The sequence below is a fragment of the Gopherus flavomarginatus genome, chromosome 8 (assembly GCF_025201925.1).
Source record: "Gopherus flavomarginatus isolate rGopFla2 chromosome 8, rGopFla2.mat.asm, whole genome shotgun sequence".
Taxonomy (NCBI): domain Eukaryota; kingdom Metazoa; phylum Chordata; order Testudines; family Testudinidae; genus Gopherus; species Gopherus flavomarginatus.
Window position 1 is genome coordinate 71,648,111 of NC_066624.1, and position 104,749 is coordinate 71,752,859.

The 104,749-nt window shown below is 41.4% G+C and overlaps 1 protein-coding gene across 1 annotated transcript; it reads right to left on the reverse strand.

Annotated features, from left to right (window-relative positions):
* Positions 1-15,837: 15,837 nt before the first annotated feature.
* Positions 15,838-95,078, reverse strand: LOC127056388 (vesicle-associated membrane protein 2-like). The gene is made up of 5 exons (XM_050964182.1): positions 94,971-95,078; positions 25,680-25,803; positions 21,145-21,303; positions 19,262-19,313; positions 15,838-17,134 (listed from the first exon to the last, which is right to left on the reverse strand). Coding segments are annotated over exons 1-5 (354 nt in total). The 5' UTR covers positions 94,973-95,078; the 3' UTR covers positions 15,838-17,117.
* Positions 95,079-104,749: the final 9,671 nt, after the last annotated feature.

Below are 104,749 nucleotides of genomic sequence, written 5' to 3' on the forward strand. Positions count from 1 at the left end.
GGAAAGGTGGGTACATATGCCCACCCATTTTTTTCCCTTTATTTACTATCTTCTTGTTGCTTTCTCCTTCAAAGCGTTCAGATGCTAAACAAGTAATGAGGAATATAGGAATTGCCAGCCTGGATCAGACCAGTGGTCCATCCAGTCTAGTATCCTCTAAAATGGCCAGTATCAGCTGCTTCTGTGGAAGGTACAAGAAATTCTGTAGTAGACAGTTATGTTCCCTGGGCATAGATTAAACCATTTCTTTTATATAAATGCCCAGACCTTTCTGAATCCTACTCAACTCTTGGCCTCAATAATATTTTGTGACCATAGGATCCACTGGCTAACTATGCATTGTGTTAAAAAAAAGTCTTTTGCAATTGAAAGGGCAACAAATAATATATACATGTGGCTGCAAAATTAGTGTATTCTCCCTCTCAGCTCTCCCTGACCCACAATATCTGGTGGTTGCATCACTACCTCCAGTCTCTCTTCACCCTAAATATGGTTGCACACACAGTTTGCTACATTGGTATTTATGCAATAGAGCTTTCCCTATTAGATTCTATAAATCAAAATCTAATGTGAATTTTCAGAGCCTTACTTTCAGCATTCCAGGAACCCTTTAAATCAAAAGAAAAGAAAGAGGCTGTAATATCATGTGCATATAAAGTCATATATACTATAGTGCATATAAAACATACACAAACATCTTAAACAAAAATTTATTGGCACAAACATACATGTTACAAATGTATACAGTACTCTTGGAAAATATATTTACCACTTCAGAAATCACTATACATGAAAAGTACAGTTATATCAAACTTTGTAAACAATGTCACTAATTTAGCATCCAAAATAAACAAAAGTGTCTGCATGCATAATTTCTCAGTCAGAAATGGAGTTTTACTGACCTCCAGGTAAAGCAATCAAAGAAAAATTATTGGCTCTACAATAGTTTTTCAAAATAGCTATAAGACATGACGAATGTTTCTTAGTGGCACAAACAACAATTGTTTGCTCAATACAGTAGAGTATACAAAGTGAGTGATGCCACTCAGAGCACAGAGATCTTTTCTAACCTTGTCATAAACTGATGGTTAAGGGTTAATGCCTCTTTTACCTGTAAAGGGTTAAAAAGTTCACCTAGCCTAGCTAATACCTGACCAGAGGAACCAATGGGGGAACAAGATGTTTCAAAAGGAAGAAGGGAAGTTTTTCCTTTGTTAAGTGTTTCAGTTTCAGCCGGAGTGAAAAAGATCAAGGAACCAGCCTCTTATCAGAGTAGTAAGTTTTAGAAAGGAATAAATAGGTTTATGTTTATTTCTTTGTTACCTGTCTTATGCAATTAGAGGTAGAATCAAATTGGGTATTTTTTGTGTAACTAAATTAGTGCCCAGGAGAACATCCTCTGTGTTTTGAATCTGTTGTCTGTGAGAGTAACTGGTATGCTAATCTCTCCCAGAGGGTTTTCTTTTACCTTTCTTTTCTTTAATTAAAAGCCTTTTTCTTAATACCTGATTGATTTTTCCTTGTTTTTAGATCCAAGGGGATTGGATCTGGACTCACCAGGGACTGGTGAGAGAAAGGAGGGGGAATGGTTAATTTCTTCTTGTTTTAAGATCCAAGGGATTGGATCTGGACTCACCAGGGAATTGGTGAAGGAGTCTCTCAAGGCTACCCAGGGAGGGGAATGTTTTGGGGGGAAAGGGAGTGATCCAGACACTGAAAATTCTGGATGGTGGCAGCGATACCAGATCTAAGCTAGTAATTAAGCTTAGAAGTGTCCATGCAGGTCCCCGCATCTGTACCCTAAAGTTCAGAGTGGGGAAGAAACCTTGACAAACCTGCAGTACAAAAAAATTAACATTACTGTGGGGGCTTTTAAGAAATATAGTTTCTCCTAGACAGGGCAACTGAATGCTTATTTCTGTTACTCTACTCGTTAGGGAAAACAGCACTCAGTAGATTAAGTGGGAAAGGTAGAAAGGTGTTTTTAATCTCATATTACTTTTCAACTGTGTTTAAGGAGTGCTGGCCTGTCAACTGGTGACTTAAAACAGACCACTGAACTATACAAAGAGGCCTCTTCGCTCTGTCCCACTCCCGATACCGTATCACTGGCATCAACAGGAGTTTTGTCACCAACCTCAAGAGTGCAAGATCAGGCTCGTAATGCATGTGAAACCCCTATTGACTTTAATGGCTACTGTAGTCCTGTTCCTTCACCACTGCAGTAAATGGGATCTTCTCCAATGACTTTAGAAGGCAAAGGATCACCCTCTACATGTGCAGAGAGATCTTGGTTCAAAGACAGACTTGGCCTAATCAGGTATAACTTAGTACACAAAGCAGTTATTGACTTCAGTAGGAATCCTTTGAAGTAGGTGGGGATGCAGCTTCTTGCACCAGCCCCGAATTTGACTCTAATCTGAACATACTACACCTCTACCCCAATATAACACAACCCGATATAACACAAATTCTGATATAACGCGGTAAAGCAGTGCTTGGGGAGGTGTGGGGCTGCACACTCCAGCGGATCAAAGCAAGTTTGATATAAAGTGGTTTTACCTATAATGCGGTAAGATTTTTTGGCTCCTGAGGACAGCGTTCTATCGAGGTAGAGGTGTATTGGGACAGAAAAGACAAGGAGCCAGATTACATCACTGGATGTGCTTTCAGAGCTCTTATTGCCTTCTACAGGGCTTTTCTGAGCACATCCAAGGGTAGAATTTGGCCAAGTAAATATACATTTTTCCAATCTAGGGCAGGGAATATTTTCAGCCACAGCCTGCCCTAATCTTTATGGTAAATCAGTGTCTCACAGGCAGCACTGGGGGGTGGCTTACTGTATGAATCTGTGTCTAGTGGAAATTGCTTATTTACCGAATGCCACATTCAAAACAACAAAACCTTTTAGAAAACTAGAACATTTATACAGAAGTGGGGTGGTAAGAGAGACATTCACTTTTTCATCACCTGTCTAAAATACAAAGCCTATTTCTTTCTCTTCTGATCATCCAGAAAGAGAGAGACAAGCTTAATTTCTCACGTAATATTTCTATTCTGAAATTTCCCGTAGTATCTTTGGGGAGGATGTGGGGAAAGAGATGATAAATATTTCCTGTGCAAAGATGACTGGACTTTGGAGCTACTAGCCTTCAACTAGAGATGCAGGACATATATTGCCGGGACGCCAATGTCTACATTGAGCCTTTATGATTCAGCAGGGCAAAACTACTCTCAACTATCTAGATTTGCTGACAAGCTTAATAAATACAAAAAAGGAAAATATTTTTTTCCCTCTCTTCCTCAGAGCTGAATTGTGACAATAGGCCAGGTACTGGAGACCACTGGCACAATTTGAGGCTGCTCTAAGTTGTAATGGCTTGAAATGGAGGCTGTTATAGCAACTGAGACTAGCCAAAGTGTAGCATGCTCCAGCCATATCCATTACACTGCTGGCATATTCCTGGCATGCCTCTTACACTAGAGGCTGTTGAAGGTATTCCCTGGGTAATAGGTTCACCCTTTTTATGAGTCCCTTTGCATGCTGGAATAGTGCAAAGGGGCCACAGTGCACTACAGAAGTTGGCCTATGTTGTCATTGAACAGAAAAATTTTCCAAACAGCACTACTGACTTCTTTTCTTTTGCACTTAGCTCAGTGGTTTGAGCATTGGCCTGCTAAACTCGGGGTTGCCTGCCGTGCTTGGGGTGGCAAAATGCCTAGAGCCGCCCCTGGGGACAGCTTGCAGCAGAGCCCCTCTACGTCTGCTCTTTCATATTTGGAAAGTGGTTTTTATGACCATAAAGGCTAAAAACAAAAGCTTAGATTCTGCAGAACTGCTTTGTCTTGGGAAATCTTTTTGCCACAGATAAGAAGATTGTTCAAGCCACAGGATTGTTAAATGGCACATGTTAGGGTCTATCCTTTCAGTAAGGCAAAATTCTTAAGATAATTTTCTAGACAAAATATTTCTGTGTGGATGTGTTTCATTCTGAAAATCAATTGGTGGCATCATAGGAACTGTCACCTCAAAATATGAGTCAAAATATGAGTCAAAATATGAGTCAAAATATGAGTCACTACCTCCAGTCTCTCTTCACCCTAAATATGGTTGCACACACAGTTTGCTACATTGGTATTTATGCAATAGAGCTTTCCCTATTAGATTCTATAAATCAAAATCTAATGTGAATTTTCAGAGCCTTACTTTCAGCATTCCAGGAACCCTTTAAATCAAAAGAAAAGAAAGAGGCTGTAATATCATGTGCATATAAAGTCATATATACTATAGTGCATATAAAACATACACAAACATCTTAAACAAAAATTTATTGGCACAAACATACATGTTACAAATGTATACAGTACTCTTGGAAAATATATTTACCACTTCAGAAATCACTATACATGAAAAGTACAGTTATATCAAACTTTGTAAACAATGTCACTAATTTAGCATCCAAAATAAACAAAAGTGTCTGCATGCATAATTTCTCAGTCAGAAATGGAGTTTTACTGACCTCCAGGTAAAGCAATCAAAGAAAAATTATTGGCTCTACAATAGTTTTTCAAAATAGCTATAAGACATGACGAATGTTTCTTAGTGGCACAAACAACAATTGTTTGCTCAATACAGTAGAGTATACAAAGTGAGTGATGCCACTCAGAGCACAGAGATCTTTTCTAACCTTGTCATAAACTGATGGTTAAGGGTTAATGCCTCTTTTACCTGTAAAGGGTTAAAAAGTTCACCTAGCCTAGCTAATACCTGACCAGAGGAACCAATGGGGGAACAAGATGTTTCAAAAGGAAGAAGGGAAGTTTTTCCTTTGTTAAGTGTTTCAGTTTCAGCCGGAGTGAAAAAGATCAAGGAACCAGCCTCTTATCAGAGTAGTAAGTTTTAGAAAGGAATAAATAGGTTTATGTTTATTTCTTTGTTACCTGTCTTATGCAATTAGAGGTAGAATCAAATTGGGTATTTTTTGTGTAACTAAATTAGTGCCCAGGAGAACATCCTCTGTGTTTTGAATCTGTTGTCTGTGAGAGTAACTGGTATGCTAATCTCTCCCAGAGGGTTTTCTTTTACCTTTCTTTTCTTTAATTAAAAGCCTTTTTCTTAATACCTGATTGATTTTTCCTTGTTTTTAGATCCAAGGGGATTGGATCTGGACTCACCAGGGACTGGTGAGAGAAAGGAGGGGGAATGGTTAATTTCTTCTTGTTTTAAGATCCAAGGGATTGGATCTGGACTCACCAGGGAATTGGTGAAGGAGTCTCTCAAGGCTACCCAGGGAGGGGAATGTTTTGGGGGGAAAGGGAGTGATCCAGACACTGAAAATTCTGGATGGTGGCAGCGATACCAGATCTAAGCTAGTAATTAAGCTTAGAAGTGTCCATGCAGGTCCCCGCATCTGTACCCTAAAGTTCAGAGTGGGGAAGAAACCTTGACAAACCTGCAGTACAAAAAAATTAACATTACTGTGGGGGCTTTTAAGAAATATAGTTTCTCCTAGACAGGGCAACTGAATGCTTATTTCTGTTACTCTACTCGTTAGGGAAAACAGCACTCAGTAGATTAAGTGGGAAAGGTAGAAAGGTGTTTTTAATCTCATATTACTTTTCAACTGTGTTTAAGGAGTGCTGGCCTGTCAACTGGTGACTTAAAACAGACCACTGAACTATACAAAGAGGCCTCTTCGCTCTGTCCCACTCCCGATACCGTATCACTGGCATCAACAGGAGTTTTGTCACCAACCTCAAGAGTGCAAGATCAGGCTCGTAATGCATGTGAAACCCCTATTGACTTTAATGGCTACTGTAGTCCTGTTCCTTCACCACTGCAGTAAATGGGATCTTCTCCAATGACTTTAGAAGGCAAAGGATCACCCTCTACATGTGCAGAGAGATCTTGGTTCAAAGACAGACTTGGCCTAATCAGGTATAACTTAGTACACAAAGCAGTTATTGACTTCAGTAGGAATCCTTTGAAGTAGGTGGGGATGCAGCTTCTTGCACCAGCCCCGAATTTGACTCTAATCTGAACATACTACACCTCTACCCCAATATAACACAACCCGATATAACACAAATTCTGATATAACGCGGTAAAGCAGTGCTTGGGGAGGTGTGGGGCTGCACACTCCAGCGGATCAAAGCAAGTTTGATATAAAGTGGTTTTACCTATAATGCGGTAAGATTTTTTGGCTCCTGAGGACAGCGTTCTATCGAGGTAGAGGTGTATTGGGACAGAAAAGACAAGGAGCCAGATTACATCACTGGATGTGCTTTCAGAGCTCTTATTGCCTTCTACAGGGCTTTTCTGAGCACATCCAAGGGTAGAATTTGGCCAAGTAAATATACATTTTTCCAATCTAGGGCAGGGAATATTTTCAGCCACAGCCTGCCCTAATCTTTATGGTAAATCAGTGTCTCACAGGCAGCACTGGGGGGTGGCTTACTGTATGAATCTGTGTCTAGTGGAAATTGCTTATTTACCGAATGCCACATTCAAAACAACAAAACCTTTTAGAAAACTAGAACATTTATACAGAAGTGGGGTGGTAAGAGAGACATTCACTTTTTCATCACCTGTCTAAAATACAAAGCCTATTTCTTTCTCTTCTGATCATCCAGAAAGAGAGAGACAAGCTTAATTTCTCACGTAATATTTCTATTCTGAAATTTCCCGTAGTATCTTTGGGGAGGATGTGGGGAAAGAGATGATAAATATTTCCTGTGCAAAGATGACTGGACTTTGGAGCTACTAGCCTTCAACTAGAGATGCAGGACATATATTGCCGGGACGCCAATGTCTACATTGAGCCTTTATGATTCAGCAGGGCAAAACTACTCTCAACTATCTAGATTTGCTGACAAGCTTAATAAATACAAAAAAGGAAAATATTTTTTCCCTCTCTTCCTCAGAGCTGAATTGTGACAATAGGCCAGGTACTGGAGACCACTGGCACAATTTGAGGCTGCTCTAAGTTGTAATGGCTTGAAATGGAGGCTGTTATAGCAACTGAGACTAGCCAAAGTGTAGCATGCTCCAGCCATATCCATTACACTGCTGGCATATTCCTGGCATGCCTCTTACACTAGAGGCTGTTGAAGGTATTCCCTGGGTAATAGGTTCACCCTTTTTATGAGTCCCTTTGCATGCTGGAATAGTGCAAAGGGGCCACAGTGCACTACAGAAGTTGGCCTATGTTGTCATTGAACAGAAAAATTTTCCAAACAGCACTACTGACTTCTTTTCTTTTGCACTTAGCTCAGTGGTTTGAGCATTGGCCTGCTAAACTCGGGGTTGCCTGCCGTGCTTGGGGTGGCAAAATGCCTAGAGCCGCCCCTGGGGACAGCTTGCAGCAGAGCCCCTCTACGTCTGCTCTTTCATATTTGGAAAGTGGTTTTTATGACCATAAAGGCTAAAAACAAAAGCTTAGATTCTGCAGAACTGCTTTGTCTTGGGAAATCTTTTTGCCACAGATAAGAAGATTGTTCAAGCCACAGGATTGTTAAATGGCACATGTTAGGGTCTATCCTTTCAGTAAGGCAAAATTCTTAAGATAATTTTCTAGACAAAATATTTCTGTGTGGATGTGTTTCATTCTGAAAATCAATTGGTGGCATCATAGGAACTGTCACCTCAAAATATGAGTCAGATTTTTATTATGCAAACTTGTGCTCATTTCTCAGGCACTTCCATATTTTCTTCATTATTTTTAATCCCCTTCTTTAGTGCGGGAAGGGGGAGAAAGAGAACTCATACAATAATGTCAGGCTTATCATATCTGTCTTACTACAGCAATATTTTTTCATAAACACATAGGATTTTGAACCTAAATATTTGGCTTTTTTTATGCCTACCAAGCTCTTTCATAACAGATCTTTGGTTTAAAAAACAACAGCTACATGCAAACTCACTGTGCTTATTATGTCTCTGCCTTGAACCCTAAATTTCCCTAAAACACCATAAATTCTGTACTTAATTCTTTGAAACATCACAGTGTCTCCCTGTACAGTTGGAGGGCCCATCTTAATTACAGCCTACAGCTAAACCCTCAGATCAAGCCAACAATACAGTGACAAATGAAAAAACTGCTGTATCCTTTCAGATCAATATTATAATTAATAGCCAAAGCACTGGAAGCAATGACATGCTGTGAGTCTGTAAATTCATGGGTCCATTAAATGCAATATGTCCTACTGATCATAGACAGAAAATGACAGCAGGTGTTGTTACTCATTTCGCTTTTAGAAAAACATGCAATTTATTGGCTGGCAAAACTAACTTCAGAAGATGGATTAAAATATTCCAGGCTCTTAATTCTTTCAAGTTCTTTTCACCACACAAGCTAGAAAACAAGTGATCATATATGCATGTTGGGGGCATTAATTAATTCTATGCACATTTTTTCCACTCTCCTCCGTCAGCATCCCCTCCCCCAACTCTGGTCTATGGATTGATGAGGGTAAATTGGTGTAAACTAGCAATGGAAAAAAGTGTAGAAGTTGGAGCAAAACTAGTAGTTAAAAAAATAATTCTTCTATAACTAAAACAGATTCCTGTTCCTGGCCGACTGAGGTTTTGTAAACTTTTTGAGGCAGAGACTTTTCATATGTGTTTGTATAGCACTGACCACAATGGAGCCCTGACCTTCACTGGGGCCTTAGGGCGCTGCTGGAATTCAAACAGAAAATGCATGGCTTTGCTTTCTAGACACAAAATGGGTAGCTTTAAAAAAAATACAGTTATCACACTGCAATATTTCTCATATTCCTATGCTTTAAATGACAAATTCTGAGAAGGTAAATTCATCTCCTGTTTGCACTAATGGCTGTTTTGAATGGTGCCCGCTATATTATACACCAGACCCTTTTATGTGACTGAGACTTAAACAATGCAGCAAGAACCCGGTGTTTATGTAGGTGAGGTGCACTGATGTATAGTCAGCTACAAAATCATTCAATAACCTTCAGGGTTTTAAAATTCCATTTGCTTTATTTAATTCATGTCATTGACGTTCACCACTCGTCCCAGTTTAGTACCTTGCCCTTATTGTGCTAGCATTACTGTGCCATCATTGTGTGGTTTACTCCCTCTTCTGTCAGTGTTGATGGTTGGCCTGTTATTTGAGGCACTAAAAGGCCAATTAAAATGACCATATAATAATTCAAGATGCGCTGAATGGTTTAGCAAAAGTGGCTGGATAACCATCAGTCCATGGGGAGCATCATGCCGGTTCCATTTTTCCCTGTCAAATAAAGGTGCAGGACCATACTCTGCCCTTCATCCCACTTGTAGGACCAATAAGAAACCAGTCTGAAGACTTGAAGGCATTATGGGTGGAGTTTTCTAAAGGGCTCAGCATGGGCCCAACCCTGCTTCCACTGAAGTGAATGGTGAAACATCCATTCAGGGAACTTCTGTGAAATGGGAGTGAAGCTAGGCCAATGGACTCTTGAATGCACTCTGCCCCTACACAATATGCTCCAAAAGCAGAAATTTGAATTACCTTCATTGGCTTTTGAAGAAGATGGGGAACAAAGAGTATTTGGGTTAGGGTGACCAGACAGCAAGTGTGAAAAATTGGAGACAAGGGAGTGTGTGTGTGTGGGGGGGGGGGGGGGAAATAGGGTTCTACATGGAAGGTAATAGGGTCCTAGATGAGACCAAGCCCCTAAAATTGGGACATCTGGTTACCCTCATCGGGAGTGGGGGTAGCAGGGAAGCAGGAAAATGGAATTAGAGCTAAAGAGTGAGCAGACTTTTTCATAATTATTTTTAATATCCTCTGAAGTGTTTTCCCTTTGAAGGCCACATTGCTCTGTTACACTTATGGAACTTACAAAGGCTTCACTATTTTACTTGAGAATTATGAATTAGCTACGAGAACGTTTTCATGTTTTAAAAGAGTGCAGGATTTGGCTCTGTTGCTTTGGCGAGCAAGTGCATGTGATAAAGTCATGACAGAATGAGGTTACTGCAGAAATGAGTCACTGTTGAATAACCAAGTGTTTACTCCAGCAAAACTGTATGTAACTAGACTGCCACAGTTTTTTTAGGTTTTCAATTTTATTGTAAGATGTAGCTTTTCAATGTTAGCAAACCAGAAAAAAAAATGTAAGCTCCTTGGGAGGCTTAGATCTGTGTGTGTTTAAAGCAAGGAGTCCACTGGTTCACAGCTGAGAAATAAAGCCACTGAGCACATCAGCGAAGAACTGCTTTCATGAATTATAGACAGGAAATTAGTTGTAGAAAGAACCTCTTTTGAAATGAAATGGGAACTGTTTCTGGGAAAGGCAATTTGGAGGAAAGAATGATTTCTGAGTAGTGTTGGTTTGTTCCTTTACAAATTCTAGTGCAGTGCCTGTGTAGGTAACACTCTTTGAAGGATGCTGACAATTATTTTTCTGTAAAGAGCTTGTTAAACTATAGGTTTTAAAAATGAATACAGTTAGGGTTGCACTGTGCCCAGTTCTATGTGGTGACAAAGGAAGGGAAAGTACAAAGAGCTTCTGCTTCCTTTGTATGGCCTGATCCAATAGCTACTAAACTCAATGGGAAATTTTTTCCATTGACTTCAATGAGCATTGAATTAAAGCCCTATACCCCTACACAGGTGATAGGAGACATGCCTGTGCACAAGGACAGGTGGAATCATAGGCTTAATATTGGATAGAGCCAGTGTGCCTAGCAACTGGTAAGATAGAGCTCCTAATGCAGAGCATGGACCTAGATCCTCAAAGAGGGGATTAAGGGAGAAGGTGGGACTATACGCATACACCTCTCTCATTGGTTAGAAGAGCTAGGTTAGCATGTGGGTGGAACAGAGGCCAATTCACCCTGTAAAAGGGTGAAGAAGGGGCCACTGAGGCCAATACTTCCAAAGAGTTCCTGGAGGCATTCTGCCTGCCATAGCAGATATACTTCTGGGAGAGAGCACCATTTCATAGCCCCTACTTACCTGTCACCCGAATAAGGATAGTGGCTTAATGCCACAATCTTGTCCTAAAATGATAGCACTGAAACAAGAAATTGTAATTTGAGCTTAATACAAATTCTATCATGCAAACGACAGCACACATCAGGAGCAGAGCTAGACTGCTAATAGGTTTGTGGGAATTCCCCTTGCTGTCAAGCTAGACATGTACTGGATTTTAATTTTTATACTTCTTTCCTACTGTAATTATTACAGTGTTGTTCACTCATTGCAGTATTTTAATCACTCATCCCAGGCCTTGGTTTAAAAAAAGAAAAAGTGCCAAGAGCTCTGCATGCTTAGAGAAGACCTCATCAGCCTTGAATTGCTATAGGATTAACATCATACAAGATCCCAAGGAATTAAAAATGCCAGCTTTAAAAACGATTAAACAGTGTCTTTAAATAGGTCTTAGTCCTGTGGGGTCAGGGCTATAGTTTGGATCTTTACAAGATGTTTTTTTAATTATGCCACTTACAATGTGTTGACAGTACCCTTGCCTAATACTATTAAGTGAAGAAACCTATGTTATAGCAACATATTTAGATAGACACGTCAGGAAGTGCAAAGGTTTGGGTTCCCAGAGCAGTGTTAACTCACTCACATTTTACATACCATATATTATATTTTAGTGCCAAAATAATGCAAGGAGAGTTGTGTTAGTAGGGGAGAAAATAAAATGCCCAAGCAGGGATCATTGGAAATATTATGTCTGTGCAGAACAGGAGCAGATACCACCACTGGGGTAATAACTGGAATAGCTTCAATAGCACTCCCTGTAACAACTATGGAATAGGTGCAGAGCTGCTGCAACAGGTGCATGGGGGAGAAGCGCCCCATGAACCCTTTTACCAGCCCCACCCATGCACGTGTGCGCTAGCTAGAGCAATCCTGGCCACACCCCTCCTCAGCCATCCACCCTCTGGTGTAGTATACTCTGCTAACAGTGCTAGTTGGTCTTCAGTGTTGTGCATGTGTAATCCAATGGTCAGGGTCAGCATGTGTTACAAGTTCCCCTCTGCCTGATCGCCAAAAGATGAGAGTTTGGTACAGTGGTCAGTTACAGAGCCTGACTCTTCAGCTCAAACTGTACAGACTCATACTTCCAGAACTGAAGTTCCCCACTTCAATCCCCCAGGTGGTGATCCTCACAAACTGCCAAATAATGGCTGCCTCCACTGTGGAATTGCTGGGGGGTGGATGGAGAAGCGCCCCATGAACCCTTTTACCAGCTCCACCCATGCACATATGTGCTAGAGCAATCATAACTGGGCCCTTTGCACTCTAACCAGTAATAACTCATCCTTGCTCATACATAACACTTATTGGACGTTCTCATAGGCAGCTGTAGTTCTGGGTTGACTTACTTTAAATTTAGAAGAAAAATAAATCATGGCTCCAACACTAATGAGATATGCAACAGTGGTTTGGTGGGTGCAGTCGGTTTTTTGTTTTATATCTTCATAGATTGTAACCTGCATCACGCTACAGCTACAGGGTTCCACAATGCAGAAGAATGTAGCATTTCACAGTTCCATGTTACCACCAACTGAGCAACGTTATCCCCCCATTTGGAAGCCATTCAGCAGTCCCTCTCTGTAAGCTGTGAAAATGAGCTGGGCAGGGAAGGAGGTGCTTGCTCACTCATCCAGTCATGGACTAGAAACATTGCTGTGCGACTTATCTTACCGATCACAACTAGCCAGTACAGCACAAATAGCAAGGGTCAACTACTAACAAGTAACTTATTCATGATGAATCCACAGAGTTAAAAACATTCATTTAATACATTCCATTACCAAAGATAAGGACATTTTAATTTGTTGGCAGGCATTTTGCAAGACACAAAAGGTGACATTTGGTGGATAAACTGTTCACTGTGAATTATTTGCTGACGGCTTCTCTGTGTGGGGAAACTGATGGGCATAGCTATTCCAGAGTATCTGCCCAGGGGGTCACTCTAATCCAAAATAAAAAAAATGACTTTATTCCATAATAATTAGTCCACTTTCAAAGCGAAGTAATTATTTAGGAATAAATCACTTTTCTTCTGAAACAGATGGTCCACCTGGGGGAGTTATTCCAGAATAGCTAAATTATACCTGAATAGTTATAGCAGTCATTCCAAAATAGCTAAACTGGTTAATTTCTCCCCTTGTAGATAAGCTCTGAGGTCTAGCAATGATCCACTTTACAGTACACTACTTAGGAGATGCAGGACACCTCCACAGAAGGCCCAAAAAGAGAGCGAGTGCACATTCTGCAATCCTGGAAATACAAGTCAGTCAGGATTTTCTAGTGGGATTTACAATGTGCATGAGCTACCTGGAACACCAACTCCCCTTTTCCACCCTCCTCTAAAGTTCCTGCTTTGGTTCAGTCCCTAGTTGGGATTTGTTACCCTTTAGATTTATAGCTTTCCCTAGAGTAGTGATTCTCAACCTTTCCAGACCTGTACCTCTTTCAGGAGGCTGATTTGCCTTGAGTACCCCAAGTTTCACCTCACTTAAAAACTATTTGCTTACAGAATCAGACATAAAAATACAGCAGTGTCACAGCCACACTATTACTGAAAAAGGGTTACTTTCTCCTTTTTACCATATAATTATAAAATATATCGATTGGAATATAAATATTGTACTTACATTTCAGAGTGACACATGAGCCTGTTTTTCACTTGTGAAGTCAAAGCCCGAGCCCTGCTGCCCATAATTTAGCTTTGAAGGGCCCCCTGTGGCATGGGGCCTTGGGCAATTGACCTGCTTGCTATCCCCAAACTCTAGCCCTGTGTACTTTTCCGTGACTTTATTTATTGCCTGCATCCCGTCCATGCCAAAATCGTAGCCTTATATAGAGAGCACTATGAAGTCATTATCCATATGGAATTTTAGTGTGTACTGACCAGGGCCGGTGCAACCATTTAGGCGACATAGGCAGTCACCTAGGGCACTGGGATTTGGGGGGTGCCATTTTCTTCAGCAGTAACCGTGGTGGCCCGATCTTCGGCCACCCCAGTCGCCGCCAGCATTTAGGCGGAGGGAGCTGGGGCAGGGGAGCGCAGGGAGGGCTGCTTGCAGCAAGTAAGGGGGGGCAGCATGCAGGGGAACTCCCCGCCCCAGCTCACCCCTGCCCCGCCTCCTCTTCGAGCCCGCCGTCGCTGATTCACTTCTCCCGCCTCCCAGGCTTGCGGCGCCTAAGCTGATTGGCGCCACAAGCCTGGGAGGCAGGAGAAGTGAAGCAGTGACGGTGTGCTCAGGGATGAGGCAAGGCAGGGGTGAGCTGCTTCACTTCTCCCACCTCCCAGGCTTGCAGCACCAATGAGCTTAGGCGCCGCAAGCCTGGGAGGTGGGAGAAGTGAAGCGGCAACGGCGTGCTTGGGGCGCTCGTGCTCATGCGCAGAGCAGGGGTGAGCTGGGGTGGGGAGCTGCTGCAAGGTGGGCACCTCAGGGTGGAGGGGGGTAGCTGGCGCGGGGCACCTCAGGGTGGGGACGCGGGGGGCGCGAGGTGGAAGTTTCGCCTAGGGCGCGAAACATCCTTGCACCGACCCTAGTACTGACATCATGAGTTCTTTTTATGTAGCCTGTTGTAAAACTAGGCAAATATCTAGATGAACTGATGTACCCCGGGGAAGACCTCTGCATACCCCAGGGCTATGTGTACCCTGGTTGAGAACCTAGAGAGGTTAATTCTGCTATCCTTACTCACAATGAGCAGTAATTTAGGCCTGTGTATACAGCATGGGGGGGTTTCCCCTATTTAACTACTCTCAGTGTAGATGTTCTGCACCAGTGCAAGCCACGTTTTGCACCAAGGCAGTGTGGCTGCATTAGGGTTTTCACTAGTATAGCTACACAGACATAATTACACTAGTGCAAATTTCCCTCCTCGATACAAGCTTTTAGCAGTTTCATGGAAATAAATCAGTTTACATAGGGAGTAATGTACTACTAAATGTTAGAGTGGCAGTTACTTTTTACAAGAGCCAGACAATTGTTTTGCTGGTTAGAAAATAGTTTTTAGATTAGACGGCTTAGCCTTTTTCTGGAAGTCCCCTATCCTGCAGGCTGTCAAGTCAATGGGAATGGCACTCAGCATCTCACAAGATCAGGCCCTTAATTACTTTGGAGTAAACAAATGTTCTATCCCGTGTCAATGAGCTTTTGGAGTTTGTGCATTTATTCCCTCACAAGATTGAAGTAAGCAGGGCATATCATTAAGCCCAGTAATACATCAGTCGCTTTCAAAATGACATTTCCATTTCATTAAGGCTGTGGGCCTCTGCTATTTCTCTATGTCCTATGGAACATGTAAAAATAAAGCAATAAATAGACAGCAACCAATAAAGTAACTAGAGCCTTCAACTAGCCATTATTTTCTCTTCAGAATTCTGCTTAAGTACAATTTGTATATACGTCCATTACAATGGCACATTAGTCTATATATACTGATTGGCTTAACTGTCTGTTTTGGGGTTTCTCTAACACCATATTTAATGGTGGTTTACAATGGGAATATTTATAGGTGTATCAATACATTTACAAATTTTGGCTATAGCAGCCAAAGATAAAAACAGAAAAACAAATACTTCTTCGGGTATTTATTCCAACAATTACCCTTTCAAAATTCTGCAGAAAAGTTATCACTCTACATGGACCCTGTCAGGATCATTAGGCCCCAAATTGGACACATCTTTATTTGTATTTGTTATATTTGTTTGAAAACAAAAACCAATATCATTCTCTCTGGATAGTATTCCCTCCCTCTTCTAAACAAATGATTCAGTGCTTAAAAAATCCTAATACAAAGCCAGAAGCTCATCACTTGTGAGCAACTCTATAGCAACAGGCCAGTGTGTGTGTATGGATAATGGGAAAAAATTTGAAATGAAAATCTATTTCAGTTTCAAACTTCCATAATCAACAAGGGCCATTGTAAACAGAATATAAACAATGAGTTTTAAAAAAGTATAAAAAATATCTCAACAGAGCCCTTTTAAAAAGGGGATGCTGTCAGTTTAAGACTTATATAGATTGCGTTACTTGTGTCACTAATAACAATGCCTCAGATCAGCAGTTCTGTGACATTTTCATTCCATGGACCACTTTATAAAAGAACTGTCCTTTAATGGGTCCTGCCTGCCATAATTCCCACTCACAATCTCCCACTGATTGATTTTCAAATGGTTGATTTGGTGAGATTCCAAGGGAAAAGGCCCCCAATCCTGAAAACTGACGCATATGGGCATAGCCCCCTGACTTCAGTAAGATTACTCATGTGCTTGAAGTTAAACATGGGCATAAGTGTTTGCAGAACTGGGGTTCAGGTGCCACACATTAACCATAAATCTGAGGGCTGCCATCTTGGCTTATTAACTATCTAAGTTTTTTTGGTTATTTATGATGTTTGTTTTCTTGTCAGTGTCATTCTTGCTTCTCATCTGGTTCTCATACACTAGCATGCTGCCACAGTGTTTGTATAGGAAACAACCCAATGGAAAGTTTAAATCCATGAAAGCATTCTTATTGTTGTACAGAACCTAGACCAAATAATTTCAGACCTGGATGCCTAAAATTAGGCTCTAGGGTCCATATTTAGACACCTAAATACAAGTAATTTGACATTCAAATTCATTAAACATCTGCAACTCCCATTGACTAAAACAGAATCAGCAGGTGCTCTAGATGAATCAGGCCACGTTTATTTGTGTGTTTAGATATGGATTTTGAAGTCTAATTTAGGCCCCCAGGTTTGACCATTTGGGCCCTACTGTTTAATACAAATCTTAATTTTGGGCCTAAACTACGTGACAGTGTCCTTTTAAAGTAAGGATTTTCCCTGTAACTGCTGTCTTATGATTCTGAAAAGTTTAAGATGCTTTTCAAATATTAGTTTCTGAAGGTCATTGTGGACGCATTTTAAGACTCAATGATAAGACAACGCATGGAATTACTTGGCAGTATTTAGCTGGTACAGTTTCATGTGGAAACAGCATAATACCAAACACACTACACTGAATGCTTACGGATTATTACAGGCAAAACTCCCCAAGACACCAGGAATTAAAAAGCAGAGTTCAATAAGAGAATATCAGAAAAGATGAACCAAGCCATGCCAAGCCTTCCCCTCGTTGCTTTTTCAAGTGCAGAAATAAACTAGGAAGGAAAGAAGGAAAAAGAAAACCGATGTTATCGTATAGTTAATATTGGACTTCAGTCCACAGACATGAGCATATACGGTCAGAGAACAGGCAAGCACATTAGCACAGCCCTGCCTAAGGAGCATACTGTGGTCTTATTCCAATAACAACTTGTATTTGGTACCCTAGTGTCTGGGAATGGGCAACTTTGGAAAGGGTGGTGGTCTGAGCTAAAGGATAAATGTGCTGGGTAAATCACTGAAGGTGTGATCCTGTCTTCATTAAAATCAAGGGCTCCACTCCAATCAATTTCAGTCATAGCCTGATAAAGCTCTCATTACACAGCAACATTTAGCCCAGTGAAATGGATGTGACCACACCAGACACAATGCTGTAAGGCACCAAAGAAGTCACTTAGGTGCCTATTCAGGATAGCACTTAAGAACACACTTAACTTTAAGCAAGTGCTTAAATCCCATGGACTTCAATGGGACTTAAGTAGATCCTTAAGTACTTTCCTGAATAGGGATGCTGTTCTGAATCAGGGCCTAATTTCTCTGCCCCTCAGTTCTCAATCTGTGAAATGGGGATATCATCTTCCTTTCTCCCACCTCTATCTGATTTGTCTATTTAGATTGATATCCCTTTGGGGCTTGGACTGTCTCTCACTATGTGTATGTTCAGTGCCTAGACTAGTGGGGTCCTAAAGTAAGTTGAGACTTCTAAGCGGTACTGGAATGGAAAAAACAACAACCTGGAGTGCAAAGAAGTATTTATGAAAAAATGTATGCCCCTGAGCCTTAAAGCATTGATTCTCTCAAGTACTGCACTAAGTCTAACAATTATATAAACAATCTCAAAGCATAGCCTATGTCTACACTACGAGCTACGGGTGTGGATCCCATGCTTGCGTACACATTCTCGGGCTAGCTCTCTCTGAGCTAGCGTGAGTATAAATACCAATGTAGTCGCGTTAGCAGAGGCATGGCTTAAGTATGTCGAGTACAAACCCACTGAAACCAGTGGGCACATACTTGGTATGGCTAAGCCTCCCCTACCTGTGCTACCATTTCCATTCTTGTAGCTTCAGAATTATGAAACCCAAAAATCATTCTGGGTCACAGTGGTGCCAGCTTTTATATAACTCATACATTACATCATGCACCTAACTCATGTTTACTGATCATTTGTAAGTATAACAGAAGCAAACATACACAGACTGAAGGTGAAGTAGGTAATCTGAGAAGAAGGTATTAGTACATACCCATAACACAACTTGCTGTTAAATCTCTTTTGGATTACTGGCAGTATTGTCTGACTGAACAACCCCCCAGTTTTAATATCTAGTGCCATATTAAAGTTACATAAAAGAAACAACTTCATTCATAACAGCTGTTACTAACACAGAGTTGTATATTAGAAAGGAAAAGACTTTGTAATCCTTCCTTTCTGATACTAATGTCTTTATCTGTGTATGAAATCTGAACACAGAGTCCTGTTATTATGAGATCTCTGCTTTGCTGCCTATACCATTGTGACCATTGTTCATATTCTATTTCCAGATATTATATAGATATGTGGAATACAAGACACAAGACACTCCCTGTGTAACCGAGAACTCAAGGCAGCTTTGGGCCAGGTTTTAGATATCTAAAGATGCAGATAGGCACCTTGTGGGATTTTTCAAAAGCACCTACATGCTTAACTGCCATTGACTGGCATCACACTAGGCACCCCTATGTACCTTAAAATTTGGCCTGCTGTCCAGATTCAATAACAGTGAGTTAATTTATAGGACTGAGTCTTCTCCCACTAATGTAAATAGGGTTTGTGTCATGGATTTTAATGAGAGTAGGATTGAAGCTCTTTGAGACTGCACAAAAGTTTATCTAATCCTGGAATGGTGACATTTAAATTGGGAGAAACTATGTAATATAACAGAGTGGGTGCCATTAAAACTTGGATATTTCCAACCCATGGTCAATGAATGTTCAGTGAAATTTACAGTATATCTCCTTATAACAGCGGGACACTTGAAGGGGATATTCACAGTCAGACTATGTTCCTAAATGTTTTATTTTTTTCGACATGAGGACATTGGAAATCACAGAGCTATTTAGATTATAAAAAATGAATTACTTACTTATCATTACAATAAGAATGACTGCACATACTACCCCAAGGATGATCATCATCTATAAAGAGAGTTAAAGAAAGAAAAATGAGGTATTTGCATTGTAAAAGGTCGCTCCTTGTTTTGTCTTTAGGTGGGCTGTTCACTCTGTCCCAGTGTTCTTAGTCCTTGCACAGACACCCTGTAATCAATTTTTATAAGCCCCAAATGTAGCATTTCCTAGGACCGAGACAATCAGAGAGAGCATCTGTTAAGATACAGGCTAACATGTTTGCAGCTGTGTTCTCTGGCTGTGTTGTAGCCTAAGTTACAACATGGCCAGCTAATATGGCTTCAGATGTATTCACCAGTATCTCAACAGGGTTTTTAATCATGGTAAAATAACTGGATCAGCCAACATGATTGAAAAGCACATACTTTGTGAGAGTCAAGATAGGCCCTAATGGAAGGAAGAGTCAACAATTGGTACTGGCCACTTCTCTTCCTCTACTCCTCCTCTGGCTCCTGAAGTCTGGAGCTTTCTTCACTTTACTTTTTTTGCAGGGGGTCAGGATAGGGGTCAGGATCCAGCTCTGGGGACAGCTGGTCTTACTTGGGAAGGAGGTGAATTGCCAGCAGCGCCACAGGTTTCTAGGGGAGACAGAAATGAAGCCAGGCAACTGGGCTGGGGTTTGCACTAGGGAGGCATATGGATGAGTGTTTGGTATGGGTACAGGAAGAAGGAGGGCTGAGGAGGGTGGGGGTTGGAAAGGATGATACTGGAGTGGAGGAATAGGTGGTTTCAGGATGGGAAGGAAGAGGGGTCTTCCTTGTTCAAGGGAGAGGGTGAGTCTGTTGAGGGGTAGGGGCAAGATTTTGCTGAATTCAGTCTTTGCTTAGCCTTAATCTAGCCCTGCTGAAAAAATTCTCTTCTTCCTTTATTTCCCATGGTGGCTTAAGGAGGCCCTGGGTCCAGTGGCTTCCTCCTCCGGAAGCTTACCTCCGTGAAGGAGAAAGAGGTTCATCAATCCCCATGAGGAGAGAAAGGCTCTTCCACTCCACTCCTCATGTATGCTATGCAGATACTGGCTTCATGCATGTTTTCAAGTGTATTTTTATTGTGTTGGGGCTGAAGTTTTTGCATGTTGTATCAGTTTCTTCAGTTTTTGTGTCACATGCTCTCACACTTCGATTTTTATATTAATCTATTTTCCTCACAGAAACAATTGGGTTTGAATTATGTGAGATGAGGATGGAGGTGGGGGGAAATTCTTGCAAAAAAAAAATCTAAAAACTTTTATGAAACCTCCAACTTTTGCAAAATGTTCTAGAGAGTTTGTGAAATCCAAAAGTTGGCTGGAGTTAAGATAGTAACTACTGACACTTAACAAGAGCGTTGGAAGGGATATAACTGCTCAAACTTCAGTATAGAAGCCAACTTCTAATTATTTGGGGGAAGTTAGAAATAAACTTCCCCTTGGGAAAGCTTATTTCATAACTGCCTATTGCAGTGTTCCTTGTACCTTCTTCTGAAGTTGCCAGTGCTAGGCAGTTTCAGAGGCAGGATACTGGAGTAAATGGATCACTGGATTGATTCTGTATTGTAATTCCTACGTTCTCTCATTCCTGTCTCCAGAAATTGGCTGAAGCCTCATAATTATGATTCAGATTTCATATAGCACAAAGATCTGTGGTTCTCCGAGCCACAGTGTAGGTTAAGTCTATCTCTGTTCAAAGTCACTATAGCTTCCAAAGACTATCCTACTGGTTTAAAGAGTAATATATCTTACTTTTCAGCATTAAGAAAAAGGGTCATTTAAAGTCAACCTACTGTTACAAAGGCTCATTAGAACAAAGTGAAAGTAAACAATTAACATGTGGCAGATTTAACAAGAGATACCTATCCTCTTTACCTTGCAATTTTTCCACCAGTATTTTCTCTTCAATTTGGCTGCACTAGTCTCAAACTGTGAGGCACCAGCTTGTAATGCATCTGCCCGGTTGTCAAGCTCTGAAAGCTTTTGGTCTCTTTCTAGAACCTTGTCTACATTTACTCGCATGATGTCCACCACCTGAAAAGATAACCCACAGTTAGCACACTCCATACATGGAAAGGCTGTATTCATAGGACTGACATATCATGGCGAGTGGGAAGGGTCCCTTTGCTATCAAGGTAAAAATTATGGCTTGCTGTTATATAGACAATTCCTCTATATCGGGGCTACTCAAGGGAGCCCTAGACAGACAGTAAGGTGCACATAATCATGCTGAGCTCAAGTGTCCTTACAGACTATAAAATACTAAGACATTAAAATGTATGCTAGTTATTTTCATGACGTTTTTTAGAGGAACATGCACTGGTGCTTTGCTTTAACCCAGTTAGCTGCTTTGCTATTGTTACAGGAACCTGGTTGACGTACCTATCACGAAGCAGACACCAGCACATTTGCAGTATGTGCTACCTCATGGTGTTGGTTAGGAACGCAAGCCTAAAACTATTGTTTTCACTGCTGATGACTTAACAATATAGTTGCCCTATCATAACTATAGAAGTAGGCTTGACAAGAATTTCTAATAGGAGCTACCACAACCTATGAGCTCCTTCTCAGACAAGATAATCTTCCAACTGTAGTCTGAAATCCTATTTGGTATTGGAAGATGGGAGAACATTTTGCATAGAAAAACTCTTGTCTTTGTTAATTTTACCATGGAAACCAACATAGGCTTGATGCCCAAAAGAGCATAGATTGGAAGAGACACACAGAAAGTACTGGGAAAGGCACAGTAATTCAGTTATTTTATACATATTGAAATATATTTACATCGATTGGGCATTTTAGCCAATTAATGCTTAAAAACAGAAATCCTGATCCAACTTCATCAACGGCTTATGTAGGCACAGCCTCTGTTGAAGTCAATAATGTTATTCCCACTTATGGCAGCAGTAAATGTGAGACTGGCTTGCAATTCTTTATAAATTATTAATACTGCAGACTATGTCAGTTGTACCTAATCTAATTCAATCTGTTCAAAAGAATAATAATTAGCAGTAAAAAACATAGAGTCAAACACATACTTTGGACACAGTGAAAACAGTGAAACCCTACACGCTTGATTAGTTATAAGATGCATCTTATATTTATGTACAAGAGAAAATAAAAGATAGTGGGTCCAGTCCTGCTCCCACTGAAGTCAAAAGCAAAACTCCCATTATCTTCCAGTGGGGGCAGAATTAGGTTCTTAGTGTGAAATCCTGGCCTCGCTGAAGTCAGTGTGAGATTTCACGTCTACTCGCAAGTGAAGATTTGTTCCTGTCCTTGTGAAATGAAATGGAACGGAACCTTCCCTGAGGGACTAAGGGATGCACCCCACCCATGTACCTATCTGCTCCATCGATACTGACTTGGACTCCTTATTCATTCCATGGGTGGCGAACCCGAGCTCACTTATTCACTGACACTTTAAAAACCCTTGCACCCCAACCTGGGTCTATGCTGGTTATGCGATATGTATGTATCCTTTCATCCTTGCAAACGGTATCTGTAACCCCCCATAACCCAAGCCTGACCCCAGATGTACAGTACCTTCCCTCTCAACCTGTGTATATTTCAATTCAAACGTTTCCTTTAATAAAATTTTTAAAACTGTAGCTTCTCTGCTTGATTTCCATAGTGCAAGTGTTTGGTGCCACCTAAAGGATGCTTTGCCACAAGACACACTGAAACAAAAACATTTCCTAGGAAAAGACTTGCAGTAAGTGGGCAAGATAAAAGTAAAGCATGATGAGTCAGATCCTCAGATGTGGAAATCAACACCGTTCCATTAAGTTCAAGGGCTCTGGCTCGATACATATATCCTATTCCTGAAAATCCCAACAAAGTTTTGCCTCCTTGATTCTAGTCAGCCTGTGATTTAACCATTGGCTGAGTTCCCTGCTCCCCCAAAAAGTGTGTTCTGTCTGCTCCCTTATATGTCTCCTCTGGACAACCGACCTACGACAACTTCTATCTCTTAAGTCTAAACTAACTATGGAAGTGAACCTGGACATTTCAAGTGCACCCTGGGATTGATGGTCACCTGCTGTCTGTCCACTTACCAGACTCATCAGGCAGTGACTTCCCTGACAATTGGCCTGATTCTGCCTCTCCATTCAAGCTTCTCATCACTATGAAGCTGACTCCTGTAGGCCTGAGTTAAACATATCAGAACTAAAGTGTGCCTTAGGCCACAAAATTCAGAACCACGTCTTCAGAATTTCAGAGGGTTCTAGGCTTTTGGTTTGGCCAGTCTATTATTGTAACCTATTTCCATTCTCCTGCTTGAAGAACTCCATTAGCGCGTTTGAAGTAGCTCCTTTTAAGCAATAAAATAATCACATTTCACCTCCCAAGGAGGGCCATTTGCTTTGATGCTGAGCCACGTAAATGCTCACAGCACCCTCATGATGCAGTCTACGTGGGTAGAGAAGTTTATTTTATGGTTCTGACCAGAGGTAGGGTCCCACCAGAGGCTGAGACACAGTGGACTTGATTCTCTTCTCATTTTCCACAGTGAGAATGAGAAGTCACTCCATTAAGGTCAATGCAATTACATTGTTCTAAAACCAATGGCAGAGAAGAATTGGGCCTAAACTTTTCTGTAGCTGGACACTATTCTGATCTGCCTCAAATATCAGCAGAGGAGCATCCAGGACATGAAGCTGAAGAAGGTTCTAAATGAGGCAAACTCTGTCTAAAATATAACATTAATTGTATGAATAATGAGCTCAGGTTGGATGATTTCTGTAAACGTCTTTCCTAAACTTGCAAAGTGCATTTGGGGACAATCCCAACACTAGTTGAATGGATATTACTGCTGTCTGTACATCTGAATTGGCATTAAGGATCCACAGAGAGCAAGAGAGAGTTATATACAACTAGTTGTTCCTAACTACGTGGTGTTCAGTTAGGTAACGGACCATTGCCTAGGAAGTCTTCAGCGTACTGTACTTATACACACATCTAAAGTCTGCACTACATAACTGGCCATACGGCAAGTCAGCAGCTCATCCATGATTAAACCCCAAGATTAGCTTGATGGGTTGCACCCAGGATTAGCTTCAATAGTTCAGTGAATATGGTGGTAAATGATTGCTGGCATGATGAATGTGACTGAGTGGGAATTTTCTGTAATATTTGTATGAATCATGGGAAAAGGTTATTTACTCTCGGGCAGGCTATCACAAAGGTGTCAATGGTGCCTAGGTGAGTTTGGCCCATGTCATTGGGGAATCCATGAAGACAATAGCAAAGTCAAACCTTGGGATATTTGCTACCTAGCAACTAATGACCATGGTTCACTCCCCTTCCCTGTAGGAATCCAGCTGTGTTTGATCAACTGGAGAACAAAGGCCTGAGGAGGGGCCAGGTATGACTGGTCTGGGAACTTGAACAAGAGGGTACACACTCAGAGCAAGACTCATCGGGGACACACTACTTTAACAGCATGGTCCACTCTGATTAGCCCAGAGCCACTTTCTTTTCTCTATTCTAACCAAGGACTTTCTATGCTAGGTTCCTGCTGACCAATAAACCTTTCTGTTTTGACAACACTGCATGAAGGTCACTGAAGATGCTGTCAGAGATGCGCTGCTCCCTAAGATTTACCAGTCTCTCTTAGAGGTCCGCCTCAGTGGGACTCATTGAAGGGAGTTAATGGTGGGAAGCAGGACTGCGGAAGGCCCAGAAGTCAAGGCTACGGAGGCAGTGAAGCCATATGACTTACCCTCAAGGAAGAGTGAGACCCTTAGGTGGTCTGGCTCACTGAAGAGATCCTCCCAGAGGCTGTTCCAAAGCAGGGGTCAAAGCACTGATCCTGTGGATCCGTGACAAGGAGTAAGACTGTTAAGGGGAATTATCACCCCAGTGAAGAGGGAATCCATGCTGGAACTAGGTGTCATACTGAACAATCATTCAAAAAGTAGCTGGGGACTTCTTGGAGCTGTTGCTCTGTGGACATGCTCAACTGTTGTCTTTGCCTGAATTTAGTTTTTAATAGTAATCAAATAAATTAAATAAAGCCCTTATTGCTAACTACAGCCCTGACCCTGGAAACTACCCAGGCTTTCAGACACAGGCTCCTTCCCACAAGGAATAGTTTGCAGGGGCAAGGCCTATGTCTTTATAATCCCAGAAAGAGTTTATATTTATATTGGCTATTTACAAACAATGACAGAAGTAACATCTAAGTCACATTTGTTTTGTGAGCAGAAGTGTTAGGGGTATAAAGATTATTAACGAGCTCTTCTGCAATCTTCCTATTAAAAACCTTATCTCATGTAAATCTCATTCCATAGATGCCCCCCCGACTTCAGTTGAGTAAAGGCAACAGAATCTTTAGCTGGGTAAACTGTCATTTAATCATCTTAAAAATTAAAATCTCATCAGTGCACCAGCTGTTTGCAGCTCACCTCATCGACCTGAGCTTGTGTCTGCTGCAATCTTCTGTTACTGGTCACATTGGGTGGGGGAGGAGGCCCTCCTGCCCCAGGAATTGTGGAACCTCCGGCACCTTGGGTGGGAGCTGGGACTGACCTAAACCAGAAGCACAGAAAATCATTGAGCATACCTTGAATTTCATTCGTCTGCACCTTCACTTTGCTACCAGTCCAAGGTGTGTATATGCACAGATACAGAGCAGAGTTTTCTAGCCTTCCATCAATTGTCAGTTACTGCAGGTGGCCAAAATTAGGCACTTAACTCTGTACTTAGACACTAGTTGCCTGATTTTGGGGAACTAAGTTTGAAAATTGGGGCCTTCTGATTTCCATCCAATTTTCCCCTCGTTTTCCCTATTAAAAAGTTCAGATTCAGGCAAATCTACTGGAGTCAACAGGAATCCTGTGTGCCTTGGATAGGGCCCTTCGATTAGCTATCAATCATCTTTCTTCCCTGGCTGAGAATGGAAGTCAGGGAGGAGGAAGTGCTGCTCAGAATGTCCATGGAACAATGCATAACAGGCATCTAACCAAGCAGTCCAGTTAGCTTCTGTGCATTTCATTTCCATGTTTTCACTAGCCATGGTGTGCCCTGCTTGCAATGCAAGATACAGTCTAGCAAAGACCCTCTCAGGGGTTAGGCAGATACACGAAAGCTTTAGAAAACTTTCCTTTGGCAGCGAGGTTAAATCCATTCATTTGTCAACTGCAGAACTAGGCATCAAACAACAACCACAGCGAGCATGTGTAGGTGGGGCCTAACTTTGTTACAATGGCTTAAAAAAAAAAAAAAAGACTTGAGGCTTGGTCTCTAAACCACTTTGCACTGGTGGCACAACCAGGAGAACTGAAACAGTAGATTCAACTTTTATGAAATGGCTGGGTTTGCAGTACAAAGAGCAAAACGTGGGTGTGCCTAGTTCTATAAATCTGGCCCCAGGGTTCATAAATCCTCAATTCAAGTGATCTGACTGCAATCAGTGCACTGGGAAGGGCAGTGACTCAGACTCTTATAAGCATTAGCTGTGTATAAAGTGAGAGAAAATACATGACATGCTAAGTCTCCCTTGGCTGTTTTGATTCTCTTTCCTCCCATCCTCTCCCGTTTTCTAATAGTGATTTAGAATAGTTCCTCCTCTCTTGTCCTGCGTTACCTTATCTTAATTTCTCATCTTCCTCATTCCTGACTCCTTCCTGCCTCTTTACCAATCACCCATGATCTCATTCTCCGTGCATATCCTCATCTGTCATTAGCCACTCCCCATCCTGCATCACCCACTTCAAATGCTCCCCACTCTCTGCTCATCATTCTCATTCTGACTCCCCTACCATCCAGTTCTCTTCCACTGTTATACTTTGCTTCACTATCAGCCCCTTCTGGGGCCTTAAGCTAGCTGGGTAATGTCAAGCCGTAAACCTACATTTCTCCTTTTCTCTCAGGCTGGGAGGATTTTGCCCTGCGGCTAGGCCTACTGACTTAGGTTACAGCCCAGCTCAGCAGTATGGCCTATCACCAGCAGACGAAGCTTTGGGAGCAGGGAGCAGTTTCAGAGCTCCTCCTCCAGCCACTGATCTAAATTAGTTGATGGAGTGAGCAGGAAGAGAGCTGATGTGCTCACTCAGCATGGCTTCTCCCCTCATCTTTGAGCTGCTGAGGGGAGATAGGTTTGAGAACCTGCCCCCTCTACTCAGTGTTGTGAATGTAAAACCACCCTGGTGAATCAGAGCAAAGCTGAGAATGAGCTAAGCAAGGAGATGCATCAAGAAAGAGGACAAATAACAGCAGAGGGAGAAAGAGCTGGGAGGAAATTTAGGCTGAGGATTGTTTATGGCAAGGGGAAGGATCTCTGAGGAACACTGCAGTACTTAACCAGCACAGCCTAGGCAGTATCAAACACCAACTGCCACTACAGAGCAACAGACCTGGCTAAAACCCTTTGCCCAAGAGCACAGATTACAATATGTGGCAGAGCTGGAAATAGAACCCACATGTCCCATCTTACATACAAGACCAGCACAGTCATCTTCAAAATTGCTTTTAAAAAACATTTCCTTAAGATGATCTGACAGATCCAATCTGTCCTGGTGATTGAACTGCAGTGGGCAAATCATCCCACTCGCCTGACAGGTCCTAATGATTTCAAGCAGCCATTCTTCAAGCCCACACATCAAACCTGTGACTCTTTCCCATTTCTAAAGGTTCCCCATCAATTCCTCCAGCAACAGAAATAAAATCTTCTAATAACTGCTGAGGAAATCCCTGAAGATTTGAACTAGGGACCCCTCCCACAAAATCCCACTCTTACGTTCCCAATGCATCCCCCATAACAACAGCCCAAGGGAGCACAGTGTCTCTCTGAATCACTCCTTTCTACCAGGGCTTAATTAATGTTACTGGAATTACGTCCACATCAGAAAACTGCCACAACACCTTGCATTTCATAGAGGTGTGTTCATTCCTCAAATGCACCCTAAGTGTTGATTTGTCATCATTTTGTCAAGTCCAAGAGCCCCTCAGAAAGATTGTTGTTCACTTACTGAGATTAATGCTGCATATTACACTTCTTTTATTATCATAAATCATTTATCAAGCTTTGATTGAAAGGGCTTGAGTCATATTATAGATAGCACATCCTTTGTGAACTTCCCATCAGTTGCAATGAACACAAAAAGCCATATTGTGAACTCATTTCACCAGCCTCAAATCATAGCAACTCCAATGAAATCAGTGGGGGTACTCTGCATTTACACTGGTATAACAAAGATCAGAATCCAGACCATAATGTACAAACTGATTCGAACAACGCACCCTGTATGGATAACGTTTTGGGAGGATGTTCTGGGATCCTACAGTTGAAATTGTAAAATATCATCATGGCTCTGGAGGAAAAGACCCTTTTCCCATCAACCCAACTAGACAATTAATGTGGAAAAATTGTGAAATACCCATTTGCTAGTTTAAAAAACACAATAAAGCAGCCATCCCCTGGCTATATTTTGTTAAAATCTTTGAGGCTACAGAATGCTAATACATGGAAGGAGGTATTATTTAAACCAGTCACTTGCTTTGGCTAGTAAGGGTAACCTATAGAGGAGACATATTCTTCAAGGACAAGCTGGGTAGGGTTGCTACCCATCTCCCATACTGCACCCAGCCTCAATTTCTGATCATACTTCTGCATTCCAATCTTTGAAGGACCCCAAAATGAAAGCCCCCAAGTTTGGCTAAAAAGCTGGATGCTCGCTTCTATACACATTTTCTGCCCAATATTTAAAAGGCACTTTTGTCTCCCTATCTATGCCTAAAATGAATTTGCATAAATCAGAAGCACTCCCTAATTTGCTATATCATAGTCTTCATACCAGTCTCACTGATGCCTTCTTATTTGGTTGGAATTAGGGTTCAGTTGTGTGTTCAGGGACCACATTGTCCCCTGTATAGATTAATTCAGCCAAAAGGACTGGAAGCATTCACAGAATTTTCCCCGTATCATTCCAGAGCTCCTACAGTCCAAACACTGGCAAGAAGGAGGTGTCCTCTTTACTAGAGTTGGTCGAAAAATTTCCAGCAGAACATGTTTACACTGTAAAATCCTGATTTAACAAATGCAAAATGTTTTGTGGAAATGAGTCAATTTCAACCAATCTTCCAATGGAATATAGGCAGGTTTCAAAACTTGTCAGCTTTCCTGCCAGCTCCCCCACCTGGCTCCTCAGCAGCTCATGTGAAGGGCTACCTCAGAGTTGTGACTCTCAAGGCTTCCTTGCTAAATGAAACAGCCCAGATTGGTCAGTTTCACTGCTGCTATTCAGTGTTGGTCAGCAATTAAACTGACCAGCCTGGGCTGCTTCATTTAGCAAGGAAATCATTTCTATGAGGTAGTAGTCAGCCAAAGCAATTTGTTGTGATGCATGTCAGCACCCTGAGTTATATAACAGCTGAGGATTTATATTTACAAGAGGGACTTTTTTAATATATAAAATGTCACAATTTTTGAAGTCCAATGTCTCATTCCTTTTTAGGGCTAGAAACAAATGTTGAGTCCTATCAAGATGCTGGGTATGTGGAATGAAACTCTCATTTCAGATCCTAAATTCATTACATTTTTAGGACAGAGAAGCAATCAACTGAGAAGCTGTTATTAATACAAGGCTGAATATTGCCTATCTCAGATCTTGGACTAGATTGATTTTTTGGGGGAGGGAAATTTAAAATGCTGAGGGACAAGGAAGAAACATATCTTTGGCAGGTTGAGTTTTAAAAAAATGGTATCTGCTCAAAGCCGCCCAGGGATTGGAACATTAGAGTAAAAATCCAGGATGAGGTGGATTAAAGACAGATGAGATAGTCACACGTGTATGATAAATAGATGTATCACATGATATCTCAATATGCGGTATAGGTTTTGAAAGACTTTAGGCATTCTACCAAATTAGTAGGTAATTCTTTCCAATAATATAAATTATGTACATGCTACAGAATGCAGAATTTTGCTCTCGATAACACACATGCAACCCCATTGACAAAGAGCACACTTTGCCTCTGTGTCTAATTTAAAGCATTTAAAGAACATGCGACCAATTTGGTAGAATAATTCTAGTGGAAACAGATGTTCTAGTCTTCTATTATTATGCTGTAAATGTAGACACCAAGGTAAAGTTGTGACTTCAATTTGTCATTCTACACAGTGAAAAAACACCCCCGAGTGCAGCAAGCTTCAGCGCTGTAAAGTGCTAGTGTAAACAGTGCACCAATGCTGGAAGCCGTGCTACACCTCTCATGGAGGTGGTATTTTTAGGGCGCTGGGAGAGCGGCAGCATTTTAGCATTGCTAGTATAGACTAGTCCTGAGTTACAGTAGCTATACCTAACTGGGCCAGATCTTCAGCTGGCATAAATCAGTATAGCTCCAATGAAATCTACAGAACTATGCCAATTTACACCAGCAGCATATCTGGCCTATTGTTTTTATAGAGTTATACCAATTATTTTTTAAAATAATTTCATCCTATTTGACTCGCCTTGCCTCAGACCCTTCAGTTGGTGTTCTAATAAAGGCAGTAAATTATTCATTTTCTCTTCATTATCATCAACCACATTTCTATAGACAGTATTTATTTTTGCAACCATAGAGATTTAATAATTTGGTCCCAGCCTATGTCTGCATAGACTCCCTTTGACTTTAGTAGGGGTCTATCCATGTGGAGTTCATGGCAGGATCAGAGCCATATTAATTGCAGTTCCCAAAAGGTGAAACAACCTTTTTTAAATGCAGCAAAATCAGGACAATTCCTTAACACCAGGTTCATGGAATTCATAGGCTATATCCCTTAAACAATGATGGCATTAATTTTCTGATGTCATTATTATTCACATTAGAGCAGTGCTTATGGACCCAAAGAAGAATAAGGACCTCATTGTAATAGGCACTGCACAAACACCACAAAGTCAGTCTGTGGCCCAGAGAGCTAGGTTTTAAACACTGGAAGGCTTTAATTTGGGATAATTTCCAAAAATGGTGAAGGTTACTTTCCTATCCCATGGCATTCACTCTAGCATTTTGTTTTTAATTTGGTGTCCATTTTGTTTTGCAGGACTGGTGTGTGAAAATATCTAATCATAATTTGTCACCAGCATTTTCTTTATGATGGGGAGTTTGTACTGCTCCTAATGTCTAGCTTTATGTCCTTCCAATTCTCTGGAGAGATTTCCTGGTTCATTTCCTTTTCCGAATAAAACTTCACTATGTTAGAAAGTTAAAAATAATCTGTTCTGTGGTAATGAGATTCAGGTAAACTTTGGTGCTCAGTACTACGTGAGGAAGGACCATATATGAACCTAAATAGCTCGAAAAAAGAACTAGGCTTTCCTCCCTCCATCATGAGAAAATTAGAGGCAGGCCCAAAACAAGGCTGGGTTCTTTCCATCTTGCTGTTAATACACAGTAATTACATATAAAAATATGCTAAAAGAAAGTTATTCAGGTTACAAAGTCAAGTACTCTGAAGTTAGGAAATGCCAGATTTACAGTTGTCTGTAAAATCTTAGTTCTGCTCTCTTGTGCCTCCAGCCTGTACACTGAATGAGGCAGGGGCCCTGTAGAAAAATAACTTATTATCATGTAATTAAAAACTATATAATAATGCATAAACATAAGGGTCACAATCAGGACCAGCGCCAGTGTTTTTGGCGCCCTAGGCGCATGGCCATTTCGCCGCCCCGTGCGGTGCTCCCGCTGCTCCGGTGGACCTGCCGCAGGCATTCCTGCGGAGGGTCCGCTGGTCCCGCAGCTCAGGTGGAACTGCCGCAAGCGAGCCTGCGGGAGGTCCACCGGAGCCGCGGGACCAGCGGACCGTCCGCAGGCACGCCTGCGGCAGGTCAACCGGAGCTGCCTGCCGCCCCCCCTGCAAAATGCCACTCCCCAATAATCCTGGCACCCTAGGCGATTGCGCAGGTCGCCTAAATGGAAGCGCCGGCCCTGGTCACAATTAGGGTTTCACAGGCAACCATAAATTGGCATTTCCCAACTTTGGAGTGTTTGACTTTATGGCTTTCCTTTAAGATGGTTATTTGTATATAATTTCCTATGTTGTGTGGGTGGTGGTGGTTTTTTGTTGTTTTGTATTTTCTGAAGAAGGTAAAATCAAGTTATATTAAGCACAACTAGTGAAAAGTCTTAGGCAACCCCAAAATAGGTGGTGCTACCAGCTCCACCTATAATAAAAACTCTGCAAGTGAAATAGTGCTCTAAGAAACACTTGGGTATCCTTACTAGCCTCAGATTAGGTTGCACAGGTGCCACAGATAATCTGAAGACAACAGGGTTTCACAGGTGGATTGGAAGAGCCTACCAGAATCTTTATTATTGGACATGATAGATGAGTTGGAAAGAACCCAAGTTGACTGTTGGAGCACCACATTAATTTGTGGAACCAGGAGGTAGAATTTTCTTTTAAATTGCAAACTGAGCAATTTAATATGGAAATCAGTGAGAATGTGCCAGTTTATCAGGGTTTTTTTGTCAGAGAAGAAACATTTTAATTCTGGCTCCCTCTGCTTAGGTCTTAAAATATGGTCTCTCTTCTTACTGTTATATTTATCACTTAATGCGTTCAGCAAGTTGGAATCAAGCACATACAGGCTTCAGACTTGGCTTGATTTTAATTCTCCATATGATTTACAAACCAAGTGAAGTTTATAGAAAATCGGTTCAGTATAAAACAATTACTGTTTAAAACTGAATAGTTTCAGCCAAGTTTGAGAGTGTCCTGAGATGGAAGAATTTTCAATATTTGTTTCATCTCCAACATTAGACACACCCTCTTTTGAGATAGGCTGAAAGATTGAAATGATCTTACACAGCCATAAATTCACACTAGCTTTGAATAAATCTGAAAACTGAAAGACAAAGTTTCAGCTTGCAGATTTAACTCATTCACAGGTGGAGTTATTAAAAAAAAACAGTTAAATTTTCACAAGTCATTTTGAGGTTGTTTCCCTTCACAAGGTTTAAAATGGGCTCATTATCCATTTTGTATAATATTTTCCATTATACTTTTTTTATCAAAATCCTGGTTTATAGTAAGAAAAACAGTTTACTAAAATTATTAGCTAACTGGAAACAAATATTGTAGAACATTTTGTGAAAAAAGGAATATTTCTATGATAAACAATTGTTTATTTCAACAAACAAACAAAACTTTTCACAAAGGCCATTTTTGGACAAAAACTTTTTTGAGCAGCTCTAGTCAGACCTTTAAAATAACTAGAGTGATTTTCTTCAAATTTGGCTGGTACCTGGATAAAAATAAATTTAACATGAAAAAGAAATACTGAAAATTTGTTGGCATAAACCTATATGCCATCTCAGTAGGTAGTTTAATTAATATCTGTTCTTTACAGGACAATGTTGTGACACAGATAAAAAAAGAGGTCAGAATTAAGATTGTGCACAACTCTGAATTGCTCATTTCCTGTCTTTTGTGTTCTTAACTGTACACATTTAATATTAGTATAGAATTGATATTCTGTATGTTAAATAGAGTACATATATATGATTATAGATATATAGCAGACAAAGAGACATCTTATTTTAGCTCTCTGTATCTTGGCACAAAAGTGTCTAAAAACACCAAGAAATGTTGTGCTTCTTCATAACTAGGTGTAAAGGCTTAAGACGACAAGCTAAGAAATCCCTTCAAAGCAGAGAAAGACTCTACCTGATGTTTTTGGAAAGAAGCCAGTCACCAACTTCCAATTGACCAGATTCGATGGCCAGAAAGATTGGCTTTATGTTCTCACTTTAATACCAAGATTTTATTGTGCTCTTTGCTGATAAAGGTTAGAAGAAATAGAGGTCAATGGCAATTTGTCTTGTAGATACAGATTCAGCCATGATATTGTTCATTAGATAATATGAACTCTCCTTAGTTTGAGGTAGCGATATTCAGTTATGAGTGTTGTAGCTCACCACAATTACCAACTGATTGCACCTAGCCATGAATTCTAATTTATCATCTTCCTGTACCAAAGCACACACTTGCACAATACCAACGTAAAGATCACTGGGATGCCAACATAGACTCATAGACTCTAGGACTGGAAGGGACCTCGAGAGGTCATCGAGTCCAGTCCCCTGCCCTCATGGCAGGACCAAATACTGTCTAGGCCATCCCTAATAAACATTTATCTAACCTACTCTTAAATATCTCCAGAGATGGAGATTCCACAACTTCCCTAGGCAATTTATTCCAGTGTTTAACTACCCTGACAGTTAGGAACTTTTTCCTAATGTCCAACTTAAATCTCCCTTGCTGCAGTTTAAGCCCATTGCTTCTTGTTCTATCATTGGAGGCTAAGGTGAACAAGTTTTCTCCCTCCTCCTGATGACACCCTTTTATCTTGCAGCATGAGCCAAAGGGCTGACTTGTCAACCAAATCAAAAGTTGCTTTGTTGTCAACATATGACATATGAAGCAGTACCAGTGTGATGACACCTTTTATCTTGCAGCATGAGCCAAAGGGCTGACTTGTCAACCAAATCAAAAGTTGCTTTGTTGTCAACATATGAAGCAGTACCAGTGTGAGAGTGCATGCTGGTACATGGCTTTCATTGCATTTCTGTGGAACCTCAGGTGTATGACAGGGATGATTCTCACTCTGGCACTATTCTGTCAAGCTATTGACTGGATATTAGGACTTGCTGCTCCATACATCAGAACCAAGATTGGTCAAGAAGTGTTCTCTGACCAAGACTATGATGATGACACCGCCTTGCTTGTGAGAAGCCAGAGAACTTCAGTCCTGTCCTTCAAGTTTTCTGAAACACCAGCCACACTATGGGACTGTACATCTCATGACAGATGACCACAGTCCAGAACCTCACAGCTAGGCCACCAGAAACCTCAGTGCAGGTAGGGTCAAACATTGAGAAGAACATTGACAAATTAATCTACCTAGGCTGCAACCAGGTTTCAAGTGGTAGCAGTAAACTGGACATCCTCCTATGAATAGATCTCACAGCCTCCTGAATGAACTCCATGTCTCAGCTATGAATGCAAAAAGGTCTTTGCACTGAGACAAAGTTGAAGACCTATCAAACCCGTGTCCTACTTGTACTGCTAAACATGTCAGAAACCAGGCCCCTTCTACAGGCAGATTTGGAGTGATTAGAGGCGTTCCAGATGTGCTGCCAGTGACAAATCCTGAACATAAAGGGGTTCCATATTCTGCAAAATGCCATAATCTCTCAGAGATCTGGCCTTGCTTCAATTGCTCACTACGTTCAAGAGAGGTGTTTGCATGCTCTCTGGCCACATCACCAGGATGGACAAAAACCAGCCCTAAGTACGGTATTCTTAAACTCTCCATTGACAAGTGAAAGTGTGCATGCCTTGACCCTTTCAGGCTTTACCTGCAGGGCTGCACCAAGAGATTTTGAATTTTCTGATTGATCCAGATCTGTGAATTTCATTCTACAATGCCTAGTATTGTGCCATCAACCATAGGTCCTGTGGCTGATGCAGCAGTCCTCAGTAGAGTATGTGTGTTTGATGATCTTCCTGTACTTGTTATCTAATCCACTTGGCATGGTCCAAATACATCTGTGGTTTAACTTCACTGGGCTTGCTTCTGATATCATATACATCAGTGTAAATCAGGAGTAACTACTGAAGTCAAAAAGGTTAGACCATTTTAAAACTGATATGAGTGAAAAGAGAATTTAGATCATTGAGACCAGTGGACTTACACATCAGGGAAGGAATTTGTGGTTATGATGTTGTCTTCTCAACACCCCAAGATATCATAGGAATGGTGACAGTCCTTTCCAATAAGGGGGCAAAAATGGAGATTCCTGTGCTGTTAGTGAATTTTGAATATTTTAATGGAGACATATTAAAAAAAACACACACTTGTTTTCAATGTTCCATTAGATGCCTTCAGCACTCGAAGAGATGACTGTCATCCATGTAGAAGACTGCAATCTGATGGCTATTAGCTTACATGATTTATAATACTCCCAATTTGCTACACGTTGCAATGAACACTAATGAAGTTCCACAGTATTACTATATTGGGAGAAATAAATACACTTATAAGAAGATTTAAAATTACTATTGGACGAGATAGATTCCTTCATTTTGTAAAGAGTTATGTTTGTTCCAAGTTCCTGCCTCTACATTTGATTTTCATGTACCATCAAGCAATATTCTGCAAGGGCTTCCTCTTATTACATGATATTTACTGAAAGCATCAGCCAAAATATGCTATTCTACATTTTATGCACTACCAACATATTAATTAATATTTTAACCAGTTTATCATGACTGCCTCAACCATCTGGTATGCTATTAGTGGGGCTTATACAGTTAAATATACTTGGAGGGGGGGAAAAGATGTACCCTGAGACTTTTTTTTTAAATTTGATCATCATTTATTATGCTAGTATAGACTGACTAATTTATCTTCTCATTTGGCTTGATTGAAAAAAAAAGTATGATTTATAAGGCGAAACACACCCAAATAAAACAAATATTATTTCAGTGCAGTGTTTTGGGGTTTTTTTAGAATCAAAATTTGCCACATTGGTATCTGAGTTATTTCACTTATTTCCCTAAGTCAGAGTTTCCAAAATCATCAGCAGTTGCTTTTAAGAGGGGTTTTTCTTAGTCTGAAATTTAAGATGAGGCAAGATTTTTTCTTCAGAAGTATTAACTTTTAGATCTTTCATTTTCCTTGCTGTCATCATTTGCAAAGCCTGGGATTTAAGATAATCTGAAAGTAAGGCGGGGTTTCCATTTACCAGTTAGAGTTTTTGTGCTTTGCAAAGTACTGATGGATTTGTTCAGATAGCAATTAAGGTTCAGCTGGGAAACGGCTGTATTAGGTTTATAAAGTAGAAGATCAAAACTATATGGTCTCCTTTATGCTTAGAGGAATAACTGTGGCATCTCTGATCCAACTATGTGGCAAACAGTGACATTAAATGATAACTGTATATCAGAAAGTGAGCTTCTGTAAATTTGAATTATTGCTATTATGTCTTCAGATTCAAATAAGCCAGTGACTCCTTTATAATGAATTACAATGGCTTTAATGGGATGAAACAATAAAAATAAACCAAACTAGCAAAATGAATGGTTCCTTGTTATAACCTACCCACACTGTGACATAGGACCTTTCATGGTTTCCCCACACAGCCACAACCCCTTCCCATGGTTCTGCTCCCCACACCTGGAGTTCTGGTGATGGAGCTCCTCTTCCCTACTCAGAGAGAACTCCCCTCATATCCTTCAGAAGCAGCAGCAGCAGCAGCTACCACCCCCTTCCCCCACCCCCGCCCATGGGAGCAGTGGTGGAGAGCACCGCAGTTTAACCTCAACCACCAGAATGTGTCTGGTTAAGCTGTGGGCTGCGTCCACTGCACTCCATTCTGCCTGCCACAAATGCAGCCCCTCAATGGAGAGGTGCTGGCAGGATGTCCCAGAATAGTGGGCCTTAGACAGGGGTGAAAGTAACTTAGGGGACTTACCGGTATGCAGGGCCGGGGTCCTGGGCAAAGGGCAGGGCCTCAACCAGAAGGGGCAGGCCCTTTAAATCCCTAGGCTCTTTAAATCACCACTGCTACCCCGAGGCTCCGGCACTGATTTAAAGGGCCCAGGGCCCTTTTAAGTTGCCAGCATGGGGAAGCTGCCCCTTGCCGGTATGGTTGGTTGTGTACTAGCTCTTGCCGGTGCGCCATACCATACCAGCTTACTTTCACTCCTGGCCTTGGAATAAAACACCCTATTCAGAAGGACGGAGCAGCTCACTCTTCTCAGAGCGATTGTGTCAGGCTGTCTGCAGACTCAGGCAGGCATCACTGCATTGGTTACACTTCTAAGATTTTCTTCACAGCCGTCAGGGCTAGTATTTTTTGTAAACTGAAATTCTGATGTAGTCCCACTCCAGGATCTGAGGACCCATGTGCCTGTTGTGTCCATGCCATAATCCAGCCCCGCTGTCAATTGATATGGCTTTTGAACTTTTATCACATAAAAAGTTCCAGACCTTAAAGGTGCAGTCATCACACAGTCACCACAGTGAGTACAATTCCACTCACAACAACATCAACTAAGGCGACTTCACACACGAGGAAAAATAAAATTGGAACAGGGAACTTTCCGGTCAGAACTGGCTTTTCACCAAAAAAATGGAATAAAAAGAATTTCAATTTATAAGTAGATGGTATCCTTTATCCAGCTTTAAAAAAAAAAAAAAACTCCCAGCAAACCAAATCAAGTTTGGATAATACAAAAGCTTCATTTTCTACCAGCTACTTGAATTACAGACCTGGAAACGGGGAAGGAGATAAAACTATTTGAGAACTGAGACAAAGGTGGATTGTAGCACAAAATCCCCAAGAGCAGACCAGATTTTGTAAGGAAACATATAACCTAATAGAATGAATGCCATTGCAGTAAATAGCTGAGAACAAAGTGATAATACACTGAAAACACGGTCAAAATAACTGCAGCAGAAACTGTCCTCACATTTCTAGTAAATACCAGAGCAAAAAGACTAGCCCTTCTTGGGAGACACAAGGTAATCTTATCAAACATGAATGAGGACTTTGCAAGAGCGATCAGATATTTCATGAGCACAGCACTGACAGGCTGTGATTTCCCCACATTTATCAGAAACACAAATGTATTCATTTTTTAAAACTGAGGCCACAATTCAGCAATCCATCCCTACTGAGCCAAGCACTTACATCAATGCTTAGACTTAGGCATGTGCTTCAAGGTATGTGTATATTACAATCCATGTGGCGTGACTACAGCTCATGTAGATATACCTGAGCTAGTTTTAATTTAGCTAGCTCAGGTACTAGAGAGGAGAAGCCACAGTAGTTTGTACTGTACAAGCTCACCTGGAACTGTGGGCAATTACTCAGGTGGCTAGCCTGTGTTGCCATGGCTCACTGCTCCAGTTCCAGAGCTAGCTGGATTAAAACTAGCTCAGATCTATGTGGAAGATGGTTGTTCACCACTCAAGTGCTCCCTTGTGGATGGAGGTACCTCTGCAGTGCTCTGTTCTATATTCTCCCTCTTCCAGACCCTTTTATGCAGTCTCCACACCTTTTTGCTCATCCAGTCACAACAGTCCTTCTTGGGGTCTGGTTTGTTCAGACAAAATAAACTTAAAAGTAAAACTCAAAGTCCCCAAATCAGATCCATCTGTTTTACTTTCTTGTTGGATCCTGCCCAGGCCTTTCCTACCTGTTGCTTCAATACCACATTCCCGGAAAATCTGCTAGAGCCCGCTCACTCCTGCAGCTTCTAGCTGCTTTTTATAGGGGAATCACTTGATATGGCTTGTTAGGCAATTGGGTGGGCTAGGCTCAGGCTTTCCAGTGTGTGGGGCAAGCCATCTTGTTACACTACACAAGCTGTAGTCGCACCCTGTGATCACAGTGTAGACATACTATCAATCCCATGGATGAAAAGGAGTTGACTTAAGCAAATGCTTTAGGCTATGTTGAATCGGTGCATAAGGGCTAGGGCTTGTCTACACTACAAAATTAGGTCAAATTTATTGAAGTCAACCTGTAGCCACTAATTTTACAAAATCAATGGTGTATGTCCCCACTATGCACATTCCGTCAGCGGAGTGCATCCCCACTACCATGGGTAGCATCGACTCATGGAGTGATGCACTGTGGGCAGCTATCCCACAGTTCCTGCAGCCGATTCGAATTCTGGGTTAGGCTCCCAGTGCCTGATGGGACAAAAACATTTTCGTGAGGTGTTTTGGGTACATATCGTCAGCCTCTCATGATGCACTTGGCTCCTCCCTCCCTCCCTCCCTGAAAGCAATGGCAAATGATCATTTTTGTGCCTAAGCCAGAGTTACTCATTCAGATGCCATTGTACTGCAAGCATGGACCCCGCTCAGCTGTACGCTGTTGTGAGTGTCACAAACACCTGGTGCTTCGTCCTGCGGTATTTGAAGAGCCTAGCCAGGAGCAGCCGCACTGAAGAATGTGATGCCACACAAATAGCTGTGCTGGAAGCCATGGAATGGAGCAATTCGCACATACTGCCAATAGTTATCCTTGGAGACCCAGCCTACCCCTTGCTCCTGCGGCTCATGAAGCCATACACAGGCAGCCTGGACAGCAGTAAAGAGCAGTTCAACCATAGGCTGAGCAAGTGCAGAAAGGTGGTAGAAAGTGCCTAAAGGGGCACTGGTGCAGTTAACTCACTAGGTTAGACCTCAGCAAAAGCAACATTCCGATTGTTGTTGCTGCTGCTTGCGTGTTCTACATAATATCTGTGAAAGTAACGGGGGAAAGTTTCTGGCGGGGTAGGGGGATGAGGCAGATCACCTGGCTGCCAGCCAGACACCTGGGCAATAAGAAGAGCATATCGAGGCACACTGCATCTCCAAGAAGCTTTGAAAACCAGTTTAATTAATGATCCAACACTGATGTGACAGTTCTGTGTATTGTTCCTTACCAACCTGCCCCCTTTTTCTCATGTACTGCCCTGTAAACTAAACCCCCACCAATCACAGCATGCCAGTGAATAAAGAGGCTCTTGTACTCAATTCATGCTTTTTTATTATGCTAACAAACACAGAACAGAGAGAGCAATGAATAGCAATGATAACCAGGTAAGGGCCTGATAACACAGGGAGGGAGGGGCAAGGACACATAACTTATTACAATTGCACTGTCTAGCAATCAAAGCTGTGGGAATGAGAGCTTTCTGCTCCATGAACCATCCCCTGGAATGGAGTTCAAGGGATAATGGAGCTTCACCCCGCCCCACATTCTAGGACATCTGGGAAAGGAGGATATGGAACTTGGTGAAGAGGGCAGCTCATTCATCATTGGGTGCAGTGGCACTCTAAGGTTTAGCTGCCTTTCCTGCCCCTCAACCAGATGCCTCAACATGTCTGTTTGCTCCCCCACAAACTGCAGCATCTCCTCTTGTGTGTTACGCTCTTGTTCCCTGCCCTCTTGGTCAATGTGCATGCGCTCTGAGGGTGTGAGCCTCCATGCATGCAACTGGGTCCCATCAGCCTCGGAGGAATGCATCAAATCACAGAACATATCTTTCCTTATCCATTTTTTTTGCCTTCTGATCTGGGGCAGCCTTTGTGCTGGAGTGGAGGAAGCACCAGAGAGAATGTTGCAGCTGCAAGGAAAAGCATACACTGTTGACAACAAAAGGTTAACTGTTGCAATGAATGAAAACTCACAGCAGTAAATACATTCCCTGAGGTACTTGGCCAAATTTTGTTTTTTAAAAGAAGAGCCTGCCAGTGAGGTACAGCACATGGCAGAGTGCTGGGTAGCAGATTTTGGTTTGCAGGCAGGCATGGTAAGCACGCACAAAAGGGTAGGTGATGTGAGGGCAAACCTGGGGACATTTTTTAGTGTGGAAACTCTTGCCACATAAACAAGCTTTTCCAGGGAGCACCCTTTGCATGGCTGCACTGGCCGCCACTGTATCCCCATTGTTTACTTCAAATTAAACACTAACCACAATTGCATTTAACCCCTGTAGTGTTATTACAAGTGTGCACTCAGCAGACGTGCCTTCCCCGCCATCACAGTCCTGCACCAGTGGGTCCTGCGAAGGGATGGCTCCAGAGTTAGGAAAAAGACCTAGCTGTTGGGGAGAATGGATCCTCCACTTGCCTGCTGCACATTCTCCTCCTCCTCAACAGTGTCCTCCTCGTTGTTGCCTGTGGCCGCCTGGGTCCCCTGGGAGGTATCCACGGAGAATGTTGGGGTACTGGTGGGGTCCCTGCCTAGAATCACTTGCAGCTGCTCATAGAAGCGGCATGTCTGTGTCTCAGCACCAGAGCAACTATTTGCCTCCCTTGTGTTCTGGTACATTTGATTGAGCTCCTTTATTTTCACACAGTACTGCTATGTGTCCCTGCTGTAGCCTTTTTACCCCCTGCCCTGTGTGATATTCGCACAGATGTCAGCATTTCTTCTGCTGGTTCAGAGCTCTGCTTGCACAGACTCTTCTCCCCACATAGCAATCATATCCAATGTTTCCTGTATGCTCCACGCTGGAGCACGTTTGCTTACCTGAGCAGCCATGGTCAGCTGTAGTGGTGAGCTCTCCACGCTGATCAAACAGGAAATGAAATTCAAAAGTTCCAGGGGCTTTTCTTGTTTACCTGCCTGAAGTGCACTGGAGCACTCTGGGACACCTTCTGGTGGCCAAACAAGTCAAAATACACTGTGCTGTGTCTACACTATCCCTAATTCGACCCAGGAAGGTTGAACCTAGCACTACTCCTCTCGTTGAGGTGGAATACAGACATTGATTTTAAAAGCCCTTTAGGTCAGCAGGAAGGGCTCTGTAGTGTAGACAAGCACATTATAAATTTGACCTAATGTGGGCAATGTTGCTCTAACGATGTAGCGTAGACCAGCCTGCAGACTTTATTCCCACCAGACCTCGGATTTGGGCACAGAGTAGTAAGCAGGCAGCAGGTGGGTAGGGAGGATCAGGGGATGGATGGAGCCTGAGCTCTAAACTCCTCTAACTTGTGGCTAGCATAGCTAAACTGGTGTCATCATTTGCTGCTAGGATCAATAAATCGCTATAGCATCATTTCCTGGAGCAAAGAAGAAATTGGAAGGGATTGTAACTGTGTTATGTGAACCTGTTTTGTGATATTTTGGGGGCTCCAATTACCTTTCTGCACATTTTTTTGTGGGTCCAGTTTAGGATCCAGATTTTGAGAACATGTGTCTATGTGGTTTCCGGGCCTGATACTACTGAACCACAGAGCGTACCTTCTTGTGTGGGTAAAAAGACACAGACTTTGAAAAAAAACTTTTTAAATAACAAAAAGAAGCTGCGAGAATCAAAAAGAAAGAGTTCATTGTGTGTTTTTCCATCTGCAGTCAAAAATCAGCAAGAAAAGAACAAGGAGGATAGGTCCATCAACGGCTATTAGCCAGGCTGGGCAGGAATGTTGTCCCTAGCCTCTGTTTGCCAGAAGCTGAGAAAGGATCACTTGATGATTACCTATTCTATTTATTCCCTCTGGGGCACCTGGCACTGGCCACTGTCAGAAGACAAGATACTGGGCTAGATGGATCTTTGGTCTGACCCATAGGGCCATTTTTATGTCTGTCTAAAAGAATCTACACTGACTTACACCATTTCTGTTGGAAAATGTAAAGTGAGGCAGTATTCTTTTACAGACATATCCACCATACTGACATTTGGCTCTTTCATTCCTCTTTACTACAATCATTTGCAAATGCAGGAATTCAGGTCATCTCAAAACAATGTGACATGTAAATCAATACTCCTAATCAGATATTTGCTTTGCAACATTTTCTGATGGAGTTGTTCAGATGGCAATTCAGGGTCAGATGCCAAATCAATTGGTCTGAGATTTTGTGTGTTAGGTGTGCAAAATAAAAACATCAGAACTTATCATCTGATGCTTCTCCTCAGCCTCTCTATTTTGAGGTGTTCACTTATAGCCCTGTTCAAAGTTTCTCTCAACCCATCTCTGAAATGGTCACCAGCATTCCCCATTATATCTTAATTTCTCTGCTTGACCTCACAATTGTTGGATCTTTGTCAAATCCAATACTTTGCCTTTACTTGCCAGTAGTACATCTTAACTGTTTTACATATAAATCATGCACTCCATTGAACTCAATGGGAATTCAGCAGCTCTGATTTTCAGAAGGAACCTAGGAGTTTAGATACCTTTTAAAAGTTCCAGCCATCGGGTATAAATATGTCCTTAGTTGAAACCATAAAAAATACATTGCATATACCCAAAGATATTTCTGTGTTTACAACTGCTTAGCTTTACACTCAAAAGTTAGATCAACATAGCTACATCCATTAGGGGAGTGAAAACTGTACCGCAACTGATATAGCTATGCCAACCTTAATCTCTAATGTAGATGCAGCTACATAAACAGAAGAACTCTTCCACTGATGTTGCTACCGTCATTTGGGGAGGTAGCATTCCTACATCACAGAAAGAAACCTTCTGTTGGGTTAGGCTGCAGCTATACTATTGGGTTATGATGTAGCTAATCCGGTGTAGTGTAGACATGCTCTCTGTCTTCCTTCCCTAAGAACTACAGGAATTGTAGTTAATTTAAAAAAGCTAGATTCGTCTTGACACTGTATTTTAGGTTTGTGAAGTTGAAGGGAGAACATAACAGAGAAACACGATAGGATAAAATGTTTAGGCATTTTGCTAAAAACTATGCAGGAATTGTGTATTTACAATTACATCATTATCAGAAATGTTTCAGGTTCCTATTTAGGTGATTTCATTTATCCTCTCTCATTCTAATTAACAAATATTGCCTTTCTGACTTGCATTTGACTAACTTTAATTATCTCACCACTAGACCAGTAAGAACCATCTCTCTCTGTCTTTCTTCCTTGTAAAAGGATCACAAATTCATGAGATTTACAATTTCATGTTTCAGTTTTGATCCTAAGCTTAATTTATTGACACAGTTCTCATTCATTTCCTCAGTTCACAAAATAAAGACCTGACCCTTCTTCCACTCCAGTCAATGGCAGCTGTGCCAACGGGAACACATCTTTGTGAATCTGCAGTCCGTTTTTACACCATTATGAACTCTAACACACCACACACTGTAGCATTCAGATAAATGAGATAGTGGAGGAAATATATGTTGCAGTACCCAGTTGCCTAGGCAACAGAGAGAATTTATTATAAAAGGGAAAGCGACACTGCAATGGATTAAAAAAAACAACAACCCAACTTGGCCAGTTTACTAGGATTTAACATGTCATGGAACTAGACTCTAGGGATATTAATTCATGCACATCAAATTCTAACCATAGAATACTTCCCCGAAACAATACCACTCATTTTCTCTCTTTTCACAAGTACTTTTTAAGCAGCCAAGAACACTCTGCCTCCTCTGGCCTGACTCCCTTACCTCACCGCTTTTCTAACTTGCTTGAACATTACAAGCAACAAGAGGTTGCAGAGAATGACTCACTCTCATGTGGCTGATGGTCTAAGTGCAGAATGGAGATTAATGACCTGACACTCCACAACTCTGGCATTATCATGTTCGCACACAAGTAATGTGTTCACTGAATGCAGTGAAACTTAATAAATATAAAATGCCTGAAAATTATACAATTACAGATGCGATGAGCTATACTTGCTGATGGACATGTTATCCTGTCCTAACTAGAGAGAACCCATCAGACGGTACAGTATACACATATATTAAGTAGTCTATAAAAATCAGGTGTTCCTCTTAAGTTAGCTAGCAAGTTTTAAAATTCTATTCCATCTACACATTAAGATGAAAAGATGGGCTCACCCTCTGGACTGGGTTTTAATTGAAAGGACTTGGGTGTCAGGAAGACAGGGGCAGGGCAACTGGAGCTTGTCAGCTGATTACTGAGTGTTAAGGCCCTTTCCACTGGTCAAGGTAGGAAACCTCCCCCCAATTGCTGTTTTAATTTTTTTTAAAGATTGTAGGTTGAGCTTTCTAAGCAGTGCAGAGGGTTTAGCCACACATGTTCCAGTACAGTTAGGTGTGGCTAAACCTCTGCACTGCTTTGAAAATCTCAGCTATCTTGTCTCTCTTTTAGGCCCAAAGCACCTTTCTTGCTGTTGCTAGCTAATCTTCAGAATAGAACTATCAGAGGAGGGGCGGGGAATCCAAATATCTTTGAGCCATAGCTGTTTTTAAAATTTATTGTCCAGCTGATTGAATTTCAGTGGGAAGGGTCGGCCATTGGATTAGACTATCGGGGGATACCGTGAGCAGGCCCAGTAGAGCCCCACAATGCCATTTCAAGACCAGCTGCCATAATATTTGAAGTTCTACAATTCCTGCCATCAGAGGAACCCAACACACTGGGGTCATTTTTCTACAGGTTTCTGAATTACTCTATAGAGTTCTATAGAAGGGATACAATTCTCTACTAAATCCTATAGATGGTTCTCTAACAAAGCTCTCATTTTCTATTAAACTGTGTTCTGTAGGGATGTTCCACTGATTCTAAAGTTCTTTTGTTACATGTTGAGGAAGGAATTATTTATTGCAACCTTGACCCCTTGCAAAATAAAGATAGATCTTCCTCACATGTTCCTTTTCATTGCCACAGACCATGTGCCAAGAGCAGCTGCCCTGGGGCCAGCCATTTAAAAGGGCCTAGGGCTCCAGCTGCCACTGCTGCTACCGTGGCCCCAGGCCCTTTAAATTAACACTGGAGCCCTGGGTGGCATGGGCCATGCAGCACGGATAGGCTGGCTGGAGGATGCTGATCCCCCCCAGCGCAGCCCCTTCTGCCCGAGGCCCCACCCCTTCTGGGGGCTGGAGTCGGCCCCTGTACCAGCAAGTCCTCTGCGTTACTTTCACCCCTGGTTCTGTCCCCTTTTTAGATCTCATGACCAACTGTACAAAGCAGCAAATGGAGGAGTAAAATCCAAACTGAAGAATTACAGTAAGTTATAAACCCAGGAGTAAATCAGAGATGTGCCCTAAGTGCAGAGGTCTATTCTAAATGGCAGTGATTGATAGTGAAGTTTTTTATCTGGGTCTTGCTTAACCCACTATGACAATCTAGATTCAGATCTCTGCTTTCCCAAAGGTCCATTTCTAACTAAAAGGATGTGGGATTCATTTCTCAGGCATTAATAACATTTTCTACATCCCCAGTGGTATGAGCTGGCATTTCTGATTTAAAGAATTCATAATAAAAGTGTTATAATATCAGAACTGTGAGGGATGGAGATACATTTGACTCTGTAGAGACTCTCAAGATAAAGCAGATTCCTCCCACCTTTGAGAAACTGGTTTAGGGACTCAAGGGGGAAGTGTTAACTCCGCACAACCACTGTTTAGAGCAGGTGGGCTTTCTTATCATTTCTTTGTGAGTCATGGCAAACTCTTAAAAAGGGTATTGCTTGGATTATGTTGTACAATAAAGCTGTAGACTTCAATTATCCTAAAAGAATAATGATGTGGGTTATTTTTTCCTGTGGCTGGATAATGGAAGAGGGTAGGTATCTGCAAAAAGAGGATTACTTGTTACATAAAAGAGTATAGGCTATGGTAGACAGCTACTGGCTTTATTTAAGTCAAGGAGTTTGTATTTCCCTCCACCTGGAGGACTCTTAGAGTATAAGTGCCTTTCTTAGCTCTCAATCCTGCAAATATCTTTCAAAATTTCCATTGAGTTTTATTCAAATGTGTAATGTTAGACATGTGCACAAGTATTTGCAGGACCTGGGTCAGACTCAGACCATAAATCCCTGGGGGCAGAGATAATGACTTCCTATATTTGTACACCATCCAAAGCAGTGTGGCCCTGATCCTGATGGGAGCCAACCCAGGTGCTGCCACAATACAAATAGTAGTTTCTAATGAGACAAATCAGGCTCATTCCAATCCATCAGACCGAGGAGGTGACCTCATCTAGCACATACAGGGCTTTTTGCCTAATGTTGGGCAGTGGGAGGTCAGTCTCAGGATTCAGCCTGCTACATCCAGACACCTCACTGGTATGGTGATATAATCAGTTTAGAAGGAAATAATAATAATTAATAATAAAACACTAACAGCATTTCCTATCTTTTAGGGTCTGGTTCAAAGCCCATTCAGGATTCACATTAACTTTAATGGGCTCTGGATAAGACTCTATTCATTCCTATGAGATTTGTTTCACATGAAAGTTAGAAGAATTTCTAACAGGAAAACTAACAAGACAGCAGAGACAGCTTGTAATGGGGAGGAGTGACAGGTGGGAACAAGGGGGCTGATTTCCAGTGGTGCTGAGCACAGCCTACTCCAACTGAAATCAGGCCCAGTTACTCTATTTATTGATTTGCAAATTAATAAATATTCTTACTAGCAAGAACACTTCAAACCAACACTTATATCTAGAATGTCCTAAAATACATCTGAAGTCATTATTTCTGGATCAGGCCCTGGATGAAAGACCATTGAAGTCAATGGAAAGACTCCCATCAACTTTGGATCATGCCTTTACTAAGTGCTAAATCCCACTCATTTTATTAATCTTAGTAGACCTGTTGAAGCCAATGGCTGAGATTTTCAAACCTTCAAGGGCATTTAGGCCCACAATTTCCATTAGTTTCAATGGGAATTGTGTGTCTCAGCCAATGATTCTACTCATGCGAGTAGCGTAATCAGAATTTAGCTCTAAGTTTGACTTTAACAACGTTACCCAAATTAAAAAAAAGAGTACTCCATCTTATCTATCTTCATTTTCCATGAAATCTATGTAGGAGAAAACTCTCTGTAACCACCTGTGGCATGATTAAAAAAAAGAGGTGAACAAATATAAATCATATTAGAATCAGACCTGACTTGCAAAGTGAAATAAGTGATTCACATATATAAGTGAGATCTCAAAATGATTCATAAGCAGAAAAGATAATATGCTTTACATCAACTGGGTTTTCTTTATGGAAAAGAACTAACCACCTGTGTTCCACATTTCCTCAGTTCACAGCTGCGTGCATTTCTCAGCCTGATAGTGGGAAATCACCCTATTTAACTTCCTACTCTATAAAGATCAGAAAGAGGTTCTTTTTTTTTAAAAAAAGGAATATCTTGGATACTTATAAAAATAACTTATTTATTATAGATATTGTTAATAAAACTAACATCAGACATTTTAATGCACACAAATGTAGTGCTGCTTAAAAACAATGACTGTTCACTTGTATTAATTTCTGTTTTTTCAGCTGTGTATTAAAAGCTATATCTAGTGAGAGGGTACGTATCAGACATACTGCAATGCATGAATATTCTTCATAGAACTCTTACAGTAAGGCACTAAAACCTGATGTTACCCAATGATTTTGTATAACAATATGACTACTTGATCTTCACTGAATAATTGTATCTACTATCTAAGCTATTTATATGGCCTCCATTACCACAGTATTTGAAGGTCATGCAATCCTAAATGCGTTTATCACCACAACACCCCTGTGAGGTAAAGAAGGGTTATTGTCCTCATTTTACAGATGGAAGCTGGGGCCCAGATTTTTAAAGGTATTCAGGCATTGCTGCACTCAGAGTTGCAATGCCTAACTGATTTAGTAGCATACATTTCATTTTCAAGAGAGATTTAGGCACTTAGGAGACAAAATCCCATCAGCTGCCAAATCAGTTTGAGTGCCTAAATACTTTTAAAAACCTTGGCCGAAGTGATTTGCCCAAGGTCACACACAGAGCTGCTTGGAAAAAATCCAAAATATTTTTTGTTTTTGAAATTTACTCATTTGTTGAAATCAAACTATGGAACTGATTCAATATATATGACTTTCCCATGGCACCCAGGCAGTAGTTTGATGTAACCTTGCCTGTCACTCAGATTTTAAAAGCTGCCTGCCTGTTTTCCTGCTAGCTCCCCAGCTTGGATGTGAGACAGCTCGCTGAGTCAGGAGCTTCAGGGCTTGGGAGGTGGCATTCAAATTAACAAGGATCTGGTTAGTTTCATCACTTCTATTCAGTGGTGGGCAGCAGTGAAAGGGGCAAGAATCATGTCAATTTTAGTCTGCCTGGATTTCCAGGGTCCCTGGTCCGTTGCAACCTGCCAGCCAGGCAGCTGGTGATCCCAGGGAGCATATCTCATTTCAGAAAATCATGTTTCACGGTTTCTGCAACAAAATACTGCAGGATTTCAGTTCTCTGAACATTTTTGAGTTTTTGGCTTTTTGACCCAATTTGGGATGAAATTTCTGAAATTGAAAAAATTTCTAAGAACTAAAATTCAGTTTCCCAGCCCATTCTAGTTACACTGGAAATCTCTGGCAGAGTACAGCAATGAACTGAGATGTCTCAAGTCCCAGGCTAGGGCCCTAATCATAGGATGGTCTTATTCAGGATTCACTTTAATTTAATTTAGTTCAGATACACTTAACAAAATCTTCAGTCCTCTTGTCATTGATAAAAACCTCACATGGTGATAAATGCACCCAGAACTTTACTGCTTATACTCAATGGAAGCCTTGCCACTGAATCCTGCAGCAGCAGGGTTGGGCCCAGGGTCCCTACCATCGAGTTTATTTTTAAATGCAATATGCATAGAATCATACGTCTGGATCCCTGACTGAAACTGGAATACTGTAATACTGCTGCTCTGTGGTGAAATGGGTAAACTCAGGGATGCAACCAGAAGAACTGGCCAAAATTACACCTACCCCTTAGAATCAAGAGTGTAGTCCATTTACTCCTTCAAGGAATTTGGCCCTGCATTTTTAATGTATGTAACAGATGTAGATCTTGGATCTGTGCTTTTTAAACATATTTTATAGATCAAAATAAATAAGTTACAAAATATCTGATGCCTTCATGAGCCCACAATTTAACACCAGATTTCTTCTTTTGTAACTGCAACAAGTCTGACTGTACTGCCTTGATCTTTGCTGACTAATATAGGACTTCATTCACTCCAGCCTACCAAGATTGCTTCATTTGTGCTCATTTTGACATTTTAATGTTTAGTCAGTTCACCCTGAAGACAGACGAAGTATGATACTCCTTAAGAAAAAGAAGTCACAAACAAGGCCAAGTCACAAAGCATATTTCTTCCTGGAAATGCTGCTAATTAGTTTAGAAAGAGATGGGAAGAGTCCCTGTACTAGAAAACGTTATATAATGTGTCATTATCAGCTGTTACTAGATGTTATATCAGGTCTTTTACAGGTGTAGATACTAGGGTGAAGACTTACTCTTTGGACTGCTGTGATCTTCTCAGGTCTCACAAGTTAAGCCATGTTGAGTCAGGGTAGTACGTGAATGGGAGAGCAGCAAGGAAAACTCCAATACTGCAAAGAGTAGTGGTGATTCAGGAGGAGGTGTTTTTCCCTGTGGTTGCTCTGCAGAAGGTTAGGAGGCCATGTAATGTTGGAAGTGACTTCATTTGGTTGAGATGTAAAACTAAACTCCTCTTAACTTCCACTGCTCATTGAAGAATCAATAGTACGTTTTGAAAATATTAAGAAAGCATGTTAACTTGAGTGTTCTGGCCAAATTACAATCTCAGAAATTGCAGGAGGAATTTAGAAAGGGATACTGTAATTTCAGCCAGATGCGACGTTCTCTACTTTAGGCCTGACTCTGCTCCTAATAAAGTCAGCCGATCAGGATCTGTTGCTTAGTTTCCTAAACAGTCATGTGGTGTTGCTTTAAAAAACAGCCGTTACGTTTGACTCTCGAGGTAGGTACTTTTCAGTGGTGATTGAAACAATTATACATGACAAAAAACCTTTGCTGTGAAGCAGGTAGGGTTGCTACACACCCACAAAATCAAGGAAATAAAAGTTAAGCCACCTAACGGCATGCATCGTTTTCTCCTTCATCTACAGACACACACTTTACCACTACTACAATTACATTCCACTACAGACCACATACAGCGACCTTAATGCTGCCCCTTTATGGATGCTAACTTTTCATTACCCCATTTAACCACCCTTCTGTACACAACCCTTTTCCAGATCACCCCCTCCTAACACAACCAATTACTCCACTAAACATCCACAATTACTTGTGTTGGGAGAAAAAAAAAAAACCCTCTGCTAAAGGGGTATATGTAAAAAGACCAAAAAGGGGCAGAGTTAAGGTTGCAACAGATGGTCTGTGGTGTACTGTAATTGTGGTAATGGGGAGGTGTGCGCTTGTGAGTGAAGGAGAAGAGGATGCATATAGGCAGCTTAACTTCTCATATTTACTTTTATTGGTGTGGGTCAGATATATTGTGGATCCAACTCTCTGCCAAGTTATGTGTAGATTTTTTTTAAAGACTTATTTGTCAACAATGAAAATAGGCCTGCCAGAAGAAAACTTCAACCAAAGCCATATTTCAAAGAATTGCTAAGGAAGAAACTAACAAACTTCATAGGAAATTCAAAAGGCATTAAAACAATCCTGTCCAACATTTCACCTCAAATGTCCAACTATTTTTAGAGAAAAATAGGAATTTATACTCCATTTTAGAATGCAACACTAACTATGGAATCACTACCAGATACTGCCATAATAAAATGTTTAAGGTATTTTGGGATATCTCAGAATAAATATCATGCGAGTGTAAGTTGCATGATATTAACAACCCTTTACTCAAAAGCCTAATTTAGCTGTGTTGAAAAAAAACACCAGAGAAATATTTACATAAAACCATTGTGTCTCTGCAGGCCCAAGATATGTTTAAGGCATACGAACAGAGGTTCACTTTGTGCATTTTATTAATTGATATTTCTTCTTTTCAATACTTCCTTTAAATTATATGTATTTAAAAGGGGTGTTTGAAGATGATTTTGATCATTCACAGTACAATTTAAAATGAGAAAATGTTCAGCCTTTTGAATCTTCTTTGAGAGACTACTGCTGAAATAAAAGAGCAGGTTACTGAGGTTTCCAGATCTAAAGGAGAATGTATTTAGCTGAGATGTCTTTTCATGTGTGTGTCCTTCAATTGTACAGAGGCAATGTTGCATCTGAAACAGTTAGTGGTATTGTTTATCTGAGTACATGATTGCACATGTAGAAAGATTAGCATTTTCTATTAAAATCTACAGCATTTTTCCTCAAGATTTTTTCACTTTTCTAGAAATAAAAAAGACAGGGTAATTTGGTGCTGGAACTTTGCTTATGAACAATACCTTGAGGAACTGAACTTAAAAAGTCATATCTCGCTGAAATTCAGAGTTCTCTCAAGTGAATTTATTTTCATTAGTATAGAAAAGCAAAATAAATTACTGTGAAACAGCTCAGCTATTTTAAGAAAACAATTATAGCAATGTAAGGTGTTGATTTCCTGTGCCACATTCCATCAGAATCCAAGAAGTTCATACTTGAAAAGGACTTGATTCTACAAGGTGCTGACCACTCTTACCTGATCCCGCAAAGCATTTAAGCACATGCTTAACTTTAAGCACATGCATAAGCCCACTGGAGTCAATGGGATTGCTCTCATGCTTAAAGTTGTTTTGCTGGATCAGGACCAGAATGTGAACACCTTATAAGAGTGAGCTCAAACTGCATCTTTTTAAATCACAACAGTTAATCTCCTTGTTTCTTTCTTACAGTCTAATGACGGGGAATAGAATGGGAAAGAAATATGAAAATGTCAACAGAAGCCACTACAACAAACCATACCTGTAATGACACTTACTGAGTAGAAAAAAAATTAAAATAGCAGGTTCACTCACTCACAGAATAATCATTGGTTAGGCTGGTAAGTATAATATAATTTACAGAACCAGATAAAAATGAACAGGTATCATTAAGCAGATGCCAAATCACAGCAAGAGTAGACAAGAATGAAGAATGGATACAAATAATATATTGCAATACCTATATGCTGCAGTAGCTTTGCAGGTGAATCATCACTATCACAGAACACGCTGAGGTGGAGGGGGTGGAGGAAATGAGCAAAGTAAAAAATAAATCCTTCTCTCAGTTTCTTCTAGGTTACGTGATCAGAATCCCAATGCTGCTCTCTCTGTGCTTTGCAGGTTATGTTTTGACTAACCAGCCAGCAACATTATTTGATTCATTAAAGAATAAGAAGGGCGGTAACAATTTACACAAGTGTTCAGACTATAAAAAACAGAAATACAAAAGTGCATTAATGTTGCACAATGCTCCTCCCTATTTAACTCAGTGGGTTGATTTTTTTCTGATAGAGTATTTCAGAAGATTGGGCCAAATGTGGTCTCCAGAAATGTGTTACTGCAAAACAAAGCTTTTACACCCAATAAGCATTATTATAAACATAAAGCAAAATTTTGGCACATGCCTAAGCCACTTAGGAGCCTAAATCCCCTTGGCAACACTTTGAAAAATATTTACTATTTTACCTCTGATATTCTTGTTATCTATATAAATGTCTAATCTTTTTGAATCCTGCTGAACTCTTCACTTCAAGGATACCTTGTGTTAAGAAACCCGCACACTAGCACTGAGTTATTCAAAAAATTGTTTCCTTTTGTCAGTTTTGAATTTGCCACATATCAATTTCACTGAATGTTCCTTGGTTCTTGTATTAGGAGATAGTGAATAAAAGGTGCCAATCTATTTTCTCAATACCACTCATTGTTATACACCTTTTAACATCTCTCTTAGAGAAGCTGTTCTAGGTCTTCCCATCTGAAGGATTCCTATGTCTTGTATAATTCTTGTCACCTTTTTTTGAATTCCTTTTATATCTGCTATATTCTTTATGACAGTGTTTCCCAAACTTGGGATGCCGCTTGCATAGGGAAAACCCCTGGTGGGCCAGGCCGGTTTGTTTACCTGCCGCGTCCTCAGGTCCAGCCGATCGTGGCTCCCACTGGCCACGGTTCGCTGCTCCAGGCCAATGGGAGCTGCTGGAAGTGACATGGGCCAAGGGAAGTACTGGCCACTGATTCCCGCAGCTCCCATTGGCCTGGAGAAGCGAACCGCAGCCACTAGCGGCCACAATTGGCCGAACCTGAAGATGCAGCAGTTAAACAAACCGGCCCGGCCCGCCAGGGGCTTTCCCTACGGAAGTTGGGTCACAAGTTTGGGAAACACTGCTTTAGGAGATGGAGTGACCAGAATGAACATAGCATTCCAGGTGAGGGCATAGCTTTCATTTACATAATGGCATTCTAATATTTTCCACTCTATTCCTCCTATATATATGGGTTTTATCCTGCCCTCATCCCTGGAGTATCTGAGCATCTTCCACATAAAAATCAGTAATAATAGCCAAGTCCTTAATGGGCTTAATGAACTGTTTGGCATTTGTCCCTATTCAGGGTAAAACACCACGTTAGGAAGAGTTTTTTGTTTGGTTGGTTTTAGGGGAGCTTCTAGAGGTGAAGTAGCATGAATTTGGGAATAAAAAGAGTGCTCATATTGTGAGTCTCAGTCAAAATAAGAGTATAAATATGAATGAACAGTGTAACACTATTGCAAAAAAAAAGCAAACCTCATTCTGGGATGCATTCGCAGGAGTGTTGCAAGCAAGACACAAGAAGTAATTCTTCTGCTCTACTTTGCGCTGACTAAGCCTCAACTGGAGTATTGCATCGAGTTCTGGGCACCACATTTTAGGGAAAGATGTGGACAAACTGGAGAAAATCCAGAGAAGAGCAACAAAAATGATTAAAGGTCTAGAAATCATGATCCATAAGGAGAAGCGAAGACTGAAGGTGGGGACATGATAACAGTTTTCAAGTACATAAAAGGTTGTTACAAGGAGGAGGGGAAAAATTGTTCTCCTTAACCTCTGAGAATAGGACAAGAAGCAATGAGTTTAAATTGCAGCAAGCAAATTGCAGTTTAGATTGGACATTAGGAAAAACGTCCTGTCAGTGTGGTTAAGCACTGGAATAAATTGTCTAGGAAGGTTGTGGAATCTCCATCATTGGAGCTTTTTAAGAGCAGGTTGGACAAACACCTGTCAGAGATGGTCTTGATAATGCTTACTCTTGCCATGAGTGCAGGGGACTGGACTAGATCAGGAGTGGCAGGTTTGTGTAATTTTTGGTGGTGCCCAGAACAGGCACCCCGCCCCCCCCCCACCTGCCTAAGGCTCTGGAAGTTTGGGTGAAGGAGGGGTGTGGACTCTGGAACGGAGTTTGGGCGCTGGGTGTGGGCTCTGGGCTCGGACAGGGGGTTGGGGTGCAAGAGGGTGGCGGGCTGTGGGAAGGAGTTTGGGGTGCAGGCTCTGGGAGGGAGTTTGGGGTGTGGACTGGGACAGGGCGTTGGGGTGTGGGAGGAGGTTTGGGGTTCCAGGTGCAGGAGGGTGTTTGGGTGCTCGGTACAGGCTCTGGGGCAGGGAGTTGGTGCTGGGTGCAGGCTCTGGGCTGGGATATGGGAGAGGTGGGGGGTGTGGGGCTGGCCATGAGGAGTTTGAGGTGCAGCAGGCAGGCTGCCCTGGGACTAGGGTGGGGGGTCAGAGAGGATGATTCCCCCCAGCCCTCTCCCTGCTGGCAGCAGCAAGCTCAGGGGGAGCTGAGTCAGGGGGCCCTCCCGCTCCTCCTCCCTGGCATTACACTCACCCAAGCCCCCCCAGGCTGCTGCTCAGGAGGTCCAGCCAGGATAACCCCTCCTCCCCACACCTTGGAGTGGACTCGGAGTCACCTGCTGGGTGGGGGGGGCTGCCATGTGCCTCCTCCCTCCATAGGTGCAGCAGCTGCCTCAGCCTGCACCCAGCACCACTTCCTTGTAGCCGACAGTGGCTGTGGCCTGTGAGGGAGTGCAGCACAAAGCTGCAGGGGGAAGCCACCCGTTGCCCAGGGCAGGCAGGGATACTTGGGGGAGATGTACAGGGGCAGCAGGCAGGGCTGCGGGATGCTTCAGGGGAGGCACGCAGGGGTGGCAGGTGAGGCCAAGGGAGAGACCCGGCCATGAACATTGGTGGACCTGGGCTCCCCAGGCCCTGAATTTGCTGGAGCTCAGGCATCACAGGCCTCTACAACTCTCCACCCTTGGACTAGATGACATCTCAAGGTCCCTTCCAGTCCTATGATTTTATTCTCTCAAAGAGGAAGGTTTTGCTACATTTCCTCAGAATGGCAAGAGTCTAGATTTGCCTGATCTCCTTTGGAAGACTGTTCCATAGCAAGAACCCCTTGACCAAGAATGCTTTGTCCACAGCTCTCCTACGCTTCGGCTTCTGCATTATTTCAGAGAAGATCAGCTGTCACAATGGTTCACAGATAGATATTCAGCAGCTGATGTGGCTGAGGCTTGATCCATTAGTTGCTTTGAAAGTTAGGCTCAAGACCTTAAACCAGCGGTCCCCAACCTTTTCATCTGGCGGATACCAGACGAAGGACCGTGGCAGCGGTCAAGCATCTGCTGAAATGCCGCCAAAATTCAGTGGCATTTCGGCAGCGACACCTCTGGATGATGCCGCTTGCTGCCGACAAGCAGTGTCATCTAGAGGCATCGCCGCAGAATTTTGGTGGCATTTCAGCGGCAAGCAGCATCATCCAGAGGTGTCGCTGCCAAAATGCCACTGAATTTTTGTGGCATTTTGGCAGATGCTCGACCGCCGGACAGGGCGCAGGCACAATTAGATGCCCCCATGGGCACCATAGTGCCCACGTGCTTCGCGTTGAGGACCCCTGCCTTAAACTGTCATCAGAATCTGACTACGAGCCAGTGGATGGATTTGAGCACAGCCATGATGTGCTCACTAGTGGTCTAAACCCTGGAAAAGGCAAGACACATTGTCTACCAGTTGTAGCCTGTGCATCTTCAACTTCAGCTTCAGATACAATCAGTTACAGTAATCTAGCCTGCAGGTGATAAATGCAGGGATCAATGTGGCCAAGTCCTCATCTGAGAGGAAAGGACAAAGTTTCCTAGCAAGCTGGAGGTGAAAAGGCATTTTTAGAAACTGATGCTACTTGAACATCCAAACTTAGTGAGGAATCAAACTAGATCCCAAGACATCACATCACTTTCACGAAGTAGGCAATATGCCTTCGACGAAAAGTGGAGACAATTCATAGATTCTAAGGCCAGAAGGGACCATTGTGATCATCAGGTCTGACTTCCTGTGTAATGCATAGAATTTCTCCAGAATTATTATTAAAGCAGATCTTTTAGGGGAAAAAAAAGAAGAAAAACCCCCCAAATATACAATTTTGACTTCAAAATGTTCAGTGATGGAAAATCCAACATGTCCCTTGGTAAATTGTTACAATGGTTAATTACCCTCACTGTCAAAAATTTACACCTTATTTCCTGTCTGAATTATCAGTTCTAGCCATTGGATCATGTTATATCTTTCTCTGCTAGATTGAGGGTCTCATTATGAATTATTAAGTCACCTCTTAAATTTCTCTTCCTTAAGCTAAACAGATTGAGCCCTTGATTTTATAACTATAAGGCCTGTTTTCTAATCCTTTAATCATTCTCATGACTCTTCTCTGAACCCTCTCCAATTTATCAACATCCTTCTTGAATTGTGGACACCAGAACTGGACACAGTATTCCAGCAGCAGTTGTACCAGTGCCAAATACAGAGATAAAATAACCTTTCTACTCCTACTCAAGATCCCATTGCTTACGCATCCGTAACAGGGCAGGCTCTTCTCCTGCCCTAGGGTCCTTCACAAACAGCCTTGGACGCCTCTTGTCAACACCTCTGAGTTTTATTGATGTTTCCACAACCAAGCCATTGTAACAATCCATGTTACAGTGTTTCTAACCACAGTACCCTTCTATCTTTAGCCCTTTCTCCAGTGATCTCACCAGCCAGAGTTAGCTTTCCTTTGGCTCATCAGCCCACAGTCTGATTAGGTAATTAAATCATCTGCCCCTCAATCAGGGTTTCTCTGGGGGAACTAGTTTGTGCTTAAATGACCTGAGTGCTGGGTCAGTGGCTGACTCTCAGCCAGGGGCAGCTCGAGGTATTTTGCCGCCCCAACAACGGCAGGCAGGCTGCCTTCGGCGGCTTGTCTGTGGGAGGTCCCCGGTCCCGCGGATTCCGCGGCATGCCTGTGGGAGGTCCGTTGAAGCCGTGGGACCAGCGGACCCTCCGCAGGCATGCCGCCAAAGGCAACCTGCCTGCTGCCCTCGCGGTGACTGGCAGAGAACCCCCCGTGGCTTGCTGCCCCAGGCACGCGATTGGCGTGCTGGTGTCTGGAGCAGCCCCTGCTCTCAGCATTCTGTCACAGCAGAGTGACACCAAGGATATTAGCCATCTTAGCCACAGTGTGACACTGGGAACTCACGTTCCACCATGATCCTCAATTTTTTTTTCAGACACTGTTTCCCGGGATAGAGTTCCCACCCTATAAGTGTGGCCTATGTGGCCCATGTTCTTTTTTCCCAGAGGTATACATTTAACCACATTGCAACATATTTTTTGCTTGTGCCCAGCTTACCAAGCGATCCCGGTCACATTATAAGTGACTTGTCTCTCTCATTGTTTACCACTCCCCAATTTTTGGCTCATCTGCAAACTTCATCAGTGATTATTTTATGTTGTCTTCCAGGTCACTGATAAAAATGTTCAACAGCATTGAGTCAAGAACCAATCCCTGCGGGACCCCCTCTAGAAACACGCCCAGCTCAACGAGAATTCAACATTTACAACTGCATTTTTGAGACCTTTCAATTAGCCAGCTTTTAAGCCATTTAATATGTGCTATGTTAATTTTGTATCTTTCCAGTTTTTTGAACAAAATATTATACGGCGCCAAGTCAAATGCCTTATAGAAGTCTAAATATATTACATCAACACCACTACCTTTATCAACCAAATTTGTGTGGTCATCAAACGTCTTGACCTGCTCTTCGATGTGTTTCTCCTTTCTGATCAGCAACACTCCAGTTTGGCCTGAAGGACTTTTTCTTGAGTTGACATAGTTACCTTAGAAGGGGCATGAGTAATTCAAATTATTTCCTCCAGCATGCATTACTTTTTGGTTTGCCTATATGCATAACTCTGTTTCAGATGAAAGAGCCTTTTTAATTATTGATCTCTATCATAATTAGATTCTTAACATGTATAGGTGAAAAAAACACTTTCTTTCAGCATACACAAAGTCCAGAGAATCCAGCTATACTTAGATGCCTTGGATTGAACTAAAAATAAAGTAGCAGTATCAATTCTACCAATTCTCTCTCTTGTCAATTTGCCAGGGGTTCGGTGGTTTAACCAGGTTTGCATAGAACACATTTTATGCTAAACAGTGGAATGAAGTGCACATATCAGAATAGGAATGACAAAAATATATTTGTGACTCCTTCCTTTATTCCATCTTCCACATGTTAATTTGTTTGGGAATTAGTTATGTCAAAGAACAACAAAATCTAAGGCCTCAGACTAACAGCAGAGAAGTTTGATCTACAAATCTTACAATATGATTACTGTTTAACTTGGCCTCTTTGTGCCTTCTGCATGGTGAATTTTCCCTGACGGGTCTGTTGTGGACATGAGTTCTTCAGCTTATTCCCTTTACACTGATTTTACACCAGTATCACTCTAATGACTTAAATGGAGTTACTCCTAACTTACGTCACTGTGAAATCAAAGTCAAACTTAAACAGAGCATGTTACAAAAGTAGTATTGTTTTAATACTTCCATCTAGCAGATGAGAAAAATCTCTGAAAAAAGCAGCTTAGTGGCAGAATCAGGCACTATTATATTGTACAGTAACTCATGCCTCAGTGATATCAGTGGGTCTTCTATAGAGGAAGGCACTATTCAGTTTGAGGCCAGGTAGCACAAGCCATCTCTGAATTAGTGGAGGACCATTCAACATTCACAAGGCATCCTGGGTTGTGTTTGGTTTTATTGTGCTGTGTTCAGTCATTCAGCATGCTCTGAATGGTTATGAGAGAACAGTAGGAACAAACTGGCACCAAATGTTTGTTTGTTCGTTCTATCCTGTGATGAAACTGAATATTTTGTCTGAGGGAGAAATTGTACATATAAGGCAGGCAAGTAACATTTAGACTAAGTGCACACCACATAAAAACTTCCTAACACCTGGTCCTATTGAAAAACTTCAGTAAGCAGTTCAAGTTCCACATACTTACTGTTTTGAGTCTTCCTGCAAATAAATAGTAATTCCAACAGAGTGCAGTCTACTTAGTAGTCCTGTATGGAATCACATTAGTTGGTGAACATTTAGCTTTAGTGTGAGAGAAAATGGACAAGGAAAGTTAAATAAACTGTGTGCTTGCATTACTTGTCTTCCCCTTCCCACCCCCTTTTGCTGATGGCTTTTAAAGGTCATTTGGGATTTACTTTCCAATACACACACACAGAGAAAAAGTACTGTTATTTCTTACCACTTCTTTTATTGATCTGCATTACTTATCTTAGGTATATTATACATCATTTAAAATAATTTGCAGATACCACTAAATGATCTCCTGACCTGCCAACTTGCCCCTGTTCAAATATCTTGGAGGTTTTCTTAAAAAAAAAAAAGTATTCTAGAAAAATTGCAAAGTTCAATCACTGAGCTCCAAATCCTCAGCTGGTATAAATTGACAGCTCCATCAACTTCAGAGCTATACCAACAAACACCAGCTAAGGATGTGACCCAGAATTTAAAAAAAACCCTTGGGAACATTGTTAGAAAGTTTTTTACTTTATTGAAGTCTATGCAATTACTGCAAGATGCAGAATCAAGAAATAGAGGAAGGAGAAAGAAGCCAGCAAAAATACAAGTAGTTGCTTGCAAATTGCTTTCCAAATAATGGCATTCTCCCTATAGTCCATCCATTGGAAAAAATTGTGCAAACTGATTATGGTTCAGTTCACCACTATCTACAGAAAGAACCCATAAATTACAATTTCTGTATATCAGGTGCTCAGTTAACCAGGCAGCAGTCCTACTCTAATTAATTTACATGGCATAGTTCTTAGGGAGGAAAATTTACAAATTATAGATGGATAATTTTTATTGCGCAGTGTGTACTGTGCAGTGAGATGCTGGAAACATGGGGAAAGGTACCCTTATTTTAGGAAACTGCATGTATCTAAATCAGACAGCATTTATAGATAAAATGCTGAATGATCTGAAGTAGAGAGGATTATGTAGACTTCAGATGCCACTAATCTGGTGGAAGATTTATATAGGAAGATCATGCTGTTGAATTAAATTAAGTTATTTGTAAATTACTGAATTAGTTAAAGGACACAAAGGAAGACTCATGACATATCTGCATTTCCTCTAAATTTTTCATTCCACATCACACATAAGATTGATCATTATAATTAGGAAACATCAAAGCTGTTTGAATTATTCATTACGAATAATGTTTGTTAGGAAATTAGCACCTTATTTGGTACTTTAATCTTTCACAAAGCAAATTTCTTTTAACATTCATTATTCTGAAGCTGTTTGCCAAACAAGCTGGCCAAATACATTTAAGCCTATGGGTTGTTTGCTACTGGTGTGAAATTTTTAAGAATCTGGATAATGAGCAATATACTTTTATAATTATTCAAGCCAAAATTCATAATACTTTGTGATTACTTGGTGCCTGTCCAAATACAGAATAATATGACCCTACAATTCACTGCTAGGCAAAATCATTTCCCCATCTATAACACAGAGATACTATGTTTTCCCTTTCTAACCTTTTGTCTGTCTTGTCTGTTTAGATTGTTAGTTCAGTGGGCCAGGATCTGTCTCCTAGTGTGTGTTTGTACAGTACCTAGCACTTAGTGCCCCTAGGAGTGACTGTAATACTGAATAAACACTAACACCAGCTCAAGGCAGATCTGTTTTTCCTTTCATGCAAATATTGAAATTACAACCACACAAGATCTATAAACAGACACACTAACCTTGTGAAAGAAATGACTCATCTTGTAATGGTTTTACATGAATTATGTGATTAAAAATGTAAGAAAGTGTGAAGACATTAACACTTCCTGTAGTGTCAGTTCTCTCTCTGCATACAAAGAAAACTGAGACAATAAAAAAAGACTAAGCTGTCAACACCTGTCATGTTTGGAAAAGTCGCTAATAATCTAAGCCTTTCCTGCTTTGAATGTATGGGATTAGAATTAATCATTTGTTCCTGCTTTAAATTTTTCTGTTCTTCAAAATAAAGATGGGGGATTTTGTCCGATGCTTTTGGGTGTTTTCTTTTGCCAGACTTTGATTTTTTTCTCCCTGACTATTAAATAGAGATGAAATTAACATGATTATTTTGGTCTGCAAACATTATCTACTCATAGTAGCGCCTTACTATACTAAAGTATTTTTGTAGACTAGCATCACCTACCTCGCCAGCAGATCTCTGGAAATAGGACAGGGGCCATGTTTTATGGGAAAAATTGATGCTATAAAAATAACCAGTTACTCTGTATAAAGATTCTGGGAAATGGAGAAAATTGGAAGAGAATGGGGATCCTGTCCCTTTTGTAGCTGCAAACTGAGCTCAGTGAGTGAGATACATTTGTGCAAATCTCTACACGGTCCTTAGGAGCTGTGTGTGGACAGAACTGAGTATAATGTGTTTACAACTGCATGGAAAGGAAGCGTGAGAAATAAATGAGTTAAGAATTGCTACCACTGAGTTAACAAAACCATGATCAGAACTTGTGGGTGGTATTCAGAGCTGATGTAAAGAAATCCCGGAGGAAGCCATTTGCTGTGTACCACAATAAGTTTTATTGGTCCAGCAAAATCCAGGAATTAGGCTACTCCTAATATGTACTCCTGTGCATACTCTAACAAGTTTCGCAGCTAGTGACAGCTTCAGTACTTGGTGTGGTACAAATATTCAAATTTTCTATTTCAGAAAACCAAAGGAGGTAAGCAGGTGCCAGACATAACACAGAGAGTCTGATTCTCCTCTTACTTACACTGGGGTAAATCAGGAGTAGTTATGCTGGTTAAACACTGGAATAAATTGCCTAGGGAGGTTGTGGAATCTCCATCTCTGGAGATATTTAAGAGTAGGTTAGATAAATTTCTATCAGGGATGGTCTAGACAGTATTTGGTCCTGCCATGAGGGCAGGGGTCTGGACTCGATGACCTCTCGAGGTCCCTTCCAGTCCTAGAGTCTATGAATTTATGCTGAAGTCAATTGAATTACACTGGTGTAAAACTGCTGAGAGAGGAGAATCAGACTCAAATGCTTATGGGTAGTGGCCATAATACCATAACAAACTGTTCCTGTAATAGTGCACGGAATTGCCAGTTGTCCCTATGTATATTGCTTCTACAGTAAAATCTACTTAGTAACAAAATACCAAGAACTGTAATATATACAGTGAGTCATTCCAGGGGCCACTACACTAAAGACAACTACCTACGTGTGTGCGGAAGAGAAATGGCCAGCAATAACAGTTGAGAAACTGGGTGGGATTAACTTGGTTTTGAAGTCATGGTCCCTGTGACAGAGTGCTCGGCAGTAGCACTCTGTTCACTGAGCTTGCTGGAGCACAGAGAAGGCTGAAGATTTAATTAGAATCAACCAACCTGTTTGTGGTGGTGCGGGGGTGTTACTGACACTTGATGGGCTAATTAGTTAACTGGCTCAGGGTAATGGGGAGGATCTATAATTGAGAGGAAGAGGAAGTAAGGGGGGAGCTCAGCGGGTGAGCTGGGTGGAGGAGAGAAGTTTAATGAAAGGCGTCTCCTGCTGTATACCTGTGCTACGTCCTGTCATGTTTGGAAACTGAGGATTGAAGGACATGTGATGAAAATAAAACAGACTGTGTATTTGTGACTAGGAGACCATGAAAACAGGCTAGGCAATCCTGGGTCACTGGGTATCTGAAGAAATACCCTGTGCAATTAAATGTGCTTGGGAAATTGTTGATAGATCTTTCTTAGAACAGAGATCCAATATCAAGTGTTTAGCTCAAGCTACTTTTTGCATGGATATGCAGACAGTAACAAGATGCAGATCTTCCACAGTTGTTCCACCAATGCCAGCCTTGCTCCATTTAATTCTCACCACTTTTTGTTATTTACTTTCCTTCCCTCTTGTTATCCGTACACCCAGCAAAGTAAGATCTTTAAAAGCAGTTTCATTATCCTTTTCTAGGGAAAAAGCAGTGGCTGCCTCTGTGTTTTTCTGTCTGTGTAAGCAAAATTGGAGTGCTATGCGAATATGATGAATATTTTCCCCCCATAAGTTTTGCAGAAAAAATACCCAGTTTCTTATTCTATTCCATTTTGTAGCCATAAAATTCAACTCATCATAAAATGGCTGGATTCCACTGAAACATGAGGAAGTTTGCATATTTCACTCCCATAATCTGTCCTTTTATATTTTCAAACTTCAAAACTTGAGACATTTTATGCCTCAAAATGCTTCTGTTGTCACTCAAATTCCACACAAAAGCCAGATTTTTAATGAAATTAAACTATTCTTGTAATTTGCAAAGTGCATTGCCAATACCAAGCATAATATTATTTGTTAGTGACAGCTCCATTGCCTGCAGACAATATTGAATGGTGAAATGCCAGGCAAGAGTAAAGGACAGCCATTGTAGGCTCTTCTCTGGAAACCTATACGGCCCCATCACTATCATTTTAGCTCCTCCCGGGCATTTATGGATGTATCCTCACAACAACCTGTGAGGAAGGGATGTATCATTATTCCAGTTTTACAGAGGGGGAAAATGAGCCACAGAGGGATTGAATGATTTGCCCAAGGTCATACAAGAAGCCTGCAGCAAAGCTGGGTAATGCAGGGTGCAGGCACAGAGCATGCCACCCTCTCGCATGACCCAGGAGATTGCTTGAATCAGTTTCCCTCTTGGCTGGCTCTTCACTCCAATCCACTCACATCAGTCCAGGAATTTTAAAAATAAACATAACATTTCCCTTTCTCAGGTCTAATTTTTCAGGTGCTCATCCAGTAAACACAGTTGGCCCTTTCAGGCTCACATCCTTCCTGCTTCAGGTCCTGTCTGCCTTGACTCTCCCTCTGAGCAAGGGAACTCTGCTATTCCCACCTCGCCCCGGCCTCTCTGGAGAGACCTTTCCCTAAGCCTGTTACTAGCCCCAGACCCTGGGCTCAGACTCCTCCTCCCAGGGAGCAGAGCAGTACTGACAATGACAAAGGTTCACAAATCATGAGTCAGAGTCTGAAAAATCATGACTTTGGCACCAAAGTCATGAGTTTTTTTTAAAAAAGAAGCTATGTTGTAGAGTGGGTTTGGTTTGTCTATGATTTTTGCACTCCCCATACCCATCTTCAGTGCATGACAATTGGTGTTGCCAACTGTCCCACATGCATTGGGTATAGTGATTCTAGCCCCTGCTGCAGGAGCTCTGACTCCCACTTTCGCCTGTCCCTGTCCAGCAATTAATTCTGTTCCTTAACCTCCAAATCACTGCTGTCCCCTCAGCCCTGCTCCCATTCCCTGCAGGAGGCAGAGTTTTCTTCACCTTCAGAGGAACCATCCACCCCCTGTTGCTCACAGGCTGAGAGGAGGGAACAGAGCTGCCATGAGCTGCTGGACTCTTTCTGCTCCCTTCTCTCTTTTTGTGGGAATGGTGCAAGGTTACTGAGGGGAAGGGAAAGGCCTGCAGTAGCCTTGACTGGTTATGCTCTGGCAGAGCTTAAATTTGCTAGCGGGCTGGAGCTTTTTGAATCATTGCAGGACTGGCTCCAGCCCCAGCCAAAACCCGGTCACTCAGGGGGACAGAGGGAGAAATCACAAGAGTAGGCAGCACTGAGGGTCTCAGAGCCCTCCATCCTGGGGCTATGCTTGGACCCTGGCAGACTACTCAGGCCACCACTGTCCTGGTTCAGCCATAGGAGAGGCTCCTGCAGGTCTCTCCTGACGCCAGGCTCCATGGGTCTGAGCCTGCTTTATCATCCTCAGCAGGCAGTCACATGGGTGAGGCAGCACTCTCCCCACAAATTCCTGACCTGGCATGGTGATCCTTCCCAGAATTGCCTGTTTTTAAGGGGGCCACCATCCCTTGAAACAGGGCTGGCTGGCCTCAGTCCCTCTGCTGCCCTTGAAGGGGACAGACCACTCTGTTACACCTGACTGGTGCTTTAGCCTCAAGACCAGCCTTCCTCCTCTTACCTGAAGATTTATAGGATGCCTTTCCAATTAGAAAATATCTCTGCAACTCTTCCATAGACACAGAGAGTCTCTGAACTCCTGCTAAACAACAGACACCTTGGATGTCATGTGTGATTTTATACGGTCTTGAAGGCCACTTCAATGTAGTTGCTCATACGAGTAAGGGCTACAGGATTGAGTTCTACATGTAGGACAAAGACAACCTCTTTAGTAACTTACTGGTTTGAGTCTGATATACAGGAAAATCTGAATGTTTACTTTAAGTCATGATCAACAATACATTAATTCCACCAAATAGACTGGACTCTACTTCACCTTTTAAGAAGGCATTTGCACATCAATGAATGAACAATTTATTTAAAAAATTGATTTTAAATGAGGACAGAGGAATAACAAAATAATTGCCTTTAGAAGAACATGCTTTATAACCAACAGGTGGAGCTGCATGAAGACTATTTCACTTTTATAGCTGGTTTCTGCAGATAAATAACTTATGCCTTGGTTTTGTTCTTTTTATTGTAATTGGATCTTGTGGAGACATTAAAAATTATCTTTAGATCTTATAATTACTGTGAAAGGAGAAAATTACCAAATGTTTTTAAATACTGTAACATCCACAATCTTCCCATTTCTCTATCAGAGCAGCATAAGCTTTAGTTACATATCTTCAGGTTCAGCTGAAGTGAGCGGCATGAGCCAAAGATCATCTTACTCACACAACCACTCAGGTTGGTTTTAATGGAACTACTTGTGCAATCACAGTGAGCAAGATTTGGCCCTATCCGTAATGGCACCAGGAACACAGCTCGTTCTTAAAATGCTTTTATTTAATAATCTCCAATAAGATAGCAATATTACTTTGACATTACAAATTAACACCTCCAACCACTGGTGAAGGAACACAGACCACTATTAAGGATAGTACATTATAAAAGAAAAGCACAAGCATGTAATAGAAGACTACTAAAACTAATACAAACAACAACTGTTACCTCCAAATAAACCCAGTTTTATGCAGCTACCTTTCCCAATCAAAAAATGACGTGTGCCTTGTATGCAAGCATTTCTATCTGACAGCTGTTCTCTGAAATGATCGGGTTTTTTTTGAAATTCCTAACAATCAATATAAATGGAAGGGTAAGAAGAACCGACTTAAGGAAGCTTTAATTGAGTGAATAACAGAAGAAGGTATAGGATATTTCTCTCCCCCACCCGACTATCTAATCCTATGGATACCTAAATAATTATCTCTTTTACCTTAACAAATTGAGAAGGAGGAGCCAGATTTCAATAAGAATTAAAGAGAGAATCCCAGAGACTGAAGTATACAAGCTACTGATGCTGGTTAGATGATGTGGAGATGTTCATAGATAAGATTGGCAACAAAAATCAGGCTCCTTCTATTAGAGTGGGGCTTTCTGGGTGTCATTACATAGGGGACAGGGAAATAATAGCCAAGATTCCAAACTCTGTGTTTTACATATTCTCTTGCTTAACAGAGGCACATGGAGAAATAAACGGGAACTGACAATGGCATGTCCAGTATTCCTACGAATGGTTTGGGCTAGTTCCCAGTGACTCCCAAAAAATGAACTCAGCTTATTTTGTGCTTCAGACCAACAAGTCTTGTGCACCAGTTAAAATCCCATGTATGCCCAAGTTTCACCCTGAGTTAGGAGAGGAAGGACGGGCAGTAGTTAGGGCACTAGCCTGGGACCTGAAAAACCTGGATTAAATTCCCTGCTTTTTCACAGACTCCTTGTGTGACCTTGGGCAAATGATTTTGGTTCCTTGTGCCTCCATTCTCCAACTGTACAATGGGGATAAGAGCTCTGCCCTTCCTAACAGGGGGTTGTGAGAATAAATACCTTAAAAGACTGTGCAGTGCTCAGATGCTCTGGTAATAGAGGTCACAGAAGCATCTCTAATAGATTGGTTTAAAAGGACTACACTGAGGCCTTCAAAAATGTAGGCAGAAATACTCCACCTGTGAGCCACCCCACCCCCACAAAATATCTCTTTCCTTTTATCCTCAGATAAACTCTATCTATTCCTACTCTTACAAGACCATAACTGTCAAATCACCCCTTCTGAAGTCAATTGGTCCTTCAAAAGTCATTGCAGTTGCAGCTATCTTGCATGTTTGTGGCTGCTGATATTCCAACAGGGTGTTTCAGTCTGTAAGTGGGGAACATTTCAAATCGATCAAAGGTGTCAGTTTGTTTTATGATTTCAAGACCCGCTAGGCAAAATATAAATCTATTTTTCATTGTAATCTAAGATTGCCCCAGGTGTGGGAACAGGGGTTCATATCCCATGGACAACCCTTTAGATAAATCATTAGCCACAAGATTTCGCAGGCAAATAGCTCTTACTGCCAAAATATTTATGTTTTAATCTATTTTCTCCAAATATTTTTTTTTGATTCTATTATAATTCATTAGTGTCAGCTGATGGACATTCCACATGTGTTTATCTTTCCATAGGAAAGATATTTTTGCTCCAGGAAGTTTCTTTCCAAGGAGAAAAAACACCCCAATCTATTTCTCTCATACAGTGATAGTATGAGATAGCACTTTGTTCTTAAATATTTGAGAAGACACTTGACCATTTAAAATTAAAAGTGAACAGGCCAAGTGTATATCTGATGTAACTCCACTAATTCCAGTGGAGTAACACCACAGATTTGGCTCAGGGTGACTGTTTACAAAGACAATATCCCACACAAGAGGCTATTAAAGAAGCTAATAGTCATGGAGGCAAAGAGGTCCTGTAGCTGTAATATTTATTAATGATCTGGAAATGGGAATGAACAGTGAAGTAGAAAAATTTTCAGATGAAGTTATTTAGGCTAGTCAGGGCCAGAGAGGACTGTGAGGAACTTCAACGAGACCTAAACAAGGTAGGTTAATGGGCAACATGATGGCAAATGAAATTCAGTGTTGGTAAATGCAAAATAATGCACTTCGGAGGGAAAAAAATTAAACTACTGTTAGCTCTTACTAATTTAGCCCTTTCTAAATTAACTGTATCAACCCTAGAAAAGGACTTAGGAATCACTGTAGAAAGATCAATAAAAACCTCTGCTCAAAGACCAACTGCAATCAAAGAAGCAAACAAAATGTTGGGATGCATAAGAATTGGAATGGTGAATAATTCGAAGAATATTATAGTGTTCTGTAAAGCCTCATCTGGAATACTGTGTGCATAACTCTGTCTCAAAATAGATGTTTCCTTTATTTGAACACCGTTTAGATCAGTAACAAGAATGATCAAGGATGGGAAAAGTTCTCATATAAAGAGAGATTGAAAAGACCAGGATTGTTTATCTTACAATGGCTACAGATAAGAGGAGACATGATAAAAGTATATAAAATAATGAACAAGAGAGAAGATAGATCAGGAGCTTCAGTTATCCTCATCTCATAACACAAAAAACTCAAGGGAACAGTCAATGAAATTAAACGGTGGGAAATTGAAAACCAATACAAGGAAATACTTTTTCCCACACAAAGTATAATTAAACTGTGGAACTCACTGTCATAGGAAATAGAGACCAAGAACTTAACAAAATTCAGAAAGGGACTGGACATTTATATGGGTATCCAGAACATCCTGAGCTATCATAACCAATGATCACAAATTTTGTGGAAAGGATATTAAATCTTATGCTTTAAGGTGTAAACCAATCTCTAGTAGAATTGGAAGGAGACCTAATATGGGGAGGAGGGGCACATTATTCTCCATCTGCCTACTATGGGGTTCTTACACCTTCCTTTATAGCATCTAGTGTTGGCCACTGTCAGAGACTGAATATTGGACTAGATGGACCTTGGGTCTGATCCAGTCTGGCAATACCTGTTCTCCTCAATTAGACACAATTACACAGGTATGAGTCCAGCACTTCCCATTCCCAAAACTAAGATGATACTTATTTGAAGCCCAATATGTACTGAGAAGGAAACTGGAGATTCATGCAAATATTTCCCTAGTCTGGCATATGGAATGGAGGCTCCCTTATTCTAAAGTCTTCCGTTTCAGTCAGTCATTCTCCCTTAAGGTCACAGTAGTCCTAATGACCAACATATTTCCCCTCCACACTGGAAAAATGGCCATTCATCCTTTTTATCATGGATCTACTGGCTGAACTCCTTTAGTCTCCTACAAACGGAGAAGAGGAAGTCCAGACAGAGCAGTCTGAGGCATGCAGAGAACCATACACCTTGTAGGAGTATGCTCATTCACCAGCAAGTCATAATCCTCCCATTATCACCTCATAATGGATTGCTGTGGAAACAGTCACTAAGAAATAGGAGGTAGGAGAGGATTTGTTTTTCCTCCAAAGAAGTCTGATTTCATACAAGTTATCTGCTTATCAATTGTAATTTTCTCAACAATATAAATTACACCAACTCCAGCTCAGTCCACTCCATGGACTTCTCTGGACTGGGCATACACACACACCCCCTGTCTTTGCCCCTGCTGGTTTGGTTTGCAATTGGTTCAAATCGGACTATGCAGTGTTCCCAGTTAACGCTTCCCATGGCGCTTTTCTAAGCTTCCAAATGTTCAGTTTCTAGGCACTTACTTGGAGTAGCCGCAGAAGAGCCAGATATAGCATTCTTTGAGGTATGTTGGCTTTACATCGTTTAGAATTAGTTTTAACAAGGTTACTTTGAGTCACAGGGAAACTTTCACTCACACTTTCTTCCCCAGTGCCCAAAGAGTAGGCTTCACAGGAAACTGGTTGAGATGTTTACACCATTGACATTTTAAACCAATCAGTTAGTGCTCACAGGTGACCGAGACAAATATCTTTGGGGAAGGTCAGAATCTGAACAGTTCCAGAGCAGCTGGATTCACATACAAATCAAACGTGGTTTGAGTAGTCATCAAATCCTAAACTCACTACATAATCTGTTCTCATTGTCCTTGATAAAGGGTCTGTGCCCATCTGGGATGGAAACTATCCCCATGGGTAGGGCTCTACTAAATTCATGGCCATGAAAAATGCGTCATGAACTGTGAAATATGGTCTTTTGTGTGCTTTTACCCTATACTATATAGATTTCACTGAGGAGACCAGTATTTCTCAAATTGGGGGTCCTCGCCCAAAAGGGAGCTGCAACAGGGTCACAAGGTTATTTTAGGTGGATCGTGGTATGGCCACCCCTACTTCTGTGCTGCCTTCAGAGCTGGGCAGGTGGAGAGTGGCGGCTGAGGGCCCAGCGCTGCAGGCAACAGTGCAGAAGTAAGGCTAGCAGTACCACAACATCCTCTACAATAATCTTGTGACTCCCTCCCAAACTCCTTTTTGGATTAAAACCCCTACAGTTACAACATGCTGAAATTTCAGATTTAAATTGCTGAAATAATGAAGTTTACAATTTTTTAAATCTTCTAACCGTGAAATTGAACAAAATGGATTGTGAATTTGGTAGGGTCCATGAGCCAACTTGGAGAAGTTATACTGTGTCGTACCCATGTGTGAGAGAGACAAGAGAGGAAAAATGTCAGATTAAATCAAATCAAGATGGGTGCTTAACTGTGTCAGCAACAATTATCATAAGTTAGTTTGTACTACAGTAGTGCCTTGAGCTCCCAACTAAGCTAGGCACTCTACAGACACACAATAAGAGATGGTCCCTGCCTGGAAAAGTTTACAATGTAAATAGATAAGATGGACAAAGGAAATAGTATTGTTCCCATGTAAATGATAGGGAACTGAGGTACAGATAGTTTAAAGGACTTGGCCAACATCACACAGGAAGTCTTTGACAAAGGTTGGAAATGAACTTGGATGTCTTGAGTCCGAGTTCAGTACCTTAACTAGATGGAAAGGATAGTCTGATAGTTATTTCAGCTTTTGTTATTATAACCCTTGGCCTCTCTTCTCCAACCCCTTTGTTTTTAATTTGCCCTATATCTACTATAAATTCTACAAAGTGCTTACCATGTTTTCAGGTGCTATAAGAATGATGAACCACCACCACCATCACCTTGAGGCAAACCTCCCCCTCCTCAGCACCACAGCATTTAAGGGTTTCCACATACTGTTTTATTTGAAAGTACTTTGGCGTCCTTGAGAGAAGACATTTTCAGGAAGTGGGCGGAATTCTTAAACTTCTTTAGAAAGATCAATCTTTAAAGCATTTAGATGAAGAAACAACCCCATGTAACTCAGTTGCGTGAACCAAATTTGGGAAACACCAGGGAAGGAAAGACATTCATTACACTCTGGGATGATCACTGCAACAGAAGAGAATTATGTGGCTTACTTTTACCTATTTATGCCTATTCATTAAATTTAAACCAGGAAGTGCCAACTTCTGAGAACATACCCATTAGTCATTATTTCCTGACCAGAATGGTCTTTTTTTAAAATTTTAAACCAGCAAAATCAGAAAAATATTCACAATCCCTGGGGTTGTAAAAACATTCCCGACAAGGTTTTATGTCTTCCTTGATCCACTAGTCACCATTTAAACAATGCAAAGATATGTGGGTTTCTCTTTGTATCATGCTGAGATTGCACATTTTAGGTATTTTAATTTAGTTTAGTCTAGCTATTAAAACTGTTTTCAGTTAAAATCATCCTTTATTTCTCCCTTTAAATTCTTTTAAATCTAAGGCACAGGCATTTACAGAAGGCAAGCTTTCACATTCATTTCTAGAAATTTTAAACCTTGGGCATTCATTGGCTCTTCCAAATAGAAATAAATGTATCATTGCCCCTTCTTCTGGTACCAGTGTCCCGTTCTGACACCTGCTACTGCTCCGCAGAGGAGAGAGGCTGACGTCTGGGACTTTCTAAGTCAACTTCCCATGGGAAGAGAAATTCATGATATAGAGTCTGGGTATATTTTGTTCGTAACTTGTTTTATTTACACATATACCTCAGTCCTGGAACACAGCTGGCCAGATAGCATATGAGCAATCCCTTCTTCTAGGAATCTCAGCCTAACACCAGTGCCCAATTCCCAGAGAGCAAATCCCGCTCAAGAACTGACACTGATCAGAGACCTAGGCAGAGAGCTAATTCTCCAGCTGTCACATAGCTCCCTCCCCAAGGACCACTGCCTCTACACAGAACTTTGCATGACAAAACTAACAACATGGCACGTCTTCCCAAGTCTAAACATTTGCTCAAACTCTGTGCAAAAGAACTTGGAAGATTACATGTAACAACATCAGATAAGCAAGCCTCTCTCTCAACGACCTACCCCTGCCTTGCCAGACCTCGTTCTCTCTCTCTCTCTCTGTTGTGGTCTTCTCCTAAAAGCCACATAGAATTATTACACTGATTTCGCCAGTCAAACAGGATCTTCGCACCTGTCTTGCATCCTAGACACCCTCTCCCAACATTCACTCCATGGGTTCTTTCTAAGCAACTTCCTTCTCAGAATCCCATCCACATACAAATCAAATTCCTACCTTACCTTTAGCTCATGGAAGCCTGGTGGGGGAGGAGGGTGCTGGATATATACAATATATAATCCTTGAAATCCCTTCTTCCTTCTGTAACATTAACGTTTAAATAATGATAGTTCTTAGATCAGTGATTTTATTACAGCAGCCCAGACTCCCCGTTGGTGTAAACTGATCTGGCTCCAGTGCAGTCAATAAAGCAACCCAGATTTACACCCATTTGAGGACCTTACCCACAATGTCAGAGAGATGCTTCAGTAATCTAAAATATTTGTTAAAGTTTTGCTGCCATTAAAGTTGGTAATGTGGTTCTCTCCAAACAAAAGTGTTTTGGGGCCATATGGCTGCATGGGCATCTAATATGAAGCAAGTGACTCAATCTGATCCATACAGGAAATGCAATTAACCAGCTTAAAGTGTTGTTGATTAGGAGTCACTGCTATAAGAACCTGATCCAAATCCCATTGAAGTTAATGAAACTATGGCCATTGACTTCAGTGGACTTTAGATCAGGCCCTAAACATGCAAATTTGTATTCACAAATTTAGTCACTTTTCCGATTAGCCATTCAGAGATGGTCAAATGAACACTCCTTTTGCTAAAGATATTCTGGAAGAAAAAAAACTCAAGATTTTATTTCCAAGCATACAGCAAAATACTCAGTAATCAAGTGGAACCTGCTTTGAGTCAGAGTGTCCGTATGTTGAACAGCTCTTGCGGAGCAGCACAGAAGCGTCTTAATTGCTGCTTGTCTATACACATTTGCACAAAGCACCCATCATTAAAAACTTTGACAATCTGAAGATATCTGCATGCTGTTAGGCATAGGTGTTGGTTTAAGCACTGAATATATTCTCACCTAGGGATCTCACACATTTTATATGTTACATTTATATCTTATCATGTAACACCCATGAGATTAAATGTATTGGTCTTTTTAATCCTTTAAATTACAGGAACCTTCAGAGTTTTAAAACAGCTAAGAGGAGCTCTTCACTGAGTCCATTTGTATTTATAAATATAACACAGGGCAGGTTTACAGAATCCATTTGCATGTGTGTGTGAGAGAGAAAAAAAAATCTCTTCTTTTTCTGTGCTAGAAAGGTAAGGGACAAACTCATTGAGATACATCTTTTTTATTCCTGAAGAGCTCCATACATCAATGCCTGTCAGAGCTAAACAGGGATTCATGATGCCTAAAAAGGCCTCTAAATCAACAGAAGTCCAGTAGCTATGGTCCACTGAGAGTATACAGGCCTTGGGGGTTTTTCCCCTCCCATGCCACCCTTTGGAGTGGTCTGTTACTTTTCCCATTGGTCTGCCTTGAAGATATGGGGCCAAATTTGGCACCAACTTGCATCCCAATGGAATTCATTTGGTATCAGTGAGACTGCGTGTTGTGCAATGCAGCTGTGGGTTAGTGTGTGTCTGTGACAGAAAGGAACCATTGATGGTTCACTTCTCTGTGTCAGCAACTTGTCAGACCTGACATACTCACTACACCAAACACTGTTGTCATGATATAGATTCAAAAGGTGGCACGTCATACATCACTGGAAAACTAATAATTGACTGGTCGCTAATATTCTTGGGTAATGTATGTCCAGGGATTGTACAGAGAGTTATGGCTTTATGTTAGAACTAAAACAATGCGTAGTGTACAAGCAATGCCTAAACCCAGTCTACCCTAAAAAAGGAACATGTATTTGTTTGTCTGACCAGTCTGATTCTCAGGCAGAGACAATGAAGGTACATTTACATAAAAGGTAAAGCCATCAACCTAGTGAATGGGGAAAATAGTCTCTTATGGGGGTCTGAACCTTAAATGATAAGCAATTGAATCAACTGCTTGAAGACAATGTTACTGTATTATAAAAAGTGTGTCAAGTAAAGTCTTTTATGAAAGCTAATAACACACTGGCTTTTCATATCACTGTCAAATGTAGGATTAACACTATATGAGGAATTATGAATACTCACTGATACTGTGCTTTAGAGTCTGTTACCAAACTAAGGAAGAGAAACAGGTTCTCTCCCATACAGGAGGGAGGGCAGCTATCTACCCATCTCCAGTAAAATTAAGTAAGGTGTGACCAAAAGCAATAGAAGCGCCATTTACACACGAACCTGCAGGGGGATGGTGAGTCCACGGGAAGCAAAGAACAGCATGAAGTCACCTTGACCCTGGAGACAAAATAGTAAGTTTGGGAGATATAAAGAAAGAGAAGAAACCATGTTGGCCTCCATCACTCAATGGATACAAAGGCCCAGAGCTCTTGCAGGGTGAGAAAGATGTTTCCTTCAACTAGGTGGGTTGAAGCCTTTGGGAATAGAAAACTGGCAAGAAAACTACCTTGAACAAAAGGTTGCAAGCTGCTGAAGGAAAGTCTTCACCATTAGAAAGCATATTTTTACTTTTGTTTGTAACCCTAACTGTTTTCCTTCTACTTGGTATCACTTAACCTATGTCCTTTTGTTAATAAACCAATTGAATACTGTGCTTGAAGGGAAGGCTGTATTTACCCGTTAGAGTAATAAGCTGTAATGTGTTTGTGACTCTTTAAAGGTGCAAAGGAACCTCATTACTTCTCTGAGTGGTCCAGGAGAGGGTGGACAATTCAGGCAGACACGTCTGGGGTCACTGGGCCAGCGGTAACCAAGGCTGGTGGAGACCAGAGTATGGCAATGATTTAACAAGTAGGTTGCTAGGTCGGAGGTTGCTGACCCCGGGCTACTCAACACACAAAAACTCAGTGCATGTTTGTATGTTAGCTGGGAGTGTACAGACAAGAAGCTACAAATATATCAAGATTCATTAGATCAAACAGTGAGCTCTGCCTAGTGCAAAAAACACACATGGAAGTATTGTCCTTAATAAAGAAAACTGAAAAGTTACTAGTGAGCTGGAGAAGAGAAAAGATATGGGGACACAATGGGCTCTGGACAACATTTATGGTTTCCTCTGAAGCATCATGCTTTGCTCACTGTTTGGATAGGATATCAGCCTATACAAAACATGTGCCTCAGTGAAGCAGACCATATATTCAAAGATTATATCCCAAATCAGAATCTACAAGAAATCAGCCTGAGGAACTCAGCCAGGTTCTGGCTTTTCTAGGCTTCAATTCTGCACCAAGCTTCCTGTGGGGAGACTTTGCACCCAGATGGAGCCCCATGGAAATCAAGGTAATGGACGTGCATAATACACATAACCAGATAACCAACCCAGACAGCCAGAGGTCTTCGCCACAGGAGAAGGGAACCTACATTTCATTCCATCTACATTTCATTATTATAACAATGATGCTGATGACATTAAACAAGCATTCAGCATTTATGCTATTGAATTCAACTTTTAAATTCCTGAAGATACACTTCTTGAAGCTCCCAGTCTCTACCCTCTATGAAGACTTCAAGCCATATTCTCTCATGTCATCAGAAACCTTCTCAGGCCCCTTGGGTTAGCATCAGGACAGGTCACCAAGGGGACTTTCAGGGAGACTGAAATGTGGCAAACAAAAAAGAATAAAAATAAATACTTTTTCACTCAACACTTAACGGTAGAACTCTGCCACAGGATGTTGCTGAGGCCAAGAACTTTGATTCCAAGAAGGACTGGATATTTATATGCATAACAAGAATATCCAGGGTTTAAATATTTAATGAAAAATATTTTGGAAGGGATAGAAACCTCATGCTTCAAGGCTTAAGCCAATTTCTAACTATTAGGGGTTAAGACGAGAACTTATTAGAGGACAGATGATCCCACATCTGCCTACGTGGGGTTCTTGCATCTTACTTTGAAGACTCTCATGTTGGCCACTGTCAAAAACAGGATATTGGACGAGATGGGCCCCAGGTCTGATCCAACCTGGCAAACACTAAACACTGATTCCAGGTTTGGAGGACTGAGAAAGATAGCACAGAGCAAGTGCTTGTCTGAAATTTCAGAAGTATCCGTGGCTTGTGGAATAGACTAGGCTCTCACCCTAACCTCACCATTGCCTGGACCATAACTGAATATACTTCTGACTCTGTACCATACCATCAGCCTCATACCATACTAAGGAGTGGAATAGACTATTGCATTTTCTTTTGGGAGAAACTCAAGAAGAATGCAATTCAGTTTTGACCAAATGAGTGGAAATAGCAGCTAAGAGTGAAGGATTTCCCCTGGCTCTGTCTGACAGAGATCCACAGCAGTTCTGTTTACACTGTCACCATTGGCAGCTGTAACATATTAACAGAAGTTCTAGAGGCTCAGAATGGAGGATTACAGCCTCCACAGAGATTTGTAGTTCAGTGCAACCACAAAAATATCAAAGCAGAGGAGGTAACTTTCATGAGGAATTGTTCTGATAATGTTCCATCACTCAGAGGCTGTAGCTAAAGCGTGATGGCTGGAGACCATTTAAGAACTGTAAGCAAGCAATCTCAGAAGAAGTTGGGATTCTTAAAACCCAGGTTTACCAAAGCTCTGAATAAGGACAAGTTACCATCTGGAAGTTACAGTGAAAGGCAATTTCTAAGGTAGATCATCTGCAGGATAACGAGATGCCACTATGAAAATAATGAATGTCACATTCAATCAGTGACTCACTTGGCCTATGAAGCAATCAAAAGAGACTTGGTGCTGGCATGGTGCAGTGAGTTATGTGTCTACACTCCCACCTTTGCTCCCACTCACACAAGAAATTGTTAACATCAGCCTCTGCTTACAATATTTCCCTACCAGTGTCTGGAGAGTAAGAGTCCCTAATTTATCTGATCTTTTTTCCTGATATGAATCTTAGAAACATTATTAGAGATCATGAAATCATTACACCAAGATCTTTGCCACTTACGTATAATGTTCTATAAGCAACGTGCAAAATCATCTTCCAAGAGGTACAAAAGGGAGAATAATAGAAATAAATATTCCCCTTTATGTAAATCTTTTTCTCAAAGACCCTTTAAGGGCTTGTGTACATATCATAGTGTACAAATCTACTGAAACACATCTATCCTCCTTTGGGTTTGGCATAGCAGCCAGCTAATGATACTTACCTCCTTTGTACGTCACTTTGAAATACAGGGATGAAAAGTGCTAAATAAAAGAGAGTTAGGAAATAGTTTTGTTAAGCTACGAACAGACCACTGCACAGTGAAGGAAGGTGGTTTTGGCCAAAGCCACCAGGGAAAACTGCTAACTTTTTAATAGAAGTGCTGTGGGATCTTTAATCTTCATTGCCAGATTCCTCACAAAGTCTTCTCCAGATCAAAATTATGCTAATTTGAACTCTGCTTTCTTCCACTGAATGCTACTCATAAAACATACTCTGTGCTGCTTTCCTATGTACCTATTGCTTGCTGTTTTCAAATGATCTAAACTAACTTACAGTATGTAAGGATGGCCATACTGGGTCCACAAATGGTCAATGTAGCCCAATATCCAGTCTTCCATCAGTGGCTGGGGCCAGATGCTTCAGAGGAAATGAACAGGAAAGGGCAATATTCGAGTGATCCGTCTCATCATCCACTCCCAGCTTCTGTCATTCAGAGGCTTAGAGACACCCAGAGCATGGGGATGCATCCTTGCCACCCTGTCTAATAGCCATTGATGGATCTATACTCAATGAACTTGTCTAATTCTTTTTTTAACCCAGTTATAGTTATGGCCTTCACAACATCTCCTGGCAACAAGTTCCACAGGTTGACTGTGCATTGTGTGAAGTACTTCCTTATGTTGTTTTAAAACTGCAGCCTATTAATTTCACTGGGTGACCCCTGGTTTGTGTGTTATGTGAAGGGGAAAATAACACTCTCTAGTCACTTTCTCCACACCATTCATGATTTTGTAGACCTCTATCATATCCCCTCATAACCATGTCTTTTCTTAACTGAATAGTCCAATTATTTTTAGTTTCTCTTCAGATGGAAGCTGTTCCATACCTCTAATCATTTTTGCTGCCCTTCTCCATATTTTTTCTAATTCTAATATATCTTTTTTGAGAAAGAATGACCAGAACTGCATGCAGTTTTCAAGATATGGGTGCACCATGAATTTATATAGTGGCATTATGATATTTTTGTCTTATCTATTCCTTTCCTATTAGTTCCTAACATTCTGGAAACAGTAAGGCTTCTGGCATGAGTCTTTTCAATATATAAGTGGGTGGAATACTGAAGAAACTGTAGCTGTGGCAAAACCCCTTAAAATGTACTCGAAGTGAAGCCTGATAGCTGTGCAATAGTCTTCCAAGAGAATTCATGGCTGATGGCTACTTTTCACCTTTAAAACAGCTAAAAGTTTATTTTTTCTGTCTCTGCTAACACCAACATTGATATACAGTAGATAAGTCCTTAAATATGGAGTAACATGTCACTTTCTAATAATTAAATATCTTATTGTGTTAATCTTGCCTCTAAATGAGTTTGAATGCTATTATAAGCAGGATGCTGATATTGGATGAATCTGGAATAGATTTGCTCCTCAGTGTAGAGTATGCCACTTCTATGGAGAATATTTAATTTTTTCTTTCAACACTACAATCATCCCTAATAGTGTAAAATTATAATTAGGCAGGCCAACAAATTGAAGAGCAACTAGCAAAAAGCCTAAAAATAACAGCAAACATGTGAGTACATCAGAAGCAGAAAGCCTGCCAAACAATCAGTGGGGCCACTGGACGATCAAGGTGCTAAAGGAGCACTCAAAGAAGAAGAGGCTGTTGTGGAGAAGCTAAATGAATTCTTAGCATCAGTCTTTACTGCAGAGGATGTGAGAGATTCCAATACCTGAGCCATTCTTTTTAGGGGAGATGTCAATAGAGGTGGAACAAATTGATAAATTAAAGAGTAACAGGTGACCAGGACCAGATGTTATTCACCAAGAGTTCTGAAGGAACTCACATATGAAATTGCATAACTGCTAAACTAGTGCTTAAATCAGCCTCTGTACCAGATGACTAGAACGTAGCTAACGTAACGCCAATTTTCAAAAAAGGCTCCAGAGGCAATCCTGGAAATTACAGGTCGGTAAACCTACCTTAAGTACCAGGCAAACTGGTTGAAACAATGATAAAGAACAGAATTATCAGACACTTTGATGAGTGCGATATGTTGGGGAAGAATTAACATGGCTTTTCTAAAGGGAAATCATACCTTACTAATCTGTTCAAATTATATGAGGGGGTAAACAAGCATGTGGGCAAGAGTGATCCAGAATATCACTTGCACTTCCAGAAGGTCTTTGACAAGGTACCTCACCAAAGGCTCTTAAGCAAAGTAAGCTGTCATGGGATAAGAGTGAAGGTCCTCTCATAGATCAGTAACTGGTTAAAAGATAGGAAACTAAGAATAGGAATAAATGGTTGGTTTTCACAATGGAAAATGGTGGGGGCCCTCCAAGGGTTTGTACTGGGACCTGTGCTGTTCAACATATTCATAAACTATCTGGAAACAGGAGTAAACAGCGAGGTGGCAAATGTTGCAAACGATACAAAATTACTCAAGTTAGTTAAGACCAAAGCTGATCATGGAGACTTGCAAGGGATGTCCTAAAACTGGATAACTGGGCAACAAAATGGCAGATTGAATTCAGTGTTGATAAATGCAAAGTAGTGCACACTGGAAGGCATAACCCCAACAACACAGTAAATCCTCACTTAAAGTCGTCCCGGTTAACATTGTTACGTTGCTAATCAATTAGGGAACATGCTCATTTAAAGTTGCGCAATGCTTTCTTATAACGTCGTTTAGCAGCTGCCTGCTTTGTCCACTACTTGCAGAAAGAGCAGCCCATTGGAGCTAGCTGGTGGGGTCTTGAAGCCAGGGTGGACCGGCAGCACCCGATCAGCTCCCTGCTCCCCTAAGTTCCCTGTGTGGCAGCCGCCCAGCAGGCTATCAGTTGCCAGACAGTTCAGCTGTCCCTCCCTCCACTGCTATGTTCTGCTCTTGCCCTCTGCCTTGGAGCTGCTCCCAGGAGCCTCCTGCTTGCTGTACGAGGGTGTGTGTGTATGTGTGTGTGTGTGCGCGCAGAGGGGGGCTGTCAGGGTGTCCCCCTTCCCTGTACTCCTGCCCTCCGCTTACCTCATCTCCAAAGAGTGGGGTGGGGGGAGACAGGGCTCAGGACGGAGGGAGCATGCTGGCAGAAGCAGCTGTCTCAACTTGCTGATCTACTTTAAAAGGCAATGTACTTAGAGTGGGGTCAGCATACTTAAAGGGGCAATGCGCATCTCTCTCTCACACACAGGGTGTGTGTCTCGGTCTGCCATGCTGTCTCCCCTCCCTCCATTTGTGCTGCCTTCTAGAGTGTGAGGCTATATTAAAAACAATGTGTTAACCTGTGAGGGTTCAGCTGTTCTAGTTCATCATTTTGCAGTAAGGCATTCCCTAGGAAATATCCCGCCCTCTGACTTCACCACTTCAACCAAGTTTCACAATCATCATTGCTGTGTACAGTATTAAACTGTTTGTTTAAAACTTATACTGGGTATGTGTGTGTATACACACACACACACACACACACACACACACACACACACACACACACAGAGTCTTTTGTCTGGTGAAAAAAATTTCCCTGGAACCTAACCCCTCCTCCCATTTACATTAATTCTTATGGGGAAATTGGATTCACTTAACATCATTTTGCTTAAAGTCGCATTTTTCAGAAACATAACTACAACATTAAGCAAGGAGTTACTGTACACACAAAATAATGAGGTCCAAACTTTCTATTATCACTCAGGAAAGAGATCTTGGAGTTGTTGTGGATAGTTCTCTGAAAACATTTCTCTCAAAGTGCAGCAGTAGTCAAAAAAGCTACCAGAATGGTAGGAACTGCTAGACTTATGTTCCCAACTCAGTCTTCTGTTCTCCAGACTAAACACACATTTTTTTCAAATCTTTCCTCATAGGTCATTTTTTTTAGATCTTTTATTGTTTTTGTTACTCTCCTCTGGATATTTGAGTTTGTCCTCATCCTTCCTGAAATGTGGCTCCCAGAACTGGACACAATATTCCAACTGAGGCTTTATCAAAATGGAATAGAGCGGAAGAATTATTTCTTCATGTCTTGCTTACAATACTTCTGCTAATACATCTCAGAATGATGTTCGCTTTTTTTGCAACAGTGTCTTACTGTTGACTCATGTTTAGCTTGTGATTCACTATGACCCCCAGATTCCTCTCCACAGTACTCCTTCCTAAGCAATCATTTCCCATTTTTATGTGTGCAACTGATTGTTCCTTCCTAATTGGAGTACTTTACATTTGTCCTTATTGAACTTCATCCTATTTCAGACCATTTCTCCAGTTTGTCCTGATCATTTTGAATTTTAATCCTATCCTCCAAAGCACTGGCAACCTCTCCCAGCTTGGCATTGTCCACAAATTGTATAAGTGTATTCTCTATGCCATTATCTAAATCAGTGGTGCCCAACTTTGCTATACAGGAGGGCCACATAAACATAAGCACAAACTTCTGTGGACCAAACAGATTCTACCTATTTTAATAAGATTTAAAATATAAATCAATATAGGTGACTTTAAGTTCAGCTTGTTTTGTATGTATTTAGACAGAAACAAGCTATGTACACTATTGTATATTTACACACTTGTATAAACTGAAGTAAACACAATGATAAAGTGCTAATGAACTGGCCGTTAGTAAATTGTGTTGAAGTAGACTGTGGGCCTTATGAAATGCTCTGGTGGGCTGTTTACGGCCCACAGTCGTAGGTTGGGTACCCCTGATCTAAATCATTTATGAAGATATTGAACAGGATTGATCCCTGTAGGACTGTACTTAATATGCCTTTCCAGCTTGACTGTGAACCATTGATAACTACTCTCTGGGAACGGTTTTCCAACCACCTAGAGGTGCCCCTATCCACAAGACTTGTTACCCTGTCAAAGGAAGCTATTAGGTTGGTCTGACATGATTTGTTCTTGACATATCCATGCTGACTGTTACTTACCACCTTATTATCATCTAGGTGCTTGCAAGTTGATTGTTTATTTGCTCCATTAATTTTCTGAGTACTGAAAGCTCACTGGTCTAATTCCCCAGGTTGTTCTCATTCCCTTTTTTATAGATTGGCACTATATTTGCTCTCTTCCAGTTCTCTGGAACCTCTCCCGTCTTCCATGAGTTTTTCGAAAATGGCTAATGGTTCAGATATCTCCTCAGTTAGCCCTTTGAGCATTGTTGGTAAAAGCTGAAACAAAAGAGTTATTGTGCACGTCTGCCATTTCCACATTTTCCATTATTGCCCCTCCAGATTGAATAACGGGCCTACCCTGTCTTTGGTCTTCCTCTTGCTTCTAATATATTTGTTTGTATATATTTGTTGTTACCCTTTATGACTTCAGCTAGTTTAATCTCATTTTGCACCTTGGCCTTTCAAATTTTGTCCCCACATGCTTGTGGTGTTCTTTTAATATTCATCCTTTGTAATTTGACCTAGTGTCACTTTTTATAAGACTCTTTTTTGAGTTTCAGATGATTGAAGATCTCCGGAATAAGCCACGATGGTCCCTTGCCATACTTCCTATCTTTCCTACACAGTAGGATAGTTTGCTTTCATGTCCTTAATAATGTCTCTTCGAAAAACTGCCAATTCTCTCAGAACTGTTTTTTCCCCTTAGACTTGCTTCCCATTGGATCTTACCTTCCAACTGAGTTTTGTAAAGTCTACTCTCTTGAAATCCATTATGTTTATTCTGCTGTTTTCTCTCCTGCCATTCTTCAGGATCATGAACTCTATCATTTCATAACCACTTCACCCAAGCTGCCTTCCACTTTCAAATTCTCATCAGTTCTTCCCATTTTGTTAAAGTTAAATCTAGAACAGCCTCTCCCCTAATTGCTTTCTCCACCTTCTAAAATAAAAAATTGTCTCCAATCCATTCCAAAAACTTCTTGGATCATGTGTGTCATGCTGTATTATTTTCCCAATAGATGTCTGGGAAGCTGCAGGCCCCCATCATCACTGCTTTGGATGATTTTATTAGCTCACCCATCCCTTCTTCTTGGCTAGGTGGTCTGTAGTAGGCCCATATCGTGACATCACCCTTGTTTTTTTATCCCTTTTATCAGAGACTTTCAACAACTCCATCTCCTATTTCCAACCTCAGTGCATGTGTATACAGCTTTTTTATACAAGGCAACGCCCCCACCCGTTTTTCCCTGCCTGTTCGTCTTGAGCAAGCTGCACTATGACATAGTTGGCATCACAGAGGCTTGATAGGATAATACAACTGAATGGAATAGTTCTGTATGACTATTCCAGTCATGTGTATTATCCCACCAAGTCTCTGTGATGCCAACTACGTCATAGTTGTGTTTATTCACTAGTATTTCTAGTTCTTAATGCATACTCATGTATTAGTCTTTCCACCATGTATTTTGTGTCTGTAGGAGATTTACACTAGATTAGACTCCATCTTGAAAGATGTTGAACTACCTCCAATGAGGTGCTCAGCATTGTCAATGCTAAGTGAAGTCAGTGCCAGTAGGTTTCCAGCACCTTAGAGGTTTAGGTGATTAGTTTGCTTTCTGTGTGTTTTTTTCTAAATCCTGGCATTGAGTGGGATTTCCCCTTTGGTCCCCCACTCCCAAACCGAATGGTCACCAAGAACTTGTTTGCGAATATTTTACCTTTGTAAAGTGCCAGGGCTGGATGCTGCCAAAGTATCTGAAGGAGAGAAAGAAAATCTCACAGATTCCACAGTCAATCTAGCAGGAAATGTAGGAAGCTTTCCCACAAACCAGCTTCCACACAGCATTTAAATAAAAACAAACACATACATTTTTAACTACTACTTTTTTGACATCTTTATCCCAGAGAGAGGTAACAGAAATTTTCAGTGCTGACCTCTGTGCTAAGCCAGACTCTGAACTGAGACTGTGACAGACATCAGCAATAAAAACCCAATCCTAGAAACACGTTTGTGAACTTCAAATATCATGGGCAAAAGATTTTTGCCCATGTTAGCAGCCTTTTCATGCATTAAACGGCACACAGAGATGGATTGTGGTAGCAGATAAGGCAAATACTTGCACACAGCATTGCCTTTGCCCAGCTGTAGCATGCTGTAATTAAGGCCCTTCCCTGTCTAAGGCCAGATTCATAAAGAAGAGTTATTTTAGTATTTGAATGTAAATGAATAAATGGAATTTCCATCCCCTAACCTTTGGAAGTAGAGAATAAGTGGTTCTAGGCACAATTAATTAATTTAATTATTTCTAGGAAATCATTATTGAGTCTATGTATTTATAAAAAGCTGGAATTTATGCACACTGTGCAACTCAGTATTTCAATGTATATCAGGGCAATTTGATCTTTCTGCATTTGGCTGGTTTCCTCGAGTCTTTCTGCAGAACCAAATCCTGCCTAGCCCTTTGTGGGTGCACAGGAGTTGTGGGGAGGCCTAAGGGGCTATGTCATCATGTCCCTACACATCTACAGCCCCTCTCTCATTTAGACAACTAAATCGATGGTGAGATTTTCTGAGGAGTTCTGCATGTTGGGTGTACGCTAGATGTTGAGTCTTTTGAAAATTCAACCACAAGTGTCACAGTGGGAACTGTGGGGTGCTGAACACTTAAAAATTTGGCCCACCAGACATAGTTGCAGTCTCTCTGCCCCCTCACTTGTTTTCCTGAGGCACAAGTAGGCCTGAAGGGGTAGATAGGAAGTGGGGCTATGGACTCATCCTCTCTTCTCTGCAACAGCCTACATCAAGTGCAGTAAGCTGCACCATGTGAAGGAGTATAGCAGTGGATGGACTCCTCTGTGCACCATGGAGCTCACATGGGGTTTGGTCTCTTGGGGATCTCTCTTTCTTTGCTCCCTTTGGAGTTGTGGCATTGTGCTAAAACTCTCCCCTCCTGAGGCTCCACATGGCTGCAGTGCTTACTTTGAACAGTTGTGCAAGTGGCTACCACCCTTCTCTCTGACTGCTGAAATGCACCCATCTCTTGAGGCAATTCCTGCCTATTTCAGTTTGCAGCATTTGGTATCACTAGGATTTTCTTCTCCTTTGTCACTTTCCCCCTTGCACATGCACGATTATTGCTATATGAAATGCCTGCACTGTCCATTAGTGAGACAGTGCTGTGTTCCCACTGCAAATAGAGGCTTCAAAACAAGCAAACCCCAGTAATTCAGAGAGATGGAGACTTTTAGCCAGTTAGAAGGAGATTGCCTAGAGTTTGTTAGATGTTTGTCTGCATGTGTGTGTTCTCCCTGTATGCAGCCCATAGCATGGCACCATGGTGTAGACATGGCCTAACTCGAGACAATATAGAATTTGACCCCAGCTATATCTATGCAGGGTCAGTGCATAAATCTACTGGGCTAGCTGGCCTACGTTTAGAAGATACTGCAACACATTAGAATGCATTCAAAGGTGCCAATTATATTTAAAAGTTCAGAGATGTTTCTTGAAATAATGCCCTTCTGACCTCCCAAAACATAGTCATAGGAGAATCTCAACACTTTCCAGAATAATTCTCTCAGCGATGCTTCTGTTTGAGTCTGGCAGAGGTACGTCTGTTGCTTTCATTAACATACAATCTGTAAACCAGATTTTTGCCTTGTTTGTTATGAGACTAAGAAAAAACACCTCTTTCCCACGTATTTTCTTCTAAATATTACATCTGGAATAAGTGAGAAACTTGTTCAAATATTTCCAATTATTTGGACAAGAACATTAGAGTGATGAAGTCCATTCTAATTATTTCATCCAGTACAGAAGTGATGATATAATTGCAAATGACAAAACAGTTATAAATGTACAGTCAGAGCTCTCAATAAATTACTACTTTGTGCAGAAAACATATGGTTGCCATAACTGAGTAGTTAGCTTTTTTAAGGTGGCCATCATCTTGTGCTTGTTCAACAGGTTATGGTGAAAAGAGCTTGGAGGGCTCCATACAGGCACCAGGGAAAAGCAACCACAACATTAAGGAGACAATCTCAGTTAATTGGGGCTAATTGACAACTGCAATGAGTCCCAGGGAGGACAAGTACAAACTGGGCCTGAAGACAATATTCTCTCACTCCTAGAATTGCTGTCTCCTAGTCAAGGTTGAGTTGGATCCACAGGACAGCTACAGGGAAAACATACATTTGTTACTACAGTAATTCAAATATCACTGGGGGAGGGGGTCACTGCCTTGTTCTTCTTCCTGGATGCACTGTCTCTCCATCTCAGTACTAGTTCCACAAGCACTGGAGTAGCCCTTCTTTCCTGTTCCATGAAGTTACATGATCTTTTACAGAACCCACCTGCTTTACAACATCCACTTCTTCAAATCCTTTCATTCAGTGGCTCCATTGCCTGGGTAAAAGAGCAGATAGAAAAGGGAGCTGCTCCTAAGCCAGATGGAGTCAAGCCCATTCAAATAACACAGCTTTTCAAATGGCTCTCACGCTTGCAGCCGCCACACGGTGAATGAAAGCTACTCAGTAACTGGAGTTCTCTCTCTGAAAAGACTGTGTTTGCAGAGCCACACTTCAACAAGTTACATCTCATGAGTAGGGCCCTATCAATTTCATGGCCATGAAAAATGTGTCATGAATCGTGAAATAAGCCCTTCCCCATGCAGCCTGCTCTCCCCCTTGCTGCTGGGAGCACCCCAGTCAGGGGACTCCTCGCTGCAAGTCCCAGGTGGACTGGGGAGAGAGAGGACTTATCCGTCCCCTGCATGGCCACTATCACTCTCAGGGGGAGACCAGACCCACTTCGAAGAGCCTCCCCCTGCTGCAGGAAGCTCCAGCAGCTGGAAGAGACTTGTGGAGGTGGGTCCAATATCCCCGTCCTGCTGAAGATTCCAAAAGATTCATGAACAATCTATTTCCAGATGCTATGGACTAGTAAGTGACCCAGACAGGCACCCTAACCAGCACTGGAACCATTTGCTCCTATTGCAAGAGACAGGAATGGCTGAGTAAATTGCACACCTTTGAGAATTATGACTGCATGAAACCAACACATCAGAGAATCTCTGACTGACTGTAGGGAAGACAAGAGAGATCTGAGACTGAATTAACTGTATGAAAAGTAACTCCTGTGCAAAAAGCCATTGGCCCAATGACTGAAAGAAAAAAGCCCTGATTGTTCCCATGGGATTGAATGCTTCCTACAAACACTGATTTTTGGAGCTGTCCTTGGACCATTCCTAAATGAACACAAAAGTCCTGCTGGAATCCAGAATCACTTCTATCAATACCAAAGTTCAACTGGAATCTGAAACTGAATTCTTCCGTCAGCGCCAATTCTGTTTTACTGAACATGGATCTATGCAGGCAGCAAGCTTTGTTGGTCAGTGCAAGTGGTCAGAAGGGTGTATGGCTCCATCTCCTCTTCATTCCCTCCCTATCCCTTTTTGAGCAGATAGCACCTCCAACCAAGCATCACCCAACTCTGCTAACACAGACCTACTTAAACATTTAAAAGAGGCTAAATTCTGCTCGGATACGAGGGTAAATCCATTGCCTTCAGTGCAATTGCCCAGAAATTGGCCAGTTAGGGTTTTGTTTTGATTAACAGAACCAGTTTTAGACTATCCATCCAGTGAATACTTCTTGTTGCTAAAAGATAGGGATTTTTTAAAAAAAAATGAACAGAGACACACTGTGGCACCAGGGAGAATTCTGGTGCTTTGTTTTATTGTGCATCTCAGAAGAATTGTGCCCTGCAACAGAATTCATTTGTGCTAGAGCAGTGATCCTCAAACTGTGGGGTGCACCCCTTAGGTGGGTGCAGAGGCATGTTCGGCAGGGCCTGGGTCAGCTCTCACAGGGAGCAGGGAGGGAGCGACACCCAGCTCCACTCCCAGCCCCACTCAGCCCTCATTCCCTCTCCGCTCCCAGGGCAGTTCCGCCTCTAGCCCCAAGTCCTCCCCTATTCCCAGATCTGCCCCCAGCTCCACCTTCAGCCCAAGCTTCTCTGCTGAGCCAACTATGCAGTAATGTGTGTGGAGGGGGGATGACAGGAAAAGTTTGGGCATCACTGTGCTAGATTAATTTAATTAGTCATTGATGATGATGGTTTTGTTTCTTTCCGATAATCACATCTTCTACTGGCATTGTTCTATTTTCCACAGACAAACAAGTCTCTCTCCACTTGCATTTTCTCTTACCCAGTGCTCTCTCCTGGAGATTGGGTGACAGACATCTAGACGCTTGGCTTTGATCTACGGGTGATCACAAAGGTCGGTGAAGTTGTTGGACATGCTGTCTGCCTTCCATTCAGGCTAAATGAGTGTACAATTAAATGCCCTTTTGGTTAGTGAGAGCTGGAAGCCACCACCAAAGGACTTGACTGAACACAAACGCAGAGTCTGTGGTCTGATTGTTATTGCTGCTGTGTGCATGTTTGAGTCAGAAACAGCCAAAAGAGTGAAAAGCCCAGGAGACAGCAAGAGAAGCCCTTGTAACATGAACCTGAGAGAAAGCTAAGAGAGATCATAAGAAGGCAGCCCGCCTGAGATGCCCTCCTGCAGCAAGCCATGGACCTACACGTGCATCTGACTCAGTTTCTCCTCAATCCAACCATAAAAAGAACAAAGTCTCTCCCGCTGTCCACTCAAAATACCACTTCTGGGTATAATTTATTCACAAACATCTAAAATAGTCCATAGAACCCTCATAACAAAGCTGTTCTTCCCAATTCCCACAGTAAAACAGAGAAATGTACAGCAATTTTTCAAGCTCCTCACTCACAAGTCCATAAGCACTCGCTCTCAGTTCTTTCCTGTTCTTGTCTCAGAACCTCACTCTCCAGGCCATCCAACTGCTGGGGACCAGTCCCATCACTCTTCCTTCCAAAACACAGTCCATTGACTCAGCCCTCTTCAGCTTCCAGCATTAACTCTCTGGCTCAAGAAGGTCAGCAGACTAACTTCTCCACCGTCTCCTAGCTCTCAGCCCTTTTAAACTTCCAGGACTGACTCTCTACCTCAAGGCAGCTGGCAAACAACCTCTCTGCTACCCTTCTAGCCAGTTCCTCCCTCTTTCCATGGTAGGGTGGCCAGATGTCCAGATTTTATTGGGACAGTCCTGATTTTGGCATCTTTTTCTTATATAGACTCCTATTACCCCCCACTATCTGTCCCAATTTTTCACATTTGCTGGCTGGTCACCCTATTCCATGGAGAGCATGCAGAGCCTCCTACTCTCTGAAGACTCAGTCTCCTCTAGGTAGCTCTTACCTGCCCTTTTCCTTTGTTCCATTCATCTGTGTTCTCAGGTCTCTCCTATTTATATGACTCAGGTGGTCTCTCTTAAAACCCAATTGGAGAGAGCTGATAAGTCAGAGGTGCAGTGGCCTTGCTCTTAAAGGACCAGTGTCACACTCTGAGAAAAAGGTTTTTGGCCAGAGTGCTGATTGGAGAGAGGCTTGAAACTGTGAGCAAACAAACGACCTCCTGTTTGTTCATTCTTTGTATATAAACAGGATTGCATCAAAGACATGCCTGATGCCATCATCATTTTCTCCTTCACCCCCCAAGAGGTGACACTCAATCTCTCCCCCCACCCCTGACTCTCAGTTCATTTCTTATCCTTGTGCTTGGAACAGTTTCCCCGTCTTCGCAAGCAAGAAGTGACCCCTGCTCTTCCTTCAAATTCCTCCTTTTAAACCCACTTCTTTCATTTGACCTTTCAGTACTGATCCTCTCTCCAATAAGGTTTGCTCTGACTTTTGAGCCTTCTTTATCATTTGTATTGAATCACACAGACTGTAATCTCATGAGGCTAGATTGCCAGTTGCTGTAAGTCAGCATCTCTCTACTGAAGTCACTGAACACAGTTGTACACTAGACATACATCAATATAACAACATTACTCAAGGGTGTGAAAAATCCACAGCCCTGAGTGATGTAGTTATAACCGACCTAATCCCCTGTGTAGCCAGCACTGCAGCAGCAGCACTATTCTCTTTATTCCTCTCGTGGAGGTGGAGTACAACCAGTGCTGTAGCCATGGAGATACAGGGCTGTACGTGCCTTGCCAGTGTGGATGGAGAATGAGTTACAGAGCTATAAAACCATTAACAGTGCTGTAACTCTCAAGTGTAGCCAAGGCCTAAAGCACTGCAGCGGTAGAGCAGTATGTGAAAACAAGCCCTCAGGAACCAGTTCTTTGTCTTCTTACAAGTGTCTGAAGTGCTATGCATGTTTATGGTGCTCTACAACAAGATGAAAAGAAACCATTTCCTGGTATTTGGTGTTCACTAGCAATAAGCTTTTGCAAGTTGATGAATACCATTAGTTGTTGCTACAGGTTGTTAGTTAACACACATTTACCTTCTGGCATTCATCAATAACTCAAAGTTGGATAGTGGTGACATTCATCAAGGAGTTTTAAATTCCTTTTCTGTACATCCATTTCACAGAGAAACAGAAACCAACTAACTACATCAATATCTGCCTAATAGCAAGTTGCTTATTTATCCTGGCTTTGTATGATTAGTGTGTTGAAAGATTATCCGACATAAAAACAGTTTCCCTTTTTCCCTAGATCAACAAAGAAACTTATGCAAGCTTTTTTACAAAAGACCCAGTCATACTAATATTGAATCAACCTATTTTTAATTAAAAAATCTGTTATGAATACACACTAGTAAGAGAAAGATAGTATGAAAAACTGTTTCTTGTTTGAATAGTTTAGATGATAATTCTGCAGCAGGAAACTGTTGCATTAATCATTGAAGAACAGCTCACATACAGATCAAAGTATTTGACGTCATCCTCTGACTCCTGATATAGACACAACTAGGCAGCAGCACCAATAGCATACAATGAGCTGGCAAGCGCATAACCATTTGGAGAAGTTCAGAGAGGCACATTAAGCCAGGATATTTTTCAGAAAGCAGTTCTTTGGCTTGGAGACATTCTGGATGTTGTAGTTAAAAGCTTGTTTTCTGATATTTTAATAGGTGAATAAGCAAATGAAAAAAATTCTAGATCTCAGAATAAGATTCTGGATGTAATATTTTTTAAATTTTGTATTGAAATAGTTTACAGTAGGACACAACTTTTTATTTACAGTAATCAGCATAGCTCCATTCACTTCTATACCAGTAGGATCTGGCTCTATGTTTTTCCGCCCACTTATGTTATATAGTATTAGAATTATTTGACCTTTTTATACTTCTGAGATGTTTTGCAGCTGGTTTGGACTGACTAGTCATAAATGAACATTTATGCAATCATGTTAATAGATTCATAGATTATAAGGCGAGATAGGACAGTTGTGATCATCTGATCTGACCCTCTGTAGAATACAAGTCACGGAACTTCCCTGATTTAATCCCTGTTTGAGTTACAACAGATCATTTAGAAAAACATCCCATCTTGATAAAAAAAAATTGCTGGTGATTGAGAATCCACCACAATCCTGGGTAAATTGTTTCAATGGTAAATTACCATCATTGTTAAAAATTTGCACCTTATTTCTAGGCTAAACCTGTTCAACTTCAACTTCCAGCCACTGGATCTTGTTATACCTTTGTCTTTTAGTTTGAAGTGCCCTCTTTCATCATTTTTCCCCCCATGTAGATTGTTATAGGTTGTTATCAAAGGATGCATTTCAGAATCAAGGTATCTAAACGACATGGGCAGATCTAGTCTCATTTACACCAATGTTTTTCCAGAGTAACTATTAACTAAATAGGTTTTACTGGTTGACTAAAAGAGCAAATTAATGCTGGCATTTACACCACAGTTAAAGACATGGACAGCTATTTAAAGATGTAATAAAATAATTCTGAAGTGATGGGTTAGTGTCATCCACTGCTGCACAGAAACAGACGGATGCTGAATATAACTGAGTTGAAATTATTTTATATCTAATATTTTATTACCATATTGCACCAGATAGTGAGGACAAAGGTCCAGATCCTCAGCTGGTATAAATCAGCATTGTTTCATTGTGAGTTACAGAACTGTACTGATTGGAGGATTTGGCCCAGCGTTTTGAAGGGTTTGTTTCAGCACTATTTTGAATTGTAAACACGTTAGTAATTCTTTTTACTGCTGTCCAGCAGCTGGAAAAACTGCACAGCCTGCCATAGCAGAGTTCCCACCGTTTAAGAGCCACAGCAGACCGTTTAAGACAGAATCAAAGTCTAATCAAACTTTGGATCCCCATATACACAAGAGAGGTCTCTCACTCAGCAAATGCTCCTCAGAGTCTGACACTGATTCACACGGATGCCATGTAGTTTTCATGTGACAGCCAGCTACACAAATGTTAAAGTAGCTTCAGATGCCTTATTCACATAGCCAGCCTTTCACCACACCTACACACCACATACAATTAAACATAAAAAGAAACATTCATAGTAAGAGTTAATTTGTACTTGGTTTTGAAAACAACAACATACTACTTGGCCATTTCTCCAAAACCCAAACAAGCAACTTTTCATGTATCAGAAACAGCAGTGAACTTTCCAGCCACAGTATTGCGCTTCTATAGAGCGAGCATTTAGGGGGAATATAATTGTAAACAGATATTGACAGATATAAGACAGAATCTGTGACATACAATCCCATAACCCAACCTTGCTTCAAAAAGGATCTTGGTCAGTTTAAAGCCATGCTGCTATCATTTCTTTGTGAAGTAAGAAACACACCCATTCACAGCTGAGTATTCAGAGTTTCAGCACCACAACTGATGGACAGTGCTTTGATGCTGATTTAGCCAAACTCCTTCCCTCCAGACATACTAAACCCTCATTCTCACACTGCAGCTCATTTTCATTAAACTCCTATGACAAGGGATACTCACATTGTTTTCTGTCAGACAGTCTGCAGATCTGCTAAGGTTCTGCTGTTTCTCTCACTCTCAGCAGCTAGCAAAGATGGCTTTCCAGCTCTGCTTCTGATGCAACCAGTCTCTTAGTATTGTAGGCACTGTTACTGAGATAGGAGTGGTAGGCATAAGCTACTGAGCATGCCTGCACCTCACATCACATGCTAGGAAGTAGAGGAAAGCCACAGATGCATACCCTCTGTAATTCTAGGCAGAATAAAGTCTTAGAGTGACTAATATAAATGGAACTTTCCCCCCAGATGTCTGCATCCTGACTCCTCTAGATTTAATAATAGGGCATTTATTCTCAGCTGTATTGTACATGGAAATTAAGCATATTTCCATCTTTGAATTTATTCAAAGAATTCTTTGTATCTTTTTTCCTTAAACAATGGAAGCATGACTGTTCTATGTCTGTAGTTAAATTATGAGTGTAAAGATCCAACTGACAGATGAACACTGTTGGATTAAGAGAGGGAGAGCATGCATAAATATCAGATAGGTCAGGAAAAAAAATCCCCCAATACAGTATTGGATGGTCCAGAGGCAAATGCAAGACTGGCCCTGACTGGAGACAGGATGCCAGACTAGATGGACCAATTTTTTTTTCTGATCGGGTGCAGCAATAAAGCCAGACTGCAGAGGACTCTCAGCACTTGCCGAAGTACAAGGAAAAATATCTATTTACCTCCACATATGTGCAATTCCTTATGCCTTCCTCTTTTTGCTCCCTCTACTGTGAGGAGTCCCAGATCCTTCTTGAATCCCAGGTGTTTTCCTCTTTGTCAGTGCTTCTCTCTTTGGTTGTCCTCCTAACCATGCAAGTGAATCCCATTCTGGAAGAGAAAGCACAACAAAACATTTAAATCCAGGTCACTCTGTAATCAGATAAAAATATGAAATGGTGCAGAGAGATCATTTAACCAACATAAATCCAGCACTGTCTCCCCATGATGTGAATTTTTGTTTTAGTTGGTGTGTTATCCAACATTCTGTGTAGCCAAATAGAGTCTTTCCACTCACTCTAGTGGGAGCTGGCTCAGAACAGATCTATGCCTGGATAAGGGAAAGTTTTAAACAGTACAAACAAGGGGATATTTGAGAATCTAGACCTCTGAGATGGATGGGCTGGTAGTATGGAGAAGCATCTGGTTGGTCTGGTGGCGGTGGCGAGTTCCAAAGAAAGTGTTTCAGATGCAGAACCTCACCAAGGCTCATTTTCAAGTTAGTGAGCAGAGGTAGAGGTCTTCACCCATCCATCTACCCACATATCCCGCTAAACCCTGCCAGTTTGTAATCCCACACTGTTTCCAGGTGAGCGGAGTAATATATGCCCCATATTAGTTAGCTAAAGAATTAGACTGAGGAGCATAAAACACACCAGAACCCAATCCAAGTGAAACAGAGTGCTATGAAAAAGCCCAGCTTTGCGGTCATCTGATATTTGCTTAGATCCTAAGTGCCAAATCCTGCTCTCACGCGTAAAGCTTTCATAGCAGTGCTTTGTACATGGGACCTATAAGGAAGCTGAGGGGATGAAATCCTCCTAGCCCAAATGTTACATGTGTATTGCTGCCAAGGGATCCATATAGCAATGGACCCAACAGCCACAGTCTTTTTTTCCCCCACGCCCCAGTATTTAAATTCCTGTTGGGCAATGACTTGAAGACCAGAATGTAGAGAGAATGAAAAGCAATTCAGAAAAAAAGCTAGTTCACCTTTTCCAAATCTAGAAGCCTCAAGCAGGCTCACATTTGCATTGGAGTTTGGACATAGGTCCAGAATGGTTCATGTTTTATCCCAAACAATTAACCCATTTCTAATGAGACATATTACAAAGCATGTTCCTTAAAAAGAGAAAACAACCACTCATAAGTGTCACAAGCTAAAATGATCACAGCAGCAGCATGTAGGTATTAAGTCCAGAGGTGACTATATCAGGTAATTGCTAAGTCACTAGCTTGCCCTTCAGCTTCATTTCATTGCAAATAAACACTACTTTAAACCTATATTGAGGACAATTGAACAGATCTGCTAAGGTGTGCAGTGCAATACTTAGCACATTTATCCTGGCAAAGCTACTACACCGATTGCTTTGTCAAAGACATTGGTATATAGACATTGGTAAATATGGACACTGAGAGCTCAGTTCTGCTCTCAGATGCATGGTGCAGCTCACATGAAGGGTGATGAATGATTAGATTTCAGTTACCTGATCATCCTTGTTTCATGAACTACAAGCAGCTACCTTGTCAAAACATCTCCAGGTTTCAAGCATCATCAACCACTAAAGGAAATAAGTTCTCACTGTCCATTGAGAAGTGCTGCCTATTGTAACAGCATTCTCAAACCAGACATTGTTCTCTGTTGCTGAAGAAAATCCGCAGAGAACTGGGTGATTTTTTTCTTAGCTTTTAAAACATAAATTGTGTTAAATACACTGAAAGGGTTGGAGCTCTGTGTTCCAAAGGTGGAAGAACTTGATGTAGCTTGAAAGCTTCCCTCTTTCTCATGAATAGAAGTTGGTCCAATAAAAGACATTGCCTCCGCCCATGCCATCTTTCCAAAGGTGGGGTATTCCTGGCTACTCTGGGCCAGGCTACAGAGGCTTTTGTCTTTCTAGGAAGAGATGCAGAGACACCCTGTGGTGGCTGAAAGGATATGAGAAGAGTAAGTCAAATAGCTTATATGATGCTTTTTGCAATATGTTTCGAATAAAATCTTGTATTAGATTAGAGAGAAAGAATGATCGTGCGGTTGAGGGGGAGTTCCTGTGATGCTGGGAAAATCATTTCATCGCTCTGTCTCTCAGTGGGATGAGGACACTTTCCTGTCTCTTACCCTTTGACTTGCTATTTTGGACCAGTGACGCCGTCTCACTACATACACATGTAACTCCTAGCACAGTGGGGCTCCGTGTCCTACTGAGACGACACGAGGAAAGGCAGATGGGCTGTGTCTGTAGGGTAGTCTTCTGTCTTGCTATTCTGACAGTCTTCCCAAGCTGGGGTAAAATCACGCTAAGGTAACAACAGTGGTAAAACTGGTCTGTGAAAGTTTTTAAACTGATAAATACATATTTCTTTCCTGGGCTGAGGCCCTATGTGCAAACATGGCAGTGTCAAGGCCACTTACTAATGGACATTTAGCAGCACACATGCTACACAAGTAGAAACAAAGGTACCAGTCTAATAAAATAAAGACTTATCTCTCAGCGTGTAACACACACTCATGTCTTGTAGTGCTAGTATAGAGCCAGTCACTCAGGCATTTTGCTCCAGAATAGCTAGAGATGGAAGAGAGTTATCAATTTGGTCCATGTCACTTTGCCTTACACAATATTATATATCTGTTCAGAACTGGATGTCCTTAATTCCCCTTAAACTAATACCTGGATAGCATTCCTTAACCAACAAGGCAGCTATATCAGGAATTATGAAGAAAGCCTTTAGGTGGAATCACTAAGTATCAATGGTGACATAATGATCAAACAGCATTCCAACGCTCTGAAGGTACTTAGAGCAATACAGAATTATAGCATTTAATTACTTGAAAATGCTGTTCTGTCTCTCTCACCCCACAAATCTGTAGTTGTTCCACCTAGAGACCATTAGTCTCTTCCTAGCTCTTTTTAAGTAGGATCCAGATATTAGAGATACTTTGCAGGCTGAAGTGCTGAGCTCTAATTGCTTTCAATTTTGTTTTAATGATGATATTTTGGAGATTTGTGTGTGTGAGAGAGAGAGAGAGAGCCTCTGAGGTAACCAAGAATACTTGGCTGTTATTTCTGTGTATTAGGAACACCATCAGTAAAATCACACAGACAATTAATTACAGTGTTAAAAGCAATGGAAAGCAGAAGACCCTGAAATATAAATGGGGTGGAAGAAAAGAGATAAGCGCTCAGTCATGCAGAAGCTCAGCACAGCACATAATCACATACATAGCTGTAAGGACAAGAATAGTTCTATCATAAGGACTAGCTACATTAGACTACTGAATACAGATAGTAAAGATAATATGGGCAATTTAATCTTACTGGGCCCAGTCCTGTAAAAAATCTACATAATCCTGGCCAAAGTCTTCTGAAGTGGGAGTCTTTTCACTGACTTCAATGGGCTTTAGAACAGGCCAATTTGAGTACCTTTACTTTTTCATGACCTACTTTTCTAAACATTTACTTTGATAACCTTAATGTTACACTTCTCTTCCATCTCCTGTTTAAAGAAAAAAACAAGCTACCTGACATCAGCATTAATATTAAAATAGCTTCATCTGCAGGGCTCTGAACTCACCACTGAGAGGTAGAGGAAATTCCTGCCTCTCCAGCTGCTGCCACTTAGGTGCAGATTATGGTCTACTCTTCAAAGCTGGTTTAATAGAAAAACTTCAAATTGACACTGCTGTATCCCTGCTACAGAAAAACATGTTGTGTTTTCCAGGCAGGCCTTGAATTTGAAGGAGGTTGTGGAAAGCATTAAAAGCTACAGAGAGACCTTAAAATGGTAAGGTCTGAACATTTCTGACACCTGCAACTTTCTTTGCTCCTTGATGTTGGAGCACTTTTTAAAGAGACTGTTTCCTTGTGCATTTTAATGAGATATTCACAACCTTTTTCATTTCATTTCACCTCTGTTCAGTCTACACAGAGAAACTACACCATTCCCCAAATTAATCATCAAAAGGGAGGGTCTTCCCTCGGCTCTGCTAAAAATGTGGGCAGCTGCCTACTTAGCATGAGGGTGGAGTTAACTGCTGAGTGGCTGTGCTGCTCCTGAGTTCTTTCTACTTTCCTCATTCACACGTCATAGTGCATTCTTGGTAAACAATTATAATCGAATTAATAAAAGTGAGAGCTAGATTGGTCCTGATTCTGCAATGAGAGCTGTACACAAGAGACCTCTGTGCTGGCATGGAGTGTGTTGTAGGATTTATGTGAGGATACAAAGGCTAAAATTAAGGAAAATACATAGCTCAGCCATGATGGATTTTCTGATCACTCTCTAACTCAATAGAATGCTGCCTCATTTGTGTTTATTCCTAAAAATTAGGGTTGTGTGATTTATTTTAGAAAACAATTATTGGGAAATACTTCAAACTACAACAAATGGGCAGGATGGGCTGAAGCTGCTTCCCAGCAATTTGGAGCAAGTGAAAACTACTATGTGAGTCAATCAACCAAAAGTAACTGCAATTATTGAATATCAAATGTAGAGCAGAGAGACTAATTTAATCACAGAGGCCACAGGGATAGTGCTTGGAGACAAAGCAGCACAATGCGGAAATTAAGATTAATCAAATATTTTACCAGGAAAAAGAAGAAATTATTTTCAAGCAGTGACCAAGTGCCTTCCTCGCCTGTTGCTTTATATCTGTGCCATCTCAAGAAATCAGTTTGCTGTTTCCCTTCTCTCTACAGGATTGTTTTATTATCTCCTATTATTTGCTTTTATCAAGTGAGCAACTTGCTATTTCTTTGGAAATTAATTTAATCATACACGGTAGCATCTAGAATGGAGACATTTATCTTACTTAACAGCCATGCTACTAACCAGAGCTTAGTTAAGTAAGAATAGCCATACTTACCTCTTCTTCTTCCCTCAGGATTTTCCAAAGCAGGTGTTTGCTCCATCTGATGGAAAGTGTCTTCTGTTTGAACTCCACAAAACTAGCTGTATTCCCAGAACATCTACAGGTTAGTACAGAAACATGTCTATATAATTTAGTTGCACATTGTTACTCATGTTGTTTTGTGATAGCAGCATAGATAACTTGCTGTCTCCTGCTCTCGTTTGTTTTATTGTTGCTGTTATAGTGAAGATGAGCTGGCAGAAGGCAAAGAGGGAGAGTAAAGATGACAGTGTAGGTGATATGAAACATGGAAGGAAAAAGAGAGAGCGTCTGTTTAAGAAAAGGTTTTCTGCACTAAATTTCTTCTCTGCTCCTTCCAGGAGTAAACTGTAAGTATGTCAGAGGCTGAATGCTCAATGACTCATGATAAGCAGCTGTAATAGACACAGTGAAGGGTGCCATGGCATAATCTTTAACCAGTGGTGGTTACTTATGCATAATACTTTGTGCTTCTAAAGCATCCTCCACCCAAAGCCCACAAAAAGCTTTACAAACAACCCTGTGATGTGTTTTTACAAACCCGGAAACTGAGGTATAGAAAGGTTGAATGACTTACAGGGATTTGTTTCCAAGTGCCCACATTTACTTGTCGGTACCCTTGTACTGTACTTGTCAACACTGTGAGTTGTGACAGCCCTGGAAATCACTTCCAGGAATAACATTACTAAGTTGGTGAATCCGTGTTTGCACCAGTACTGAATCCTAGAATGATGGCAGAAGATGTGGTATGGTAGCAATATATGGGTAGCAGCTGAAATCAATACACAACTTTATAGGTACTTGAAAGTTGCAAGTGTGGTGGAGTGTGTGATATCACATTCTGAGCTGTGAGCTTAAATTTCAGTTCTTCTCTCTGAAATATGATCATGTAAAATTGATGCCTCTTTACTCAGCAGGCTTGCTCCTTGTGTATGCTCAGACTCCTTTCTGCTAACTTCTCTGACAAAAATGATTAACTGCTTTTTTGCATACTTGTTAGCCCCGTTGGAATGTTCATTGTTATTACCTATTTGGGATTCCATAAGTGTTTTAGTGTCAGTCAAGTCACTCCAGATCCCCCTTGGATGAGATAAATTGAGTGCATGCACAGTGCAGAAATTATTGGGTATTGCTAATAAATTAATTTAAAAAAATGTCCTAGCCCAACCCATAGCTCAAAGCTGCTTTCTTTACAGCTCTGCTAAAAGCAGTCTGTCTTTGGTAATTAGACCCAGGAAATTATGATCTAAGCAAGAAGAGCATGTACATATCAGCATTAATACATTAGGCTTGATAGCCACATCAGCTAGTTACATGCTTAGCACAGATTTAAAATAAACTAGCCAGAAATGACACTGAGAGCCAAACTCTGTTCTAGATTACACTGGACCAAATATGGAATAACTCTAATGCCAGTAGGGTTACACTAGCAGAATTGGACCCTGAGACAAGTTGTGATGGAACAATGACAGATTTTGTGGGTTACATTTGCTCTTCATGACTTCTCGGGAGCTTGTTCTTGGGACAGAACAGGGTAAGAAGTCAATTTAAATATAATGATAAAACCAGGAAAATCATTCTTTCCAAGACCAGGAGGCCTCAAACTAATCTGAAAGTGAGGACAGTTGAAAATGGACTAGAGAGATTTTTTCAGATCTGCTATAAAAAAAATCAGTACTGCTCTAGCTGCCCACTCTCTCAGTATTTTACTACACCAACAAGCTGACATAACAGAGCCAGTCCTCACATAAACTGAATGTATTTCTAAGGATCCTATTGTCTCGGTACATAGAAGTACCGATAGGCCCCAATCCCGCAAACACTCCTTGGGGACTATTCATGTAAGTGTTTGCAGGATTGAGACCTTAATTAGCATTCAACTCAGCAGAAGGGCACTGTTATAAATAGATACTTAGGTCATTAGCATTCATTTTCATGAGTGCTAGAAGTCTCCCTTTAAAGCCTTTCCAGTTGTCTCTGTCCAAGGACAGAGCATTGTCATGTTTTCCTGCTAGTCATTGCAAGCTGCATGTGAGTTCACAAATGCAAATAGGCACTTTGTATGATATATTTGGACTTTGTTTTACTAACTAGGGCCTGATGCCTGCAATGATCTCTGCACGGCAGACCCCTGCACCTGCACAGAGCCCTGTGGAAGTCTCCACATGGGACTCACTGCAGGATCAGCTCCATGGAAAGTGCATATGCGAGGCTGTGTGTAGTGCCAAAGAGAAACTGCTGTTCTAAATTACAGCCTCTTTCAAGATACCTGCAGTAACTTCCACTGAAAAAGGGCATTCAAGACAGGTTTGTTTTACAACTTTAAAACAGGCAGATAAAATCCTCACAAATTCCAGCTTCTAAAAAGCAAGGCCTGTGACCTGTATCATATTGTAAGTACCAGATTCTGCTTATTCTTTCCACATGCATTCTTCCATAGTGTTTAAATATGGCACCTGTTGTTTAGACTGTGCCACAGAGAAAACCTCAGGGGCTTTTTTAAAAAAGGGCATTAACTGCTTCTGCTGACCTCATTTTGCTATCAAAACTTTATAGGTTAAATTTGTCACCATTTTCCTTCTGTTGTTTCAGCCCTCAGGGGAGGAATCGGGTTTTTGAAGACAAGAAGAGATGTTTACACAGGAAAGGTTCCAAAAAAATGAAGCCTCCAAGGGAGGAGATGTGTTCTCTAAGGCAGCCACACTCGGGGAAAATGTGTCCGAAATGTGAAATCGTCATCTGCCGGAAGTGTGACACTCTGCACTCAGAAAGCAGTTTCATTGCCCACAGCTTACTGGACCACTATGACAGAGGAGACACCCGCTGTGGTACTGTACTCCCCAAAGGCTATCATGGATGTAGGGGTGATCAAGGACTCACAGTAGATCCCTTGTTTATGCAGGATGTTGCAGCTTCAAAACATTAAAACTCCAGCCCTACGCTTGGATCCATATAGGCTCAGCTTGGAGTTGGCATGGATCTGAAAGCAGGACTGGGGTCTATAATTGCACTGTATGCTTGCTACATATACTAGCTGCACATTGAATAACCTAAATATTGTGAACTCTTCATATGTAAGGTAGTTTATAAGTGTGTGAGCTGAAAGCTTTTTAGGCCTACCAGGACCCAAGTTTGCTCTGTAATAGCATACCCTTAAAACATGTAGGGAGCAGCTTTCTCCATGCCACTCTCAATGAAAAGGTTAATCAGCTGCAGCAAGAGTAGTGCAGAATCCTAAATGCAGATCTTGACAGTGAATTAAAAATTGTTTTGATTTGTATTATATTTGCTGGTATAGTGTAGGTCTGTTCAGGAGGTTTTTATTACTGATCTGGCATATTAAACAGTTTTTATTTATTTTTGAACTGTGTGAGCATGTATGTGAAATCAGAGAGACAGCCTTAGTGTCTCAAGTCCTCTGTTTATCCACAGGGATCCTTACATCCCGCCATTTCCCCACAAGCCATCCTCCCATACCCTCTATTTCAGGGACTCTCTGTAGCTTCTCTCACCATCTTTCCAGGTCTGGAGCTCTGTCTGTCCATCCTCCCTGTTGGCAGACAGGGTGTAGGATCTCCCAGATTCCCCTCCTATACACCATTATTCCTCAACTCTTCCCTCTCATGTCAGCAGCTGCCTGCACCACCATTTCCCCTTATCTCTCAAAGCAGCTGCTATCCTCTGCTCATACAGGAGTCTCCCAACTTCCCCCTCAATGGCAGGGGCTGGGTGCACACTCCATTGTCTCCTTTCTGTCACAGAGATGAGTCATTAACTGTGTCAAAATACTAAACTCTATTAGTAGGATCAGCAGAGAAGTTAGAGACTGTTACGGTGGAAGGTGGTGTTTGTATTACTGTAGCACCTACCAGCCCCCAACATGGACCAGGATCTCACTGTGCTAGGAGCTATACCAACAAAGAATAAGAAAGTGCCATCAGTATGATGTATAGACAATTGTAAAGGTGCTTGAAGCTGTGATTCTGCTAAACAGAGGGCAGGGTACTTCCTATGTCTCCCCCCCCATATGGTTTTGCCCATCGCCTCCCCTAAATAGGGTTCTGACCCCTGCTGCCCCAAACATTCCTTGAAATTGTAGAATTGACTGGATTTATAATTTATATTGCAGAAAGACAGAGAAATGG

Excerpts from the sequence above, each read along its gene's own strand:
- LOC127056388 (XM_050964182.1), bottom strand. Across the intron at positions 21,304-25,679 it reads CACAAGCTCAGGTCGATGAG|GTGGTGGACATCATGCGAGT; the intron begins GTGAGCTGCAAA and ends TTATCTTTTCAG. Across the intron at positions 19,314-21,144 it reads ACTGGTGGAAAAATTGCAAG|ATGATGATCATCCTTGGGGT; the intron begins GTAAAGAGGATA and ends CTCTCTTTATAG.